Here is a 144,179-nt window from a genome sequence, read left to right as displayed (position 1 = left end):
TTTGCCACATTGTCGCTCTCTAATTTTTTTTTTTGTCCAGCTATACAGTCCCTTAGATGGCTCGTTTTCATAGACAGTTAAAGAAATTAATCAGAAGGGTAATTAATTAGTAAGTATTGTATATTGTAGCACTGTATTCTATTTGTTTTGTTCAAGTCATGTGGCTCGATTAATACAAATTCACATTGTACTAGATTCATTAAAGTGGCGCTACTAAAAAATAAGATTTCAAGCTGATTTTCCGGTTGAAATGCCGTCATGATATGGAATTTACGATGACAAATATGTCGGAAATATCTCCAACAAATCAATTGTAACAGATTTTGTTGGGAAATCACGTTTTATAGTAGTGTTAACTCTGATAAATTAGCTACTTCTACAACAGTGGTATATCTGTCTTTATATCATTTTTTTTGCACCATATAATCTGTTTAATTACCAAATAATTTTTTTTCCCGTTATTATTGCTATATCTAACATATAAAACAAAATAAAATTGAACTTTATCATGAATCAAGGGGAGAGCAATGACAAAGTTTTCTTCATGTAACATGTAGTCACGGGTTTGAGTCGTGAGGACAACAACTAATGTTTGCACTAGGACAGGTTGTCTATATCACATCCTTTGGGTGCGGCCTTTCCCCCAACTTACTTAGCCGAGGGTCTATCGAAAACAACCTTACTACCCCACAAAAGTTAGGGATAAGGTCTGCGTACATCTTACACCCTCTTAGACCCCACTCGTGAAATTTCACTGAGTATATTGTTGTTGTTGTCTCATGAATCAATTCAAATTGGACAAGTAAAAAATAAACTAAGTCAATCAATAAACCAATCATTAACCCACACAACCTTGAGTAGGTTGGAGGAATCATGTGTTTCTATCTCTGCTAATTTACCAACCCTATGCAAGATCCATACCAGTAAAGCAGAGAGACATAATCTAGATGCTCAAAAGACAACTCCGATGTTCTCTAATTTTGTTTCTGTGAAAGAATGGAATAACTCATTCAGGGATAAGATGTTTCCCAACCAACTGACCCCTTGTGGTATTATTTGATAGGTGACAATAATATAAGCTTTTTCAACATACAACTCTATGGAACACAAAAATGAAGTATCTAGAAGGGATTCCGTTCAAAGAACAAGTAGAAGGCTATAATAATACCTTAATGAATTGAAGCGGATAAAGCTCAACATTCCTCTAATTTGAATCGAAAGGAAATAGCTTCGGTGGATCCGGTTGATTAAGTCGTTGTGTCTGTCGATACCCACCGCTCACACCCATGAAGATTACTTATAAAGCTTCCACTAATTACTTTGAAGAGAGAGATGAACATAACATAATACAATGTTCCTTACGTCTCAATTTATTGCACTATTTTAAATTTTGTGGCTCAAAATAAGTTTTAAATATTTGTTTAGCTGTAAATCATCTGATAAGTTATATTATTTTTAAATATAAAAATATGACATTCTTTTTTTGACAGACTAAAAAGAAAAAAAATGTGCCACAAAAATTAGGAGAGAGAGAGTACTTGTCACACCCCGAATCATAGCATGGGCATAATACGGCACTCACTTGTTAGAACTCGACTGAAAACTAAAATGTACACCCGCTTGTACACCACATTGATTTTGGTGCAAAAGAAAGCGGTGTTGAGGCAAAAACATGGGCAAAATTTTCCCATTGTTCAAGCCTTGTGAACATAATTAATTGATATAGCCTATTGGTACTGAAAAGATTAGCATACATAACACTTTATAGAATTAGATAAGATATTCACAAATTAATTCAAACATCACCGTTATTAAAACCATAGTGCATGTCAATGTCTCGTGGCCCAAAAAAGCATATGAAATTCTATCCTTCGTAAATTCCACTTCCACTCCACAAAGCTAAAAATATATGACCCACCACTCCTTGATTGATGGGAACCAAATTAGATCCGTACAGTCTACCGTACCTGTTCTAAATCCTTTTGCTTTTTTTCATGAATCTAACAGAAAAGCATATGCTACTAATATTTCCTACTAGAAAATTCAAAGGGACCACCGTTCCTTTATCCAAGTTTCAAGTAACACATTTCAACATTCTGGACGTTTCCACATCAATAAACCACAAAGCAAAACTTAAATCAGATGCTTTCGGCAGAACTTCCACTAATTGCGTAGAAGTCAAAATCTCATTACTCAATATTAGGATTTAGGGGTATTGGTTGATTAGAAAATTATAATTAGTTGAGTTTATAGATGAGGAAGTCATTTACTCCGCGAGATGTCTTGATTTAAGATGAGTTAAATAATATATCAAAATTCAACTTGCTAAAATCTTACCAAGTCTTAATATCGTCATTATTTTTTTATTCCATATAATCTGTTTAATTACTAAATAAATTATTTTTTCGATTATTGTCGCTATATCTTTTTATTTTCTTTTTTTATTTATTGTCGCTATATCTAACATATGAAACAAAACAAAATTGAACTTTCTCCTGAATCAAGGGGAGAGCAACGACAAAGTTGTCTCCATGTAACATGTAGTCACGGGTTTGAGCAGTGAGGACAACGACTAATGCTTGCACTAAGGTAGGTTGTCTACATCACATTCTTTGGGTGTAAACTTTCCCCAATTTACTGATCTGAAGGTCTATCGAAAATAACCTTTCTACGCCCACAAAAGCTAGAGATAAGGTCTGCATACGTCCTACACCCTCTCAGACTCCACTTTTAAAATTTCACTAAGTATATTGTTGTTATTGTCTAATGAATCAATTTAAATTGGACAAGTCAAAAATAAACTAAGTCAATAATAAACCAATCATTAACCCACACAACCTTGAGCAGGTTGGAGGAATCATGTTTTCTATCTCTGCTAATTTACCACCCCTACCCAAGATCCATAACAGTAAAGCAGAAAGACATAATCGAGATGCTCAAACGACAACTCCACTACAAGCAGACATGATGGTGCTCTATAATTTTATCCCTTTAAAAGGATGAAATAACTAATCCCTAACTAATAGAGGGATAACTTGTTTTCCAACCAAATGACCCCTTATCGTATTATTTGATAGGTGACAATAATATGGGCAATTCGCAGAATTGCCTTTCTTTTGGGGTGGTCGTTAAATTTTGCCCTTCGGCTAAAACCCATGGGTTCTAGGTTCGAAACCCCACACAATCAATTTTTTTTTAAAAAAAATCGCAAAGCAGAGTTTAAATTTCGCTATGCCCCCACCGGCATACACTTGTGAAGGAATTACCAAAGTTATGCCGGACCCGACATACTTATGCCTTATGGGCAGACTTGGCATAAGTATGTCGGGTCCGGCATAACTTTGGTAATTTCTTCACAAGTTTATGTCGGGTCTGGCATAAAAATTTGCCCATTAAAAGTATGCCCCCACCGGCATAAACTTGTTAAGGAATTACCAAAGTTATGCTGGACTCGGCATACTTATGCCAAGTCTGCCCATAAGGCATGAGTATGCCGGGTCCGGCATAAATTTGGTAATTCCTTAACAAGAGTATGCCGGGTCTGGCATAAACGCGACTCAAACCTTGTCTTGTAATTTTTTTTTTAATTTATACTTGAGCGGGGGTTCGAACTCAGAACCTCATGATTTCTGCGTGATCGCTCAGAGCTGCAATGCGAAGGGCAAAAATTAAAGACCAGCAATATGAGGGGCATAATTTAAAGACCACAAATATGAGGGGCATAATTTAAAGACCACAAATATGAGGGGCAAAATTTAAAGACCACCCCCAAAGAAGGGCAATCCGCACAAAAAAAATGCAATAATATAAGCTTTTCAACATACTCCCTCTGTTTCAATTTATGTGAACCTTTTCGGAATACGAGGGTCAAACTTTATAATTTTGACCTTAAATTTCAACATAGATTTTTCAAAATTTATAAAATATAATTTATGTATTTAGAAACTACATTAGAAGTACTATAAGTTATGACAATTTGTAATTCAAATAATTTAAAAAAATATAAGAAAAATGTGATAAAAAAATCACCTCGTAGATTACTCAAATAGTAAAGGGTTCACATGAATTGAAAGAGAGAGTATAACTCTATGGGACACAAAAATGAAGTATCTAGAAGGGATTCCACTCAAACAACAAGTCACATGCACCCATCAAGATTACTTTTAAAGCTTCCACTAATTACTTTGAAGAGAGAGATGAAAATAACATAATACAATGTTCGTGACGTCTCAATTTATTGCACTATTTTAAATTTTGTTGCTCAAAATAAATTTTAAATATTTATGTAATTATAAATTATCTGATAAAATTATATTATTTCTAAATATAAAAATATGACATTCGTTTTATCAGACTAAAAAGAGTCACACAAATTAGGATATAGAAAGTACATACTTATTAAAGAAGCCAAAGTAACACTACTTTTCAAATGTAATAAGGTTGCTATCATATCGTATAAAATAATGTATCCATCCCATTTACAAGAATTATATTCACGACTTCTTATACTAACTAGATGGCCTATGCCCGTGTGCCAACACTTTAGATTATAATGCATTTATGTGTATGTAATTGTCTTTTAATAGTGATTATATATATATACACTATATATTATGTTCAAAACACGATTAATATAACATTGTAGTTTGTGCTCCGTATCTAAAACTTTATTATATTAGTGTTTGCTACGAATACAAAGCCTGCACGTTTTTTTTTTACATTGTTTTTTTTTAATATGGGATTCACTTTTTTTATTATTGCTTGATTTTGTTAATATGGGGTCCACTTTTTTTTTCCCGTGAGTTTGGAGATACTGGGTTCCGCTTTTTTTACTTTTTTTTAATGTTCAAAACACAATTAATATAACATTATAGTTTGTGCTCCGTATCTAAAACTTTATTATATTAGTATTTGCTACGAATACAAAGTCTGCATGTTTTTTTTTTACATTGTTTGTTTTTTTAATATGAGATTCACTTTTTTTTATATTGCTTGATTTTGTTAATATGAGATCTACTTTTTTTTTCCCGTGAGTTTGGAGATGGTGAGTTCCACTTTTTTTACTTTTTTTTTTTTAATATTGGTTGGTTTGTGTTTAATATGTGGGCCCACAATTAACGTTATAGTTTGTGCTCCGTATCTAAAACTTTATTATTAGTGTTTGCTACGAATACAAAGTCTGTACATTATTTTTTTAATATGAGATTCACTTTTTTTTTATATTGCTGGATTTTGTTAATATGGGGCCCAGTTATTTTTACCCGTGAGTTTGGAGATAGTGGGTTCCACTTTTTTTACTTTTTTTTTTTGATATTCAAAACACGATTAATATAACATTGTATTTTGTGCTCCGTATCTAAAACTTTATTATATTAGTGTTTGCTGCGAATACAAAGTCTGCACATTTTTTTTTACATTGTTTATTTTTTTAATATGGGATTTACTTTTTTTTTATATTGCTTGATTTTGTTAATATGGGGTCTACTTTTTTTTTTCTCTGTGAGTTTGGAGATTGTGGGTTCTACTTTTTTTACCTCTTTTTTTTTTTTTTTTTTTTTTAATATTGGTTGGTTTGTGTTTAATATGTGGGCCCACAATTTTTTTTTGGGCCCATAAACGGACGACGAAAAAGTGCCCTACTATGTTCAAAACACGATTAATATAACATTATAGTTTGTGCTCCGTATCTAAAACTTTATTATATTAGTGTTTGCTACGAATACAAAGTCTGCACGTTTTTTTTTTTACATTGTTTGTTTTTTTAATATGAGATTCACTTTTTTTTTATATTGCCTGATTTTGTTAATATAGGGTCCACTTTTTTTTTCCTCTGAGTTTGGAGATAGTGGGTTCCACTTTTTTTACTTTTTTTTTTAATGTTCAAAACACGATTAATATAACATTATAGTTTGTCCTCCGTCTATAAAACTTTATTATATTAGTGTTTGCTACGAATACAAAATCTGCACAGTTTTTTTTTTTTGACATTGTTTTTTTTTTAATATGGGATTCATTTTTTTTTATATTGCTTGATTTTGTTAATATGGGGTCCACTTTTTATTTTTTTATTTTTTTTAATATTGGTTGGTTTGTGTTTAATATGTAGGCACACAATTAACATTGTAGTTTGTGCTCCGTATCTAAAACTTTATTATATTAGTGTTTGCTACGAATACAAAGTCTGCACGTTTTTTTTTACATTGTTTATTTTTTTATTATAGGATTTACTTTTTTTTTATATTGCTTGATTTTGTTAATATGGGGTCTACTTTTGTTTTTCTCTGTGAGTTTGGAGATTGTGGGTTCTACTTTTTTTACCTCTTTTTTTTTTTTTTTTTTTTTAATATTGGTTGGTTTGTGTTTAATATGTGGGCCCACAATTTTTTTTTGGGCCCACAAACGGACGACGAAAAAGTGCCCTACTATGTTCAAAACACGATTAATATAACATTATAGTTTGTGCTCCGTATCTAAAACTTTATTATATTAGTGTTTGCTACGAATACAAAGTCTGCACGTTTTTTTTTTTACATTGTTTGTTTTTTTAATATGAGATTCACTTTTTTTTTATATTGCCTGATTTTGTTAATATGGGGTCCACTTTTTTTTTCCTCTGAGTTTGGAGATAGTGGGTTCCACTTTTTTTACTTTTTTTTTTAATGTTCAAAACACGATTAATATAACATTATAGTTTGTCCTCCGTCTATAAAACTTTATTATATTAGTGTTTGCTACGAATACAAAGTCTGCACAGTTTTTTTTTTTTGACATTGTTTTTTTTTTTTAATATGGGATTCACTTTTTTTTATATTGCTTGATTTTGTTAATATGGGGTCCACTTTTTATTTTTTTATTTTTTTTAATATTGGTTGGTTTGTGTTTAATATGTAGGCCACAATTAACATTGTAGTTTGTGCTCCGTATCTAAAACTTTATTATATTAGTGTTTGCTACGAATACAAAGTCTGCACGTTTTTTTTACATTGTTTGTTTTTTTAATATGGGATTCACTTTTTTTTTTATATTGCTTGATTTTGTTTATATGGGACCAACTTTTTTTCCCCGTGAGTTTGGAGATGGCGGGTTCCACCTTTTTTTACTTTTTTTTTAATGTTCAAAACACGATTAATATAACATTATAGTTTGTGCTCCGTATCTAAAAGTTTATTATATTAGTGTTTGCTACGAATACAAAGTCTGCACGTTTTTTTTTTTTTGACATTGCTTGTTTTTTTAATATGTGATTCACTTTTTTTTATATTGCTTGATTTGTTAATATGGGGTCCACTTTTTTTTCGTCCGTGAATTTGGAGATGGTGGGTTCTACTCTTTTTACTTCTTTTTTAATATTGGTTGGTTTGTGTTTAATATGGGGACCACACTTTTTTTTTTTAATATTAGATGGTTGATGTTTAATATGTGGGCTCACAATGTTTTTGGGTCCACAAACGGACGACGAAAAAGTGCATCATCCGATGCTTCTAATGTAGTAGTAATTTTTCTTGCCGTATCGAAAGAGCCGTTTTAATTCTTGTCCCCCGGTAAATCAAAGTTTTCTAGGAAAATATTTGTTTATTTAATTTGTAATCTACCCCTTTATAAATAAAATTAGGGAAAATAACACTCTATGGCATTTTGGGTAAAGTATTTATCCGAAATGGCCATAGTTTTTTTCTTACATTCTTAAGCCTTCATCCCATTTTTTTTTAAAAATTATTACCCGCGATAGCCACCTCCTCTTCCCCCCATATCAAACTCCATGATGCTATTTTTTCCTTCCAAATCTCTTTCTAATGTTGGTGTTTTTTTAAGGGTAAAGTGTGTATAAAACACATACACTATGTTACACTTTTAACACTGTATAAACACTGTATAACACTGCATAACACTGTAGAAATGTGTATAAACACCTCTTATACGTTATTATACATTTTTATACAAGGTTTATACATTGTCTACAGTAGGTGTATAAAGTTGTATATTGTTGTATAAAGTTGTACATTGTTGTATAATGATGTATATACAAGCTGCGACCATAATTTGTTGGGTCATAGGTTTGTAATTTAAAAATATGGCTACCCAAATGTAATTTTGTCTGCTAAATTGTACATTACTGAAATTTCGCCAAAAAATTAACAATAATAAAGTGTTAAAAGATATCCATAAAGGTGGTTGAGTTTATTCAGTGAGTGATTTCCCATATGAAAGACCTGAGATCGATTCCTCTCTCCAACAATCTTCTCAGTCTGAGTTCGTCACACAAGACTTGCCTAGTGCGATTTACATCTTATGTGTGGCTTGCAAACTATTACAATAGAAGCGGGTTTTTTTTACCAGAATGCACTCAAAAGAGTTTTGGCCGCTGGTTACTTAGTTTTTTTTTTTTTTTTTTTTTTTTTTTTTTTTTTTTTTTAAGTGTCAAAGATTTAGGTTAGTCTACGTTTTACTACTAGACTAGAAGGACCATATTGTTGCTTGACTTATAGACATTTTCCCAAAGTACCATTTCTTTCCATAGCATATTCGCAAATATATGCTTTCCTTTACTCTTAAGTTTTTTATTTTTATTTTTATTTTTACTTCTTCTTTTGTTTCTATGTTCAACGTGATGGAAAATGTGCATTTATGAGTAGATTCCAAGCAACAATGAGAAACTTCAGTCGTTGAACCAATTACGAAGAAAAAATAAAGACATATTAGAAGCATTTAGACTAAACAAGATATTATTCGTGGGATTTGCTAAGTAGTGTAAAAAAGGAAATGATTTAAAATAATTTACTGCCTCAAGAAATAAATATGCAAGTTCTTTTGTTTTCCTTTATTAGTGATTGTCCCTAATTAACATCTTAAATTAATATTTAAAAAGGTCAAACTTGTCCGTAAACTATGCATAATGAAGTATAGAAATACCTTCTTTTAGTAGCTGGGGTTAGATGTGCCATAGTCGTTACCAAAATGAGATAGATTTGTCTTATGTTCAAACAACAGAAGTAGGCTTGAGACTCGGTCATATCACGTGTCTCACAATTAAGTCATAAGTTTTTCAAACAGAGAATAATCTGCTCCTTTTGCATATAGTTTAAAGGATGTTGGATATTGGGTTATGGGTCGCACCAAATGGGCTGACCCGACCCGATGAAAAAGATAAGTTTACATGTCACTTCCCAGAGAAGTTACCATATGGTTACAGAAACTGCTCCTCTAAAATAGAGGCAAAAACTAAATGTGGATTTCTCCTTCTTTAATATTTTTAGAGAAGTTGCAGAAGACTTCTTCCAAAAAAATAGAGAAAAGTTTTCTCCGATTTTCTTCCAACAATACACACAAAAGAAGAAAGACATTTAGTTTGTGAATATTAGCTTTGTTTCCTAGTGATTCAAAGTTCGACTTGAGGCTATTCTTTTGGTGGCAAGATCAACAACTTCCGCTACAATTGAAAGGTACATAATTTGTTGACTTGCCTCGTTATGATTTATTCTAACATTGGTATCAAAGCCTAGGGTTTATTGTGTCCTCCTAATCTTTCTGAAAAATATTGCCGTAAAAGAAAATTATTGTTCCAATTTTATGTTCGGTTTGAAAGTGTAATCCGAGAATCACTGTGTGAGACGAGGATTTTGTTTTGTCTGATTATGACTTTAATTTTGGTATATCTTGTGGTTCAATTGTTGATAAGAATAGTCCAACTACTGTTGATTGCATTATGCCGGCATATTAGTTGATGTTTCGGACATTGTGACTATTATTTAATCTCAAGAGTACAAGAGTCAGAATCAATTTGTTTAAGAATATTTATCTTTTGGTTCTTCTTCTCAGAGGATTACAAAGTCAATTTTTCAGCCATGTTGCTTTCCGTTAACAGTGTATAAAAGGTCTGAATTAAAAAAAAAAAAAAAAAAAAAAAGGGCTTCAGGGATTTCCTCTTGAAGATATTAATGATTACTTTTAATCATATACTTTCAAAACCAATTAAACATTCTGGAAATTAATTTCTGTGTATCACACAATTAAAATTTTGGCATTAATCTTATACATTCAAAATCTACTTGTTTAAAGCTTTCCGTCGATATATTACTCATTAAAAACGAGTGAGTTATGATTTTTTTGAAGATAAGCCGAAAATTGTGCCAGTTTTTTTTTTTTTTTGAAAAACTGCATTCTGTAATTTAATTTCTGGAAATTGCTTGTTAAGAATTACAATGTGTGACATATATTTTCAAAATCTACTCGTTACAAGTATTCCGTTGATATATTACCCATTAAAAACGGATTTAAAACGAGTGAGTTATGAAGTGTTGAAGTTATGTTAAGTAAAATAAAACAACAAGTAATTTTTTTTAACCTCCTAATAGCCACGCCATTATATTGGTATATGATCCTTAAACGTATTTTTTGTCTTCTACGAGTAATGTGGCATGTGTTATCATATTGAATGGTATGTCCATTCTTATTGTTTTATTGTTCCCATTTCAGACATGGCCGGACAGGGACAAGCTCAAAGTACTCCAAGTGGGAGTTCCCGAAATCGAGTATGGAGACAATGTAGAAGAGTACGTCGTCATAGGACACATTTCCGTGGACGAGAAGTCATAAGGAATAATGTTCCGAGGGCGACGCAAAATCTACTAAGGGATCAAACGGCTATACGAAGGGAAGGAAAGAAGAAATTCAAAGAGTTTAAAGCTTTTAAGATGTCTCCTAATACTTCAGTGCATGAACATATTGAACTTTTTTGGTTGAAACGAGAAGAACTGGCTAATTTTATTGAAATCTCGGATTGGGAAGCTTTAGCAATTTTAGTAGATTCCCCCCGAGAGCGTTGGAGTGGTATTTTAGTTAATATTTATCATGATTCTTTCCAAGTCAACCTTTTGAGCTGTATGCTCAAGAACTTGAAGTCGAGTGGGAGATTATGAACTAGTAATTTGAATTGTAAATTTCCTTTCAATATATGGTTATGTTGTTTAACTTTCTTTTATATCTCGTTTATTTATTTATTTTAAATGGGTTGAGACTTAATTGAAATTTATTAAATAAAATTCACGCTAAGATTTATTTTTACCATTCTTGATTAAACGTTTAGACTGTAGATGATGATCAGAAACTTTGTGACCTTTCGATATTACACTAAATGTGAAGTTATTTATGCGAATTAATTTGCTTGAGTGTGAATATCACATGCATAAATTTGTAAAAGTAAATATTGATGAGTATAAACTTGCTTAATTGTCTCAATCAACAGATATGGTATCTAAGAGTATCATTGCAGATTTAAACAAAGGTGAAAAACTGAATGGCGAGAATTACGACATCTGGAGTCATAAAATGTGGTATGTACTAGAAGAGCAAGATGCTCTGGAAAGAACTAACCATGTTTTGGTTCACCCAGAAGAGGGTAACACTGCCAACACAGAAGAGATCTGAAAACTTACAATGCGTGAAAAAAGAAAGATTCTACTACACGTAGGATTATTGTGAGTTCTGTTGTTGATGATCTCATTCACGAATGTAAGGAATACCCTACTGCTCATGCTATGTGGACACACTTACGAGAGACATATGGGGGTACTATTGTGACCCGCCTTAGACAGTTGACTATCAAATTTGACACTTACAAGAAGCGTCATGATCACAATGTCAAACAACACCTTAGGGTGATGTTTAAAATGATTGCTCAACTTAAAAGTGTTGGTCATGTTCTCTCTGATGAGCAACAGGTTCAGGCAGTGATCCGGTCTCATCCCAATAGTTGGGAACACTTGAAGGTTAACTTAACCCATAATGATAGCATCAAAACTTTTTTTGATGTTGCCCGTCATGTCGAGCTTGAAGACGAGCCTCTTGGTGCTGCCAAAACTGTATATAATGCCTATGTGGCAGAATCAAGTGGCACAAAGTCTTATGGCTTCAAGCGCAAGAAGAATTGGAAAAATGACGGAAAAGGTAAGGATATCGGAGAATGACTCTACAAGAAAAGGAACAAGCCAAATCCCAAAAAGGGAAAATGATTTTTCAAAATGAAAGACAAGAGTGAGATGATATGCTACAACTGCCATGTTCCATGGCATTTTGCTCATGAGTGTCCCGAGCCGAAAAAGGTAGCATTTCAAAACGCATCTTTAAGTGCTACATATGTTTCTAGCACAGTTTTACTAACTGGATCTTATCCTGTGTGGATTGTTGATTCAGGGGCCACCGACCATGTGAGTCGTGATCGAGAAGCGTTTGTGGAGTTTCGTCGAGCCTCACCTGGATCAAGGTGGATATATGTTGGAAATAATGCAAAGATTGAAGTAAAAGGGATAGGCACTTGCAAAATGGAGTTGTGTGGTGGCCGAACTTTGATGTTGCATGACGTCCAATACGCTCCAGAGGTCCGACGTAACTTAGTATTTATGTCTGTTCTTCTAGATCAAGGTTTCGATTTAAAGTTTAGTCTCAATGGTGTTATAATTACTCAAGACAATGTTTTTTATATAGTTTTGGACTTCGTTATGATGTTTTTATTGTTTTCGATTGTAATCCTTCAACTTATGACTATTATGTTAACCGTTGTGTAATAACATGTTATTCTAGTAATAGTGATGTTGGTGTCATTACATCGCATGCAAGATTAGGTCACATAGGGCGAGACCGGATAAATAGATTGGCAAAGGAAGGGCATTTAGGTCCTTTCTCCAAAATTGAAATGCCAACTTGTGAAAATTGTCTTGCCGGAAAAATTACACGTAAACCATTTGGGAAGGCTAAGAGAGCAGATTCCCCATTGCAATTAATCCAATTTGATATCTGTGGTCTAACGAATGTGATGGCAAGGTCTGATGCTTTGTATTTCATTACATTTATTGATGATTTCACACGCTTTGGTTATGTCTATTTGATTTCTCATAAATCTGAAGCACTTGAATGCTTTAGAAAATATATGAATGAAGTTGAGAATCAATTAGATAAAAGTATAGAGACTTTAAGAACCAATAGAGGCCGTGAATATTTATCAAAACGGTTTGAAGAATTATGTAATGAAAAAGGCATTACGAGACAGTTAACTACTCCTTACACACCTCAACAGAATGGTGTAGAAGAAAGGAGGAATAGAACATTATTGGACATGATAAAATCTATGATGGCGCAGGCAAATTTACCTATCTCCTTCTGGGGAGATGCGTTATTGACTGCAGCCTACATACTAAATAAAGTGTCTTCTAAATCAGTTACTTCCACTCTCTATGAGCTATGGACTGGTCATAAACTGAACTTGAATTATCTACGACTTTGGGGTTGTGCTGTATATGTAAATGATCATTTTGGTAAGTTTGGAAAACTGAGTCCAAAAGGGAAGAAATGTATCTTTATAAGATACTCAGAAGTCAGAACACTCCAAAGGTTATGTGTTCATTGGTGAATTAGAAGATACAAGTATAACTGAAATTGAATCACGAGATATCACATTTTTAGAAAATGATTTTCCCAAAAAGGACGAAATAAAAGAAGGAGAGCCTCTTTACGAAATGTTAAATTCAGGTGATCAGACAATGTCTTCAGAAATGTTTGATAGTCAAATAGATCAAGGATTGGTTCCTGGTCCAATTAGGAGTTTTGAATCCCAAAATCCTTTAGAGGAATCTGAATTTCAACTACGTAAGAGTACTATAAAAAGTGTACCTAAACGATCTTATGAGATTGAAGATTACGTTTTCCTGGTGTCTCCCACAGAATTGGATGAGCCTAATTCTGTGACTGAGGCTTTGACTAGTCCTGGAAAAGATGAATGGATGAAAGCGATGAAAACAGAATTGGAGTCCATGAGAACCAACAAAGTTCTGAATCTGGTTGACCTTCCTTCTGGACGTAGAGCTATTAGGAACAAATGGGTTCTCAAGGTTAAACGTAAAGCGGACAGGTCAATAGAAAGATTCAAGGCACGATTGGTCGCAAAAGGTTTACCCAACAAGCTGGAATAGATTATGAGGAAACCTTTTCACCAGTTGTGAAGTTTACCTCAATTCGGTTACTTTTGGCTATTGTTGCACGTGTGGATCTAGAGTTACACCAAATGGACGTGAAGACAACTTTTCTCAATGGAGAATTAAACGAGGAAATCTACATGGAACAACCTGTAGGTTTCATCGTTAAAGGCCAAGAAAAGAAAGTTTGCAAATTAAAACGATTTATTTATGGCCTGAAGCAGTCTTCAAGGCAATGGTATTTGAGATTTCACAAAGAGGTAATTTCATATGATTTCACCATATTCGATGAAGACCATTGCATCTATGTGAAGAAGTCCAATGGAATGTTTGCAATTCTTTCCCTTTACGTGGATGATATTTTGTTAGCCGGAAATAATTTGGAGTATGTGAAAAGTATCAAGTCATGGCTTTCAAAGTCATTCGAAATTGTGAAAACTATCAAGTCATGGCTTTCAAAGTCATTCGAAATGAAAGACATGGGTGAAGCAGACTATATATTGGGTGTTAAGATCCAAAGAGATCGTTCCAAGAAGGTTTTGAGTCTATCTCAAGAAACTTATATAAGGAAAATTTTGGAACGCTTCCGAATGAATAGTTGCAAACCCATGGATACTCCTATGGCAAGAGGTGAAACTTTAAGCCTTGAAATGTGTCCAGAGACTGGAAAAGAAAAAGAAGACATGTCTCGAGTTCCATATTCTAGTGCTGTCGGGATCTTGATGTAAGCTATGATGTGTACTCGTCCGGACATTTTTTATGTCGTAGGTCTGGTTAGAAGGTATCAGTCCAATCCTGGAAGAGATCATTGGAAAGCTGTGAAGAAGATCTTCCGGTATCTGAAAGGAACTGTTGATTATTCACTATGTTATAACGGAAATGATTTACACTTGAGAGGATACACAGATGCTGATTGGGGTGGTGACCGGAACGATAGAAAATCGACATCCGGTTATGCTTTCTTATTAATGGTGGTGCTATTTCATGGAAAAGTAAGAAACAAAATTGCACGGCTCTTTCAACTATGGAAACTGAGTTTGTGGCTTGTGCATCTGCAGTACAAGAAACTGTTTGGTTAAAAATATTATTTGAGCATTTAGGCGTAGCAAAGAATTTTTCAAGGACCAATGATTTTACATTGTGATAGGCAAGCGGCTATTGCATACACAAAGGATCCTAAGTATCACATCAAACCAAATACATTGACATCAAGTATAACTTTGTAAGAGAAACAGTAGCAAGTGGAGAAGTAACTTTACAATACATACCTACGCGAGAAATGATAGCTGATCCTTTTACGAAGGCAATATCTAGAGACCTGTTTGAGAAATATGTTATGGCTCTAGGTTTGCGCAGGATATGATTATATTTATGTATTATAAAATGACTTGGTTGTTACAATATTTTCATCAATATTTGACTCTTGAATTTGTGTTCATATCTTCTATGCATGTGATGATGTAATTTTATTGATAAAGTGTGTCGAACAAGTCGGGAGATTAGCTCTCTCACACGAGCAATCGCCTCTTACGTTGAGTAGCGTGAAGAGATAAGTTTCACCACCATGTTATGACTTGTTTTGAAACCCAGATATGAGTTTCTCTAAGAAGATGGATTTGAGGATCATTGAAGAGAGAAGCTCGGATTAGACATCCGGAGGTGTCTAGATCAAGATCTGTACGGTGTTGAATAAGTGAATGAATGACACACACACGCCATTAGAATGTGAGAACACTGTTGCACGTGTTTCATACCATGTGTGCTAAGCGACTAGTGGGTTAATGGAAGAATGGATCTCTGCTTCTTCATTGCTTGAGACCTCGAAAAGTTACATTAACTTTTCCATGGAATACCCTTTGACCTTTGACTGTTTCTTGAAGTTACAATCAGTGTTGCTACTTTAGCATGTTACTAATAGCCATGAGCGATTCGGCAATGCAGTGCATGTCTAGGAAAGCAGTTGATTTGGAACAGATAGATTCGAGTATAAAGGGAAGACAATAAAAATTATAAATTTAACTTGTATTCAAAGACCGGTCATTACACTTACCATAAGGGTGTCAAGTGTAATTGTGGATATAAAGTTAAACATGAACTCGAGTTCACCTCTTTTGAGGATGAGAGATCGGATAACTAGCTATTGAAGTAGTGAATGATGTCTGGGGTATTGCGAGTAATAAGATCCTCATGTTAGTAGTAAATTCTTTCCGCATGTGATTGAATTTCTACATCGAGCTTTTGTATAACCTTAATGGGTTTAAAAGTTTATAGCTCTTGATGCTCGCAGGTCGCACGAACTACTTGTCTGTATGAATTACGTGTGTTATTGACGGGTCTAGCCCATCATGTGCGAAGTGAGAGATGTTGGATATTGGGTTGTGGGTCGCACCAAATGGGCTGACCCGATCCTATGAAAGAGATAAGTTTAAACGTAACTTCCCAGAGAAGTTACCATATGGTTATAGAAACTGCTCCTCTAAAATAGAGGCAAAAACTAAACGTGGGTTTCTCCTTCTTAATATTTTTAGAGAAATGACACTTTTGCAACTTAACTTCTTCCAAAAAATAGAGAAAAGTTTTCTCCGATTTTCTTCCAACAATACACACAAAAGCAGAAAGACATTTAGTTTGTGAATATTAGCTTTGTTTTCTAGTGATTCAAAGTTCGATTTGGGGCGATTCTTTTGGTGGCAAGATCAACAACTTCCACTGCAATTGAAAGGTACACAATTTGTTAACTTGCTCCGTTATGATTTATTCTAACAAAGCCAAAATGCCCCTTCTCCACAATTTTAAAAATTTTCTTTCTCATTTCTCTCTCTCTCTCCCTGCCGCTATTAATTTAACCTCATTTAAAAAAAAATGGTTTTGTCAACTTTTTCTATAATCTACACGAGAAAATCGAGAAAAGGCCATAAATAGTCCCTTATCTATGGGAGTAGGTCTAAAATGGTCCCTTAACTATACACTTACCGGTTTTAGTCCTTTAACTATCCAAAAACTTATCAAATTTGGTCTCCGTCTTTTTTTTATACAAACAGTGTACAAACTCATAAACCTTCGTCAGATTAATCATTAAACCATTTCTCAGCCCTATATTTCTCTCTCCCTGATTCTTTTTCCTCAAGCTCTTCTTGTTTTAAAAAAAAAAAAAAATCTGGTAAAAATCGACAGAAAAAAAACCGACGGAAAGACCGACAAACTCTTCAATAATATTTTTAAATATTTTTTTAAGAAAACCGACGGACTGCGTCGATTATTTTTCGCACAAAAATGCGCGAAAAAATAGAATTATTTGTTATATTATTTTCTAAAAAAACTGATGGAGTCCGTCGTTTTTTTATTTTTATTTTTTATTTTTTTATAAAAAACCGACGGAGACGGAGTCCGTCGTTTTTTTATTTTTATTTTTTATTTTTTTATAAAAAACCGACGGAGACGGAGTCCGTCGGTTTTTAGAGTGAAAAAACAGTATAAATTAAATCAATGTAAGTATATGAACAAAAAATATCAGTGGTCTAGTGGTAAAGTCCTTTAATGCCAAGGAACATAGCCGGATTTGACTCCAAGTTCCTACATTTCATTCTTTAATTTAAAAAAAAAAAAAAACCGATGTGAGACCATCGGTTTTTAAATTATTTTTTTTAACAAAACCGACGGACTGGGTCGATTTTAACCGACGCAGTCCGTCGGTTACGAAACGTGAGAGAGAACTTGAGGAAAAAAGTTGAGGTTAAAGAATGAACTTGAGGAAAAAGAAGCAGGGAGAGAGAAATATAGGTTTGAGGAATGGTTTAACGATTAATCTCACGAAGATTTATGAATTTGTACGCTGTTTGTATAAAAAAAAATAGATGAAGACTAAATTTGATAAGTTTTTGAATAGTTAAAGGACTAAAATTAATAAGTATATAGTTAAGGGACCATTTTAGACCTACTCCTGTAAATAAGAGATTATTTATGACCTTTTCTCCGAGAAAATCATAAAAGCATGACATAAAGTCTAACAAAAGTATTGGAAGTGACACTGATTAAACAAATATTTTTTATTATTAAAAGTCTTAGAAATGGTTGCTAAATTGTTGTTGCTCCTGATTTTACGTTGTGGTCAATAAAGTTGTCCATAGCACTTATAGCACGCAATAAGATCGCAGATAGCTTATCAAAGCGTGAGCCTTGCACCCATCCACACGCTATAGCCCGCGTACCACAAAGAAAATTATTGAGACCAGTGCATGCCTTAAAAATAATCCATCCATGAACTTGTGTGTGCTTTTTGGCCTTTGGGTCAATTAATTTTGTGGTTCATTTTTTATTTAAATTATCGAAAAGATTTTTTTGGTTAAACAAGAAATTGAAGAATAAAATATGGAGTAAGAAATATTTATAGGGTTGTTCTTCTCTATCATTTATAAACATTAGACCATTCTTTTGTGATTGTTTTTACTCAATTATATTAAATGATATACTACTATATAGGTACGTCAATTTATTTAAATGAATATAATTCGGATATCAACTTATGTTTGGCTTGCCAATTTAAAAAATTATTTTATCAATATTATAAAAACTTGTGTTCGAAATTTTGGATAGATTTTCAAAAATAACTATAAATAAAACTTGAACTAGAGACCTCTAATTAAGATGGAAAAATATCACTCTCCTCAACTTTTGATGGCTGACCAAACAGGTTATACGTGTTCAAAGAAGGTCAAGTTTATAAATGTGGCATTACTCACTGATCAACGTGTTTCTTGATTTCTCCGTCATTTTTATATTTTTAGTTGAGATGAGATGAAACCACATGATTTTAGCTACGTTGTTCAGCAATTGCTGGTTCTTTGGTCTCATTAGTTTATTTCAACAGTCTCTAATTATTTGCCAGATGGCTCTCTAAACTTCACTTGTTTTTTAATATCCAGCTACAGCCTCTTAGGTGGCTCGTATTTTGTAGACAATAAATTAATCAGAAGGGTAATTGAAATTGTATAATGTCGCACTATATTCTATGTACTTTTTCAATTATATAATGTGTTTTGTTCAAGGGGACGGTAGATTTTGGGTTATTTGTTTTGTGATCCGATATTCATATTTATTGGTCTAACTAATTCGAATTCATGTAGGATTAAGTTCATTAACGTGGCGCTACAGAGAAAAAAAATTAAATTTTCAACTGATTTTTCGATTGAAATGCCATCAGAAATATGGAATTTGCAATGAAAGTCAGTCGAAACAACTCCGACAAACCAATTTTGAGGGAAATTATGCGAAATTTACGTTTTTAATTGTGTGAAAACCCTTATAATAAGAAATGTCTTCATTTCAGAACTCAAACGCGACCGAATAAGGATAGAAGATTTAATACTTTAGAACTTAATTGAAACTAAAATTTACACCCCCTGGTACACCATTATGGTGCAACAGAAAATGGTGTTGAGGCAAAAATAGATGATATGTTTTCATCAATTTAAACCTTGAGAACGGAGTTAATGGGTATTTATACTGATAAGATATCAATAGATATCTTATACCTATAAAATTAGTTGAAAAAATAGATGATATGTTTTCATCAATTTAAACCTTGAGAACGGAGTTAATGGGTATTTATACTGATAAGATATCAATAGATATCTTATACCTATAAAATTAGTTGAGATACATACAAACGGATTTCGCGATTATAAAAGAAAATAGTGCATATGTGTATGCTCATGGCTTAAACCTCAAACGCATAATATGCCATCTTTTTTGGATTCCACTCCCACTCCACAAAGCTAAAAAATATGCCACAAAGCTAAAAAAGTTTGACCCACCACTCCTTTGACTGATGGGAGCCAAATTAGATCAGTACAGTCTACCGTACCCGTTATGAAGTCTTTTTGCTTTTCTATTCTTCTTCATGAATCTAACACAAAAGCATTTTTTTTTTATTATTCCACAACACAAAAGCATATGCTAGTAATATTTCCTATACTAGAAAATTCAAAGGGACCACCCTTCCTTTATCCAAGTTTCAAGGGAGAAACACATTTCAAAATCTCATTACTCAATATTAGGATTTAGGGTTATTGGCAGATTAGCAAATTCTAATGAGTTGATTTAACAAATGACTTAAACAAAATATCAAATCTCAACTTGTCAAATCTTAATATCATTTTTTCCCCCGTATAATTTGTTTAGTCACCAAATAAATAAATAAAATTCGGTTGTTATTGCAATATCTAACATATAAAACAAACAAAATTGAACATATTTTAACAAGTTTCTCATGAATCAAGGTAAGTCTTGAAGCAACGGCAAAGTAATCTTCATGCGACATATGATCAGGAATTCGAACCATAAAAACAATCATTAATGCTTGCAATAAAGTAGATTATCTACGTCATATCCTTTAAAGTGCGACCGCTTGCACTAGGATAGATTGTGTACATCATATCTTTTGAAGTGCGACCTTTCCACGAAGCCTACTGAGCCGAGAGTCTATTGAAAACAACCCTTCTAACCCACAAAAGTTAAAAGTAAGGATTACATACATCCTACCTCACTTGTGAAATTTCACTGAGAATGTTGTTGTCGTCGTCTCATGAATCATGTTTTCATCTTTGCTAAATCTACTCAAGAACCATACCATGAATCATGTTTTTTCATCTTTGCTAAATCTACTCAAGAACCATACCAGTAAAGCAGAAAGACATAATCCAGATGCTCAAATAACAACTCACTACAAGCAGGACATGATGGTGCTCTCTAATTGTGATATATCCAACACAAATATATGCAGAAATTTTCTTTAAAGTCTCATATTATAACAGATAACTTCATTACATAGCAACTCCTCAACTCAACAAAACTTAAGGATAAAGCACCAATACATTATACATCCCTCTCTCCCTCAACCTTTTATAATCTAAAAACATAAAGGTGGGGAAAGCATGGACCTTTTACATAGCCGGAATAACTTTAATTTATTTTGTCTGATCATACTACATAGGAGATTCATTATCATAATTAAGATTCTTCCCCATAACACAGCAGCACAAATTTTATTTCTTCCTCAGTCTCTCTTTCCTTCTAACATTTTGGGGCTGTTGATCTTGATTGGTGTATATACAAGGAAAACTTTATCAAGATTTGTACTGCTAGTATTTATAGGATTAGTTAGAAACACCACTAATTAATCTTCTTCAGGTTCAATCAGCCATTGATCTTTTCACTCCTCCATTAATCACCCATGGGTGTCCTGCATTTACCAAATAACAATCAAAATCAGCTGAAACTCACAAAAGATCAAAGTAAAAATGAAGGCCAACTAAGAAAAGACCAAGTTGAAGAATCAAGAAACATTTTCATAGTTCCAGAATGAGATACCCTTTTTTTTTTTTTAAAGAATAAAAAGGTGGAACTTTAGCTCCAATACCACAAGAAGGTCTTAGTCCGAAACAAGTTAAGTTCAGCTATATGAATGCCCACTCGTCAATTAAACTTATTCCATATCATCATCATCATACTAAGGGCCTGTTTGTCCATGGATAATTTTCACTTTTTCCGGAATCATGTTTGGACACAGAATTGTTAGTAGCACAATTTTTCTAAAAACTCCAAATACCTGGTTTCACATTTTTTCATTCCAAGTCACTCACAAAAATTCAACAATTTCCCTAGCTGCTTTCATGTCCGAACACAACTCCAATTTCCACATACCATTTTTCAACTTTTCCCCAAATACTACATTTTCACAAACTTCACATTTTTTATGTCCAAACACCCACTAAAAATAAAAGTCAAAAAATAAAAAATTCAAAGAAAAGCTTCATCTTTTTAGCTCCATATATGTTCTATAATTTCCCTAACAACTACCAATTCAGATAAAACCTTCATATTTTTTTATATATATAGATGTAATTAGTTCATACCCAAAAAACAAAACAACATGAAAATCAGATAACTTTTAATTAAAAAAAAAAGGGGGTAAAAAAGAGAACTTACTCAGTACTTGTTCAGCTGAAAATCTTCTAGAAACATCCTTACATAACATCTTCCTCAACAAATCTTTAACTTCACTCGAAACAGACCTAAAATACCTAGTAGGAAATCTCAAATTTGCCCTCATAACAGCTTGAAATGTCTCAGTCGCATTTTCACCATAAAAAGGAACAACACCAGATATCATAATATACAAAATAACACCACAACTCCACACATCCACTTTCTCATTATACTCTTCCCCCATCAACACTTCTGGTGCCACGTAATACGGTGTCCCCACAACACCACTCATACTGGGCCCCACAATAAACTCACCCGACCCGAAATCACATAGCTTCAACGTACCCATCGAATCAAATAATATATTATCTGGCTTTATATCTCTGTGGGCCACACCCATATTATGACAGTAATTAACCGCGGTAACTAATTGGGTTAATATTAAAGCCGCTTCGGGTTCGGGTAAAGGCCCGTTGGAAACCCGTTCGTATAAATCGCTATTTGGGCAGTAATCAGTTACCATATGGAGATAATCGTCATTTTCGTAGAGTTTGTAGAGATTAAGGATGTTTGGATTACCGTTAAGGTGTTGAAGGATTTTGGGTTCTTTAATGAGACATTCACGGTCAGTGGAATCTTTAAGGATGTTTTTGTTGATGGATTTAACAGCAAAGGAATCTCCGGTTAACGGGCAGATACAACGGTAAACGGTACCGAATCTACCACGACCAATTTCTTCACAAATTTGGTAATCGTTTTTTAAGGTTTGGAACATACTTTTTGTGTTTTTTTTTTCCTAAGGATTTGTTTGGTTTTTTTGGCTAATGGGAATTGGGAAGAGGGTGTATTTATAAAGAGTAAAAAGGAGAGGGAGAGGGAGAGGGAGAGATTTAATAGGACAGCTAGTCATTTTATTTTATTGTTGGTAGTGTATACAACCTAATATTTAAGTTATATACATAATAATAAATAATACATTGACTGTTTAATATTTTTTAATTTAATTACTCTAATTTAATTAGAAGTGAATGCAAAATTTAAAATTTATTAGTTATGATAATCCCTCATCTGTCGTCCAATTTGAGTTGAATATCAATTTAATTTTTAATGAGTTCAATTAGATGGTTCAAAATAGATGGTGTTTGATGAGTCATGATTTAACAGACCAATATTTTCGTCGCTACTCGCCTGCAATCTTTTATTTATTCCGAAAAAAGAAAATAAAACATTTCTATATTTGAAATATCAAACTTTAAAGTTTTAAGTAAAGTTTTTATAACCTACACAAATATTATGGTAGACATAATTTTTTAAAGTTTAATCTGGACACAAGTATTATGATATTATTAAATTCATAAATCTAAAAAAAAAGAATTACTTAAATTTCATGCCAAACTATATCACGAGTGAAAATTTAAACTTTTACCTAATTTCTATTTAAATTCAAAGTGGGATGTGACAATGAGCAGAAGTTGAGTCATGACTGTGACACGACACGGGGAGTACTGCATGTCTCATTGGAACCACTTTAAAAATTGTTCCATTTTCATCAACGTTAAGTTCTACATATATTCATTTTATATCACACAATATTATTTAAAGAAATTTAAGGTTTATGTGAAGGAAGTTCTGTTATTGACTTGATGATAGTGTCAGCAATTAGGTCATCCTTTAATTCAGGTATAGTTTGTATGTTAACGGCAAGAAAGTGGACTTCCTTAATCCTTTGATTAAGAACAAAGAAAACGTAAATTAGGAAATTTGGACTTCCATTTTCTATGCAACATGGGATTTGCTGCTATATTTGTTGGTAGAAAAATCTATTCCCAACTTACATGCTTGTGCACTTAGGCAAGATTTTTGTTGGTAGAAAAATCTAGTAGTTGTTACATAACTAAACAATTATAGCTTATGAAAATTTTCCCAGAAAACTTTTGGGGTAAATATATAAGCTGACAGTTTCAATTTCTAATCCTAATCAGTTTCAACACTTAAAAGTGTTTTTCTACGATTGATGCTTATCAACTATTTTCAGTCTAGAAATTTACACAAATAAGATAATTTCTCGTCGCTTTTAACTTTTTTTTTCCGTTTAAAAAAATTAATGTTGTGCAAAAATATCCTCTATGCCAGAACTTGGAGTTCACTTCCTAGCGGATCACCAAAAAACTTATCTAGTCACAACTCATAGCGAATCATCAGGATTTAGTACAAAAATATGGTGGATCACCATTCACCAATTCACCAAGACTAATCTAGTGGATCGATATGATTGCCACAACCCTTGGCGAATCACTAAGATTTTAGTACAATGTCTCGTGACTTGAAACAAATTATTCGCAATTCCCGATGGATCATTAGAAGTTTTCAAAAAAAATTACCGACATGTTTTTGCATCAAAATTTATTCAAATTGGTCCAAATCAACTCTAAAGTACTCCAAATTGATATTCAACACTCTAATACCAATCTCAACCATATTCAGAATGGTTAAATTTAACCAAAACCTTCTTAAACCAATAGACTAGCTCACTCTGTCTAATACAATAATCAAGATCAACAACGGTGTCTTTCAAGTTTTTTAGTCCAACCAACCACAAATAAGTTGTGAGTCTTCTGTTTTTTTAACACATAAATATTATGAAGAAGATGGAGGAAAAGGAGAGAGGAGAAGGAGGTGAACAAATTTTGAAGGATATCTATATATATTTGTATCATTTTTTTCAACGGGGCCAAAAATTAAACATCGATTCTTAAGCAAGACACCCGATGAAGTTTCTTGTTTTCAATGAGCTAATCTAAACGGGTTCATACTATATACCTCCCCAATTGGACCATTGTTGAATCCTTGTTATATTTAGGCTTAATACCTAGATGGACCCTTAAACTTGACATGTTTTGTAAGATAGGCATATAAACTTATAAGGTGACCAGATAGACACTTAAACTTACTCAAAGTGTATTTTTCAAGTTTTTCAGTTGTTTTGAAAACAAAAACTATATTTTTCAAACACTCACAATTTTCATGGCCAAACAAGCCCTAAATATATCACAAAATCATTTTTTAAAAATGCAAAAATAAGGCAAACGCATATACATGAGACTATAAATGTGCACTTAAACCAATAAATACTCGCTAATCGCAATTTTGCAGCTTTCAATTAACTCGATTTTTTTTTACACTTGAATAATTAAAAAGTAATAACTTTAACCAATAAAAATCCTTAAAAAAAGAAATTTCAAATTAAGAAATTTCTAAGTTCAGTATTTCAAGTGTAAAAGAAATTTCAAATTAAGAAAACTGTAAAGCCGAGAAGAAAATCCTTAAAAAAAGAAATTTTTTAATTTGAAATTTCTTTTTTTTAAGGATTTTTATTGGTTAAAGTTATTGTTTTTTAATTATTCAAGTGTAAAAAAAAACCGAGTTAATTGAAAGCTGCAAAATTGCGATTAGCGAGTATTTATTAGTTTAAGTGCACATTTATAGTCTCATGTATATGCGTTTGCCTTATTTTTGCATTTTAAAAAAAATATTTTGTGATATATTTAGGGCTTGTTTGGCCATGAAAATTGTGAGTGTTTGAAAAATATAGTTTTTGTTTTCAAAACAACTGAAAAACTTGAAAAATACACTTTGAGTAAGTTTAAGTGTCTATCTGGTCACCTTATAAGTTTATATGCCTATCTTACAAAATATGTCAAGTTTAAGGGTCCATCTGGATATTAAGCCTTATATTTATTATCTGGAGATCTCATTAATATACATAGCTGTTCTGTGTACCAGTATTCTTGATTGTAGCTGTGTATGTTGGTTATTCTAAACGACCGAATGAACACATAAAATATTATAGAGAAAGCTTACGGAATACATAAAATACACATTTAAAAGATACTCTTTAAGAAAATTAATTAGAATAGTTAGTTTGAGGAGGACAAGTGTAGTTGGATATCAACAAAATTTGGAGTCAATTATTGGAGTGGCCAACAAACAATTCAAACTTTCCCATAAAAAAAAAAACAAATGAAAATCCCACACCTGCGAACTAAGTGTCACTTTAATTATTACTCTCTCTCCTTTTTAATCATGTATAAACAATTTTTTTTCTTCGAGGGTTCGGATGAACCCCTCGGCCATGTGGCTCCGCCTCTGTACATATACTTTCATTTTATATTTATTCCGTATTAAAATGATACACATATCCTCACATAATTGGTACCAATTACCAATCAACTAAACTATTTATCCAATAACATTAGATTGCACTTTTCTTAGGATACCAAGTATGAAATTTTATCACTAATGTTATCACTCCTTTTTTGTTTTAATAGAATCAGTGTAATCCATTTAGGTAGCTCACTCATTATTTTACATCATTATTGTCCTTCAGTTTACTTACTCTCTAACAAGGCTAATTTCGCAAGAGGGGAATGAAGGTTAAAGTAGCCCACACGTTGTTTTTTTTATCATTATATTTCTTTTTCCAGAATTGCGGGTTTTGAACCACAATCTATTTTGTTTACTAGGTTCTAAATAATTTTTTGTAGATATTAAAAAAAATATAACACAAATGTAAGGTTTAAGTCAAAATTTCTTGAGTTCTATCAAATTTTAAGATCATAAATATTAACAGTTTTTCCAAAAGTCTTATCCCATGAAAGGTCGCATTAAGTGGGCGAATACTGAACTGAGCCTGTTTGGCCTAGCGATTTTGAGGCCAAAAGCGTTTTTTTTTTAGAAAAAAAAAATACTTTTTTGGATACTTGAGGTGTTTGGACAATTTGTAAAACTGCTTTTAAGTAGAAGCAGAAGCAATTTTTTTGCTGTTGGGCTTGAAAAAAGCAGAAGCAGAAATTAATTTTCTTCAAGACAAAAATATCCCTACCATGAATACATATATATCAATTATATCCCTCATTAATCCATTAGGGTTGAAATCATTAAGAATCTTCGTGATGTATGAAGGATCCTACTTATTTTTGTGTTGAATTTTAATATGTGGAATGATCTTGAATTTATTTTGGTTGTATTTTTTTGGTATATTTAATCATCGTAATGATATTTATATTTAATATTTATTTATTTATGTATTATATTGATTAAAAAATTTAATATGTACTTTTAAATTTTAATTAGTTAAAAGTAAAAACCTAATTAAAGTCTTTCATAATAGCTATTTAAAATAATTTTTCTTTGTAAAATAATCTTGATAGTAAACATTTATTGATACTTGTCCTTCTTGTAATTTGACACTCAAAAGCACTTTTTTAAGAAGATAACAAACACAATCTGTTTATTAAAAGCAATCAAAATCACTTTTCAAATGAATTAACCAAACACAAACTGTTTCTCATAAAAAATATTTTTTTGAATGACACTTTTAAAAAAAAAAGTAATTCTCAAAATAAGCAGTTTTTAACATCTAGGCCAAACAGTATCAAAAAGTTAGTAGTCTTTTTAGAACTTGTAAGTCTGATTTTCAAACAAGTAAACTAAACTAAAGTTGGTGTCTTCAACTCCTCTAGAATCAACAGATTAAGCCCCCATTTGGCCATAAGAATTATTCACTTTATTCCGGAATCAGTGTTTGGCCATGAGAATTCCGAATACAACTTGAAGTTGTATTCCGGAATACCAAAAACTCAAAAAAAACTTGTTTTTCAAAAAAATTCACTTTTTTACAACTACATTTCACCACAAACTACAGTTTCAAAAACTATGGTCAACTCCAACTCCAAAATTCCAAAAAAAAGTGATTTTTTTTTTTGTTTGGTATATGTGGACAAACGGGGCCTAATAATGTGTAAATTGAAGAATGAATATTTGTTCTAATAATGAAATGTTGACGACAGTTAGTGGGCTACCAAAAGCCTCAAATCTTATACGTTTCTTCTGCATGAGCTTAATATATAAGGCATTGCTATTTGCCAGTCATATACATGAGCAAGAAGAGGAGTTACAATTTGCAAGGCATAAAATCTCAACCACACAACCCAAAATTATGAATTATCTTGATGGTCTTTCCAATAACTTAAAGCTCATTTACTCCTCAAGACAATTTATTCTTTTAGATGTAGTGGTACACATTTCAACCTTTGCAAACAAAAGTTGGATGATCTATTAGTGCAATTTTTTTATATCATCGGTATATATAAGTTAAATACAGTAATAATACAATTTTAAATGCACAAATTTTATACCATCTAACTAAATTGATCTATGTTAAGTTTAAAGTCCACAAATGCATTAAGTGAGGGACTTTAAAGGTGAAGAATGAATTGGGAAATGGAGGGAAATAAAAGTGGAGGGAAATGAAAGTTTGAAAAAATAACTTTTCAAATGAACACTTCTCCCACATTGGTGGTTGAAAGTGTTATGTGTGTGCTTATATTAAGCAACACATTCTCTAGCTCATAAAGGGTTGAGAAGAGGACCACCCCTCGCGCCGTTGTCGTCACTCGGCTTGGCTTCGGCTTGATTGATAATCTTCTTGGACCAAATTTATTTTATTTCCATTTTCGTTACTTAATATTTCCAATCCGGATATTAATTAATTCACGCGAAATTTAACTTAATTCATTAAATTCGCGGAATTATTTTTTTCCCAACGGAATTATTTTTTCCAACGGACATAACGATGACCAACAGTCATCTCCTTCACCGAACAGGCGCTTCCATACCTGTTTAGAACAAACAACAGGCTATAAATTTTCAGAGGCTTCGCCTCATTTTTCTACGCACTGAAAAACTGAAAACATTTTTGTTCTCTGAAAAACGCAAATTCATTTCCCCTCATACTGCATTCTTTTAAAAAAACCAAAAATCAGTAAGTGTCGTGTGATTACTACCATTCGTTGAGTTCGCTGAAATTCTGCAATTTCCATTGCTGGTATTGCAGAATAGAATTTCGTTCTATCCTGGGAAGAATTAATCCAAACCTTTGACAACTGTCAGGGGATTAAATTCTTTAAGGAAATACAGTTTCTGTGGGCTCGAAATAAATACACTGTTCTTTACTTTATAACCAGATTACAAGTTTGATTAACGGGAATCACAATCTATAACAAGGAAACTGCATGTAGCAAAACTAATTTGATAATTTGAAAAATAGAATAGATAACTTGCTATAAATATTAAACTACATCAAGTAATATAAAATCTATTTATACACTCCACATAAATAACTTAAATTTCTTATTATGATGGTTCTGTCACCCATTACGTTTATGGTTTATCTGGCGATTTTGTCGCACAAATGGATACAAAATTAGCAAAACTTTGGTTTCATTTAAGGCCATTATTAATTTCAATTATCAATACTAAGACCACAGATTTGTAATCTAGCCCATAGTATTTCACTAACATCTTCATGAATAAATTTAATCATTTGCATTTTTAATTAGTACTTATAGAGTGCCAAATGTGCCATCAAATGCCAATAATGTGGGGTGACTCAACTTTCACACTCCATACTTCTTTTTTGGTAGAAATTGATAGTATTATATTTATATACTATGGAAAAGGGTCAAATATACCCTGCTACTATCAGAAAAGGGTTAAATATACCCCTCGTTATCCTTTAGGTCCAAATATACCCTTCGTTATACTTTTTTTTTTTAAACTGGTAACTATTATGTTTTTATACTCTAGGACCATGCTTTTGAAAAAATTACTTTGACAAATTTCCATGTTTATAGCAGGCTCTGACAAGGAGTATTATATCTATAGACCAATGAGTCACTAGTACTATTAGCTACTTTGGCATGTTTTCATGTTTCCATGGTAAAGATGTGGCAAGTTTGTATTTTTAGAAAGGTAATAACTTATCAAAGTATGACAAGCTTTTGTGGCAATATTCAGTTTTCTATTTCAGATGAGTTTGGTTTTAGATAGTGACTACAATGTATTTTAAAAAACCGACAAAAACCAATAAAAACAGACAAAAACTGAATAGTAAAAATCGATATAGTTTGGTTTGGTTTGGTTAGACAATTTGAATAACCGGCTTAATTGGTTTGGTTATTTTTTAAATAAAAACCGAACCGTAAGCACCCCTAGTTATGGTAATTCCTCACTTGTCCTCGCATTTGGATTGCATATAAGTCCAACTTTTATATGAGCTGAATTAACCGAATTTAAATGGGTAGAGTTAATAAATTAACAAGCCAACCCACCCAAATTTAACCGGGCTCGTGAATTATGATTGCATCACCTAATTTTCTCATTCCTACGTGCTCCCTATTTTTTATCAGTCCGTCTAAAAGAAAATAAGACATTTCTATACTTGAAATATCGAACTATAGACTCTTAATGTAAAGTTTTTTATACAACACATACGAATATTATGACATGCCATACATTTTTATATTTTTATCGTCATGCGAATAGTATGATATAATTGAATTCATAAATTTTTAAAAATATATATCCCAAACCAAACTATATCACGAGTAAAAAGTAAATTACACCAAAAATATAAATTACTCGTAGGTAGGCCGGTTACAGTTGAGTCATGAGTCATGACTGTGACACGACACGCATGATTGGTCGAACCACTTTAAAAATTGTTCGATTTTCATCAACGTTAAGTTCTACGTATATTAATTTTATATAACACAAAATATTAAATTAAGAAATTTAAGGTTTATGTGAACGAAAGTTTGGTTAATTGACTTGATAGTATAAGCTGTTAGGTCGTATCAGGTGTAGTTTGTTTGTATGTTAACAGCAAGAAAGTGGATATTCATTTGGAATATTTAGGGTATCTTTCAATTAATTTTGGGTTCATGTGCATGTTTAGTAAGTGCTAAAAGTATGATAAGTTTTGATCACCCAAAAGCTATTGTTGACACTTTATGATTTTTCAGCTTATAATTACGTTTAGTTTGATCAATTTTTTATTATTATTTTATCCTCAATATATTTTCTGATTCTCAAAATATTGTTCCAGAAACAAAACCTAATACTATTTCTCTATTCCATTGTCGTTTTTCGTTCTTCTCCACGTATAGATACCTTATAGCTAGTTTAGAATATTTGTAAATAGCTTTATAAGGACAACTTCAGTTTAACAAAAAACTACTTATCAGCACTTGTGACCAAACACTTTTCGGTAGTTGATGCTCATCAGCTATTTTCAATCGAGAGATTTATGCAATAGGATTCTTTCTCGCCGCTATTTAATTGTTGATCTCAATTGAAAGAGTTTTACAAAAACATCCTCCGCATCACAAGTTGGAATTCAATTCTTGGCAGATCACTAGAAGATTTTCGTTATCACAACTCATGACGAATCACCATGATTTAGAACAAAATATCATGACGGATCACTACTCACCAAGAGTTTTGATGATAATGGGCTCTCACAAGTCTTCGCGAACACTATGATTTTAGTACATATTGCGTTGTAAATTTCGAACAAATTGTTCATAAATTATGACGATCACCAAGTTTTTTATGAATAGGCTGGCCACAAATTGTATTTTCAAACAAATTGCTCATAATTCATGGCAGATCACCAAAAGTCTCGCTTTGAGAGATTCATCATCACGTTTTTGCATCAAATTGGTCCAAATCAACTCCATAACACTTCATATTTGGTATTCAACATTCTAATACCAATCTCAATAGTTGACAATGGTTAGATTCAACCTAGGCCTCCAAATACTAATAGACTCACTTTGTCTATTTCAACAATCAAGATCAACAAAACTAAATAATTAATGATATTTTCTATGTTTTTCAACCCAACCAACCACAAATAAGTCACGAGTCTTCTATTTTCTACAGACATATGAAGAAGATGGAGAAGAAGGAGGGAGGAGGAGCACAAATTCGGACGGATATTTATATTGACATTACTTTTTTAATGGTATTAAAAGTTGAACACCGATTCTTAAAAAAACAACTCGATAAAAAAAAATTCAATGAGTTGATCTAAACTGTTTGATACTAAATACCTTTCCTATTGGACCTTTATTGTTGAATCAGTTGGAAAATATTATCCGAGACACAAAAATATATGAAGAAGGACACAAAGATGAAGGTTTGACAATATGAATAATGAACACAGGATTGAGGCTTGAAACACGTGTGAAACGCTTTCCTAAAAATGATATTTGCTCCCTCTCCTCTATCATGGGATTGTGCGCAAATAGTTTTAGTGGATATGACAAGCCTATGAATTACTGCACTAAGCAAATAGTGAAGAAATTTATTGGAAAGCAAGAACTTAGAACTTGATGTTTTTGGAATAGGAGAAGAAAGTTACTTTAAAGAGAAAAGAAAGATACTCTTCATATAGATCTCTTCTCTCTACCCCACTTTCCCAAAATTCAGTTAACAACGACTATTTTCTACTGACCAACGGCTAATATCTTACCGGTAATGATTAGAAGGTTGGCTGGTGGCCGAAAAAATTAATCGACAACGACTAACATCTGAATTCTCTACCACTATGAACACCGCTACTAGCCGAAATGGAACCCCCTTTCAAAAACCCCCTGATCCAAGAACGGTACCGAAAAACCCAAAGACGGCAAAAAATCCATCTAATCTAGATCAAACTAATCCAACAGTGGGAAAAGGGTGACATCTTATGCAAAGGCCCTGAATCCCAAAGCATCAACGAGCAACAAAAGAAAAGTGAAACTTTAACCAAGACACCATGAAGTGGTGGAAGGGAAGACGGTGGTGATCTTTACTAAAGAAGAACACGATCTTCTTGCTGAAACATGCAAATGGACAATGGTCGGTATTTTCTCTAAAACCTGACCTCCTATTGAGAAAGTTAAAGCTGAGTTTAATAAGCTAATCCCTCTTAAAGGAGAGGCTAGAATTGGGGTGAAAGACCTTAAACATGTTTTCATAGATGTAGAAAATGAGGAGGACTTTCACACTGTTTACTCAATGAATGATCTCCTTTTTTATGAGAGATAACTGTATGAAAATTCAGAAGTAGTCTCCTAAGTTCAGAGTGGCTGAGGAAACGACGCTAGAATCGGTATGGATTAACCTCCTTGAATTACCATGGCATTATTACAAATGGGATGCTTTGTGCAGAATTGTTGAACCCATAGGCAACCCCATAGTTATGGACAAAGACACAGACACCAAAACTCGACCTTCCACAGCTAAACTAAGAGTGGAGATTGATTTAACCAAGCCCTTGATCAATGAGGTGAATGTCGAAATAAGGAATCCCAATGGGGAACTAGATATATTTGTGCAAACGATTGATTATGAATCGATCCCCCTCTTTTGTTTCCATTGTAAGGTACAAGGGCATTGTAATGACAATTGTAGAGTACTCAACCCGTAATTGGCTAACAATAAAAGTATTCTAGAGAAGGAAATTAGCAAACAAAGTAACAATTCTGGCCAACAAAGACAGCAAAATAATGGAAGCAACACCAGGTGGAACAATAACTCCCAATAAGGGAAAGACACCAAAAGCCAAAGAGGGAACAATCTAGGCTCCAAAGATGCTCGTAATCATGATCAGAAATTTGTTGTAAAAACTCCCTCAAATGGAAATGAATGGAACCAGATGGACAGAAGAAAGGGAAGAGGGGCAAACAACAACAACAGAGGAAGCAAACAAACCTGGAATCAGGTTGGTCCAAATACTTATGAGGCAAGCTCCAATAATAAATTCAATCAATTACAAAAATATGAAGAAAAAGAGGAAAGTAACCCAAGAAAACCTATGGCAAGCACATGGCATCAAGGGGCCCCTTATGAACAAGGACAACAAAGTTCAAAGCAAATCAAAGAAATATAGCACGAGAAGAAAAGATGAAAAACAAATCAAATCAGTATACTGGAAAGATGAATATAAAGACCAGTAGGAGCAATAGAAATTTGACTCCTACCCCTCTAAAGAATGCTGATGCCCAAATGCAAAATGAGGTGGTTAAACTGGTTACTTCTAATCCCGAAGAAATTGAAAAGTTAGCCCAAAAACAAAGAAAATTCAAGGGGACTTTCACCATACCCAAAGGAGTGTTACTTGAATGGGAGATACAGCATACCCTTCCTAATGGGGAAACACTAACCATTAAAGGAAATGCACCTCTTGAATGGCCTTAGATAGATGTCCAAAAAATCTTGAAAGCTTCAGCTGATAGACCAAATAAGATGGGGCTATAAGAACTGGATCCAGGTATCAGGGAGCAACAACATTTATTGGGCTTATCAAGTGAGATCAATACTGCCATTGACCCTGATCCACCAGATGATGACAGGGGTTCTATAGGTACAGACACTGAAATGTTCATGTAGTGTGTAAAAGAATAGGATAACTTATCATCTAAATCACATGATGAAGTTATCAGAATGCAAAGATATGATGATGGCATTTATGAAGAACCCAGAATAGTTCAGCAAACCATTACTTACTACAATAACCTATCTCCAAGAAATAGCCACAATACAGGAAGAATCTTTGTCCATCGAAAAGAGGATACAAATACTCAGGTCAATGATCAAATACCTTCTCTAGCTAATGTTTCCAATGATTAACATCATATCATGGATCATTAAAGGAATAGGATCTCAAGGATCCTTAGAAAGACTCAATCTTATGCTTCAACAATTATAAATACCTTTGATGTGCCTCCAAGAACCCATGATAGACAATAGAAAATTGGATAAATATAGGTGGAAAATGGGGATACATCATGCTCATAGCAATTGTTCAAACAAAATCGGGATCTTTTGAAAGGATGACATCCAAGTTGATATTATTCAAGACAAAGAGTAATATGTACTCATTAGAGTTAATAATAACATTGATCCTGCCTTTCTCCTAACAGTGGCTTATGCTAAAAACACAGAAGTGCAAAGGGAAGATTTATGGTCTGAACTTAGGAACATTGCCAATAACTTTTCAGAACCCTGGGGGGCAGTAGGAGACTTCAATGTCATTTGCTCTTAGGAAGAAAAAATTGGAGGAAGGAACCATAGGATGGAAGAAAGTTTTGACTTCACCAATTGCCTAAATGACTATGGGCTCCAAGATGCTGGTTTTTCAGGATCCAATTAGATATGGAGTGATAGCAGGGATCCACCATTCACCATATGGAAAAGGTAGGATAGATTAACTTACAATTTATGCTGGTTTGATACTTTTAGTGACTCCACAGTTACTCAGTTATCTAGAGCTTGCTCAGATCCTGCCCCCCTTTTGCTCAAGCTAAATAATGAAATGCCCCAATTCATTAAGTACTTTAGATTCCTCAACTTCTGGACAGAACATGATAAGTATGATAGGTTGTTTCTAAAGTTTGGGAAGAAGAGGTATATGGAAATCCTTGGTATGTTCTTCATCAAAAACTGGAAAAAAAAACTAGTAAAGCTCTTAGCTCTTGGTCCAGAAAAACCTATAGTGACATTTATGAGGAACCAAAGAGATTGGAACTTCACATGAAGACTCTAGAGGAAAACAGCTTGAATAACAACTCTAAAGAAAACAGATGTGAACTGTCTAGATGTAGAGCTCAATTTACTTGATACCTGAAGATTCAAGACTCCATGCTTAGACAAAAAGCAAGGGATAAATGGCTTGAGGAATATGACTCAAACACTTCTTATTTCCATAATGTAATCAAGGACAGAAGGAACATGCTCTCTATTAGTAAAATTATAGATGAAAATGAGCAGTGGTTAGAAGGGAAAGAGGCTATAACAGAAGGAGCTGTCAGGTACTATCAGAAAATGTTTACTCAAGACATTTCCTATAGAAATTTTGAAGTATTAAACTGCCTTCAGAACTGCATTACTGAAAAAGACAATACTATGTTGAATGCTATGCCAACTCTATAAGAGATCAAAAAGTGTGTATTTTCCCTGGATCCTGACAGTGCACCTGGTCCTGATGGACTAAGTGGCATGTTCTATCAAAAATCTTGGCACATTATTGCAAATGATCTTCACAGAGCTGTTATATCCTTCTTTTCAGGAGCCACTCTTCCCAAATTCTACACACACACACCTGTTTGGTCCTGATTCCTAAAATTGATCAACCTCAATGTTTTTCTGACATGAGGCCTATTATCCTTTATAATGTATCCAGTAAAATCATCTCAAAAATTCTTAATACCAGACTTTCTAGCATCCTCCCAAGAATCATTTCAAAAAACCAAAGTGGCTTTGTAAAAGGGAGGTCTATTTCTGAAAATATTTTGCTGGCTCAAAAGGTCATTAGTGGTATCAACAAGCCCAATAGAGGAGGGAATGTTTTCATGAAGCTAGACATGACCAAAGCATATGACAGAGTGTCTTGGAATTTCTTGTGTATTGTGCTGCAGAAACTTGGATTTACTCGGAACTGGATTGAGCTTATTAGAAACTACCTTTCTAATAATTGGTATTCAGTGCTTATCAATGGAAGTAGAAATGGCTTCTTCAAGTCTACTAGGGGCCTGAGACAAGGGGATCCCCTCTCCTATTCCTTATTCATTCTAAGTGCTGAACTGTTAGCTCAAATGCTAAATGATTTACCAGGAATACCAGGGTATAAAGGATTCTGGATGAATACTACTGGCCCCCATATCAACCATCTAACTTTTGCAGATGATACCATCTTATTCTGCAATGGGAGAAACAAACCTTGACAAATATTCATGAACACTTTGACTAAATATGAAGAAGTGTCAGGACAACTTATTAACAAATCCAAAAGTTGTTTTGCCATGGGAGATAAGACCAGCCTTATTGCTATCAATAGAGTCAAGTTGATCACTAGAATGAGATATCCTAAACTTTCTATGAAGTATCTAGGATGCCTACTATTCATAGGAAGAAAGCTAAATGATCACTTTACTGATTTTGTGGACAAGGTGGTCAATAGAATAAAAGGATGGCATATAAAGTTCCTATCTACTGGTGGAAGGGCTACCTTGATCAGACATGTCCTCCTTGCCATGCCTATTCACATTCTCACTGCTATTAGTCTAACCAAAGGAACTCTTGAGCTCATTGAAAAATACATCAATAGGCTCTTCTGGTCTAGGCATGATAATGGGGGCAAACATCACTGGACAACATGGCATAATCTTTGTTTTCCTTATAAATAAGGTGGGGCTAACTTTAGAAGACTGCAAGACACTTGTCATGCTTTCAAGGTGAAACAGTGGTGGACTCTTGGAACTACCAACTCTCTTTGGAGTCATTACATGAGAGCCAAATATTTTGACAACCAGCACCCTAATTCTATCAACTGGAAAAGGGGGGACTCCAAAATTTGGAAAGAGTTATGCAGAGTAAGAACTAATGTTGAGAAGAATATCTACTAGAAAGTTGGGAAAGGAAATGTTTCCTTTTGGTTTGACAATTGGACAGGCATAGGACCTCTAAACCAGCTGGTTAATGTGGAACCTTTCTATAGCAATATCAAAGTTAATATGGTTCTAAGAAGAAGCTGTTGGGACTGGAGCTACTTACATATTCAACCACCATTGGAAGTTCAGACCTTCATTAATAGCCTAAATCTAGCTCTAACCAATGATGCTGATGATAAAACCATTTGGACCTTAACTCCAACTGGAAATTTTTCAGTCAGCTCTGCATGGGATAACATAAGACAAAAGAGAACCTATAATGACATGCTTAATAGAGTTTGGCATAACAGTATCCCTTTCAAGATGTCTTTTCTAACTTGGAGAGCTTTACAAGGCAGACTCTCTACTGATGACAGAATTGCAAGATTTGGCATTGAAATAGATCCTAGTTGCTATTGCTGTGATGATGGGCACAATAGTAACACTTTGGAGAGTGTGGACCACCTATTTTCTTATAGTGATCATGCCAGGAAACATGGCTAAAGCATCAGCACTCTTATTTGGATTGCAGTAGTGTGCTAGAAATTGACTAACATCAACATGGGGAGAGACTAACTCTTTACATTTGGCTAACTGCATAAATAGAGAATGGAGACCACCTTGGAAGATTGAGAAAGAAGTCCAAGAAATTCAGAAGCTAGTTAAAAGGTATGGATTCAACATTAGTCATTGCTCCAGAGAAGCAAACAGACCAGCTGATAAATTAGCTTGTCTCAACCATAGTGCTAATGGAATCCAAACTTTCAACTCCTTTTCTGAGCTCCCCAGAACAGTCAGAGGTTTAATAAATATGGACAGATGAAACATGCCAAGCTTTAGAATCAAACCTGTCAAGGCCTATCTTTTTGCCTTTGATCCTCCTTGAGTGGAATGATCCATCTTGTTGTAGTTAGACTAGTACGATCTAACTATAACCAAATCTTTTGGTGATTAACTATAGAAGTTAACCTTCATAGATAGTCTCTTCGCAATGATCATGTAAAAAGTTTGGGATGCCAGACTCATTATGTACTTATTTTGCTTATCATTATCAATGGAGGCAGTTAAAATTAAAAAAAAAAAATACTCTTCATATAGAAAGAAAAAAAACTACTCTGTAAAAGTTACGTTGGAAAGAATAAGAAGTTGACTTTAAATATAACTGGTGGTAACCAAAGAATGAAATGACACACCCTTTCATTTAAGAGACACCTCTTTATTTAAAATACTTATTAGTATTAATTTTATTTAAATAAAATTCCAACAATCCCCACTTGTCTAAATATAAATTACGACACAAAGATCAAGTTATGTTCACGCATAGAGTAATGTGTCTTTTGATTTGAACACTACCTTAGTACAATGTCACAAGACAAAATCGAAATCCCATGTAGCATAATAGCTTTGAACATTTTATTCCTTGTGATAACATCGGTGACATTATACACATAAACATTTCATTCCTGTTTTCCACTCAAACATGCTTAGCACTTTTATGGTCATGTGCTATCCAAAATTTATGAACATCAATGAGAATAACTCCACTTCTCAATCAAAACAGGACACTTCTATGTTCATATAGGTAAAGTTCTTTCAGTGTCTTTTTCACATTTGAGACACTTGTTCCTTGAACTGAACCTCATTAAGAGTATAAGAACTCAACCCTCTAATCTGTGACACCAATACTAGTATATCTCTTAATTTAGTACTGAAACATCCACGTATCAATAACTTGTTGTTATCCTTTGAACCCATAACTATTGATTTAATAGTATCGGGTAGGGTTGCCATTATTGATGGCTCTAATAAGGAGTTTTAATTTAATCAACTCGAGGTTGGTTTTTCACCAACTCCCTTATAAGTGTTTTAGTAATTGAATCACCAAAATTACTTTGTATTTTTTTTTTAACCACAAATATGAGAGAAATAATTCCCTCTTGAATTAACTTGCTCACATAATCATGTCGAAGATTTATCTGATTGATTTCACTTAGTATACTTATATACTCGAGTTAAAGTGGCTTGACTATCACAAAGTTGAGCTCACACTTTGCAAAATCATGGAATTTCTAAAAAAAAAATACCCTTCAACGGTTCAACCACTCAACTCCTTATGCAAACATGTCTTTGTTTCTTGAAATTTAAGAAATTAAGCCTCCTCCAGAAGTAAACATCCAACCTTTTGTGGATTTGTTTCTCGCTAACTCGATAACCAACTTGTATTGGTATATCCTTACAAAATGGTATGAAACTTAGAATTTCTCAAATCTTTAAAAAGAAAATCAAGAACTCGGCTATTAATAGCCCTTCCAATCGCGCTTGCCTACACAAGGTAAGCCACAATTCTTCCATTAACTCGATCCAGGATCAAATAGGGTATTGACCTCTTTATGTTTAAGTGTCTAAATTTATTTATCACTTTCTCAATGTAAGAGTAACTCAATACATAACCCCCACTATTTTATTTAATCCTGATACCCAAAATGATACTAATTTATCCGTGATCATTCACTTTGAAAGGAAGATAGAAACCTCTTCGTTCCCATTATGTTCTTCATATCATTGTTTGTAATAACATATCCACAAATTAACTAGCATAAAATAATACTTTTCATAAAAAGTCACAACCTTTAAGTATTCATGAAAGAACAAAACTTTTCCCCTTTGAAGGCATAAAAATAATCTTTTAATGTTGACTTCTAATTATAAGCCAAATATCCCCATATTTTTATCATATCAAGTGCTTTTTCATATCACATATAGAGAAAACTTACATCACTAACTCATGTTTTCTATATCTCAAATTCTTATAACAACTTTCAAGTATGACATGTCCTTGTAAACAATATAATATTTCATCGCATCCTACAACTTGAAAGTGAACTCCACATATGATCTTTATGCGAGAGTAATAAATCACGATTAAATCAAAGATGTTATTTCTAAACACAAAAAATATGTATTTCAAAATCATTTGTTATCTACTCTAACATTATGAAATTGATTAATAAATTATAAGTTAAAGTGAGTGAAAATAGAACCCCTTTTTAATGTCGTTTCAGTCTCTCCCATCAGTGCCTTAACGCAGCAAAATCATTGCCAAATTGTTGGGTATTGTTCCCTCACAAATGAAATTATTGGAATATTGAGAATGAGCATAAGGAAACAGCATTCACACAAAAGAGTCGCACAATATCATTCGTAGTAGGAATTTCACCATTCCTTCTTTCTTTCACAAACAATATTGGAGTATCTTAATTTATTGGGCCCAACCTTTTTATGCAACAATGTATTTTAATTTGGACTCCTCCTTGAAACAAATGACAGGAGGATTTAATTTCCCACTCTCACTTGGACATTTTGGCCAATAAGCACTAAGGAAAACCAAAAAGTGAAACACCACCAAACCTTATACCTCGAAACAAAACAAATCACCACAAGTGATTACCACTAATTCTTCTAAACCAATGAGAAAATTTCGACACTCATATAATACTTTGCCTATTGGAATACGACTGCCGTCAAACGCAGCATCCACACTTTTCTTATCTCAACCATATATCATACGTTTCTAGAAGATTGACAACGTATTCTTCATTACAAATATCGTTTTTAGATTGTTGGAAAATATTATCTGAGAACACAAAAAATATATGAAGAAGAACACAAAGATGAAGGTTTGACAATATGAACAATGACTACAGGATTGACGCTTGAAACACGTGCGAAACGCTTTCCTAAAAACAATATTTGCTCTCTTTCCTCTATGAGATTGCTATGCGATTGTGCGCAAATAGTTTTAGTGGATATGATAAGCTTATGAATTACTGCACCAAGCAAATAGTAAAGAAATTCTATTGAAAAGCACGAACTTAGAACCTAATCTTTTTGGAATAGGAGAAGAAAGTTACTTTGAAGAGAAAAGAAAGATACTCTTCATAGAGAAAGAAAAAATTACTCTGTAAAAGTTACGTTAGAAAGAAATATAATTGGTGGTAACCAAGAAAGAAATATAATTGGTAGTAACCAAAGAATGAAAGGACACACCCTTTTATTTCAAAGACACCTCTTTACTTAAAATACTTATTAGGATTAATTTTATTTAAACAAAATTCCAACAGAATCCTTATTATATTTGCAATTTGGAGATCTCATTAATAAGCAGTTCTAAGTACTATTATTCTTGATTATAGGTGTGTGAATTATTCTAAACGACAGAATAAAAACATAAAAATTAGTGAGAAAGCTCATGGAATACATAAAATACACATTGAAAAGATAGTACTCTTTAATAAAATTAGAATAGTTTGAGGAAGATAAGCGTACGTAGTTGGATAACAACAAAATATGGATTCAATTATTGGAGAGGGCAACAAACAGTTCAAACTTTCTCATCAAGAAAGCCAAATGAAAATCCCACACCTGCGAACTGATCATGTCAGTTTAATTATTGCTCTCTTTTTTTCACTTTCCTTTGGTTTAGTATTTAAACGTGATTATTATTGTTATTGTCTTTTATTTGGGGTGATCGTAAGACTTGAGCTGAGAAAAAAAGAGAGAGAAAAAATAAGATTCGTCGAAATTATGTGTGTATATATATATATATATTAAAAAAATTATTAAATATGTAAAATAATTGGATTTAGAACCTAATTAATAGCATTTGAGATCGTAATCCTAGAATCCGAAACGCATAAAGCTCAAATCTTGAATCGGCCACCTCTACTTAATAACAAGTTTTTTAGTCACACAAATATTATAGCATATTAAATAGAGTCCAGAGCCAAAATGGCTTATTTATACAGCCATTAGACAAAAATAGTATGCTTTTTTTTTTTAGACCAAAATGAGTATTTCGTTGGATAACCAACGAAATACCCACACAGCTTACTGTTCCGGTGCCGCCTCAATTACTTGCATTTCGCTACACATGTAGCGAAATGCAAGAATTTTTTTTTTCTTTCCTTTGCATTTCGTGAATTAATTCACGAAATAGATTTATCCTATTTTTTTTTCTTCTTCATGAATTAAATCAACGAAACTGAATTATTTTTTATTTTTTTAGGATTTTAGCATTTCGTGATACAATCAACGAAATAGGTTGATTTATTATTTTTTTTTCCTTTGCAAAAAACTGTGAGCAGGATGAAATACCCTGTAATATAAGTAGTGCAATTGAAGTTCAATCACTGGTACGTGTTCAATATTTTCAAATACTCATGATCAAATATTTTGTCCAATGTGCTCTTCTAAGTCTACTGGATATAGTCTGACATAGTCCAAGTTAGGATAACATTTTAGCATTTCGTGATACAATCAACGAAATAGGTTGATTTTTTTTCCCTTTGCATTTCGTGAATCAATTCACGAAATAGGAGTTTTTTTGTGTTTTTTTTTTATTTTTATTTCGTGAATAAAAACGAAACTGATTTGTATTTTCTTTTTTTTTTTTTGCATTTCGTTGTGCAATCAACGAAATAGGTTTTTTTCTTTTTTCTTTTTATTTCGTGAATTAAATTGAACGAAAGTGATTTGTTTTTTTTTTTTTTTTTGCATTTCGTGACACAATCAACGAAATAGGGTTTTTTTTTTTTTGCAATTCGTGAATAAAAAAAGAAATAGGAAATTATAATTTTTTATTTTTTTTTTGCATTTCGTTGTGCAATTCACGAAATAGCCTTTTTTTTTTTGCAATTCTTGAAATTAATGAAAGAAACTGTTTTTTTTTTTTTTTGCAATTCATATAAAAATAAAATTGGAAAATATATATATATATATATATATATATATATATATATATATATATTTGTATTTCGTTGATACATGAACGAAATAGGATAATTTTTTTTATATATTAAACGAAATAGGAAAATATAATTTTTTTATGGTATTTCATTTATATAAAAACGAAATAGGATTTTTTTTTTTTTTTGCATTTCGTTTATGTTCCAACGAAATAGGATTTTTTTTTATTTCGTTCATATTCCCTTTTTCTGCTCCCCACTTTTACCCTATATTATTTTACCTTATCCTCTCCATTCTCCATTCTCCATTTTTCCTTCTCCATTCTCCCTTCTCCATTTTCCGTTCTTCCTCTACCTCCATTCTTTCTCTTCTTCCGTTCTTGATTCTTTTCTTCTTTTTGTACTAATCCTATCACAAGGATTTCTCAACTTTTGCTCCATAATCTTCTTCAAATTGAGGTAATTTATTAATTTTATAAGTTTTTACATATATTTTTTGATTTAGTCATTATAAATTAGTTCACATTTATTTTTTTGATTTATTTATATGTTATACTTAGTGTAGTAGACTATAATAAAGAAAACAAAAGTTACAAGTTTAATTAATCAATAGTTGGTAATTTCAGTCGTTGCTTCAATTAAAAAAAGCTTTTAAAAAATGTTAGTAGAGTTTATTGGTCAACGAACTACAATTAAAATACTTAAAAAATCGTTGAAGCTACTGATTAAAAAGGTATAAATTTATATTATAAAATGTTCTTTTAGTTAGTCATTTTCATAGAACAACAGTTAAAAAAAAGATGAATAAATTGTGAGGAAAGTAATACTGTTAAATATAACATAAAGATATTTGTATCATTTGTTGGGTCATTTTCTATGTTCAAATTGTGACTAGTCGTTGGAGATTATTTTCTGTTGATAAGCATGAGGAATTTTTAATTTTCAAATTAAAAGTATAAGATCAAGAAACTGTGAGGAAGTTGGAGTTGTTTTTGAAGCTAATAGACAAAAATAGCATGTCCTTTTTTTTTAATACCAAAATGGGTATTTCGTTGGATAACTGACGAAATACTATTCTGATCCGTTAAAAAAAAAATATTTTCCTTGCATCCCCTCTCCAGTCATATGCTTTGTTTTAAATAGAAAAGAAGTAGTTATATGTAAGATGAATACTATTATGGCAATTAATTATGAGCTTAACCAAAAGTTTAATTACATTTCGTTCACCACATAGGGAACTGCAATTATTTTTTGACAGTTGTACTCTTATTAAAAAAAAAATTCTTTTCTCACGTGATAATATATCTTATAGTTTGACCTTTATTGACTTTCCTATTGAATATATAGTAAACAATTCTGTAATGTGTTGTCCATTATTCTAATAGCAGTGGCTTGGTGTTGCAATGTTATAGATATGGATCGCCCCAAAGTCACTGTACATCCAGGTCTAGAAAACTATGATTTATTAATACTCCAGCATGAGCATCGATCCCAGGCTGTGTGGGATGGAAAATTGACTGGAAAGAACGCGTGTTTAACTATACGTCGTGCGGATCATGAATTCTGGAATCACGTGAGGCAATACCCTTTACATAATCGCATCCTTAATTACTTTGAGAGGTGTGGATTTGGGGGAGTTTTAGCAGTAGGTAATGTGCAGTATGATGAAGGAATCATCACTGCACTTATTGAGAGATGACGTCCAGAGACGCATACATTTCATATGCGGACTGATGAATGTACCATCACACTGCAGGATGTCGAGGTGTTATATGGCATTCCCGTGGATGACCACCCATTGGTGCAGAGAAATGTTAAAAATATAACTAAATCAAGGTGACAGGAATTGATGAACGACCTTACTGGTTGGTTGCCCGGAGAAGAAGCAATTATAGGTAATAGTTTGTTGGTAATAACACAATTATCTAATCATTTGGAAACCTTGATTGCCAATAATGATATTATTGATGAACATACTGATGAGGCTGAGGTACAAAAGAGGGTCAGGTTGTACCTGCTTTGGTTGATTGGTGGCCATATATTCCCTGATAATAGTGGTTCAAAGCTTAGTTTACACTTTTTGCTTGACATAATAGACCTTGATGCAATAGGCGGGAAAGCTTGGGGAGCAGCAGCATTATCATACTTGTACAGTTATTTATGTCGTGCTTCGATGGCCAATAGCCGTGATGTTTGTGGATTTATTGCTTTGTTACAGGTACGTGAATTTCAATAATATATTGCTCTACTTCAATAGAAATAAGAGATCAAGCAGCATTCTTATAACCACCATTACCCAAATTTTGAAAAATGAAATTAGGAAGCGAAAGTCGAGCTTTATTATAAACACTAAATGTACCACTATATATAATGCAATCTGGATTATTAATATTTGTATATAATTCTAAATGTCAGCTAACCATATTTCCTTGAGTTGTCACGCTAACAATTTAAAAGTATTGCTTGATACACGTTTAAATAGTCAACTTCTCTGCTATCTTTTAAATAATATTTTAGATTTCCTAGTGTTATAATTTGTATAATAAATCATTAAAAATTATAATATTGTCGAATAGCTTGCACAACAATATTAGCGCATTATCGGAACCCAACCATAACAACACAATTTTCATGTGTATTTTCGGGTTATTTTATTTAATTCAAAAAATATTTATATAGTTAAATTTACTTATACAGGTTTGGGCTTGGGAGCGAATAATCCCGATGCAGCCATTACTTCGTCCTCCAAGAGTAAACGAACGAGATATTGTATTTGCGCAGAAGTGGACTCGTCGTGGAGTTCGTGAAAGCGAGGCACGAGCTGTGCTAGTAGTTTGTAGGGATGTTTTAGACAACCTAACTGATGATCAGGTATTTTTCCTTTTAAATTTTTTTGATAAGAAATGTGAAAAATATAACAACAATAGAGTTTTTATAGATTTGTTCATTTTTTGCTTAATCGTACTATGATAATGGGTTAATTTTTTTTTAATTTGTTATAGCTAATTTACTACAACTTGCTACTTGTTGTGATATTTTTTAGATCCCATTTCTTCTTTTAGCATAATTAGTATTTTGTCTAGGTTTGTTTTAATGGCTAGAAGGTTACTAAAGTATTTTATTTTGTTTTTATTTCCATCAAAATTCATTATGGAATTTTCAAGTTAGCCTGTTCTTGTTATGCTTTGGAACTGAATAAAAAAGAAAGTGCTCCTAGCAAGGATTTGGTCATGATACGCTTTCTAATCTTTACTTAACTGAAAATGCATAATGGATGTTTGTTGTAATGAGAAAATATATAATTTGTAGTATAAATTATAAATGACTGTATAATATTTTTGCTATCGTAGTTTGTGTGGGAGCCTTATACAGAGGCCATCAATGATGGACTTCCGGAGTGGTGCCGACGTGGTCAAGACATTTGGATGGTGCAGTTGACACTCATTTGTGGGATCTACCGAGAGTGGCACATGGCGGGGCGGGTCAACAGACAATTTGGTAAGGAGCAGTCTGTTCCGGGACCAATCCCCCCACATAGACCATTTCATTTTTCACTGGACAAGCGATTTAAGATAAGTCAGGAGATGGGGGAAAAATTTGAGGAAGCTGAATATTTGAACCGTAGCATACATGTCAAGCGCCGCTATGCATATGTGATTTTTAAAAATCTCAGGACAACGAAGAAATGACGATAAAGATTCATCGTCCGTAATTGGCATCTCACCGTAAATTGGTGAACCATCGGCTGTAAATGAACTTGGACATCGTCCGGTTATAACCACCGATAGTTCAGGATCATTTACGAACATTTTACTCCTTAAGACGCGTTGCAGACGATCATATTTTAGGGAAATTGGAAACCTTTGCCCTATTTGAGGACCACGGTTGTATCTAACCGAACCTGCTTCATACACAACTTCACCACCCCAGAATAAATACACTTTAACATGAGTTTCCGTCATCTTTTATGAAATATATGAGAGAAAAAATAAAAGTTGAAGGATATGAAACAGATAAGAGAAAAACAATAGATGAAAGATATGAGATGGATAAAAGAAAGTTGAAAGACTAAGGATATACCATAAGTAAAGATAGGACAATATTTATAAATGAAGAAAAGTAAAAAAATTCGCAAATTAAGTCACGAAATGTAAAAAATATTATTTTGACAACTATTCAATGCTCGTTTGAAACTGATTGAACCAATAGAAATGAACAAAAAAATAAAAATAAAACCATAGCGATATGGAGAGCAGAAAAACAGTAAAAAAAAAGGGGGGGGGGGGGGGGGGGGGTTCATTATATACCTGCAAAATGGAACAAAACATTTCGTTGGTATATAAACGGAAACAAAATTATTTTCCTATTTCGTTTTTATATAAATGAAATACGAAAATATATATATATATATTCATCCTATTTCATTGGTATATGAATGAAATAAAATATATATATATTCCTATTTCTTCCTATTTCGTTTTTTAATACACGAAATGCAAAAAAAAAATATTATAATTTCCTATTTCTGAATAAAAAAAACCTATTTCATTCATTAAATTACGAAATGCAAAAAAAAAAAAAAATCAGTTTCCTTCATTAATACACGAAATAAAAAAAAAATCAGTTTCGTTCATTAATTCACCAAATACAAAAAAATAAAAAATAAAATAAACCTATTTGGTTCATTAATACACGAAATGCAATATATATATTCCAATTTCGTTTTTATATGAACGAAATAAAAATTCCTATTTCGTTGGAACATAAACGAAATGCAAAAAAAAATAAAAAAAATCCTATTTCATTTTTATATAAACGAAATACCAAAAAAAATATATATATATTTTCCTATTTCGTTTTTATATAAACGAAATATAAAAAAAAAATTATCCTATTTCATTCATGTATCAACGAAATACAAATATATATATATATATATATATTTTTTTTTCCAATTTTGTTTTTATATGAATTGCAAAAAAAAAAAAAAAAAAAGGCTATTTCGTGAATTGCACAACGAAATGCAAAAACAAAAATTATAATTTCCTATTTCTTTTTTTATTCACGAATTGCAAAAAAAAAAAAAACACAAATCACTTTCGTTCAATTTAATTCACGAAAAAAAAAACCTATTTCGTTGATTGCACAACGAAATGCAAAAAAAAATTAAAAAAAATACAAATCAGTTTCGTTTTTATTCACGAAATAAAAAAAAAAAAAAACACAAAAAAACTCCTATTTCGTGAATTGATTCACGAAATGCAAAGGGAAAAAAAAAATCAACCTATTTCGTTGATTGTATCACAAAATGCTAAAATGTTATCCTAACTTGGACTATGTCAGACTATATCCAGTAGACTTAGAAGAGCACATTGGACAAAATATTTGATCATGAGTATTTGAAAATATTGAACACGTACCAGTGATTGAACTTCAATTGCACTACTTATATTACAGGGTATTTCATCCTGCTCACAGTTTTTTGCAAAGGAAAAAAAAAAAATCAACCTATTCGTTGATTGTATCACGAAATGCTAAAATCCTAAAAAAAAAAAAAAAAAAAAATCAGTTTCGTTGATTTAATTCATGAAGAAGAAAATTTTTTTTAGGATAAATCTATTTCGTGAATTGATTCACGAAATGCAAAGGAAAAAAAAAATTCTTGCATTTCGCTACATGTGTAGCGAAATGCAAGTAATTGAGGCGGCACCGGAACAGTAAGCTGTGTGGGTTATCCAACGAAATACTCATTTTGGTCTAAAAAAAAAAACATACTATTTTTGTCTAATGACTGTAAAAATAAGTCATTTTGGCTCCAGACTCTATTAAATACTACAATGAAAGGTCATATTACGTGGGCTAATATTGCACAATGTTATGACATATATATTTAAGATCACAAATTTTATTGCCACAATAAACAAACTGTCCAAATAGGGAAGCACTGGATCATCTGTTCTTTGATTGCAGATATTCCAGATATATATATATATAGGCTACCCTCCTCACTTGGATGGGTTCATCAATACAGATAGGTTCTTGGGCAGAAGAGGTGTCTTGGCTATCAAAACATGTTCATAACAGCAGACCTAGAGCAAGCATATTGGAATTCATTTTAGTTGCAAGTGTCTACTAGATATGGACAGAGAGGAATGCAAGAAAATTTCAAGCCAAATGCTTAACTAGCTAGTGTCCAAATTATTAGAGACATTGCATACAAGAGGACAAAAAAATTGTAAGTGGAATAGACTATTAGATAGTTTACACTTCACATAGTTATCCTTTATAAGTTTTTTATTTTTTTTTATTTTTTTTATATATTTATCCTTTATACTTTGTAATTTCTTGCGATAGTTTAGCAAAGGGAAGGCATAGGGACGGGCACTAGAGTAAAAAACGAGCTAGTTGTATATAAGCTCTTGCATGGTTAAATAAAATTTTAGTTTGACAAAAAAAAAAACAAATTTTAAATATCTTTCTCTCTTTCTTAAACTTTATATCCAATAAAAGGCCGCATTATATGTGAGCGGAATATTGAGCCAAGTTACTAGTCTTTTTAGAACTTGTAAGTCTAATTTCAAACAAGTAAACTAAACTAAAGTTGGTGATTTGGTGTCTTCTACTCCTCAAGAACCAACAGATTAATAATGTGTAAAATGTGGAAAGTCTAACTAAAAAATTATTGACGAGAATAAGTAGGTTACCGCCTACCAGAAGTCTTGAAATCTTATACGTCTCTTTTGCATGAACTTAATGTACAAGGCATTGCTATTTGCCAATCATATATATGAGCAAAGAAGAGTTACAAGGCATAAAATGTCAACCACACAATCCAAAATTATGAATTATCTTCATGGTCTTTCTAATAACTTAATGCTCATTTACTCCTCAAGGCAATATTTATTCATTTTGATGAAGTGGTCATACATTTCAACGTGAACAAACAAAAGATGGATGATTTGTTAGTGTAAGAATTTTTTAATTATATCATCGGTGTATATAAGTATTGTATACTTGTAAAATACAATAATAATGCATTTTTGAATGTACAAATTTTATACCGTTGTATTAAATGGATCTATAACAAGGAAACTGCATGTAGCAAAACTAATTTGATTAATTGAAAAATAGAATAGATAACTTGCTGTAAAATATTAAACTGCAACGAACAATATAAAATCTATTTATACACTCCACATAAATAACTTAATTTTCTTATTATGATGGTTCTGTCGCCCATTACGTTTATGTTTATCCGGCGATTTTGTCGCACAAATGGATATAAAATAAGCAGAAATTTGGTTTCATTTAAGGCCATTATTATTTTCAATTATCAATACTAAGACCACAGGTTTCTAATCCAGCCCATAGTATTTCACTAACATCTTCATAAATAAATTTAATCATTTGCATTTTTAATTAGTACTTATAAAGTGCCAAATGTGCCATCAAATGCCAATAATGTGGGGTGACTCAACTTTCACACTCCGTACTTCTTTTTTTGGTAGAAATTGATAATATTATATTTATATATCATGCATCATAATATTGAGTCCTATCGTTTGTAGTCAAGTGGAGTGGAACTATTTGAAATTTCAAATTTAATTTCTAACATGTCTACCGCAGTGGCGGACCTAGAATTTTTACCAAGTGAGTTCAATATATAAGAAATATATAAATAACACTATATATTAAAAATAGATTAAATATACATGCATATACAATGTTATTTTTCAACGAAGTGGATTCATATGAACTCACTTGAAACCACATAGGACCGCCCCTGATCTACAGTATATAGGCATCTCATAAGCAAATATGCGAGGACCTTCCGGATATTAGCAGGTTTAGAGTATAATCTGCGTACAAGTTTACGGGAACTCAATAGTTTTTGCCTATAGCGAGCTTGTATATAATAAGAGATAGGATCTTTACACAAATAGCCAATCAGATTTGCCGTTTACTCTTCCTAATCGGTATACATAGATTACACACTGATAACATAGGGTTACTCACATATTATAATGGATTATACATCCTTCTAGATACTTTTAGTTTAAGCGGTTGGATGGTTATTATTTGAGTTAATAAATTCTTCTCCGCTACTTAATATTTATAATTATTTGATTGTGAATTCAATTGTTATTTTATACCAACTTGAGATCGTTGTAAAAACTCCTAAACTTCAAATCTGAATTTGTCCCTGCTTTCAAATATTATAAGAACCCTTGACTCCGTCATTTCATAGTTATTATACCCTTTAAATTACTTTTGAAAATGAGTACTATAATACCAAAAGGCTTCTTGATTACTCATCAATAATTGAGATTAATTAATCAAGGAATCCACGATAGTATCTTGTCCAGTATCACCTAGGAATATTTATTTAATATGCCTTTTGGAATCCCTACTAGCCGTCCACTTTGAAAGAGTGATGACACATGGCCATAATCACACTCTGAAGGAGATGTCTTACTAATATATAGTAACTATGAAACTATAATATAAAATCATAAATGTTTATTATATGGTTTATAATATGGCTTCTTATCCATTTGCGCATGTAATTCCGTTTTATATTTGCTTAGAATCTAATTAGACTTTGTCTTCTTATGCACATGGCACAAATAGCGGTCATAAGCTGGTGTTATAAAATGAATAATATTAAGTGGGTGAGCCTCAAATTAATGTGTGATTGTAGATGTTTCCTTTCGCAACAAGTGAAAGAGACCTCAAAACTTGTGATTGGAATATACTTATTCAGCTGTTAAAGATTCAATGTATTCAAACATATGCTTAAGTTATATACATTAAAAAATATTATGTCGTTAGAGTATTTACGTATTGTAGCAAATAACATATCGTATTTTCAAGATTATACATTTAATTATAAAGATAGAGATAAGATCTGCGTATACACTATCCTCCCAAGACCCTACTTTGTGGGATTTTGCAGGATATGTTGTTGTAGTAGACTAATATACTTGTGCTTCTGAAGAGTAATTAGTTTCATGTCACTTAAATGATAATTTTAAGTAGTTATTCATTATTATTATTATTATTATTATTATTATTATTATTATTATTTTGAGGGGAGAGGGCGGATATTATAGCCAATAAGCATGAGCGCCCTCATCAACTTGTATCCGTTTTCCTTGTTTGATGTTTGGTATACATTTTGGGATTCCAACTAATGCGAATTCATGCAGTACCATATCTGTTTCATTAAAGATGGAAATGCTTTCTATCAGGATTCAAGAAAAACCTGCACCTTTATATCTATCTGTACTTTAGATAACCATAGTAAAAAGCTGATTGTGATTCCACAAGAGAAAAGACACATGCAATATCTTATCTAATCATCTTTAGATCACAAGATAAAAGAATGAAAGACTTAAACAAAAAGTTGGTTAAATGATAGAGAAATAGGGGAATCTTATCCTATAAATCAAGTCATCGTGGAATTCCCCATTTGGAATTCTTAAATTCTTGTGATGACAGGCTTTTTAATTGTTTATGTTGGAACTACGTTTTTAATCCAAAAGATGATGATTCTTTGCCAAAACCACTTACAAAGACAACAAAAAACAGACGGAAGTATAAGAAGCAGATTAAAAGAAGACAAAAGAAAAGAAGGAGACAACTGACAACAATGGAATATGATGATTTACTTTGAGGCCCCAATTTTATGGACTCATTCCCATGTAAACTTGTGACTCAGCTTGTGCTGTGAGAGTGAAAAAACAAGAGTCTAGTCAACTGATACAAAGACAAAAGAGGCAGTTTTATCTGTCTCCTGTTTTCCTTTGTAGAAGTGATTGATTGATACCAACTAGTGGTAAGTTGGGCTGTTTAAAGAGCTTTGGCTTATCCATTGACTTCTTGGCGAGAATTCGAATTAATCGAGCCTCAAAACAAGTATGAACTCCTTTGACAAAAAGAGTTTCAACCAAGCCTCAAAGCAAGTATTGAACAACGAGAATTCAAATTAATCGAGCCTCAAAACAAGTATGAACTCCTTTGACAGAAAGAGTTTCAATCAAGCCTCAAAGCAAGTATTGAACGTCTTCAACAGGAAAGAGTTTCAGCCTTTGTTAGCCCTCGATAGATTATGTCTACATAGCAAACTAGCAAGACGTGGAGATCATTCTGCCAATAGTGTTTTATTAGAACAAAGGCAAAAATCGTCACAGAACTGCTTCACCTGCTTCTTATTATGGCGACTATGTTTTTATAGCAAAAATGAATGAAAAGCAAGGAAAGAGAGAACTGAAATATTCCTGCTCCAACAAGAAGTTCTATAGTTTACTACTTTCTTTATATAGTAAGTAACCTAGTGCTCCACAATCCACCCATCAATTTACTAAAAGAAAAATCTTTTTTTAAAAAAAAAAACAATAAGTTTCGCTTCACCACATAATATCCTTCTATTATTATTCAGCTTATAAACAATTCCTGCATAACTAGTGTATAACTAGTATATAAATGCATTCAGTAAAATTTGAACTTGGTTTACCAACCCAAATTTCTTACTCAAAACAGTAAGCAGTAAATAAATTACTCCTAATATTTAGGCTGCCAGCATTTGAAAATTGATTGGATGATCCTCATCCACGTCTATGTCATCAGTTAAAATTGAGAGAATATTGTCATGAATTAAAATCTAAGGAGCATATACAGACAACATAGACCTTTTAACCTTACAAAAGAATTACACATCAACCTTCTGGAATGAATATATTAGAAACCAAAAATTTCCCAGCATATTTCTACATATAATCTCACTGGGAAGAATATCTCAAAACAATTCTATAAATAAGATAAAAGAAGATGATTGCCTGTCGTTAGCTGAAACCACAATATTGACATGATCAGCATAAGAAACATATACTCCTACTCCTTGGTGTGTTCCTTTCTTCGTAGCCCCTCGCAAACGATCTAATTGATAGATGCTCGGAAGCGTATGTCATGAAGGATGCCAAAATAAGGCCACCTACCACCATCAATCCTAACCTGCGTAATTTTACAACAGTTTTTTTCATTAACATTCAATGCCATCACATCATCTTCACCGTAGAGATATTATTTGACTATTTACGTTAAGGATTTTCTAGTGCCTAATCTCAAGAAGAGGTCACCATAAATATAGGCAAGGAAACAAAAGAGGGCAGGAAATTGGACGCCCAGAGAAGCAAACTGTATCACCAAGAAAATCTACCCTGAATGATGAAGTTAAGAGCCATAAAGTGTTAGCAGTTCGCGGAGAACAAATCCAGGAAGAAGTTAAGAATTAGTCAGAATATGCGATGCTAAGCTTCATTATGACAACATAGAGGAATGAATATATAAGACTATGTAGTTTAACAAACATGATAGCTAAAGCGTCTTTTAGGCTTATTGACCTTTAAAATATGACCTATTTGAAATTCTGTTTTCACCTTAAAAGCCTATATTTACTTGGTCTGTTCTCACACAACGGATTTCCTAATACGAATCCTCTCAACGTAATCTTTCCTTCTTATTCATGAAAGAGTTAATGATGTGATTAGGAGTCAATTTAATTAATGGTGTTGCAATAAACTTATAAACCCCCTTCCCCCCCCACAAAAAAAAAATGTAAAAAGGTGTCATCACGTAGTTCAATGCAGCCTGAATACATACAATTATTTATTAGACAGTGACCAAATGACACAAAACTGATTGAAATGCAGAAATCTGGTCGAAAGTACCTCAAAAACAAAGAAGTGACTCCAAAAACGCCAGGCAATGCAGGGGCTGCGATAGCAAGAAATGCCATCCCCAACCCATAGTACCACGCTGCATTGTCACAACATGATTGCTGCCGTTGATGAGCCAGAAATTGTCCAGATTGATTTGCTGTAACCCTTCCCCACTGATACACTAAGTGCAAATAACTTCCAAACAAGAGGAAGAAAAGTGTAAATGTCCACTCGTACATTAAAAGGAGACCAGTCCATGGCAATACTTGGCGCGGAATGATTAAAAGTGGAAAGCCAAGCGACACCAGAGCAGCAGCAAAACAAACGCAGATAGATATAGCACCGAGATAGGCAGGCACCTTCAACTGCACACCATTTGGAGACTGTTTATCATTTTAAGATTATGTGAGAAAAGCAACATAAGCTTATCAAGAAGTGAGTAAATATTATGTTAGAAATGTCATTAATTTCTACAGCCAAAAGATGTCATCCATGAAACCAATAATTTAAGGCCTCTGCATTGTATGATACGCAATTTATGAATAGTGAAATGAAAGGAGCAGAACTTAATAGCCTGTTTATCCAAGCTTCGGAGAAGCTAAAGTGCTTATTTAGAAAATTGAGGTGCTTGGCCAAGCTTTTAAGGGAAAAAAATAAGTGCTTTTGAGTAGTAGCAAAAGCAGTTTTTCAAAAGCTAAAAAAAGTAGCTTTTCCCCAGAAGCACTTTTGGAACATTGGCCAAGCACAAAGTACTGCCCTAATATTAGCAAAAGTGTTTTTTAAATTGATTAGTCAGACACAAACTGCTACCCTCCAAAAGTACTTGTTTCTAAAAGCACTTTTGACAAAAAAGAAACACTTTTCAACAACTACTATCTTTCATTCACAAACAAGTAGGATCGGCTATATGAATCCTCATTTCTTCATTTAAGCTCATATCATATCATCATCAAAAAAATAAAATAGAAGTGAAAAATACGTTAAAATATATAATAATAATAATAATTAAAGTTCCTTACGAGTCTAAAACCTATCCTCAACTAGTAGCAATCACCTATATGGATCTTTTTCTTCCATTGTACCCTATCTTTAGCTAAGAAAGAGCCTGTTTGGATGAGCTTATAATTATGGCTTATAAGCATAATCCTAACTTATGGCTTTTGGCTTATTTTTGTTATTTTGGCTTAAAAAGAAGTGCTTAAAAGCACTTTTTTATCTTACCCAAACACTACAAAAGTGCTTAAAAGTAAGTTTGGCTTAAAAGCACCTAAAATCTATGTTACTCGGACTCTCCTAAAATGTCGTCGGGTGTGTGTCGGATCCTTCACAAGTAGTGTATTTTTGGAGGATCCGACAAGGGTGGGGCAACACTTTTGAAGAGTCCGAGTAACTTAGCCTAAAATAAGCCAATCCAAACAGGCTCTAAGTCTATATTGATTTTTCAAAATAAGCAGATTCTAGAAGCTTGGCCAAACAGCTATTAATCAGGACTGACGACTCAACAACTGAGAGGAAGGAGAAGAAGTACCTGCTGGCTGGAGCTGATGGCAGATGGAGGAACAGAGGCATAAGCTAGGACACCGCCTCTGACCTTGTAGTACAGTTGTCTAATATGATGCCATAGTGATTGTGTCTGTGGAAGCAATCTTTTAGAATATATATTCAAATTCTTCACTAGTGTTTAAGTAATTAACTCTTTTTAAAATCACTAACCTGTAAAAAGGACCGATAGTAACAAAATGCTATCAGAAGTAATGGAAGCAAATAAAGAAATTTGACAATAAGTTCATCTCTGGAATTTTTGCCTCCTCCAGTTCCAGGTAAAGATTCTTGAAGCTGTACCCTGACATTCTGCAGCATAGCATAACATATGTGAGTCGACACAATCTGGTATAGACAAGTCCAGAAATTCTTCCTCTGCCACATGAAAAGCACTCGCATCCTCATCTCTAAGATGGAAAAATGCTTCCATGAAGACGTAAAAGAAGGGGAAAAAACAACCATATTTGGAGAATGCAAAGAGCATTTCCGACAGCTGGAGGAGAGAAGAAGAATACCTGCCAGACATCAACAGGTTTTAACAGCCAAGATGTCCACCAATCCCACGGTTTAAGCGGGCCAAGTGTGTAATGTATAACTCGGAGTTCTTTTTCATCAACCATCCACTGCAGATACGTTAATTAATAAAGAAAGATAAAGGTCATAAGAAGGAAGGAGGTAAAGTTAATGCACTTCTGTTGCTTAAACGTTTCAAGCATTAGCGGGGAAAAAAGAAAAAGAAAAAAAGAGTTTTTCTCAAAATACCTACTGAAAACAATTGCCTATTTTCATCTAAGATGAAACATTCTCATTCTGTTTCAGAAAGAAAACACTTCTCGCCATCCAAGAAATTCTTCTTTTTTGGGGGGGATATGGTAAACCTCCTACTAGTAGTCGTAGTTTTGATCTTCATTTTCTTGTCCTTTGATTCGTTTAACTATATGTTGTTTCTTGTAACACAATTATCGTATTTCTTGGTGGTAGCTATTGCTTCTTTTTCTCGGACTGCTTTATTACGGCTTTTTTGCTTCCGTTAGTTTCATTTTCGTATTGCTTTGAACTGTTTGTGCTTATCTGACCATTTCTCTCCATGTTTTCTCTTGAACCGAGGGTCTTTCGGAAACAGCCTCTCTATCTTCCAAGATGGGGGTAAGGTCTGCGTACATTCTACCCTCCCTGTGGGATTTCACTGGGTATGTTGTTGTTGTTGTTGTTGGCAAACCTCCTTAACCCACAGAACAGCTTAAATAAAATCCGCTAAGGTTTGTAATGTTGCAATACTATACGGCGTATTCCACATCAGTTAAAGACAGCTTTTCTTCTTTTCCTATATTTAACAAAAATGTAACTTTTAATCCTTCCTCCAAGAGTTCCAACTAATTGCATTTTGTCCAGATCTTGATTAAAAGCTAGAGCTTATACACCCCACCTCAACCAGACTAAACACACTTAAAGAAAGGCAGTCTCTTAAGCCTAAAACATACCTTATTAGCAAGCATGTAAAGGCCAACATCTGCATTGTAAAGAGTAGAAAGTCTCTCCATTTCAGGAACCTTTCTGGTATTTAAGACATCTGGAGGCAAATTTGGCTCATAAACATGAGCATTAGCAAACCCAATATAGTAGGAGTTGAGAAAACCTTGATCACCTGTTAGCAAGAGAATCAACATTGATTGCCAAAACAAAAATACTTCCAAAAATATCTCACTGAAATTATTAGATGAACAGTTCACCGCTAAACCTTACCTCCGGTGTAAGAAGGCAAAGTGGTAACCTTGCTCATCATATCATTAAAAACTTTTTCGGAAGGCTCAACCACCATGACTCCAGAATTTAGTCTCTCAGAATGTTTTAAATTTGCACAAAACTTCCCACATTTAAACAGATCTTCAATGCTTTTAACAACAATAGTATCAGCGTCAAGATACACCACTGCCAAAACAAGGAAGAAATGGTAAGATTAAGGCCTACCAGTCAGAAAACCATACGCATTTTGCTTAACAAAAATGACCGATATAATTTTTGAGCTACCTAACATCTAAATAAAGATTTATGAAAGCGGAACCTGTTTCTCTTTCTCTTTATCTTTACAGATATATTCACCTAAAGTTTTTTTATCTTAGTACAATTACATGCATACTAGGCTATACTCGATGTACATGTACTTGCAGCTATATCAGTTTTTAAAAACAGGTTGACAAAATGACATTTGTAGTAAAGGAATAAAACATGGAAAAATAAAACTGAAATAAATAAGACCACTTGTACCATCCATAATATAACACAACATAGACTGGTTGAATCATCAAGAATAAAATAAAATCCATCAAGCTAAAATTTAGAAACACCTAAGAAAATCCAAGGTTCTACTTTTACATCCCTTTCTTCCTTTAGCATTTAGGTTGAAGTTTTGATGCATCGAATTACCTTTCTTGTAATTGGTCATGTTAAACACTTTTAGCTTTGTGTAGACGCCCCAAAACCTCTTTGGTCTCACTTGATTTGGATTTGCCAGTAAACTAATTTTCTCCACGAGCCAACCATCAGCCTGCAAGAAAGCAACCAAACACAAAACGACCGTTATAACCAGAAAGTTAAGCGCTGCCTGGAAATAGCTTAGCAAAAAACAAAAAATTTGACAATTATATTTAAGAATATATGCTATAGAACTAAATGACTATGACGGAACCTGTTACTGCAAGCTCAACAAAGAATAACAGCTACAACAAAGACTAATATAGGACTTCACCCAGGCAAACTAAATCACAATTCACAGGCACCTTTTTCACAATTTGCTTTTACTGACTGGAAAGAAATTTGGCTGGAAAATAGATTTTTTTTGGTATTTGTGTGTCACATTAGAATCTATCTTCAAGATAGACTCAGTTTACTACTTCTAACAATTGAGCAGCACTTAACTTAGATTTGAATATTCACTCACTTACTGGCCCCAGATCAATAATAAAGCAATTAACTTTACATTCATCAATTCATGCTTTTAAAAATAACCATCGGAAGTGAATTTCTTTTCTATATTGAGATCTTTTTTCAATAATTTATGCTTTTCACTCAGCTTGCACCTTCACTAATCCACAAAGCAATCTGTTACATCCCACAAATGCAAGTAGCTTGTAGATGGGCTTACGTTGCAGAAGTATTGTACAAAGATTTTATCTTATGGCTCAACTGCTGAGCCATCCTCTTGGAGACGATACTGAGTTATTCTTACTTTATAAGAAGATAAAAAATTGAATTTATTCGTCCTACAACAATAATATCAATTACTTAACACTTCCCAGCTCAAGCTTAGAGAAAACTACCTAAAGGAAGTGAATCTTTCTATAATGAGTCATTCGTATAATTGAGTATCCGAAGCGGGTCCAAATGAAACAGAACGAAATGTACTCATATCGCTGGACCCGACTAGTTCGGGATCAAGGGGTTTATATTGTTGTAGAAGTACTGAGTATTCCTCAATAAGCAAGCACATAGAAGGTGGAAGAAATGAACTTATTAGTCCTAGAACAACAACGAATCATCTACCTTCACATTCACCAGCTCAACTTATAAAAGAACTAACCAAAGGAAGTGAATTTGATTTCTATAATGAGTTATTCTTATAATTGAGTATCCAAAACGGGTCCCAATGAAGCATAATGAAATGAATAGCCAACTCCAGCTAGTTAGGGATGGAGGGGTTTATGTTGTAGTAGTAGTATTGAGTAATCCTCAATAAACAAGCACATAGAAAGGGGGGGAGGAGGCGAAGTGAATTTATTGGTCCTAGAACAATAACAAATCAACTACCTTTACATTTCCCAGCTCAAGCTTACAAAAATCTACCGAAGGGAAATGAATTTCATTTCTATAATAGTCATTGTTATAATTGAGTATCCGGTATGGGTCCAAATAAAGCATAATGAAATAATTCATATAACCGACCCCAACTAGTTCAGGATCAGGGGGTTTATGTTGTTGTAGTAGTACTGAGTGTTCCTCAAGCCCGTAAAAAGATTGAATTTTATTGGTCCTAGAACAATAACAAATCTACTGACATTTCATTTGCCAGCTCAACTTTCAAAAAACTACCCAAAGGAAATAAATTTCTATTTGAGCTATTCGTATAATTAAGTATCCGAAATCTGTCCAAATGAAGCAGAATGAAATTGATTCATATAGCCGACCCCAACTAGTTCGGGATCCAGAGGTTTATGTTGTTGTAGTAGAACAGAGAATTCCTCAAGCATGTAAGAAAATTGAATCGAATGGTCCTAGAACAATAACAAATCAACTTTACCTTTACATTTCCCAGCTCAAGCTTATAGAAAACTGCCCGAGGGAAATGAATTTCATTTCTCAAATGAATCATTCTTATAATTGAGTATCCAAAACGGGTCCAGATGAAGCAGAATGAAATGGATTCATATAGCCGAACCTAACTAGATTGGGATCAAAGGGTTTATGTTGTTGTAGTAGTACTGAGTATTCCTCAAACACGTTTTATTGGTCCTAGAACAATAACAAATCAACTAACTTTACATTTACTATCTCAACTTTCCTAAAACTACCCAAAAGGAAGTGACTTTTACTTCAATAATGAGTTACTCTTATAATTGAGTATCCGAAACTGGTCCAACTGAAACAGAACAAAACAGATTCATATAGCCGACCCCAACTAGTTCAGGATCAAGGGGTTTATATTGTTGTAGTAATACTGAGTATTCCTCAATAAGCAAGCACATAAAGGGTTTAAAAAAATTGAATTTCATTTCTACATAATGAGCTATTCATATAATTGAGTATCCAAAACGGGTCCAAACGAAACAAAATAAAACGGATTCATATAGCCGACCCCAACTATTTCAGGATCAAGGTGTTTAAGTATGTTGTGCTACTAGTACTGAGTATTCCTAAATAAGCAAGCACATAGTAAAGGTAAAAACAAAAAAGAGTGAATTTCATCATAGTAAAATCAAACATACCTTAAGTAGTTGTTTGGCATATTCAGAAACACCATCAGAAACCAAAACAACCATATCTTTAGTGGATCCAGTATCTCTAATTGACTTTCCAAGAACTCTAACACCAAGCAAGAACTCGTCACCATACAAAAGTGTCACATATGCTTCTTCAGATTTCAAAGAATAAGCTCCAATAAAACAATTACATAACAAGAAAATCAACAAACAAAGAACCCCTTTAATTCTCATGATACTAAAGTTTAAGAAAAAAGTTCTTTTAATTTTTTTTTCAAATTGAAATGGAAATAAGAAATCTATTTTCTACTTGAAAATCAATAAAGAGAGAACCCCTTTAAGTCTCATGATACAAAAGTTTAAAAAGATTGTTCTTTTAATTTTTTTCAAATGGAAATGGAAAAAGGGGATCTATTTTCTACTTGGGGTTTTTTTCAAAGTTCAAAGGGTTTTTGATTTTTTATTTATAATCCTAAGAGACTGATTTTCATGATACTAAAGTTAAAAAAAAAAATTGTTTTTTTCTTTCAAATGGAAATGGAAAAGGGGATCCATTTTGTACTTGGGGTTTTCTTGAAAGTTCAAAGGGTTTTTGAATTTTTATTTTTATAATAATAATTGTTCTTGGTTGTTACTTTTGGTGTTGGCCATGTTAATTTGGTCTTGTTTGTCGTCTCCATTTGTTGGTTGTCTTTCTGGAAAATAGGGAGTTGTCAACCGTCTTAACGTGCTTATAAAAGGATAAAAGGAAATTGCAGGGAAAAAGGAACAAAAATGATGATTCTTTTGGTAAATTTAAATATAACTTACTTAATTTTTTGTATTTTATTCTTAATGATATTTTTTTAAAAAAATCAATTATGCCCGTTTGGGCTTTTTCATTAATATGCAAGAAATAAACGAGGTTCAAAGGGCCCAACCCAAAATCGGGTCAGGCCCAAAATTGAAAAAACAGTAAAAAACGAAAAATACCCAAAATTTACATTTACCCTAATTTTCACATTTACCCTACATTGACAGCGATTTCTCTCCCTCTCTTCATCCCCGTTTTTCTCTGTATCTTTGTCGTCAGTGGTGTGAAAATGATGAAGAGAAACAAATGATGTTTCTTTGATGGCTCATTTCTGATTCGCACCTCCAGGTGTGAAGTGTTCTTCCATTTCTCCGGTCAAGAAATCCAGGTAAGGCTTCCAGTTCAGAAAATTTGTTCCTTTTGTCCAAGATGTACCTGATATTGCTGCCATTGTTGTTATTTACAGCGTTCCGCTTTATTGTTGATTCGTCGATTCCAGCTGAATGGTCTCCTGAAGCAGATCTGAGGCGGCTTTTCTCCTCGTCTTCTTTCTTTTTCTGGTAATTGTTCTGACTCCTTTTGTTCCGTTGTTGTTTGTTGTTCCATTGGTTGCATGCTGTTGAAACTGACTTAATCTTCCTCTTTCTATATTGGGTCGTTTGATATGATTTGAGGCTTCGACTTGATTTCTATGCTCCCTGTAAAAGCCTATATTGGCGGTGACTTTTCTCCCTCTCTCCATCCCCGTATCTCTCTGTATCTTTTCCGTCGAAGGTGTGAAGATGATGAAGAGAACCAAGTGATGTTGCTTTGATGGTTCATTTCTGATTCGCACCTCCAGGCGTGAAGTGTTCTTCAATTTATCTGATATTGCTGCCATTGTTATTTATTTATTTTTCAGCGTTCCACTTTATTGTTGATTCGTCGATTCCAGCTGAGTAGTCTCCTGAAGTAGATCTGAAGCTAGTTTTTCTCCTCGTCCTCTTTCTTTTTTCTGGTAATTGTTCTGAATCCTTTTGTTCCATTGTTGTTTGCTGTTCCATTAGTTGTATGCTGTTGAAGCTGACTTAATCCCCCTCTTTGTATGTTGGGTCGTTTGTGACGAGTTGAGGGTTCGACTTGATTTCTATGCTCGCTGAAACAGCTGTTGAGTTTCCGTTAGCTGATGGTGTTGAAACTCCTATCCCTGTAATCTTTGTGGAAACTATTTGTTTCCCTCCTTGATTTGTTCTAAGCATTCGTAAAATGTTGTGAATCTCCTTCTAGCCATGGCTTATTCTCGACTTAGGATTTGATTGTGTATTCTCTCCCTCTGTTGTACTTGCTGCATGTGAAATGAAAAATATTTGCCTTTTATCTGTATGCCTGTCCTATGTTGTGGCCTTCCTGATTTTTGTGGCCTTTTGTGTTTGTATTGCTGTGCAGTAAATGAACTGTGTTGATAAAATGTAGTCCACAACAGTTGCCTCCTTCTCTGTATTGTTTTGTCCTGTACAAAATAACCTGTAAAAATAAACAACCATTTAGTTAAGAAAAAAACCTCATTCTCCTCCTCCAGGATTTGAAAGACATGCTCTCTTAGTGTCCATTCTCCTTTTTCGTTCATCCCCTTCAGTATCTCCTAATTCTTAGATAGGGAATTTGACTCTTATCACTATTTAGGATCTTTCTCATCTGCACATTCAAATCCTCAAACAAGTAGCACTGCAAAGGACCTTCATCTAGGGCATAGTTGGCTAAAGCATCAGCCAAACTATTTGCTTCCCTTAAGACATGATTGAATAAGACATTCAAATCTCTCCTATAATCCTCCACCTCTTCCACCCAACCTGCAATATTCCATGGAGGTTTCCATTCTTCAGACAAAATTCTCTTAATAGTTTTAGAATCTGTCTGAAAAATGATGTTCTGATGCCCCTGTTGCTTACAATACTTCAAAGCTTCCAAAAGAGCCAAAGTTTCTGCTTCTATATTTGTGGCATAACCAATTTCCTCAGCTTGTGCATATATTAAATTCCCTTCAGCATCTCTCAAACAAAAACCATAGGCACTCCTCCCTGGGTTACCTCTAGAAGCACCATTTGTGTTGCAAGCACACCACCCCAATGGAGGTAACTTCCATCTAACTTGTTACCTTCATTCTTGCCTTGCCTCCCTCCAATATTTGAATCAGTTCCTTCCATCCAGCAGGAATATTTCTAATAGAAGGATTCCTGTATAAAACTAGTCTTTGAATAGAGATTAAGACTAGATAGATGACTGAGCTGTTAACCTTCCTATGGCCATTTTTAATACCATTTCTTCTCTTCCAAAGTTCCCACATTATAATTGATGGCACTGCAGCGTATATCTGTTTCAATCTGCTAGTTACTGGTGCCTTCCACCAGTTCACAATTAATTGTTGCAGCTATATTCCTTCCATGGTTATTCCTGCAGCATTGCAGAAAAAGGACCATGTCTTTTTAGCTGTATCTAATGTTAGAAACAAATGATGTATAGTCTCCTCCCTAGGACTTATACAACACCAACACTTAGACACCAAATTTATATTCATCTTCTTTAACACATCATCTGTGGGGATTTTGTATTTCCAGCATCTCCACAGAAAAAAGGAAATTTTAAAAGGCAAGCCCTTTATCCAAATGAATTTGGAAATGTCCAGTTGTGGTCTCCTTTCCCTAATAAAATCCCAACTTGATTTGATTGTAAATTCCCCACTTGTGTCTAGTATCCACCATGGTCTATCATCCTCTCTTTCTTCCCTGGATGGTGTTATATTCTCAATTATATGATCAACTATGTCTTCCGAGAGGACTTCCATCAATTTTCCTCTATTCCACCTCCCCTGTACTACCATTTCTTTGACATTCTGAATTCTCCCATCATAAGTATTCCCTGGATTTATATAGTATAGAGCTCCCAATCCAGTCCAATTGTCAAACCAGAACTGTGAATCCCCTTTCCTAACTTGCCACCAAATTTGATGTTCTATTAATTCCCTGGCTTATAACATTCTTTTTCAGGTCTGTGATCCTTGTTTCCATTGTACCACTATAGCATGCTCTTTCCTACAGTATTTGTTGGTCATATAGGCACTCCACAAAGTAGGTTTTGTCCTAAAATTCCACCAGAGTTTACAAAACAGTGCCAAAGACACATCATGAAGTGATCTAAAACCTAGGCCCCCCTCTGTAGTTGGAGCACACAAATTATTCCAAGCCACCCAATGTCTGCTCTTACCCCCAATAGTATTGCTCCAAAAAAACTGAGCAAACATCTTGTGCATTTGCCTGATGATCCCAGTAGGAGGGTTAACAGCTGATAACATGTGTATTGGCATGCTTTGCAGCACATGTTTAATAAGAATTGTCCTTCCTCCAAAAGATAACATTTTACCTTTCCATCCTTGTAATCTATTCATGATTTTAATGATCAAAGCATTAAAGAATTCCTTCTTCCTCCTACAATGATAAATAGGGCAGCCCAAATACATAAAAGGGGATTCTTTTCTCGTAATGCCTGTTACAATCTCAACTGTGATACTAATGTCCCCTGGGACATTATTATGCATATAAACAACACTTTTGTCCATATTAATCTTTTGACCGGAAGCCTGCTCATAATTCCTCAAAATTTCCATTATCTTTTGCAAAGATACCACATCTGCTGAAGTAAAGATGATCATGTCATCAGCATAGGCAAGATGATTTACCTTTGGACTCCATTTAGGCATGCCAAAACCCTTAAACTGAGTATTCTGATGAAGTGCATTCAAACTCCTAGATAAGGCCTCAACTGCTATGATAAATAAAGTGGGGGAAAGAGGGTCCCCTTGCTTTACTCCTCTAGTAGATTGAAAGAAACCTTGTTGTTGCCCATTTACTAACACAGAATACCAGTTATTATTTACAATTCTATAGACCATGTCTATCACCTTTTCTGAGAATCCCATCTGCCTAAGCACTTTAGTTAAGAACAACCAAGATACCTTGTCATAGGCTTTTGCCATATCCAGCTTTATTATAACATTTGCATCTTTTGTCCTCAGCCTTATATCAGAAACAATTTCTTGAGTCAACAGTATATTCTCCACAATGCTTCTATCTTTAACAAATCCAGACTGATTGAGTGATATAATACTAGATAGTTTGGAAACCAATCTCTCATGAATCAGTCTAGAAAATATTTTGTTCACAAAGTTGCTCAGACTAATTGGTCTCATATCAGAGAAGGTGGTAACCATCTCTTTCTTTGGTAATAAGACCAAATTAGTATGAGTAACAAACTTGGGCAGTTCTGCTCCACAAAAGAAAGCCTTCATCATATTAGTAACATCCTCTCCAATGATTTCCCAACAAGCTTGATAGAATACACCAGTAAAACCATCAGGTCCTCCTGCACTTTCACCATTTAGTTGAAAAACCACTGCCTTCACCTCTTCTTTAGTTGGTTCTGCTTCACAAAATAAATTTTCTTCTTCAAATATCATCCTGGGCAAATGATTTAAAATATCAAAATCTTTAGGATCTTCTTCCTTTGTAAACTGAGCACTGTAGAATCTAATGGCTTCAGCAATTATTCCCCCTTCTTCTTCTATCCAGCTCCCATCACCTCCCTGGATTCTTCTAATTTGCATCCTTTTCCTTCTCCCCTGAACATAGGCATTGAAAAATTTTGTATTTCTATCCCCATCCTGAAACCACTGCATCCCAGCTTTCTGTTTCCAAAATTCTTCCTCTAGATGTAAATATCTGTGTAAATCTGCCTGTACTTTATGTAATTCCTGTCTGTTATTAGGAGTTGGAAAATTCTGAAATTGAGTTTCCTTCACTTTAATGATCTCTTCGAGAGCTTCAATTTCTTGAAATATATTTCCAAAAGTTGCTTTACTCCATTGTGCCAATGCTGTTTTCACCTTCTTCAATTTGTGATGAAAAAGTATGAAAGAATTTGCCATAAAGTCAGCTGTCCAGTTTTGTTTAATCAACTCTATAAAACCTTCCTGTTTCACCCAAAAGTTCAAAAACTTAAAAGGTTTTTTGATGTTTCTATTGTCTCCTTTGTAGGAAATTAACATAAGAGCATGATCTGACCCACTCCTGATCAAATGTTTGATACCTACACTAGAATACTTTGCTTGTAGTAGCAGATTACCCAAGCATCTATCCAATCTCTTAAAAATACAATCATCCCCACTTTGGCCATTCCACCAAGTAAATTTACTGCCACTAAATCCCAAATCTGATATTCCACAGTTATGAATACAACCTCTGAAATCCTGAATTTCATTGATGTTTACTGGAAGACCACCAAATTTCTCATCTTCTGAGGTTATTGCATTAAAATCACCCCCAATCATCCAAGGAATATCAACTGAGGTAGATAAATCCTCCAAAGAGTCCCACAACTCCAATCTTTCAGTTTGAGTACATTTTGCATACACTAATGACACTAGCATATCCTCCTGACTTCCTCTAACCCTTAATTTAATGGTTAAATACTGCTGATGATCCACCATTATGTGATAGTCAAAAATATTTTCCACAAAAGCCCAAATCTTACCAGATATATTAACTAATGCATGCTCCATTCCAAGTCTCCTTTTATATTCTTCTATCTTGTCTGAATCTTGAAAAGGTTCCATTAATCCTATAAAACCAAAATGGTATTTTTGATTCAGTTTTATCAACCTTGTAAAAGCTTCCATGGTATTAACAGACCTAATATTCCATATAAGAGCATTCATCATGGTTTATTAAGTTTATTAATCTGCCTTCTAGTATGAACTCCACTCCCTGGTGGAACACTTGTCTCCCTTGATGTCTTTTTTTTTTTTTTTTCCTCTTCCCTTTTGAAGATATTTTGGTGAAATATCTCCTGCCCTAACAGCTGCTTCCAAATTATGCTCTAAAGTATGCATATCTAGGCCTTTGCTTCCCCCTTCAATATTGGGATTTGAAGTTGGTCTGTCCTCCCACACTGTTATCTGCCCTGCTACTGTTGTTATGCCTTGTTTATGCTGTACCATGTTATTCTCATGATTTTCCAAATCTTGTAATGCCAAATCTTTGCTTTGATTATCACTCTCCCCTCCCTGCAATATTTGATTTAGATCTGGAGTTTGAAATCTGATCATGTTATCATTTGCATCAGATTTTTCCCCTCTGCTTGTGGTTGTTGTCTTGCTACTGTTCACACTGGATTGAGTTGTATTCTTGTTGTTCTGGTCATCCTCCTTCCCTTGATGACATATTGTTGCAGTTTTCATTTGACCACTTTTGCTTGGTGTCTGCATTTGGGACTCAACAGGTAAAATATCCTCCCCATAATCATTCACTATGTGTTGCTCCCTTGATGTTTGTATGTGTTGGTTGTGGTTTTCATCCCCAGATATGATGCTGTCCCCTTGTGGTTGTTCTGTTTCCTTTGTTTTGTTTTCTATGTTATTTTCCTGATTTTTGTGACTATAGAAGCTCTTCTCTATCCATGTTCTAATATCTTCATGTGGTACCTGTTCCTTATTCACCTTGTCATGATTGTCTGATACCTCTTCCAGTACTGCAAATGCATTGGTATTTACCATGATTCCCTCCTTATTCTTTTGTATTAGACTCACTTCCCCTATTATAATTCCTGATTTATCCTTTTTATATTTGCTTCTTCTTTGCATCCATTCTTGTTTACCAGTATTGTACCATCCCCTTCTCCCTTGTATGCCTTCTTTATTTTGTGTTTCTGTAGAAACAACTTCTGCATTTTCTTTCCTTAATTTTTCTCTGAATTGCTTAGCCAGTTCAGGATTAAGTACTCTACATTCCTTCTCTTCATGACCTTGAAGTTTGCAGTGTTTGCAATATTTTGGTAAAAAGTCATAATTGATCCTTACCCATTTTGATTCTATTATTCCGGATTCATCCTCTTCTGCAATGTTTATTCTCTTTGGTAATGATGCTAATAAATCAACCTCAACTTTGATTTTTGCACAGCTTGGCCTTGTTTTGTTTGCTGTGGCCAGATCTACTGTTAAAGGTTTCCCAACTGTTGTTTCCATGGAAAACACAGCCTCCTTAGCAAAAAAAATTGGAGGGAGTTCAGGGAAGCTTATCCAAGCTACAGCCCTAGAAGTCTCTTCTTTTGGATTGAACCATGGATCCCATATGAGAGGTCTCATTTGGCAGTATCTGTCATGAACTTTTAAATAATATGCCGGGGTAGACATCATTCTCACATAATCCTCCAAAAAATTTAGTCGAATCAGAATATGTCTTTCATCAAGCAATCCTATGATTGGCACTCCTTTAATTCCACATTGACTTGGAATTATCTTCCTAAGTTCTTTAATATCAATGTTGTCATATGAAAACTTACCAATCACTGCATATTGTAATTTCTCCTTCACTATCATCTGTTGTATCTCATTGGATTTCCAAGCAATGAATGGTTCCCCATTGATGTATGTAATTTGCTTTGATGGAATGTCAACTGTAGTTGTTTCCATAATATCAGGTTTTAACAAGTTTGCATAGGTTTTGTTCTGAAAGTTGGGATTTGTATTTTCATTTTGTAAACAAATAGGTTGTGGAACTTGTTTATTGATTGTATTCTGGGTTACCGGTGGAGGTTGGCCACCGGTTGATTCGGCCATTCCAGCCAATGCTGGTGGCGGCTAGGGTTTTGGTCTATATTGGGTTTAGAGAAAAGTTTAGAGAGAGAAAATTTGTTTTGAAGTTCTTAATGATACGTTTTTATTGTTAACAAATGTTATGATTTGTTCTAGATCTAACAAATGGGACCCAGGACTACATATCTGAAGTTGAGTTCTACAACTTTGCATTGAGTAATACATATTTGCATGCTTGAAGTTTTCTTTGATTTTAGGCATAATACATAAACAAGTCTTCAAATTAGGCTTCAGCTGGCAAGTATGCCCTGAGTGTCTACAAGTAGGCACCCCAACTTGTCTCCACTATGTCAGTTGAACACTCCAATTTACAAAATGATCATCCAGACACCTCCAAATTTATGTGACACGTCATTTCCACGTCAGCATTTGTATTTACGTGCTCAATTTTATACAAGTTGAGGTGTCTACTTATACATTCTCATAGTTGGAGGGCATGTTTTTCAGCTAAGGCCAAATTTGAGGACATGTTTATGTATTATGCCTTAATTTTAAACTCATATATTTAAAGGCTTAGAAACTTCAGATTCATAAGTTTGAAGTTTATTTTTGAAGCGACAAAATTTATAAAAACTTATAAATTTAGAATATTTGTGCACTTGACTCTCTTTAACATCACAAATCACTCGTTATATATGTTATATCCCGTAATTTTAAACGTCGAATTATTTGTAAGCTGAGGTGGGGCCCACACGTTAAGATTTTTTTTTTGAACATGTGACAAGTCATATGAATCACATATGTGAAGTTAAACACAACTCAAGAAGGACCCTTGGGTCAAATCAAAGTGGAAGTCCTCCAAACGAATATTTTTAAGAAAACGTTTTCGGGTGATCTGACTTTTAGGGGCAAAAACGGTATTATAAGTTTGGAATTTGGAAAAATACCAAGAAATAGAAGTTGTAGATAATTGAATTAGCTTTCCAACCATAGGTCGTGGGTTCCCAGGTGACATCGGTACAAGGAGATATGGACGTTTTAAGGTCGAAAGGTCAGTGGGCTAGACCCAACTCGGGATCAACCGAGTTGGCCCAAAAAAATAAAAACGAATTAAGGCCCAAAGGAGATGGGGTGGCCGGCCAACAATGGCCCAAGCCCATGGAATTTTAATTAATTCCCATGTGATAATTAGCATATAAAGCCTAGAAGATTCAAGAAAATAACACAAGTTGCAAAACAAGAACAAAACAAAGAAACAAGAGCAAAAGAACTAAAGGCCATACGGCCATGGAGAAAAAAAATTGAACCTTTGAAATCTTATCCCAAAAATTATTTTCTTGTGGTATTTCTACTAATTCAAGGGTCCTTTACAACTTGGTGTAATTATTTTGGAAGAAAGAGCACTTGTTTCTTCAAGTTGACAACTTGGTCAAGTGAAGAAGATTGTAGAAAAAGGTAAGAATTAATCCCTTTTTATTATGTTATGAAGGTTGGTTTATGTTGTAGTATGTAGAAATGAGTAGAATTTATGGAAATATGGAAGTTTACAAAGTGGGTGTGCATATATGTAAGTGGACATATATGTGTATTGTTGTATAAATAATATGAGTTGAATTTTATGTTGTATTCTAGTTGTGGTTATGGTGAAATTTATATTGGAAATGAAAGTTGAATAAATTTGGTGGAAGTTGGAAATATGGAATGTAGAAGATTATGTCACTTTGGAATGATTTTGTGATATTATGGAAATGAAGTTATTAAGATGTGAATTATGATTATGGTTGATGAAATTGGAAGGTGGAAATTTGTTATGAATAGGTATGTTGAAGATTAGAAGTTTTGGATGGATTATGGTTTGGTGGAAAATTTGTATATTTTGTATATTTTGCGAATATTTTGTAAAATGATATGAAATGTTCCGAATTGTATTGGAGTGACCTTGATTAGTAAATGAATATGAGAATGTTGGTATTGAATTGAAAATGTGAAGTTGGAATGAAAACTATTATACTATGTTGGAAAGGAGACTAGTTATGCTATATTGTGTTTTGTGATGATTATTGATATTGTTGTTGGTATGGTTGTTGATATTTGAGCCGAGTTAAATCTCGGGGATGTTGTATGTATAGGGGAGATGCTGCCCAAATTTTTGTAGGCAAGTATTGGTTAAGATTGAAATCTTAAAGCCTTACAATTAACATTTGGTAATTGTGACCAAATTGTAGATTTTGGCGAACTTGAAACTTGATTTTGGAGACGTGTATGAAGCGGAAAAGGTATGTAAGGCTTCACCCTTCCTTCTATGGCATGTCTTAAACGTAATAAGTTGGGTACGAGCCTCGGGGACAACTCTATTTCCCGGAATCCGCACCTAAAGTTTCCCCTTTTTCATTCAGTAGAATTGAACTAGAAAGTGTGCGAAATGTTGGAAAAACCTCCTAAACCCCTAGAACTTGCATAAATGGGACCCGACTACCCTAAAACCCTCACAAGTAACGCCATGACATGTAACATATGCAAATCGTATACGCTACCTCATTCGGCCCGAGGTGGGCCCCATTGCTCTCGGATTTTCCTTATAGTTCTGTTTGACTTACTTTGAGGATCGAATCCAAAGAAAACCTTTGATCCTAATTTCGTTACCAAATGACAAGTACTATAACTACTCTAACGAGAATACTTCTATGACGATAATGATAACGACGATGTTAGAAAAGAGAATATGCCCATGACAAATATGACCAGAATGATTCCATGACTAAGATTTTTAAGCTAAGGATTCAATGTGAACTTGAGGGTGATAAACTAGTTCTTGAACCTTATTTCTATTTCCTAGCTGTGACACTATTTCCTAAGGATTCCAAAGCCTATGAGTTGACGTCTATGATGCCCATGATTGCATTCTATGTTTACTTCTAACGCTATTCTCCGTTGGTAGTCTCGCCTTAAAATACTTGTTCCTTCAAGGAGAGACAGAGCGATCACGATTGTTCCATAATGTAATCGGAGGTCACCGACCTTACGTCACTCCGATGGCTACATGATTTTTCTTTGGGCTCTCTTGCATGCTTATATGACATATGTATATAAGATATGTATATGTATAAAAAAATTATGTATATGTATATAAGATATGTATATGTATATAAAATATGTATATGTATATAAGATATGTATATGAACATGGGATGGGGGGAAGGGATACATAGGGGAATGGGAAGGGAAACATGTTTCATTGCCACCTGGTCAGCTGGCTTATCATCCTGGACGCGGGATGCCCGGACGCGGGATATATGGGCGAGCCGGTATTTCAGCGCTATGTGGGCGAGCCGACATTGTTCGGTGCTATGCTATGACATGACATGCTATGCTATGACCTGATACGCTATGACATGCTATGCTATGATATGATACGCTATGACATGCTATGATATGACATGATACACTATGACACGATATGCTATGACATGATACGCTATGACATAATATACTATGATATGATATGCTACAACATGATATGATACGACACGCTATGAGATGACAGGATATAATATGATAAAACATGACATGATATAAACCCTATTTTCTATGCCTATGAAAAAGGAACGTTTTAAAAAGGGAAAGACAAGCATGCACGGTATCCGGCCTGAAAGGGGCGTTCCTACGTACAGGTCACTTTCTAGCCTCATTATATGTCCTACGACCTCATGATATTGTTAATCGTACTCTATGTTCCTGCTTGTATTATCTTTTATGCCTTACATACTCGGTACACTATTCGTACTGACGTCCCTTCTTGTGGACGCTGCGTTTCATGCCGCGCAGGTCAGCAGACAGGCGGATTTGGTTCCTAGAAGCTCTATCAGCAGTATTTGACAGCGCTCCAGTTGTTCCGGAGCCTCAGTCCCTTGGTACTATTTTTGTGTATATACTCGGGCACGGCAATACTCGGCCCTTTCTATGTATATGTGTACTATGTTTAGAGGCTCGTAGACAGATATGTACAGTTAGATGTGTTGTATTTTGGAATGTTCACGTCGCCGTATAACGTGATAGCAAAGTTTACTAGTCTATGTTTACGATAATGCTACTAATGTTAATGTCCAGTAACGAAAAAAAAATATATGGCACAGTTCCTACGGCCCGCTGAGAAGTAAAGGTAAAATCATAGATAAGGGGTGCTCGGTACAAGTATCGGGTACCCGTCGCGGCCCCTAGTTGGGTCGTGACAATATAATTATCCTAGCTTTTATGATGTGAAGTTTTTAATATTTCAAAAAAAAAAAAAAAGAGAGAGAACAAGTTAAAAACCAAGTATCCATTCAACTTAGCTTTCGACATTAGATTTTTCATTACCAATTTATTTTTGCGGCGTAAAACCTTGAACAATTAATACTTGCGTTCTTAAGTCGTTGTAGTTACTCATTGAAGTAATTCTCGAGTTGCTTAGTGTTGATTCTTAAGAATAAATTAAATAAAATTGATGCAAAATGAGTCTGCAAGTAGATCGGTTATCTTCCGAGTATCATTGCCGGATCCATGGATTAAAAAGTTTTTTTTTTGCATGGATTGCCCTTCTTTTGGGGTGGTCTTTAATTTTTCTCCCTCAAATTGCTAGTATTTATTTTTTGCCCTTCGCTGAAAAAGGTGGCAAAAAATATCCCGAGGTTCTATTTGAAACCCCCCTCAGTGAAAAAAAAAATCGCAAGGCAAGGCTTTGCAAAAAACCTGCCTTCTCTGGCAGACTTTTAGTTATAACTAAAATTTTGCTTTATAAGGCAGACTTTTTGCAAAGCCTTACCTTGCGAATTTTTTTTAATTTTTATGACTAAGCCGGGATTCGAACCCAGAACCTCGGGGTATTTTAGGTGAAGGGCAAAAATTAAAGACCAACAATTTGAGGGGCAAAAAAAAAATAAAAAAAAATTAAAGACCTCCCCCAACGAAGGGCGATCGTGCAAATTGGCCAAAAAGAAAGAATAGGATCGAGGACCCTAATATAATATAATTTGATCACTCCTTGGTCGCTTACCAATGTCAATAATTGATGATTACACAATTCGAACATTTTTGAATTTACCATTTGTGTAATAGCAGGGGTATATATGTATCAGTTTTTTAACGAAGGGTATATCTGATCTAAATCAAAAAGTTGAGGGGTATATTTGCATCTTGTCTCATTCTACTTTATTGACGAAAAAGTTGGCCATTTTTAGAAAATTACATTTGCGTCCCTCCTACTTCAAAGGGACAAGCACTCTTTAAGATCACAAAATCACTCATTGTATAGTTGCCTCAATTTTTATAATGTCTAAAGTTTAAGCATTCAACTTAGCATTGGACATTAACCCTTTTCATTACTAATTTGATTTTTTGTCGTAAACCTCTGCACAACTAAGTAGGCGTCAGGCCATGAAAATCAAATATCTCTTCACTTTATTGGAAATTTTGAAGTTGGAGTTGTGTTTGGTTATAACTTTTGCAAATAATATTTGGTTGTTTGAATGTACTTGAGTAACTAAAAGTAAAAATAGGATTTTAGGTGTTTTCCAAATTTTAAATACAACATGCAATTGTATTTGGAATTCATGGCCAAACGCTGATTTTCAATAAAGTGAAAAAAATTCCGAAAAAAATGAAAAACATTCTCAGGGCTGAACGGGTCCTCTAATACTTATAACTTTTCTTAAAATCGTTGTTAGGATCCATACAAGTAATAATCTAGTTGCTTAGTATTGATTCTTAAGAATAAATTAACTAAAATTTGATGCATATATGTTGGAAATTATATTTCTGTTTTAAAAAGAGAATATAAATTGACTAATGGAGAAATTATTAATACTGTATTTCCTCCGCAAAAGTATTTTCAAATTGGAAAGGATGATAAAGTCCTTCATTTTGCCGCTTTTTCAAAATTATTTGAAAATGATACTTTGCAGGTTACTGCTAAGCATATTAATAATACGTTGAAACAACAAAATTATGCGAATATTTACATGAATATTTTGGGTGAACAAATCATATCTTTACATGATAGAATTGATAAATTATGAAAATAAATCAAATTACCAAATAATTCCTTTAAATATGTAAAATTAATTTAATAATTTAAATTAGAATTATCCAAATCAAAATTTGATAAAAAAATAATAAGTATTTTACCCCTTTAAATTAATCAAATTAAAATTGAAAGTATCAACTGATGCTTAAATATTGCAATTGTTTTATCTCAAAGAGAGGAAAATAATTTTCTTTTAAACAAGTCTTCTCTTTTAAAAAGTATTAATAAATTTTCGTAGCAAACACGAATATAATAAAGTTTTAGATACGGAGTACAAACTATAATGTTATATTAATTGTGTTTTAAACATAGTGTGTGTGTGTGTATATATATATATATATATATATATATATATATATATATATATATATATATATATATATATATATATTATCACTATTCAAACACAACTACATATACATAAATACATTATAATCCAAAGTGTTAAGCCCGTGCCATCTAGTATAAAGTGAAAAGAATGAAATATTCTACATTTAACTCTTGAAAAATGTTTATTTGCTTGATTTGACTTAAAACAAAAAATAATCTTTTGATTATTGCTTTTTTTTTCCCTTCCATATTTGCTATTTTGGGAAAAGAAAAGGAGGGAAATCCAGCAGATATTAATACAACAATACATACACGACGTGGCCCGTTAGAAAAGAATAAAGGAGGCCTTAACTCTGCGGTGGTCAAAAACCCTAGCGCTATTAGAGTCTGTTTGTATTGACTTATAAGTTGCTTATAAGCTGTTTTTAGCTTTTTTGAGTATTTGATTGGTCAGCTTAAAGTCATTTTGTGCATAAAATAAGCCTAGAAAAGAGCCCATTTGACTTAGCTTATAAGTTAAAAACAGCTTATAAGCCAAAAATAATAAGTTAGCCTACCCAATTTATTTTTTTGGCTTATAAACTGCTTATTTTAAGCCCATCCAAACAGGATCAGCAAACACGACCACACTATTCTCTTTGCTGGATTCTACTCTTCCATATTCCTTACATGATAGAATTGATTTATGAAAATAAATCAAATTACCATATAATTCCTTTTTCTTTTAGGAGAAATCCCATTAGTAAACTTTACCACTGATTTCCCTATTTCTTTTTTCCTAAACCACATAAGAAAAGGGTATTCATTAAGTAACTTTATTTAAATACTCCTATTATAATAATTCTGGCTATACCGTTAATTTCTGAAGAACTCTCCGTCGCCCCTAAAACCCTTTCGCTTTTGTCACCGTAAGTCTCTCTATTCCTCCTCCTCTTTTTTTTGTATTTTTTTAATTTAATTTAATTTGGTAATTAATTCTTTTGCAACTGTGGTTGAATTGTGATACGGGTTTGTTTCTAAACCAGTGGGTTTATCAGAATGTTCAAAGAATTACTAGGCATTTGGCCATAGAAACCAAATATTTTTCACTTTATTTTTTAAGTTAGAGTTGAAGATGGAGTTATGTTTGGTTATATTTTTTTTGCAAAGAATATCTCGTTGTTTGAATGTGCTTAAAGTGAAAACAGGGTTTTAGGTGTTTTTCAAATTTCAAATACAACTTCAACTTGTATATTTGGAAATTTCGTAGCCGAACGCTGATTTTCAAATCCGGGAAAAAAGTGAATAATTGTCACGGCCAAACGGTTTGTGCATGAGCTTTGTTTATGGAAAATTCGAAAACTAATGTTATGAGAAGCAGCATAAGGGAATTGAAGTTGTTGAATTTGAAAGAAATTTGAGTGAGTAATTAATCTTGCCCTTTTTGTAAAAAGAAAGCTATTACTCAAACAAACAAACAGAGGATTATTTGAAAAAAAATAAAAATGAAATAGAAGTTGGTCAAAAACTAGTAGTATTATGAACAATGAGCAAAGCTGTGATTTAGTTGGTTTTATTTGACTTAGTGGTTTATGAGTTCACTTAATCTGATTATGAGTCTGTTTAAGTTTTGTTACAAGTTAATTTGTTTAAGTTGGTTGGTTTTATTGACTTAGTGAGTATATAAGTTTACTTAGTCTGATTATGAGTACTCTGTTTAAGTCTTGTTATGAGTTAATTTGTTTAAGTAAGTCTTTGATTTATTGAATAAATATGAATAAAGGATCCATGGATGAAGATTACAAAGTTGATTTCTAATTATATTTGTAAAGAAGAAATTGTATCTAATCATAGGAGAGATAATTTTGTGTGGCTATTTGTACAATGTATTGATGTCAATGTGTCTAATGTACTTTGCAGGGCTTGAGTTTTCTCTGCGAATCCTTACTCTTTTGGTCGATAGAAGCAGCATGTTGACAGATTCAAGCAACTCGTTAATGCCCAGCAAGGAAGAATCTTTTCCCCTTAGTGACACTGAACTCGATTGTCTTGTTGATGTTGCCAACAAGGCGGTTGATGCCGCAGGAGCAATCATTTTAAAGCACTATTTAGCTCGTGGCAATGTGTTCAAGGTTCGCGATGCTAATGTTCCATCATGGACGAGCATTGCCGCTGAAGCAGAGAAAGCTATGATTTCACATATCCTAAAAGATTTACCTGATCACATTGTATACGGGAAACAATCTGGATGGACCAATTGCAGTGGGACAACAATTCCTGAGTTTGTTTGGGTTTTGGACCTTATTAATGGTGTAGAAGAGCGGCTCTTGCCCACATTTGGCATGTCTGTAGCTATAGTTCACAATGGTAAACCGGTAATTGGTTGCATCAGTAATCCCATTACGGGGATCAAAACCATTGGGAGGAGGGGGAAGACTACTAGAAACGGAGACCTTGTGAAGACACGAGCAAGTGAGCACCTAGAGCAAGCATATGTTGACATCAAGGACCCCGGTTACAACAAAGATGCCAAATACACATACAACAGGTTGGCGTACAAGGTGGGAGAAACTTTCTTCAACGGAAACTGCATTGCTTACTCTGAGTTAGCTGCTGGTATGTTGCAAGTGGTCGTTGATTGTGCTGTCGAGCCCTATGGTCTTCTTGGATTAGTTCCTGTAGTGGAAGGTGCTGGAGGAATCATAACTGATTGGCAAGGGAATCAACTTTCTTGGCAGCCTTCTGCAACATCTTCGGTTCCGCGAGATTCTTTCAAGGTTGTTGCTGCTTCTGACTTAACAACTCACCAACAGATTATTTCTGAACTATCATAGTAGTTTAATCAGTTACAGTTCTGTTCAATAAGTTGAATCTTTTTTCAATTAGTTCTATGGTTTTTTTGTTCATGAAGTAGGCTGGATGCGTAGAGAAAGCTAGTTAAGTACTCTTTTTTATTTATTTTCCCAAGTTAAGTACTCATTGTGAGTTTCACTAACAAAATGAAACATCATTCATGGTGTGATTATACAGCCTGTTTAAGACAAAATATTACTACCAATGTTTAGCCTTTTTTAGTCTTTTATCTTAGTACTCTCCGCTTTTCATTGTCGGAGTACATCTATAGCAAGCATATGTTCAAGGACCCCGATTACAATAGAGATGCCAAATACACGTATTGGCGTACAAGGTGGGAGAAACTTTCTTCGACGGAAACTGCATTGCTTACTCTGAGCTAGCTGCCAGTATGTTGCAAGTAGTCGTCGATTGTGCTGTTGAGCCTTATGGTCTTCTCGGGTTAGTTCCTATAGTGGAGGGTGCTGGAGGTATCATATCGGATTGGCAAGGAATCAACTTTCTTGGCAACCTTCTCCGGGTCTTCAGTTCCGCGAGATGGTTTCAAGGTTGTTGCTGCTTCTCACTCACAACAGATTATTTCTGAACTATCATAGACTCATAGTAGTTGGTTTGTTACAGTTCTATTCAATTAGCATTTGATTTTTTCCAATTAGTTCTCTCACTACCGAAAATCCTCTATTTTCGCGCTAAATTTTTCACTTAAAAATGTTTCATACCTATTTCCCACTGAATATCGGCGGGAAAAACCTAAATAGCAGTGCTTTCACATGAAAAAATTATGAAGTTTCTCAGCGTTTCAATAGGAACCTGTTTTTCACCATGCGTTTTCCCAATGAACTGGTTCGATGGGAATGAGGTGGGAAAATCATGTTTTATAGCACAAATTTCCACGGAATGTCGGTGTGAAAACACCTTTTTCGAATTTCAACAAAATTTTCTCTGTATAATGGACCTGCCATTCTAGCGCGCAGTCTACGTCTAAGTCACATGATCGCAATTAACGATTACTTTAAACCATAGTTTATGTGTCATTACCGAGTCTTAATCAGACCTTAGGTCTATCACAAGACTCACTAGAAATTGTTAATACAATCACTACATAACAACAAAGTCTATTATAATAACATTAATTTTGTCCACAATCAAAGGGTAGTGCATAAGTAACATGATCAATCTTCTTTCTATCAGCTTATCAATTAGTTTGATTTATAGTATCTGTTTCAGCTACATATCCATTTGTATGTCACGAGATAATAACATCAACCATATACAGCATTTTTAGTCGGAACACATGCATGTTTGTGCGCGAAAACTTGCTTTATAAAGATCCATAATATGCAGTTTAAAATAAGTATTTAGCATACAAATTTTGAAAAATTTAATGTCATTTGAAAACTCAAATGATTAAACTAGTCTTACCGTTATGTAAGGGGTAAAAATTCATCCATCTTGTTTAAAGTTGAAATTTCCTCAAAGGTCTTGAGTTCGAGCAGTTGGAATGAATTTTTTTTTGATAAGGAACGTTTTTTCTTTAATGAGACTTGTGCGACATGAATTCAGATTTATGGAACCAATGGATTCAGAATATTGAATAGTCATGTATGGTGACAAAATAAAATTCCAGCATATGAAAGAAGGAATAAGCCTATTATTTGTTGGCTAAAAAGAAAACAAGTTTAGATGCGATCCAATGTCGTTTTCTTCCATTCTGAATGCTCCAAACTGTTTTTTACCTCTTGCTGTCAACATAACAACAATTTATTTTATAAAATCTATGGAGTAATCACCACAAATTTTGTCTTTACAAGCTATTGTGAAGTATCTTTTGGAGCAACCCATGGCCTATATATTGCAATATACAAGATTGATTAGATAGTGAAAAACTTCATTTCTATCTCTTTTATTTCTCGTTCTTTAAGCAGATTTAAGTTCACTGTAGTAAAATTTGATGACGATGGACACTATATTCACCTCCTTCCTAGAAGAAATAAGAAAGAAAAATTTATTGGGAGTTGGGTATTTTGTGGTAACACTTTTAACTATTTATCTTACTCGATGGATTTATAGATGGAGAAATCCAAAATGCAATGGTGTTCTTCCTCCAGGTTCCATGGGATTCCCTCTCATTGGGGAAACTCTTCAATTGATCCTTCCAAGTCACTCATTAGACCTTCCTCCATTCTTGAAAAATAGAATTAAAAGGTAAGTATTCTCCACTTCAAGGTGTTAAAGACTTGTAGATCATGCTCCCTATTTTTATTGTTCGGTTAAAAGTTCTATACATGTACTAGTAGTGTAACAAAGTACTTACGCAATCACGTCACTTAAAGGTAATAAACATAAGTTTATGTTCAACATACTGATAGTGCAAGAAACATTTTACACAATCAGGTTAGTTAGGGTAATACTCCATATGTTCCAAGTTATGCGTCATAATTTGAATAAGCACAAATTAAGAAAGAAATAAAGACTTTTTGAAACTTGTGGTCTTAAACAAGTCATAGCATTTGTGTGGCTAAAACTTTTGAAATTTATGGTCTTGAACATATCATAACATTTGTGTGGTTATAGAAGATTCTCATTAAGTGTAAAATGAGAAATGTAAAGTTAATTATTTTCGAATTTAGAAATGTGATATTTTTTTTTGGAACAGACTAAAAACAAAGTACGTCACATAAATTGATAGAAGGAAATATAATATTTACATAAATATAGGTAACTCTATTTAATAAATAAACATCTATTTCTAACTAAAATAAATGGGAAATCACCTGGTACTGTAACAAGTTAAATTATGCCGACGAAGTAAAAAATCATTACATTTTCATTATGTATAACTAAAAATCCAATAAATAGCATAAACAATTCCTTATGTTGTAAGCCTATATGACTTAAACTCTTTATTTAATTAATTTCAAACACTTGAGGTGCGGCCCTTTCCTGAACTCTGCTAACACGAAATGCTTTGTGCACCGGGTTGCTCATTTAAAAAAAAAAAAAAATTCAAACATGATCCAAATAATATGTTAATTGTTATTGTATTGAAGTAGTTCATGACAAATTATATTTCTACTTAATCATTTCAGATATGGACAGATGTTTAAGACAAATGTAGCAGGGAGGCCAGTGATTATAAGTGCAGATCCTGAATTCAACAATTTCATTCTTAAACAAGATGGAAAATTGGTGGAGACATGGTCATTGGACACTTTTGCTGAAGTATTTGAACAAAATACTCATTCTTCAAGAAAATATACAAGGCATTTTACTCTTAATCATTTTGGTGTGGAGGCACTTAAGGATAAGTTACTTCCTCAAATGGAAAATTTTATTAAGTTGACTCTTGAAAAGTGGTCAGGCCAGGATTCTCTTGAAGTAAAAAGTGCAGCAATTAAAGTAAACATTCTCAGCCACTAATTGCATCTATCTACTTATATATTTTTGATATTTTGCCAAGAAATGACAGAAATGGTCCTTTTATCTTTAGGGTAGGCCTAAAATAGTCTCTTAAACATACTTTTGAGCAGTTTTGGTCCATTATATTTATAAAAAAAAATGAGCACTTTTGTCTTCATCAGATAACGAGAACTGTGAAATTTTTGCTTTGATGGAAAATAATTTTGGAGGTGGGGTTTTTGCTACTTTTTTCTATTTCTGGAGTACAGTTTTTTTGTGGGGTTTTTGGTCTATTTTTTATTATCTGTTGCAGTTTTGGTGTTGCAGTTTCTGATTGACAGGACTTTCCTAGTGTTTTCTGGTTAAATTCTTGTCGGAGACCAAAAATGCTCAATTTTGACAACCTTAGAGGACCAAAATACTTAAGAGTATATTTAAAGGACTATTTAAAATCTACCAAACTGAACATTTTTCGAACACAATACTAGTTGTTTTTTAACCATGCAATATATTAGTGTAAATACAAATTAAACACTTATTGGCTTTTGGAGTTCTTACGTGAAAATAGGTATTTACAATTTTTTTTTTCTTTTGGGAAATGGCAGATGACAGTTGATTTTGCTGCAAAGCAAATTTTCAGTGGTGATCTTGAGAATGCACCCTTCAATATCAGTGACATGTTCAGGGACTTAGTAGAAGGCTTAATGTCTTTCCCTGTTAATCTTCCTGGAACTGCTCATCATAAATGTTTGCAGGTATATAATCCAATATCATATAGTATACATCTTTCAATTCAATTTTATCTGCTTCTCCTTGTTAAATTATCAACACTGGAATTAGTCACACGCACAAAAATGAGGGACGTTTACAGTTTTAGCCGGGCGGCTAAAAATGTATCCGCTCATCTAGATATAACCCTTTGTAACCGGCGCAAGTGATGTATATCAAGTGTTATATCAAGTGAATAATAAGTGTATAATAATTCTATATTCAGTATATATTCTGTATACTATGTACCCCGTACTGATGGTACAATGATTTTACTCGGCTAAATTTCACTAAAAATTATCTATTTAGTCATTTTAAACAACTTATCAACATTTTTTTTTATCAAACACATCAAGTGTTTATCATCAGCTTTAACACTTCTAAGTTTTATCCAAATATGTAACTGCTTATTAAAAAATTTGTTTCAGCATTAAAATGTTTTTCAACACTTAAAGCTTACCAGCTAACTCTAAGGGGCTCAACAAAATTAATGCAGATTCATAAGAAAGTGCGCGAAACAATGAGAGACGTTCTGAAAAAGAGGCTCAGTTCATCTGCAGTAAAACGCGAAGGAGAGGAAGACTTAGTCGATCATCTGCTGAGAGACATGGATTCTCAAAAATTTCTAACAGAGGATTATATAGTTCAAATGATGTTTGGTTTGTTATTTGTCACATCTGACTCTATTTCAACTACATTGGCTTTGTCTTTCAAGTTGCTTGCTGAACATCCTGTTGTCTTGGAGGAATTGATAGTCCGTATCTTAATCTTTGTCTAATTATTTACTTCCTATATCTAATACATGAACATTATTTCTAATTACCATATGTTATATATCCTCAATCTAGGTTGAACATGAGACAATTTTGAAGAATAAAGAGAATTTGGATGCCCCTCTCACTTGGAATGACTATAAATCCATGACATTTACACTTCAGGTCTCTTCTACACTCATTAACAAACTAGACTATATAAAGGATTTTACACTATCATATTATTTATAAGATAATTACTTTAATTTGACATAAGCCAACATTCATGTAACTATAATGTGGCCAATTTTCTTTTTTCTTATTTTATCATATGTATATATTCTATAGGTTATCAATGAAGTCCTGAGGTTGGGAAATATTGCACCTGGACTATTCCGTCGAGCATTAAAGGATATTCCAGTTAATGGTAGAGATTGAAGAAAATTTTAAAGTTTAAGGTGTGTTTGTCAAAACTGGAAACTTGGATAATTTTTTTGTTTGTTTAATTATTATTTAGGATATACAATTCCAAAAGGATGGGTAATTATGATTGCCACAGCTGCTCATCATTTGAACTCAGCTCAATTTGAGGATCCCCTTTCATTTAATCCATGGAGGTGGAAGGTATATATAAAACATATTATTTAACAACTAGCAAAATTCTAATATGAACTCCTATATTAACTACCTAATTGTTTTTTTTTTTTTTTAAAAAGGAAATTCAACCAAGTTGTGTAGTTAAGAATTTCATGCCATTTGGATCTGGGATGAAGCAATGTGCTGGGGCAGAATATAGCAGGGTCTTCTTAGCAACCTTCCTACATGTCTTAGTCACTAAATATAGGTACTTAATTACAGTTTTTATTACGAATTTAAGTTATACATACTGAGAGTGTATATATTTTTACATTATCTAAGTTACATATACTGCAATGTAAAGATACTTTGGTGGAGTCGTCTTTGATAGGAAGCGCTTACTCCCAAAGTGGAACTTCTCTGCATGAATTTGAATTTGTCGAGGCTTAAAGCGGTTACTAGACACCCAATTGAAAATCAAAAACAATAGAAAGATATTTTACACCAATAATGTAGAGTATATTGTTTAACCTATCATAACATATCATGTTCATTACCAATTGTATCAAGTTAATAATTAATGTTTATCATAAAAATTTACCTATAATTATCTTATAAAAAATGACTTAAATTGTGAATATTATTTATTCTCGTTGCATATAATTTAAACTCTTTTTTCATATGAATTTCTTATCGTGTTGTCTTTTTTAACGTGAACTTTGCAGATGGACAATGGTGAAGGGAGGCAAAATTACTAGAGCACCAATTATAAGGTTTCCAGATGGATTTCACTTCAACATTTCTCACAAGAATCAATAAAGATAATATCATTACCATTTTTGTGTAAAATCCCATTTATGAATAATTGTGATTTCCTTTTTGTTTGTTTCAATATTATTAAATAACTAGCTGAGGATTTCTCATGAATATTAAAATGCTTTTTGTCAAAAAAAAAAAAATCACATTGTGGAAAAATTAAGCTACATAATACTTCCTCCGTCTCAAATTATCTGTCCTTTTTCTTTTTGTTTTACACGCCCCTTAAGATATATTAATTAGGAGGGGCATTTTACTAACATTACACTTGTTTATGTCTAAGTTATAGTCTCGCTTCATTAAATGTTTACTCTATTTATGTATCATCACTATTAATGATAAAATTCTACTAAAGGTTAAATGGAAAAAAATAATTAATTACGGCTTGAATTTCTAAAACGACAAATAATTTGAAACAACTATTTTTAGTAATCATGACAGACAATTTGAGATGAAGGAGTATTGTTCTTGTATTAATTAATGTTGTTTAGAACACAAAAGTACGTAGTATGTTACTCTTGTATAAAAGTCCAGTGCTGCAATGTTTGAAAAAAAAAAAACTTTTGTCATCTCAAAAATCTTGGCTAAACAAGCGAATAGTTTTTCAAACAGCCATAAATTCATGTTTTCAAACAATCAAAGATTCATACTCCCTCCATTCCAAAATGAGAATGTAATTCAACAACTTTGTTGCTCTCATCGCTGACAATTCTAACAATTTCCAAAAACCTATTGCTTCTCCAAAAACACTATCAAACATGATATAACTATGTTATTGATGCTTTCTATTTTTTTCTCTATGCTTGGAATATAAAAATGAACATAACCGAAAGAGTAAAGTAATATTCCATGAATTAATTAGCTTGGAATACAAAAAAATGTATAACTGAAAAACTAAACTAACAATACTGATTACAACGTTCCATGAACTAATGAAGAGAGTTAAAGAAGTGACTCGTGTAAATGAAAAAATAGGAAAAAGGCCAAAAATATTACTAAAGTTATTATTATTATTATTATTATTATTATTATTATTATAATATAACCGGATCCACAGTTAATATTCTAGCTTTGATACCAATAAGTAGCTTTATTTTTAATCTCCTAAAATCACTCCTAAGAAATAATATAATTTTTGCATAATTTTCTTTTTACTAACTATTATTACATTCTTAGCAAACCTATAAAAAATTATTTATAAATGTCCAAATTTTTCTTTCCAATTCAAGCAAGTATTCATAGATGCTATGAAATAGCTCTGATACAAATAAAAAAAATAGAATTTTGTAGGACTGGGCATAAATACCGAAACCCAAAAAATCGGACTGAACCGAATTAATTCGGGTTTTCGGTTCGGGTTCGGTTTCAATTTTCAAAAATTTCGGGATTCGGTTCGGTGTTCGGGGTTTAGTATTCGGGTTTTCGGTTTAAACCGAAATATTATGTATTAGCCCAAAAATATTAAATAGTCCAAGCCCATGCCCTATTTAATTTAAGCCCAAAAGAAAATAACCCAAGCCTACTTCATTTTTTTGTATCAATCATCATTCATCAGACATCTAAGTAACATATCCCTAATTTCACTTCTCAGAGCTTCAGAGCTCAAAGTTTGCTCTTCCAAGCTCGGCGGCGGCTGGGTGGTTGTGCTGTTATTTTTCGTTGAGCTTTTGGTTTTTAACGTGCTGGCCTACAAATACAGTGTCTTATATTTTCTCTTTAATTTTCGTAGATGGCGGATGAAACTAAATTAAGTGTTGTCGATTCAACTGGTAGCATGCCTAATACAAATGATACTGAGAACAATGATAACTCACTTGACACCCAGGTAACAAAGAAAATAAAAGAAATGCAATCTAGATCTGTTGTTTGGGGTCATTTTGAGAAGATTGTTGTACAGGAAATTGATAGAGCGAAGTGTAAGTATTGTAAAAAAGATCTTGCTGCTGCAACTGTAAATGGGACAACGGGATTGAGACAACATTTAGCGAGGTGCAACGCATATAAATCCCTTATTAAACCTCCCACTCAGAAAAAGATACATTTTCCATCTAAGGATAAGAATGAAATAGAGGACCATTGGGAATTTGATCAACAATTAATTAAGAGGGCTTTAGTTGAGATGATAATTATTGATGAACTACCATTTAGCTTTGTAGAAAAGGAAGGCTTCAAGAAGTTTATGAGTCTAGCCCAACCTCTGTTTCAAATTCCTTCCCGTAGAACAATAACAAGGGATTGTTATGAACGTTACAATGAACTGAGACAAAATTTGAAGAAGTCTTTTAGAGAAGCACATTCAAAAGTTTGCCTTACCACAGACACATGGACATCATTGCAAAAAATTAATTATATGTGTTTGACTGCTCACTTTATTGATAAAGATTGGAAGTTGCATAAAAAAATACTGAATTTTTGCCCTGTTGATAACGTCCAAATCCACCCTATTAATTAGAATGGGCACGGTCGTATGCAAATATAATTTACCCAACTATGAGTCGGGGTCGAATCCCACAGAGAACAATAAATAGGCGATTAGGAAAAGTAGGAATTATCACCAATAATAGCTATGCCAAACAATAGATAATATTTTGGTTTTTGGAGAAAAGTATAACTAATGCAAAAATGTAAACTAACCTAGAAAGCAAGTAAAATGATCAATGGCCACAAGCATGGATACAAGGGAAACTACGCTCAAGTAACGATCCAATGTACTTCATGATTTACAAATAATGGTGAGTTTATATTACTTAGCCTCGGATAATGACTCTAAATTAGCTTCTTCCGAAGACTAACTAGACTACCTAATTGAATACCCCTAAAGCAATTAGGAGCATTAAGAACACCCGAATATGGCTACAAGTGGTGTCGCCTATCCCTAGGTCGATTTCCATTAGATGAGGTTAACGCCCCAAATTCTTGTTAATTAATCTTTCCCAATCCCGAGTTTGCCTCTTCCAAGTTTAAATCGAAATAAATGGGCAAGTCTTAGGGTTAGGTACTCCCTTAAGAATCATTCAAAATGAGATTAATTTAAGAAACAATAACCCACTTCATTAGGAATAAAATCATTCAACACATAAGCAAAACAAGAGATTCAATCCAAACTTAAATAATGTATACTTCCATAAACAAGGTTCAAGTATTGAAATGAAATACTACACACATAAATATTCAATACAAAACAAGGAATTGAAGAAAGGATTAAGAAATATCTCATTAAAGTGCTTCCAATCTTCTCCTCCAATGGTGTTGGTGATAAAACCCTAGCCTCCAAGTTTATGTGTTATGCCAAAGATGAAAATGTTTTGCCCCCTAGTCTTCCTTTTATGTTTCCCAATTTTTCCAAGTCCAAAAAATGACAAAATATGCCCCAGATTTTCGTTTTTGCAGTTCTGCCCGTTTTTTGCAAATCTGTCCCGTTTTTGCAAAACTGTCCACTTTTGACAGTTTTGCAAAACTGTGCAGTTTTGTCCAATTTGATCTCTTTTTGACTTTATTTTCACTTGGTTTCTTCCGATCACTTCTAAATCACATAAACCTGTAAAATAGATGTAAATGATATTAAATACACTATTTTCTCAAGCAAATATAGCAAAACTATAAGATTAAAGAAGAGATAAGTTGGTAAAATACCAACTTATCACCTGTCACTAGTCATAAGGGTGAGCACATGGCAGAGACTATTAGTAATTGCCTGCTTCATTGGAACTTGGACAAGGTATTTACTATTACTGCTGATAATGCTTCTTCAAACGATGTTACAGTTAGAGAATTGTCTAAACAGTTAAATATGTGGGGAACTAATATAATGGATGGTAAGCATCTTCACGTGAGGTGTATGGCTCACATACTTAATCTAATTGTGCAAGAAGGTTTGAAGGAAATTGATGCTTCTGTTAAACGTGTTAGGCAAATGGTAAGGTATGTTAGAGGATCTTCGACAAGAACAAAAAGCTTTAAGAAATGTTGTGAAGTTCAAAAGGTGGGATGTGCTAAAACATTAATTCTAGATGTGCCTACTAGGTGGAATTCCACCTACGCGATGTTGAACACGACACAAAATTTTGAGAAGGCATTTGATAGGTTTGATTTTTTTGATGAGAATTTTAAAACTTATCTTGCTACTCATGTTTGTGAAGATGGAAGTGTCGCAGGTACGCTTGAATGTGATGATTGGGTGAATGTAAGGAATGTGATAAAGTTTCTTGAAAGATTTTACGAGCTCACTGTAAAGCTTCAGGTTCACATTATGTTACTTCTAATGTTCATTTTTAGGATATATGTGAGCTTGATGCATATTTGAAAGCGTGTGTAGCAAGTGAAGATCTTAGTTTGAGTAGAATGGCTGAGCGGATGAGAGAAAAGTTTAGGAAGTATTGGGGTGATCCTGAAAAGATGAACAAAATGATTTTTATTTCTTCCGTATTGGATCCTCGCACTAAGTTTGTGTATGTTAGCTTTGCACTTGAAGAGCTATTTGGGGAGGAAGTTGGAAAGAAAGTAAGCGAAGGAGTGTACGATTATATGAAATCTTTGTTTGGAGAGTATCTTAAAAATTATTCAAGGGCATCTCATCATCAATTGTCTCCTTCTCTATCTACTTCATCTCATGATACATCTGATGAAACTTCTAGTTCCGGGTCCTCTTCAAGTGTGAAATCAAATGCTTTGAGAACTAAGCTTCACTTGAAGAAACAAAAGGAAGATTCTGGAAGTGGGTGTGCTAAATCCGAGTTGGATAAATACATTGGTGAAGAACAAGAGCCAATAGATAAAAGTGAAACCGCCGTTGAGTTTAGTATCTTAGGTTGGTGGAAAGTTAATGCTCCTAGATTTCCTGTTCTTTCAGAGTTGGCTCGTGATGTGTTGGCTATTCCGATTTCTAGTGTGGCATCGGAATGTGCATTTAGTACCGGTGGTCGTGTACTTGATTCGTTTAGAAGTTCGTTGACTCCTAAATGTGTGCAATCTCTTATTTGTGTTCAAGATTGGCTTCGGAAAGAGACTAAATCTGTTAGTGTGGAAGAAAGTTTGGATCATCTTGAGGAACTTGAACTTGGTAAGATTTTGTATTTTTTTATGTGTTTTAGTGAAAAAATAAGATACTTTTTTATGTTGTATGACATATTTAATTAAATTATCTTTAGACATGGCAAATAGTGGAAGAGATCCTTGCATTGTTGATGTATGATTGCAATTTGCTTCTTTGTTACTAGTGGTAAGTTCAATACTTTATTTTGTAGTTTTGTTCTTTTATCTTGAAAGTTATATTCTAAGTTTCTAACTTTTGGTTTCATCTATTTTTTGTTATTTTCAAGTTCAACCATGCCTTCTAGAGCTCGCTCACAAGTTTGGGAACATTTTGTGATGGTTCAAGACAATGAAGAAGGGCGTAAAGCTAGGTGCTTAACATGCGGTGCGATACTTAATTGTAATAGAGCAAATGGCACATCTAGCTTAATGAAGCATATTGAGAGATGTCTTGAAGATAGGCGGATTCACCTTCAACTTTAAGCTTATGTTTTGATTTTGGTAAATTTCGGACTTAATTATGATTATTATGTGAGACAATGGATTTAACACTTAGTGTTACAACTTATGTTTTGTATTTGGAGCTAAAATTTAGCTATGTGAGACGATGGATGTTTGGTAAATTTCGGACTTAATTATGATTGTTATGTGAGGCGATGGATCGTTATGTTGTTTGTGTTGCTTGTTTTTGTCTTGTACGTTGTTTGTTCACTTTGTTGCTCGTTTGGTTGTTGTGCTGCTGCTGTTGCCGCTGAACTGTTCTACTTTAAGTAGATATTTCGTACTGAAAAAAGTTTATTTGCTTAAATTAGATGTTTGAAGGTAGAGATTTGAACTGAAATTGAGAACCTTAATCAAAATTCTTCGATCCATGCATATTTTTCTTTTAAGACAACTTGTTGTTGTGCTGCTGCTGCCGCTAACTGTGCTGCTGCTGCCACAGTTTCAGGTGTGCTGCTGCTGCTGAAACTGTGGTGCTGAACGCTTGAATTGAAAACACCGAATTGAAAAAACCAAAACCGAACCGAACCAAACTTCAAAAAACCGAAATCGAAAGAACCGAACCGAACTAGTTTGGTTCAGTGTTTGGTGTCCACGTTCAAAACACCGAACCCGAAATAGCCGAACCGATGTATGAGAAAACCGAACCGAAGAAACGAACGCCCACCCCTAGAATTTTGTATGGTGTAGCTAACTACAAGAGTCATTTATGTATAATAACTCACTTTAAATAAATACCAATCCGTAACTATATTTTGTATTCAATTTACTGCTCGTAGCTATATTGTATTCACGCATAAAAACATCACAATCCATCATTGAAAGCAACACCACATGAAAAAAATTTCTTCCAAAACTGTTTTCAAACAAAATTCAGTTGATAGAAACATTAATGTATACTAATTCATATACTTGAATGAAGAGAACAAATACTTACTAATGAACTTGAAGAGTGAGGCAGAGTTAGGTTTTATTCTCGTGTAAAGATCGGTGCGTTTGATTTGCGGATGAGTTTGTTTAACTGAAAATTGGGTCGTGGGTTATGGGTCATGGGTTATGGGTCGGGTGATTTAATTAAACGATGTATTTTTCAAATGAAAATGAGGTCATATGGGTTATGGATTATGCGTTATGGGCTATGGTCGGGTGATTTAATTAACGGGATGAGTTCTCTTAAAATGGAAATTGGGTCATGTGTTATGGGTCATCGGGTCAGGTGATTTAATTAAAGGAAAATGATCTGGTGGGGGTTTAATTATCGTGTTGTCTTTTTTAACATGAACTTTGCAGATGGACAATGGTGAAGGGAGGCAAAATTATTCGAGCACCAATTATAAGGTTTCCAAATGGATTTCACTTCAAGATCTCTCACAAAAATCAATAAAGAAAAAATCATTACCATTTTTGTGTAAAATCCCATTTATGAATAATTGTGACTTCCTTTTTGTTTGTTTCAATCTTATTAAATAACTAGCTGAGGATTTCTCATGAATATTAAAATGTTTTTTGTCAAAAAAAAAAAAGTACATTGTGGAAACATTAAGCTACATAATACTCCCTCAGTCTCAAATTATCTATCCTTTTTCTTGTTGTTTTACACACCCCTTAAGATATATTAATTAGGAGGCGTATTTGACTAACTTTACACTTGTTTATGTCTAAGTTATAGTCTCACTTCATTAAATGTTTACTCTATTTATGTGTCATCACCATTAATGATAAAATTCTACTAAGGGTAATGATGTGCCGTGAAATTACGGCACATTTGACGCCAACTGCTTAGTCTTTTGTAAATCCCCAAGTACTTTTGATGTTGTTTCTCGTGTTTTTGTGTTAATTTGTAGAATAACATGTGCTGGAAGCGACTTGAGGCAAAATGAAGCAAAAACCAGCTGAAATGAACCAGAACATCACATGCGAATCGCATGTACTGCATGCGAGTCGCAGGTGCTGCAGCATCTATTGACAGAGATGGCTAAAAAGGAAGACAGTGGTGCAATACATACGAGCACCACATGCGAGTCGCATGTGGTACATGCGAGTCGCACCTGATGTGGCAGATGCTGCACCACAGCTGATTGAAGATGCAGTACCTGCGAAGATTTGGTGCAACCTTCGACTCGCAGGTTGCACATGCGACACCAAGTGCGATTCGTACCAGATGCGCAGGGGTATTTTTGTCTGGAAATTGTTCCCGTTTTGGACATTCTATAAATAGATTTTCTAGGGTTTTGGACTCATTATTCTATAGATTTTTAAGTTGTCTTTTTGTGGAGCTCATTTATTATTGGTTGGTGAAGCTTTTAGGAGATTCTTTTGCTTTTGTCATCTTCTCCATTCAATACTTTGTAAGCTTTATGAATACACTTTACATTATTGCTTTACCTTTAATGTAAATTAGTAGCTAATCTCTTTAGCTAAGGTTGTGAGACCAAATGTGTTAGTTATGTGATTGGGATTCATAGTCATACCTCATTTGTATGCTAATGGTGTTTTCTATTAACTCTTCAAGCATTAATGTCTTGTGATGGTGTACAACATTACTTGTGCCTTAATACCATTACTTTGCTTGGAAAAGAAAGTAGAGGTTAGGAAAAGAGTTAATAGCAACAATTTGGGTCATTAAATCCATCTAATAGCTTGAGGCTAAATTGGTGTTCTCTTATAAAACATTCTAGGAATAGGAAATCTAGTTGAGGCTAAATGGGTATTATCTTATAAAACATTCTAGGGCTTGAAAAAGCCTAGGATGAAATTTGCTAATTTGGTTGGAAAACTTTTAGCAAGACTCGAGTAACCCTTGGCTTAATGCATCTAGGCATATGAATAAGTTGAATTGATACCCAAGCGCATTACTTTCCATTGGAACCACAACCTTGGTCCCATTCACCAATAGTTTACATCTCTTAACCATTCTTAGTCTTTAATGAACAAACAACAACCAACCTACTATTATATTCCCCTCTCCCTTGAAATATAGACTAATAGTCGGGCGTTACACTTGACTAGTATATTTCTTCATTGTATTCTCTGTGGGATTCGACCCCAACCTCGTTGGGTTCTATATTTGACAACGACCGCTTACTCCTGATATTAAAGGTGTAATTTGGGCGTATCAAATTTTGGCGCCGTTGCCGGGGAATACAGTCTAGAAATTTACTAACTAGTGTAAAACTTTACTTTTAGTTTTTATTTCTTTTCTTATTTCCGTTTTGTTGTTGTGTGTTGTGCAGGTAATATGGATGAGGCTGGTAATCCCATCCAAAATCCACCAGTAGCGGTCGGTGAAGAAGCTGCGGGGGCAGGCTATGCAACCGCAATTCAGCCCCGCCTCTAATTGGAAACTCGAGTTTCCACGTGACCAACACAATGCTGCACCTGCTCAACACTAAGGGCCTGTTTGGTGGTCTACTTAAAGATGACCCGAATAGGCACCTTAGGAACTTTCTTAGGGTCTGTTCTACCAATGTGCATCCGGGCGTCTCAATTGAAGCAGTCAAGCTACGACTTTTCCCGTACTCCCTAACGGGGGAAGCCACGACTTGGTTAAATGATCTTCCGTCCAGATCCATCACTACTTGGGAGGAATTGACCGAAGTATTCCTCAAGAAGTTCTTCCCTCCATCACGGATGTTACAACTCCGTGACAAAATCAACAACTTTCGTCAACTTCCTGATGAGGCTCTCCATGAAACTTGGATTCGTTTTAAAAAGAAAGTGAAAAGCTGTCCCAAGCATGGGTTGCCCGATAGTGTGCTTCTACAAATATTTTATAGGTCTTTAGATTCGGTCAACAAATCAGTGGCGAAAAACATTGCAGAGGGGTCTATTATGGATAATTCTTATGTCACCGTTTGTGAATTGTTGGATAAATTGACCGAGACTAATGAAGCATGGCACACTAGGGATTCAGAAGTAGGTGGAGGAAATTCCTTCAAAAATGTGCTCACTCGTGAGATGATTAAGAAAGAGGAAGAGAGAGATGAGTCCATGGCCAAACTTGTCACCCAAATGGACCTTCTTACAAAACATGTCATGGGTGGCGGAAGCAAAAAAGTGAATGCGGTAGAATCTTGTGAAGGGGGTTCTCCGGATGAGCAATGTTTCCAAATGTATGATGAGGAGGCAAGTTATGTCAACAATCTAAGAGAGGGTTCCCGTCCGAACTACCAAGGTCCGAGTCAAGGATCTTGGCGGCAAGGTCAAGGGAATCAAGGTTGGAACAAAGAACAAGGTCACTCTAATTGGAGAGATAATCGTGACAACAATCAAGGGGGTTACAACAACAATTACAACAATCATCGGAGCTCAAATCCGTATGTCCCTCCAAAGGGAAATCAACCAAGCTCTAGTCAACCGCCCACTAGCGATCCCGCTAGTTCAAAAATTGAAGATATGTTGTCAAGGGTGTTGAAGAAAGTGGAATCCACCGACACCTTTTGCAAGGAGACTAGAGATGAGGTTAAATTAATGGGTCAAGTTGTGAGTTCATACTCCACCTCCATTAAACAATCGGAGTCTCAACTTGGCCAAATCTCGGCTATCCTAAACCAAAGGCAAAAAGGCTCGCTCCCTAGTGATACAGTTGCAAATCCAAGGAATGATGGTGAACATAAATGCAATGCAATTACTACTAGGAGTGGCAAAACAATTGGGGAAGAGGCGTTGGTGAAAGAAGATGTGTTGGGTGACGATGAGAAAATAGTTGAAGAACCTATAGTTGTTGAAGAAGAAGCGAACCCAAAGAACATGCGGGCCAGTATTGAAAAACCCATTGTTATTGAGGACCTTCCGGAAATTAATGATGCTTCGAAAAGCAAGGAAGCGGCGGAGGAGGTACCAAGGGCTTCAGTACTAATTAACAGAAAACATTAGTGCCTCGGTACTACGTTTTCACCATACGTATAAATTTCATCCCCACAAAATATAGCATACGTGTACAAATATTAAACTCAATATGGTTCCAGGTGTACCTTCCAAATTGATCTTATTGATGGCTGTAGGTCGATTACGACATTAATTTCTGGAGATATAGCTGAGAAGATGCTCTCCATGACAGCAGAACATATATTTGAAACAACTTTGGTCAAGGTTGTCCTTTATTTATATGTAGACATGGACGAAGCAGTTATTGCATCTGACTCTTCAAGCACAAGGCTGACAGGTTAACCACCCACACCAGCCAAAAAACCGTAAAATTTCAGTCTACTCAAATACTAAACTGGACGTTGTAATTGTCGAGAACTCACTGAATAATATATATATGATGCTTGCCTTTCTTATAAGAATAAGAATACTCTTTGGACTTTGCGGCCTGATCTGATGAAAGAATGATGAATGAGAGTAATAATCAGGAAGCTTTATGTAGTCTCTTAACTAAAAAATTGTTGGTCAATGTGTTTACCTTCTTTAATCATGTGTACTTTTGCTTCTTAATGTAAAGCTAGAATTCTGTGGTAACAATTAATCTCCTCTTTCACAGTGATGTTCTGCTTAACAATTTATAACAATTTGATTTGTTTTTACATAATGAAACAAAAAGTTCGGACAAAAGAATTGTGTTCAAAAGCATGAGATGATTGAACTATTAATGCATAAATTGTATGACAAGTTTGAAGAGCACACACCATCGTAGTAGATCGCCAGAAAAATGTTTTTGTTGAGAAACTACATTGTTGCAATACTAACACATGGTGAAAATGGAATAACTGAAAACATCTCTACTAATGTGGGAGTCACATTGAAAGATGAAATAAGACATGGAGATGGAAGAGAAATACATGGAAGTGCAGCAGATTCATAAACTTGCCTTGATTAGAGAAGATGTTGAGAACAACCTCCGGTACATGTGTTGACTTAGCTTTTGTTTCAACTTGGACACCTTTTTATGGAGTTGTGTGTCTACTGTGTTCTTAAAACAAATTGGGTAGAGATCTGGGGCTTAATGAAGTGCTATTATCTGCCCTCTATTTAAGAAGTCTATTTAGTTTCTGTACAAAATCGATAACTTTCTGAAATGAACATCTTTAGGTAAAGAAGTCGTGCTCGAAGTGAATTTTTGATAAGCATTAAACAATTGTTGAAAAAACTTTGGAAAGTGTAGAGAAAAGCATTTGTTGGTTAGTGATGATGGTTTCCTTCAAATTTGATGTTATGGTTTTGAGTGTACTTTTACTGCAGATACTGTCCCTATATAAATGAAGTGAACAAGGGGAATAGTTCTCGGTGGTGGCCCTATCTAAAACAGTTTCCTCGCAGCTATGACACACTTGCCGATTTTGGCAAATTCTAGATACTCGCGTTGCAAGTTTGTAGCAATTCCTACCAAATTAAGATGTATTTCATAGTTGAAAAACACTGTGTATAGAAAAAATTCAACTGTTTCCCCCTCAAAGGTCTTCATCACATTATTGGTGACTTCAAAATAGAAGATAGTTTTAGATTCATTAAATTCTTGAGATCTGAATTTTTGAGAAAAGAAAAGAAAAATTAGACTACGATTTGCTCGCGTCAATGGCATCAATATATAAGTTATGTAATACCGATATGGTCTTTCATAATTGTTTTTGTTCTTTTTATTTCTATTTTTACTGCTATCCTGCTATACCAAATGACTATACAACCCTCGAGCCATATGTCAAGGAAAAAATAAGCATTGATTCATTCCACCTCTACTTTTGAATAGGGGTGGGCGTTCGGTTCTTCAGTTCGATTTTATCAAACTTCAGTTTGACTATTTCGGTTTCGGTTTTTTGAAGGTGGACACCGAACACCGAACCTAACTAGTTCGGCTCGGTTCTTTCGGTTTCGGTTTTTTGAAGTTTGGTTCGGTTTCGGGTTCGGTTTTTTCAATTCAGTTTTTTTGATATGATCTTAGAAGCGATTCCATTTACGCTAATTCATATTCTCAAAAGCAACAAAACATAAAACTAACAAATTAAAATCAAAATCAAACAAACAGGATACACAAGAACAGAAAACCATAACCATAATGTAGGATTACTATGTGTTATATACATACAGTAAGAATAATTAAGAAAACACATAAAGGACATACATTAATCCTAACGACACATCCTAGTCACCTTTCTTTGTTAAGTATATTTGATTTTCTCAATTGAAGTGGAAAATTAGGGATACAAAAGCAAAAGAGAGCTTATTACAAGTGGGTTTTTTTTGGGCTTAAACTTAATGGGTCTGGACTATTTTAATTTTTTTGGGTAATGTATAAATTTAGGTTCTTCGGTTCGGTTTCATCAAAGTTCGATTCGGCTATTTCGATTTCGGTTTTTTGAAGGTGAACACCAAACACCGAACCAAACTAGTTCGGTTCGGCTCTTTCGGTTTCGGTTTCTTGAAGTTCGGTTCGGTTTGGTCCGGTTTTTCGGTTTTCGGTATTTATGCCCAACCCTACTTTTGAATTGACACGCTTGAGATATAACATAAGTTATATTTTCTTTTGACTGTCTTTATACCATTTAATTGTAGGAAGTGTTGTCCTTATTTTTGTGACTTTTGCTTACTGGAAAAGAGATGTTTTTGGAATCAAGTTTGTACAACTTTGCTCGGTAGGGAGGACTGATCATTGGGAACTAAGGAGAATGAAGTAACGAAGATGATATGCAGGTTATTCAGCTTTTTTTTCCAGCCTCAACGTTGCACATTCACACGTAAGTAGATATGCAGCCTTCTGTTAAATTTTTCTGATGAAACCAAAAAAGCCGAACGTCAAAATGCAAATGTCAATTAAGTTAAAAATTCAAGCTTGGATAGTAGAATGGGTGAATGCTTGAGTATATGTTTTAATTTTAAAGCTAAGAAATACTATATGTTTTGTTGCAGCCTTCTGTTAAATTTTTCTGATGAAACCAAAAAAGCCGAACGTCAAAATGCAAATGTGGATTAAGTTAAAAATTCAACCTTGGAGAGTAGAATGGATGAATGCTTGAGTATATGTTTTAATTTTAAAGCTAAAAAAAAAACTTCTACCTTAAGTTAGGGTTCTTCTTCTTTGTATTTGTATAGTTAACAAATTCTCATTACAAGGGTACTTGTTCGTTTGTCTCAATTTGGATCTTCAACACTTTTATTTTTAAATAGAAATTGATATGTCACCTTAAAAATGTCAGGTTTGACATCAACCATAGATGTTAAGAATAGAGAGTCCGAAAAGAGGAACCATTTGATTGCTTTCCAGTGAGGAGGTTGTTTTTTTCTTTCTTTTTGGTTTTGGCCAATTGATTGCTTTCCGGTGAACCATTTAATTCTTAGTCATTTGTTTGCAATGTAGGTTAGAAGTCATGCTTTCGAATTTCAATTCTTCTTCTTTACTCTGTTTGTCGCCTTCCTCTTTACTTGCCAGTTCCATCTCCACGTATAGCTTCAAATATATCTCTGATATCTTTCTTTCTCTTTCGATTCTATCTCTCTTTTTCTTTTTTCTTTTTTCGCTTCATTCAGATTTTTTGTCTTTTTCAAATTTAGATAATTTTATGTTTCATTCTCGCAAACAAGTGAGCCCTACGTAAACAACCATACATCTATATTCTTGTGATCATACTCTATATGATATTAAATTGCTATAGGAATATGTGGTAATCTATAAAGAAAGATATTATAAATCTCCAGGTTATTATTAGAAGACGTATAAGCATGAGTCAGAATTGCCTATTAATTTATCCATGAAATGCCTGTGAAAGTGGAATTAGGAGTAAATTTGCGGTATGATTGATGCGGTATGATTGATGCGATTGAGAGACAGAAAAAGACTTAAACATCAATAGAGGTAAATAGGGTGCAATATTTTGGGAAAAAAATCCAAAACAGGGAAGCCTTAAGTTTGAAGTTCATGAATTGTGCATCTCTCTATACATTTTATGTCTATACATGTTGTCCACAAGTTCTGTACATATAATATTAGTTTTAACTTTTCCATAGATTTGTGTTTTCATTGAGGATGTGCCTAATTTTAGACAATCTTATTTTCTGAAAACAAATCGTTGATGATTGCTATTTTACCTGTTTTATGAAGGTACTTCAAAATAACTCCCTCCTACGTGGTTTTTGGAATATCAAAGGTTGGCTACTAAGATTAGGGGATTGTAACTCCTCCTCATATGAAATGATAAATGAAGATGTACTTGAAGATGTTATTTGAATATACTTATGCTAAACAATGTACTTATCTTTTGTTATGGTATCCGGTTTTCATATATAACAAATCATGGCTTCCTGGTAATGTCCATTGCATAAGTGTGAAGGTTGTTGCTGCCACTTTGCTACCTAAAGAGTCGATAAATATTGAATTATGCACTGACCATCAACTGCTACATTAACAGCGATCAGTACGTAGCGTCAGTGTCTGTAATGCAAATTGTAAAGATCATTTCTTCGCAGCTTAGTTGTGGTACTAACTTACCTACGGGCACTAACTACATGTAAAATTGATGCCTTGAGCACGGGCCTTGCCCATCTAGTTTCTAAGAAAGCAAAAGCTTCATGTTGAGATTAATTTTGTAGAAGTGCAACAATGAACGGTTAAAAATGAGGTTTAAGTTAATTATTATTTTATATCTCTTTTAAAAATGTATAACGTTTTCTGTGTATTATATTTTTCATAACTGATTGAAAAATTCAACTTTAGGAAGTTTAAATTATTTGTTTTAAATTTGTTACTATATGTTTATATATATTTTTATGTTAAAGTCGTTGGTCAAAACATGGTGATTTTTTTATGTTTGTATTTTCTGAAGTATAATGGACAATTTTGAAAAAAGTATGTTCGAAACTGTTTTGAATTTTTTTTACAAAGTAACTTTCAAGGACTAATAGATATTGAATCTAAGCTTGGTCTTGAGTTTGGCACTGATGCGAGTGTCATAAACTTTTATAATAAGTATGCAAGAAGGATTGATTGTAGTGTTCGCAAAGAATAGATGAACATAAGTGAAAAAAAAAACTAGGTTATCTAACATCATGAAAGATTACATATTTAAGTAGGACTTTCACGAAGATGATAAACGATAATATCAAGCTCAAAATTTCAAGGTGCATAAATAAGTATCATGAGTAAAATAATGATAACGTATATAAGTTTTAAAATAGGTATCATGAGCGAAATACGTACATAAAATAATGTTAAAATGATTAGTTCACTCATAATACCTCTTTGGAACTCTAGAACAATGTCTTGAATTCAAACTTATACAATTGAAACTAGAAGTGTGCAAACTTTACTTTAATCAATAAACTAGGTGAAAAAATGTTATTGATATATCGATTTGATGATTTTCAAACATTTTGTATTCTTTTATATTGACCTATTAGTTCGATTATTGGTTCATTGAGTTCACTTAATGGTTAAACCGATAATCCAATAAGATCATGTAAAATTTATATTTTTATCTGCGACTATATAAAAGCAACTTTAGATTTTTTTTTTATTTTCCTATTTTCCTTTCCAAAATTTTATTAGCCTGACTATAATACGTTGGAGTTTGTTATACAGTCAAAACTCTTTATAACAGTATCGTTGGTTTCGAGATTTTTTCGCTGTTATAGCCACTAGTTGTTATACAACCCAATTACAACATTTGACATTTAAATAATATGAGGTTGTTATATGTAAAAAATTGTATAAAATCTAATTTTTCATTTTTAATGCTATACTCCCTCCGTGTCAATATATATGACACTATTTCCTTTTATGTCAGTCCAAATAAATGACACCTTTATATATTTAGCAACAATTTAACTTTAAATTCTCATTTTACCCTTAATGAAATGGTTTCTAGCCACATTTTTTTTTTTTTGGCTTGTTCTAGTCCATAATATCTCTTTGTTAAACTTTGTGCTCGACAAAGGGAGTAAAAAATAACAAAATTATTTAATGATGCTATGACATAGAAATTAGTGCCAAATTCTAAGCTTAATTACCCTTTGTATAAAGAAGAAAAATCTTTTAATGATGGAAATTGGTGTATACTCAATGCATAACTGCTTATTCAGTAATTATACCGGCTAAACTTTATAAGAAATAAGGACCAATGTTATTTTTTGTTTTGACCTTCGTTAGGCTGTTGTGTTAGTATAAAAATCTTCTAAAGAAAAGAAATTTATTACTAGATAATTTGGTCAATCCAAAAAAAAAGATCATAGTTCAAAATTGAGCAGTGCGTTCACGGTGGGACTCGAACCCACAATCTCCCGCTCCGGAGGCGAGCGCCTTATCCATTAGGCCACGCGAACCCATTGATACCGAAAGCTCGTACACATATAATATCAATTATGACTTAGTCAATACTCCCTCCCGTTCAAAATAAGTGTCCGATTAACCTTTAGCACATTACTTAAGAAAAGATTAACTTCTAAAAATAATGTTATGTATTTTGACTAAATTATCTATAATTAAAATTTGCACATTACTATTAACTTGATTATGTGTGATAGCTGTTACTCCTTTTTTAGATTGCTTTATCATGGCTTATTGACTTTTATTATTTTTATTTTCATACTATTTTAAATTGCTAGTCCTTATCTGACCTTTATTGTTATGTTTCCGGACTTCACTTTGTGAGATTTCACCGAATATATTATTATTGTTATTATTTTCGTAAACTTGACGCATTAAGACCTGGTCACCTCGCACTTAATAAGGCTAATTTTGAAAAAATAAAGTTAATCCTTTGTACCAAAATAAAAACATACTTATCAGCTTGAAAATCCGCAGGCTGAAGAACAATTTCACCAATAGCTTTAGTTTCCTGCAAAGGCTTTTGAAAAAAAAAACCAAGAAACCCTATTCCCCTTAAGCTAGGAATAGAAGAAAGAGCTGAAAAATGGTGCTTACAATATCATCAAACTCTCTTCAATTTCACCATAATACTACTACTACCTCTCTAATTTCTGCACCCCATAACTCTTATCTCAAAACTTCCATACCTGCTTCAAATTTATTATTTTCAAGAAACAGGTAATTAATTCCTTAGTCTTGTAATCACATTCTTTTGTTATCTGTAGTTTTTTTTCCCCTTTGCTCTAGCCAAACAAGACTTTGTAATATGTGGATTAAATAATAACCCATAGTGCACAGTTGTTCTTAGCAATTCATTTCTTGTTGTTTTGTGTTGGAGATACTGAAAATTTCACTGGTGTTATTTGTAGTTTTCCTCTTTTTCTTGGTTATGTTCCATTTGCTCTAGCCAAACAAGACTTATGGATTGAATAATACTAGTTATTGTTAATAACCCATGTTGCACTGTTGCTATAACAATTCATTTCTTGTTCTTTGGTGTTGGAATTGCTGAAAATTCAAGTGGGGTTTGTAAAAAAATGTTGGATAGGATAAGAAAAAAGGTTTAACCAAAAAGGGTTCTTTATAGAATCTCAGTTGAAGTGAAAAAAGTGGAATTTTTATGTTATCGAAATTGAGAAATGTGTATGGATATAGAGGAGTTATATAAATGACTACAACTAATTAGAGATTGACGTGTAATCGATTGATTGATCATATGTGTGAAATGGCAATGGGGATTGAGGAGCATTGGAGATTAAAGTTACTGCCTTTTAGCAGTTAAACGGGTTCTTCATAGAATCTCAGTTGAACTCATGAAAGTGGAATTTTTACGTTATCGAAATTGAGAAATGTATGGATATGGATGACTCCTATAAATGACCCCAGCTAATTAGAGATTGACGTGTGATTGATTGATTGATCATAACTGTAAAAGCACAATAAGGGGAGCGTTGGAGATTAAAGTTGCAGTCTTTTAACTGCTTGATTATGAACTGCATCTCCTCCTTTAAGCAATTAAACAGGTTCTTGGTAGACTCTCAGTTGAACTCACGAAAGTGGAATTTTTATGTAATCGGAATGTATGGATAGCCGATTCATATAACTGACCCCAGCTAATTCGAGATTGACGTGTAGTTGATCGATTGATATATTGATGGATCATAACTGTAAAATGGCAATGGGAGTGTTGGAGATTAAGTTAAAGCCTTTTAACTGCTTGATAATGATCGTTTCCTCCTTTAAGCAATTAAACGGGTTCTTCGTAGAATCTCAGTTGAACTCAGGGAAGTGGAATCTTTATGTTATCGAAATTGAGTAATGTATGGATATAGCGATTCATACAAATGACCCCAGCTAATTAGAGATTCATATATTGATTGATCATAACTGTAAAATCGCAATAAGGGGAGTGTTGGAGATTAAGGTTGCCGTCTTTTAACTGCTTGATTATGATTGCATTTCCTCCTTTAGCAATTGACTGTGTGATCAGACATGAATTCAACAGGTTTTCCATAAAATCTCGACTTCATAAAAGGGCAGTCTGTGCTGCTGCTTCAGCTGCTGGAAGTTCTAGTTCCAGCGACGACTCAAATCCTTATGAGGTAACTTAAGAGTTATCTCATTTAGACACCAGAAATGTTTTAAAAGTTCAGCTCCTAGTGAGGTGTTGTTTCATCGTTGTTGTACAGGTTCTCGGTGTAAGCCCTATTGAGGGCTTTGACATGGTTAAGTCAGCATATGCAAGAAGACGGAAGGATGCTGAGCGGAGGGGTGATGAAGCAGCTCTTGCTCAGGTAATTTATGCTTGGAAATCTCTGTCTAACTCACTCTACTTCTGCTTGCGTATGATTGTTCTTAGGAGTGAATATCCAAGTAAGCTTTGTAAAATTGATTTTTTCAGTTGGAGAAGGCTTATGACATGATCATGATGTCACAGTTAACGAAAAGGAAGAAGGGTGTGACATTTGGCTCGTTTAAGGTACTTTTTTTGTTTTAATGCAAGCTGAAATCTAATTCTGTCAATGTTTGGTCACTCTGGCGGTTTGTAAATATTTTTGAACTCTCTGTGTATGTAATATAATTTGTGGGGGTGGGGAGATAGTGTTTTCTGAGAATTCATGCTTGATTTAGATTCTTAAAGTCATTTCTTGATTTTACTTTTCTTTTGTCACAACTTCCCCCACCTTTGACTGTATGAAAATGGAATCACTCTTCTATACCTGGAATATACACTTTCATCATGATGTTTTATTTGTCTAAGATTTAGCTGTTTAGCTTCATTTAGGTGCAGATACTGATTTCTCTTATAAGTTTGTTATTTGTAATTCAGGTATCTAAAGAGATACGATATGCGGATAAGCAGCCTATTGTGCCATGGGGTCCACGGTACAGATTTTGCCAATAATGCTTTCATGATAATAGCTCTCTGAAATTAGATATATTTCTCTTGCTTGCAACTATATGTAATTGATATTTTTAAATGATTTAGCAATTAATACAGATTCCACCTGCTGAAGTTGGTTGGCTGTTGTAAAATTAACACATACATGCATTAGTATCTGTATTACACAAATAAGTAAATGGCTTACTGACTCAACTAAAGATATTTGTATGCAAACGTTTCAGTACGTTATTAGTTTCTCTTCTCCTTCCCGTCCTTCTCCCTTGAAACATACATTGCTTCACATTTACTGGTAGGAGGATATCTTATGCAGCAGATTATGTGATTTATTTACCCTTTTCAGGTATAAACTTTAATTGTTTTGTTTAACTTTATCATCGCTATGCTTTCAGGTTCACCAAATCTGATGACAAAGATATGAAAATCAACTTGGCAATTTCAGCTGTATTTGTAAGTAGTAAAATATTCCCACCTCCATTCCAATGTGGTTATCATGTTTGGCTTTGGCTGCTTTTAGGCTGCTAGTTTACAAATTGTTATAGTAAAAACGTGGATAAATTTGTATAGAAGTGTACTTTAGAAAATTTAGAAAATTCAGAAAATTATATGAAGAATTCTGAAATTGGAAGTTGTTTCCTTTCAGGATCGAAAAATAGATATGGTTGACTTGAAAAGTCTCAATCTTTTGAGACAAGGAGTAGTTATTTCCATCTTCTACTAGGGCCTTCTTTCGATTTTTTCTACGTTAACGTATCTATGGATCTGTTTCTTTATTGGTTTTCTAGGCTCTGTTTCTAAATACATAATACCACAAAAAGATTCTGTATTGCAACGAGTAATGCTTCATAAGTGCAAGATAACAGAAGTAATCTGCCTTGCCAGAAAAAAAAAAAAAAGATAACAAGAATAATTTGTTAATCACTTTCACCACTCTCTGTTAAATGCAGTTTTCATTCTTGATTTAATGAAATATTGATCTCCATGCTCTTAATGGTAACTATGTTTTTCTTATGTATTAACTTTTGCAGATAGCTTGGGTTTTAATAAAGCGTAGTGCCGAGTGGAAGCCTTTACAGTTTTTGGCCTTCGTCTTTGTATATAGGATATTTGAGAAATTAAAAGCATTTGAGCCTCCAACTCCCACGTTTACAGTAAGTATACATAGAATACCATTGTTGTCTTTTTCTCTTCTTCTACTAATGATTGCAATTTTATCTCCTAACATGTCCATCATTAATGTGAAATTTACATGAAAACCAACATTTCTTTCTCATATTTTGCCATAGATAACAGAGAGGTATATTGATTTTTATGGGACTGTACATATTGCTTTTCAAGTGCATTCATCTTTTAGCTGGGTTTCTTCAGGAGGAAGGCGAAGATGAAGGACGGATGATGAGGATGGGAAAAAGGTTGCTTCGTTCTCTTGCACTGGTTTTTGGTTGTATAGCTATCGCATCCTTGGTATGTTCTTTTTCAGTAATATAACCTTACTGTTCAATTACGAACTTCAAAGTTATGTTCCTCAACTTCTGATAACAGATATTCTCGTCCTCAGCATATATATGAAGATGAGAGTTCAAATCCAACTCCCACATTCTGTCTTTTGACTTGCATTTTTTTATGGCATCAATATCTTGTTCTTTATGAAGTTTTTTATGGCATCAATATCATCTTCTATTGGTGCGGAAAAGCTTAGTATTAGACCTATTTTGACACATCGGGTTTCCAAGTTATCCTAGTATATATGACCTTTTCCATGTGTTTCACAAACAAGCCTTCCTAGTCTGTCCACCCGTATTGTCCCAAGTTACTTTTGCTTTTATGTTGCTCCAGACCACTCTTTTGTTAATCAACGCTCAGATATATGCAAATGACATTGTTCTTGCTAGTTTTCTACAAATTTCTGTGTGCATACAAATCTTATGTGGTTTTTCCAGAACCAAGGAGCTATTAAACATAATATAGTTTTGTTGCTCCCTTGAGCGCTGACTAGATCTGTTCTTTTCTGCTATTTGAAACATTAGATGATTCTTTTTCTTTATATAGGAAACAATCGATTATTTTGCGTGCTAAAAAGTATACACTTTTTTAGACACCCCTTGATGTTGAACTTGTTTTCCACTCCTAGCAATTTTCCCTCTTCTGAATATTGACAAGCTTTACTTCCACACAATAGATTATGTCCCAGCTTTTGCATCTTCTAAACTGTTAGGTAACGGAGTTGCTATGAGAAGTTTGTCAAGGAATGCTCAAAAGGTGTTAGAGAACTACTCCCTCCGTCCCAATTTATGTCGCACATTTTCCTTTTTAGTTTGTCCCAAAAAGAATATCACCTTACTATATAGAAACAACTTAACTTCAAAATTCGCTCTTTACCCTTAATGAAATGATATATAGCCACACAAATGTCTTAAGGTTTGTTTTAGACCACAATTGTGGAAATCTTCCTTTCTTTCTCAAACTTTGTACCTAGTCAAGCGGTGCCTCATAAATTGGGACGGAGGTAGTAACTATTAATTTGCTGAAATAGGAAATGTAAAACAAAAAGTTTTCACGAATGAACATTTTGGCAATAGCTTTGTGGCTAAACCTTCTTCACTGTGTCCATGATTCCTGCTCTAATATGTAAATTTTACCTATTGGCAAACACTTGAGCAGATGTTAACTGATTTACAAACGAAAATTGCTGGCGTCGGGTAATATAATGTGTCTGTACAAAAATGTGTTTGTCCCTCCAAAAAGTCATTCACAGGAATCTGTTTTTTGCTTTTCGAATCATCTCACATAGTTGTTGCCTTTTATTAACTTTTCGTCATTCATCTGTACAGGGATATACTGGTCTCCTCAATTTTATCGAGTACGCTGGTGGTTTTATACCTGTCTTTCTGTACAACAATCAGGTACGAGATGATCTTCCCACTGCGACCTTTACCACCACTGCACAAACAAAAGGGCTTCACATATTATAGATAGGATAATGATGTTTTATCCATTTTGAAAATCATCTTTTTGCGGCATTCATGAGTGATAATATCTGAATAGTTATAACTTTTTTCATCCTATGAATAGCTAAAGAAAAATTGCTTTCCGTTAGGATTACTTTGTCCAAACGTAATGTTGACTAGGTTAAGGGGGAATCAGTTGAGGTTGAATTGAATTTACTCTCAGATAGACCATCAGTTATATTTTTAATTTGCTATCTATTCTTTCTAAAGGTCCAACAATGGAAACATTAAAAACTTCCTATATACCAGCTTTGTACCACTCCAATTTGTTTTTATCTATTTTTTCTTAGGGCTCGAAATTTCAGACTTATACAATGCTTATCAATGGTATTGAATCTTTTGTGCTTGCAGGAATTGCTTGTAACCGGATTCACAGCCGTCATGCTTCACATCATGGCATCTTATTACAGATAGTCTAGTTTCTACACTTGTTGAAGAGGAGATGTAGTTGCTTGAGTTCGCTGTCAAATTTTGTTGGTTCTAGAAATTTGCCTTGTTTTGTCTATAGGAGTTTTGGTATTTTACATTTGACACTCATCATTCTAGAGAATCGACCTGTAGTTGTAAGGATACACCTACTTTTTGAGGATGTTAGGATTAAACAAGCCCACAATCTTTTCAGAATTAATGGATTTTAAGATGGAAATATAAATGATAATGAGGAAATATAGCTTTTAAACTGGAAACTCCATTTTGTTTATGTGACATCCGTGTGTCGGGCCAGAAACGGATTCAACTTTAGAACTTATTATATTTTTAAAATTATGAATTCATAACTACTTACTTATTGCAATTTCAGTAAAAAAAATTCAAGTAAATCTATACTTTTCACCAAAAGTACTAGATTCTTATGAATGCGGAACCAACAATCGGCACCCGCACTTGTGACGTGCGATTCATGCCCATGCCCATGCCCATGCCCATTAATCATAATGGCTGCAATCGATGTCCATAAATCATAGAGTATTCATGTTATTTTTTGTTGGCCAAATACATAGGCTATCCCCTAAACTTGACAATATTTTCCGTTTGAACCTTTCAATACACTTTTGGTCCTATTAGACACTCCAACATGTACTAAAATGTGCCTAATGAACACCCTCATGCTGACATGGCACAAAAGGTGAGCGCTCTTGTCCTCATCCCCATCATCTATAGTATATGCCAAGACAAAATTTGTCCAAAGAACTTCATTATGGAGTGATCTGAGCTGTCTAGAAGGGAAACAAATATCTTGGTGTGTGAAGGGGATTTCAATTGTATTATAGAAGCACAGAAAAAAGAGGAGGTGTCCCCCCACAAGCATCAAAAGGCCGCATCTACCTTTCATTAATTGCCCGGTGAACTGTGACCTGATTGATCTAAGACAAATTTACATGGTGTAATGGATAGGGGTCCTGATAGAAGAATTGATAAGAGTTTTGGTCAATCATTTACGGGCTAAGTAGATAGGAGGTTATGAAGGACTCAGATTAGGTAGAAGACTAGTAGGTAGTCCCACATACCCCGTCCTACAAGTAGTCGCAACTTTGATCTATAGTCTATTGTCCTTTGATTCTTGCTACTATGTATTGTTTCTTGTACTCCGACTAACTTATTTATCTGTGGTAGCTACTGCTTCTTTTTCTCAGACTGCTTTATCATGACTTTTTCGCTTTCGTTAGTTTCATTTTCATTTTGTTTTGAACTGTTTGTGCTTATCTGACCTTTTCTCGTCATGTTTTCTCATGAGCCAAGGGTCTTTCGGAAACATCGTTCCTATTTTCCGAGATAGGGGTAAGGTCTGCGTACACTTTACCCTCCCCAGACCCCACATTGTGAGATTTCACTGGGTATGTTGTTGTTATATTTACGGGCCAATAAATACTCTACTTCCTCAGTCAAGAAAGCTTAAGCTTCAAGGAGTTAATTAAGGAGGTCTAGAAGATTCAAGTTAACGCCTATCGGATACTTCATCAGAAAATGAAAAACACGCTATCAATATGGTCTAGACAGGCAGTGGCGGATTCAGGATTTCGAAGTCATGGGTGCTTCACCTATCTTTGGTCCATCATATTACTGACCGCAATGTTTTTTTTCTCCGCCAAAAAAATATAAATGTACAACTATTTGAAATTTGATGGTTAAAATGTTTGACAAGTATGTTTAATATTATTTAAAAGATCAGCATATATGTTTATCTTCTAAGTTTTCATACTATGAACATGAAGAATAATAGCATTATTATTTAACTAAATTTATTTCCAACATCAAATTCAGTGCAGTACTACTAGATTGATAAAAATTAAAATTTACTAGTTTTTATTACACAAATGAATAAAAATAACTTCTCAAAAGTCATATGAAAAAGCAAAGGGGAAAGGGAAATTTTCTGGGAGAAAAAGTCAAATTATTGAAACCAGCGAGAGAATGAAATCTTTCTGTAAAAAAAAAAAAAAAAAAAAAAAAAAAAGGGGAAAGCAAATTTTTGAAAAACAGAAAGAAAATTGAGGAAATGATGGATAAGAAAACGAATGGCTGAATGAAAAAGTTAATCTAAGTAGCTGGATTCGATCTCGCATTATTTTCGTTCGACCGTCCTATTTGTCATTTCCAAAACCAGAGCACCCAATAAGTTTCTGTGTCAGTGGGTGCTGATTAAATGTATTTGATATATCAGCAAAAAAATTCTGTATACTACATGTGGCGCAATGGGTGCTCGAGCACCCACACGGATACATGTGGGTCCGCCCCTTAAAGACAGGTTCTAGGAGACATTTTTGCTAATACAAAAAGGCTGAAACAAGAAGTTGATCAGCTAGAGGAGAATTATATACAGTGCAACACTGAGCAACTATCCCGAACAAAAAGAAGTGTGGACTTACAAGTCCTATAAAAGTTCAGTATGCCTAATGGGGGCAAAAGGCTAATCTTCAGTAGGCTAAAGGGGGAGATATGAACAACTTCTTCCATGCCTCTGTTACAAGGAAAAGAAGAAGACAAAAGATGAGAATGATCATAATGGTTGGAATAGGAGGATTAGATAGCTAACGAAGCCATCAGAAATTTTGAACACCTATTCAAGCAACCCCTGTATAACACAGACTTTAGTAACTTGGACTGCAACAAATTAGTTATAATTTGGATACGACCAAGTTTGAGTCTACATGCATACGACCAAATTAATAAGATTAACTCTTTACATTAACTATATACTACCAAAACAGTCACGAAGTTAACAAAATCGGTACAAAGGAGCTTTGATAATATTCACTTTCAGCAATATCACGTAAGGCTGTGACTGCCTCTATTGAAGGTTGGTTTTGATTGAGTTAGTTTTGGTTCTATTTTTAATTTTTTTAATTTTTGTATGTGAATTATGAGACTATTCACTACACTTGGAAGACTCTCATGCTTCCTTCTCTGTTGAATGTGGATTTAAGTATATTAAGTGATATGGACATAAATATGTATGTAATATATTGCTTTGTGTAATTTTTACGTGCAGGATTTTAGAAAAAATAAAAATTTGTTGAAAGATAACATGCGGACAAATCAGTATGAGGAAAGCTTGCTCTTTATCTATAGAGATGCAAGTTTTGCATTTTTTTTGTTCGTGTCATTGGTTCGCACTTGGATGGCGAAAAACATAGATACTTTTATGGTATGAAGTTTATCACAATTTTTATGGATGCTTTTTAAATTTTCTGAATATATTGTATTGATATTAAAATGCAAGGATATCCTTTTTTAAATAACTTTTATTTATCTAAAGCGTTTTACATTTTTGTTTTAATAATTTATGAACCTATATTGTTGCTGAAAGTGTAAGAGGGGGGTTGAATTGAAATTTTTCGCTTGGGCAGTTGACTATCTGAACAAGCTAGTCGACTCTAAACTAATGCAGAAGTTAAATGACATAGAATATTTATACTGATTCAAATTCAATGTGAATCATAGTCTAGTCCCCTTGGGTTGCAAGGGTGATCTCTGCAGTTCTTTAAAAGTAAGTTTGGTACAATGGTTTGTTTGAATGGAGTTTCTACGTCTACACTTAAACACTCTTTTTTTTTTATACAGTGTATACTATATCGCTTTCTCCTTTTTTGTTTACATTATAAAAACACTCAGAATTACAATGCTTATGAAAAGTAGAGCAGAGAGCTTTGAGAAGTTGAGACGAAAGTATGTCTTTCTTCGTCTGTAGAGTTTTGTATTTATATTCCTCAATTTTGTAGCCGTTTGACTCTTCCAGCAGAGAAATCAACCCGAGAGAATTGATCCTTGAAAATTAGGAATATTGAGGATCCTAATTTCCAAGAATAAAGCAAGAGCTATTAATGTTGTATGACTTCTTTCCTTCTTCTTCATATGGTCAGTATTTGCCTTGTTGGAATGGCTCAACCTTGGTACTTGTTTCCTTGTTGATCCTGATTTGATTGAGCTTGAAATCTTCTTGATTGATACTGATTGATCTCTTGACTGATTCCATTTCCTTTGACATAGCGTAAGATTCTTTACTCTTACTTGCTCCCATAAATAAGTTGATCTGGTACTTGCTCCCATAAATAAGCACGGGCCTATTTTCTTTGCACTTTGTGGTTGTTTCCCTTCATGTAGTCGATTAGGCTTTACCTATCCAATGGGCTTTGTATGTCCAATGGACTTGCTGGCATCTTTGGATTCCTTTGAGTATTATACCCATGTAAAAATAGTTTGTCATCATTAAAATCATAGCACTAGCAACCTCCCCTTTTTTGATGATGACGACAAAAAAAAAAAACAATTACTCAAAGCAATGTAGTCAACTTCCCTGTAATTGTACTACCCCTGAACAATTGACTGTAGTGCAATAGTTGACTTTAGTCAGTGATAGCTAGGGTTGTTCACAGTTTTGGTTAAAACCAAAACCAAACCGAAAATTTAACCAAACCGAATAAAAAAACCGACATTTGGTTTGGTTTGGTTTGGTTTGGTTTTAAATTTGAAAAACCGATAATATTTGGTTTGGTTATGGTTATAATAAAAAATAACCGAATAAATAACCGAACCAAACCGATAATTATATACATAAAAATTTATAATTATTTATATGTATAATATTAGTTTTTTATAATTAATTAATAATATTTTATACCTTTTAATTATTAATTTAGTTTTAGTCTACCTATTTTTAAAGCCCATGTCTTAAAACAATATGCCCAAGCCCAACAATCCGAGCCCAAGTCTTAACCTGTGGCTGTGAACACTGAACAACCCTTTAACCGTAAGGATAAAATGTAAAAACCCTACAATCTCTTTTCATTTCACATTTCTGATTTCTGAATTCGGATTTCTGTTCCAGCCTAAGAACAAGACAAGCAGAGGCTCATGTTTCTTACATAGTCACGGTCATAGACTCACAGTAAAGGCTCAAGAGCAACCTCAACTCTTCAAGAACAAGGCTGTCAAATTTTGAGAAGGTTTGTAAGAATTTGTTTCGAATTTTAAGTTGATTTTAAGTTGTTTCCTTTTTTGTTTCGAATTTTTAAGTTATTTCCTTTTCGGTTTTGAATGTTTAAGTTGATTTCAAGTTGTTTCCTTTGTTAGCTACTTGATTTTAATTTGTTTCCTTTTCTGTTTCGAATTTTTACCTTTATAGTGGGATTATACTGGGCTTGTTGTTGTTGTTGTTATTTTTTCTTGTCCGAATAGGTCCTAAACTTCTAATATTTTTCAGATGAAAAGGGCAGAGGTTGAAGATTTGGAGGTTGAACATTTGGAGGTTCCTAAAGATAGTTCAATAACACCAACATCTGCAGTAACTGGTAATGCTCCTAATACTTCTTCCGTGCGTAAACCACCTAAAAAAAAGAAAAGAACTACTCCTTGTAGTCGAGACCCTAGCCCTAGGGATAATGGTAGAAAAACATCTGAAATTTGGGATCATTACACACAGTTTACTAATAAAATGGGGGAATTGAGGGCAAAATGCAAGTACTGCCCCAAAGACTTCGCTTGCCCTTCTAATTATGGGACTTCTAATCTTTGGGGACATTTGCTTAACAAGTGTGAGAAATACCCTTTTAAGACTATTGATAGGAAGCAAACAACACTCAATATTAAACCTATTAAAGGAGGGGGACAAGGAGGTTTGGAAAAGGTTGTTTATAATGTTGTCGAAGTTAGAAGGGCCATTGCCGAGTTTGTTATAATAGATGAACAACCGTTTAAAGTCGTTGAGGGGGAAGGCTTTAAGAGGCTAATGGCGGTTGTTTTGCCTAATTTTGAGTTACCTTCTCGCATTACTGTTGCTAGACAATGTTTAAAAATTTATGAAAAAGAGAAACAAAAGCTTAAAAGGCTTGTTAAAGATCAACGTGTTTGTCTTACTAGCGACACATGGACGTCAATCCAAAATTTGACTTATATGGTCATTACTGCTCAATCCAAAATTTGACTTATATGGTCATTACTGCTCCTCTCGTATGCAACTTGGGCTCTCTCCTTTCTCTTGTTCTCGAGCTCCTTGATAGTGTCATAATGGTTCCATCCAACCTCTGATGAAAGTTTAACCAAGAGACAATATTTGTGTCCTGCTTAGAGTCTCAAGACCTTGAGAGCATCAGGATCTTAGAAGGAGCACGAAAATGAATAGGACCATGAGAAGGTTTAGTATTCATTCTTTTCCTAAGGAACCTAAGGTACTTCATTTTCTGTCTCACAAGTCCACCAGACAGACAAATCTCTTCACATCTCACAACCACAACTCTCTGTCCATTAAGCAATTCCTTAGCCAAAATGGAAGAAAGTCTTCCAAGCATGTGGTGACGTGCATCCACCACTATTCTCCTTGCAGAGATGCCTGAACCGGACACCATTTTTGTTTTTCTTTTGGCTTACCTGTGTGAAGGAAAGAGTGATGTTTCTAGTCGCTTACTACTATTGGACCACTTTTTCTAACATGAAATCGAATGGAGTCTTCGCATATGTTTGACAAATAGCCAACGCACTACTGAAAGGTTAGTTATAAAGTGTATTGTTTGTGTGGAAGTTAAGTTCTGTGCTGCTTTTATATTTAAAAATTTCATGTTGACGATGCAAATTAAGGAAACTGTGGAGTCTTATAAAGTGTATTGTTTGTGTGGAGTCTTATCATTTGAATTGTTAAAAATACACTGCTTTTATAAAGTGTATTGTTTGTGTGGAGTCTTAATTAGCAACTTTATAACATGGATCAGCCTTATGCTTGATTGCCTTCCAATCTGTCATCTTTCTTTACTTTAGAATCAACAGGAGACTTCTAAATCTGTCTGTCAACACCTTTTCTTATAACTATATTCTTTAACTCTTGAAAGGACCAGTTCCACCAAAAAGGTGTAATGTCAATAAAGCAGTCATAAGATAACCTTTTGGCACTTGAAAACATTCAAAGCTAGTGCTAGTAATACTAGTACAAAATAATGTACTTTGTTTACGAACTTATGCCTTCCTTTATCAGAGGCAGATGCAGCCTTATTTACTGGTTGGTTCAACTCAAATGCGCAATGGATTCAACGGCGAAAATTAAAAGATTGAACTCATCAAATCTAAATTCTGGATTTGACCCTGCTTCCTTTCCTATACAGATGATTCTTGGAAATGCGATTCTTGAATCAATATAGTAACTACTAGTAAAGCAATCAAACAGTAAACACCCAACGCAAAGTATGTAGTTATCATTTGAATTGTTGATTGCTGATTTGGATTCTTAAAATCAATAATGGAATTAACAACTGTTTTGTGTGAGGCAAATTAAGGAAACTGTGGTGTTGCTGTTACACTTTAAGTTTTGGGGCAAAGTTGCTGCTATATTTGTTGGCTAAGCTGCTATACCTTTATGTTTTTAGGCATTTAATGCCTAATATCGTGATTTTTTTTGCAGATTCTCCGGGCACTGTTTTGAGCATTGATTAGTTTGGAGCTTAAGCTAAGGAAGATGATCGAAGTACTTTTGATTATATTATGGATTCTCTAGTTAGTTTAGTTTAAATATGTAATGTTTTCATTTTTATGGATAAAGTTGTTTGTACTTTTGAAGAATGTAGAGATAGAATATTTGAATTGTCGCGGCTAGTCATAAATCGAAAAACCGAACCAAACCGACAATAACCAAACCGGTGGTTATTATTTTACTTGGTTTGGTTATGGTTTTAAACATTTAAAAACCGACTAAATTGGTTTGGTTATGGTTTTGACCAATAACCGACCCAAACCGAACCATGAACACCCCTAGTGATAGCACTCCCCCTGAATAGTTGACTGTTGTCCAGTAGTTAAGTGATCTCATCTCCCCATTTGGCATCAATCAAAAAGAAAACAAAGAAAACAAACAACAACAAATGACACAGCAGATAATAGAAATTCCAGGGCTGAAGAAGCAGCCACACACAAGTCATAAGGCTGAATAAACAACCACAAAACAAATCAAGAAGGCTGAATACACAGCTACAAAACAAGTCAATATAGACTTAGGTTGTAACGACCCTCCCGGTCGTTATGGGAAATATAGGATCACCCTACCAAATAGAACCTTTCCAAGGGTAGAACGAGCTAATAGAAACTCAGTTGTAAAAGTCTAAGATCTAAAATTTTGACTTGCTTGTGATTGTTGCCTAATTTTGTTGTGTCCATCGGGGGATGACGTAGGAAATTAGAACTCCGTTAGGAATTCCGAGGCCACGGGTGGATTCATATAATGTTTTTACGTACATGTGCACGTTTTGTTTGTGTTTGTGAGGTCTCGTATGAAATGTTGGGTGATAGAGTGGAAAACTGGGCAAAAGTCGAGCTTACTGCCCAAATGGGACCACTACGGCGGGGCTTGTACCGCTACGGAGGCAGCGCTATAGCGGTGAGACCCTCGCCGCCAGCGGTCGGCCATTGTTCATGTGTCTGCCGTGGCAGGCCATGTCCCGCTATGGCGATGTTGCTATAGCGGAACATGGGCCGCCATAGCAGTGGTCGAATTTCTATTGGTTCGCTATAGAGAGCATTTGACCGCTATAGCGAGACCGCTGCAGCGGTAGTTTGACCGCCGTAGCGATCGACGGGGGGCAGAACGCCGTGTTTTAAACACTTAGTCCCACATTCTTTATTCACAAAACTCCAACACAGTTCCCCACAAGCACCTTGGGTGAAATTCCAAGCTAGGGCAAGAATACTATTGATAGGTAAGTCTCATCCATCCATTTCAATCATTTCGTATCATCTTCATGATTATCATCTCTTTTATGGATTTTCAATGGCGAAATTAGTAATAGTAACCGTAGAAATTAATAAACCTTCTATACTTGATGGGTTACGATTGCGGTCACTTATTTATCATCTAATGACTTGGGTTAACTCCTCTTAATCATGAATTGAACCTTTAGAGCCATGAACTAAGTGAATTGAGATTTAGGGTCCTATAAAAATGGTAGCTTAGACATGGAAACTGTTTGTAAGTGGAGTGGTGATTAAATATTGTTATAGTTTGATGGGTAGAGATTACTAAGGCCCTTGTAGGTTGTTTTACACCTAGAAATCATTCACCCATTTAAATGAGGCTAAAGGGAAGGGTGTTTTGCATTGATTTTGTGACTAGAATAATTGTGACTTGTTGAGCATTCTAATTTCTAGACTTTGAGCGTTCCGAGGCTTTAAGGAAGGGAAAAGCTGTAGGGGAGTGATTCGCGTTGTTCCAGCTCTACGTTGAGGTAGGTTACAGTCTACTTTAGTTAGCCTTTAATTAGTTGATTGTATGTGTTGTGAATTCTATAGGAGAAAGCATGTCTAGTCTTCATGCATGATATTGTGTGGTTGAATTCCTATGTGCAATTGATTGAATGATTGTGTAGGCTTCGTGCCACTATTCATGTGTGTTGAATCTACATTTGATATTGTTGTGATGAGAAGTTAATATGATCTTCTCAGTGGAATTGTGATACGAAGTGATGATTTGAGCATTGATAATAAGAGGACAAGAAATAATGTTATGTATAGATAAATGAAAAGGCACAAATATGACCTAGATTATGCACTCGTGGTCCGAGGTTCATTTAAAAAATGAGAGATACATTGATGTGGCCCGCATCCGAGGTTCTTTTCGGAGCGGAGGTTTATGCTCGGGTCCGATAAGTATCCGGAACGAGTGGTACATGGACACCATGGGTCCCCTGCAGGTCATGACTATTGAGCAATGACATCAGTTAGCATGTGTGTACAGTGAGTATGATTATTGTGGTAGACTTGTCCGTTGTTGGTTCCGTGAGTTTGATTTGATATCTTGGGTGAAGATCTGTGATTATCCTTGGTTGACTTGTTGTGGTTTAGTGATTTCGTGTCTATTGTTTGGCTTATATATATTCTATTGATTTATGATATATGCATGATACTAATCTTAGTCGGCCTATGATATCTACCGGTACATAGTGTTTGTACTGATACTACCTTGCTGCATTCTTTTGAGTGCAGCTTATGGTATAGGGACTGCTACCCGCCCTCACATCTAGCATTGGGGACATTGCTGACAGATTTAGGGTGAGCCTTTATCCATGTCAGGCCGCCCGAAGATCTTTCTTTTATGATGTCTATTTACTATTCTGGACATTATGATTATTTGTTAGACAGATTTCATTCCTTAGACATGTTTTAGATTGGAGTCCTTATACGATGACTTTCGGATTTTGGGGATTTTGTAATAGTTACACTTCCGCATTTACTTCAGTATTTTATGGCATGACTTATTTTGATTATCTTATGCTTGAATGAGTAATAACTGATTTAATTGGTTAATATAAAGATAGATTTGAATGAGTAGAGTACATGTGTGTTGGTTCGCCCACTAGGAGTTAGTGTGGGTGCCAGCCATGACGGGTTGGGTCGTGACATAGGTCCAAACAAATACACTGTCTAAAACAACACGGAAAACCAAAGCATTTAATCCTGCTACCCCTCATGGTGCTGTTCCTGCGCAAATGGTTGAAGAAAGTAGGCTAAGGTGTTAACCATTGACACTTCCTTGAAGCTTAGTAGCCAACTTACCTATTTCTTTTAACCCATTGTCAATTTTAACACACAGGCGAGCCACATCAGCACCAACTTCTTTGGTGATATCTCTTACCTTCTCCATTCGAAAATGAGTAGACACAAGAAGGTCTTTAAAGGTGTCGAGCTTTTCATCAATAGCAGACAGTTTAGCAAGAATGTCACTAGAGTTGTCAAAAGAAGGGGGGTTCGAAGAAGATGGCTTGGATTTATGCGAAGCAGGAGAACGGGGGATTTCAGGATCTTTGTCCACATCTTTCTTGAGAACCCAGACATAATCAATGCAAACATAACCCATGCTGACAAATGCTGTAGAGTCATAGCACCGTTTAACAAGAAGAGAGGGATGGTCATCAAGATTGACTTTGTGGGCTTCCATGATTCGAGTAATTAGCATACCATAGGGCAGGTTTGTGGGATCAGAGGCAAATTCTAGCATATGATTCATGACAAGGGAGGACAAATGGAGCTTGCATTTTTTAACTAAGCAGTAGGTAAGTAGAGTATCTCACTAAGTAAGGGTTGACAGAGAACCTACGCAGGGCATAATGGTGGTGGCAATGATATAGGCGAGCACACGAGTTTCAAACGACAGGTTTTTAGGTCCTAAATGGGTTAGAAGACTACCAGGAGTGTTAAGGGAGATAAACCGTTTTGCTTGTTCGTAAGAAACTTCAAAATTAGAGGGCCAGGAGTTGCGGGGTAAAGCAGAAAAACCAGAACTTTTGATATTAAACATTTTGTCAAAACCAGAGCAGTAAAAGAGAATACGAGTTCCAAATACAAGGGTTTCTACCTCATCATCCTTGGTAGCTCCAAGGTTGGCATAAAACATGCTAATGTGGTGTTCATAGACTCGACTAGGGGCATAAGAAAATATATTGACCCAACCTTAGAAGTCAAAGAAGTGTTGGATATGACAGTGCAACGAGGAGATGACATCAAAATCCACAATTCTACCATGGGCAAAAGATTTACCCTTAAGAGAATGAAACAGGTCTGAATTGGGGGTAGTCCAAAAGTTTCGACAGTCAAGGAAGGCATTCTCATAGTCAAATTTGAACTTCTTAGAGGATTCGCCACAATCTTCTTCAACATTGCCTCGTTTACTAGAGAATCGAAAGGATAAGGAGTTGATAGAGTTTTGGGGAGAGGAATCGACAGAGACATTAGAGTCTATCCTAACAGGGGACATAGCTTTACCTTTGTTCTTGTTTTTAGAGCTTTTGTGGATAGAAATGGGGGAGGTTTTTTGAGTTTTGGCCATGGCTGAGAAGGAGAGGAGTTTGAGAGGGATTAGAGGAGAATGGTGAAGTTAAGTAGGTGGAAGAGGTCAAGGAAGGTGGAAGGGTTTTATGGGGAAATGGAGAGGTGTGGTGAGGGAAACGAGAGGATGGTGAAAAGACGTGGGAAAGGTAATTATGACATTTGTGAGAAGTCGTGTAAAGAAGGAAAAACGAAGGCGGGTAATTAAAGAAAATTGAACTAAATCAAAAAGATTTTCTACAAGTTACCAAAAAAAATTATGCAGCTATATAGGTCTAGCAATAAGTCCTAAGGATTCTTTGAGCATGCAAAATCTTTCTTCTAGCAAGGGTTTAGTGAAAACATCAGCAAGTTGATTTTCAGTAGAGACAAATTGTAATTCAATAGCTCCTCTAAGAACATGATCTCTAATGAAATGATGTTTAATATCTATATGTTTCGCCCTAGAATGATGCACAGGATTTTCAGACAGACATATAACACTAGAATTATTACAGAAAATTTTAACAGGTTTAAACAACAAATCATAATCACTTAATTGATGAACCATCCATAATAGTTGAGCACAGTATTGCCCAATAGCAATATATTCAGCTTCGGTGGTGGAGAGAGATACACATCCTTGTTTTTTGCTATTCCAGGAAATTAACAATTTTCCAAGTAGTTGACAAGTACCACTAGTGCTCTTACAGTCATCTTTATCACCTGCAAAATCAGCATCAGAAAATCCTTCTAATTTGAAGGGATTAGTTTTGGGATACCATAATCCATAGGAAATTGTGCCAAGTAAATATCTAATTATTCGTTTGACAACATAAAATGAGATTCTTTAGGAGCTGAGTGAAAACGAGCACATCTGCAAACACTAAACATAATATCCAGTCGACTAGCGGTAAGATAAAGTAAAAAAACCAATCATCCCTCTATAAAGTAAAGAACCAATCATCCCTCTATATTTGGTTTCATCAACAGTTTTACCTTCATTATCTTTGTCAATGGAACATGTCGGACTCATCGGAGTTGTCATAGCTTTGGCATCACTTAGTCCAAACTTGTGAATGAATTCTTTTGTATACTTTGACAAATGAAGATTCCATTGTCGGATTGATGAATTTGAAGTCCCAAGAAAAAAGTTAATTCTCCCATCATACTCATTTCGAATTCACTTTTCATGAGATCAGAGAATTTCTTACACAAAGAAGAGTTAGAACTTTCAAAAATAATATCATAATTCACTTTGCATGAGATCATAAAATTCCTTACACAAAGAAGAGTTAGAACTTCCAAAAGTAATATCATCTACATAAATTTGTATACTAAGATTTCTAGAGGAAGCTCTTTTGATGAAAAGAGTTGTATCAATTCTTCCTCTAGAAAATCCATGTTCTACTAAGAAAGTGCTTAATCGATCATACTAAGCTCTAGGAGCTTTCTTAAGACCATATAAAGCCTTAGTTAGTTTGAACACGTGATAAGGGTATTTGGGATTTTTAAATCCTGGTGGTTGTTTTACAAATACCTCTTTATCAATGAATCCATTTAGAAAAGCACTTTTAACATCTATTTGAAATAATTTAAAACCTTTAAAAGCAGCATAAGCAAGTAAAATTAGAATTGATTCTAACCGAACAACAGCGGAAAATGTTTCATCATAGTCGACTCCTTCCTGTTGCGAGTCTCCTTGAGCAACCAGTCGTGCTTTGTTTCTCACAATTTCGCCGGCTTCATTTAGCTTGTTTCTAAAAACCCATTTTGTTCCTATCACTGATACTTTTTCAGGCTTGGGAACTAGATTCCATACTTTATTTTTGTCGAATTGATCTAGTTCTTCTTTCATTGCCTTAATCCAATGATCATCTTTTAGAGCTTCATCTACTTTCTTTGGCTCAAGTTGAGATATAAGAACCAAATTTGCATTATTCTTCCAGGATGCTCGTGTCTTCATTACTTCATTTATTTCTCTTATAACAAATTTCCTAGTATAGTCTGGCTCACTCCTCCATTCATTTGGAACGGGCCCAACTGTAAGATTATCGACTTATTAGTTGAAGTAGTCTCTTTTGGAGAGCTGTTTTGATCAGTTGAAGGAGTAATCATAGTGACTGAAGTTGACAGTCTTCTTCATCTGTAATTTTTTCTTTCTCGACCAAGCGATTAGTATCATAAAAATAACATGAATTGATTCTTCAATTGACAAAGTACGTTTATTGAAAACTCTATAAGATTTGCTAGTATTTGAATATCCAACAAAAATACCTTCATCGCTTCTAGGGCCGAACTTACCGATGTTGTCTTTTTCATTGTTGTCCACAAAACATTTGCATCCAAATGGATGAAAGTAACCAATATTAGGTCTTTTACCACTCCATAGTTCATAAGGAGTTTTCTTTAGAATATGTCGAATCAAACACCTGTTTAACAAATTGCATGTTGTGCTTATAGCTTCTGTCCAAAAGCGATGTGGTAGGTTGTACTCTACAATCATGGTTCTTGCCATGTCTTGTAAGGTTCTGTTCTTTCGTTCAACAACACCTTTTTGCTGAGGAGATCTTGGTGAGGAGAAGTTATGTGTATAGCCCTGTTCATCGCAAAAGTCCTCAAATGCTTTATTTTCAAACTGTCCTCCATGATCACTTCTTATTGAAGTATTGTAGTATCCTTTATCGCGCTGGACTTTCTCACAAAAAAACTTAAAGGGCTTTAGAGTATCATATTTATGTGCAAGAAATATAACCCAAGTGAAACGAGAGAAATCATCAACAATGATAAAAGCATACCTTTTTTCTCCAATGCTAGCAGTTCTAGTAGGACCAACAAGGTCCATGTGTAAAAGCTGCAAGGGTTTAGAAGTAGATACAATATCTTTGGAATTAAAGAAATTTCTAGTTTTCTTACCTCTTTGACATGCATAGCATATATGATCTTTTGTGTAATTTAATTTCGGAAAACCTAAGACCAGATCATGTTTAGCCAATTTCTCAATTAGTCGAATACTAGCATGCCCAAGTTTCTTGTGCCATATCCAAGGATCTTCTCCCATTGAAGCCAAACATATGTGTCCAGCTGGACTCTTGACTGAGTCTAGCACATACACATTCTTTTTTCTACTTCTAGGAAGAACTTCCTTTCAAGTTGTATCTTCTATAACACAACCTGTCTTTCTAAATCTTACCTCAAGATCAGAGTCACATAGTTGACTGATGCTTAGGAGATTGTAATTGAGTCCTTTAACAAGATAAACATTAGTGATATCACAAGAATTATTGAACGAAATAGTTCCTATACCAATTACTGTTCCTGTGGAATTGTCACCAAAGTTTACTAGTCCTCCGTTAAAGTCTGTGACTGATTTGAACAAGCTTTTGTCGCCTGTCATGTGACTGAAACACGCAATATCTAGATACCATTTACCTTTTGATTTCTTCTTGTGGTGTTCCTGCAAAACAGAGTAGTTACTTTCTTTTAGGTACCCAAGCTTCCTTGGGTCCTTGAGGGTTAGCCTTTTGATTATCAATTTTAGGTTTCCATATCCATCCTGGAGAAGATGTGTGACGAAATCGACATTGAAAAAAATTGTGACCCGTTTTTCCAAAACAAAAGCATTTTTGGGGAAAGTTTTCTTCGGTGATTGACTGGTTAGTTGACTTATTAATGGAATAGTTTCTTCTTTGAGACATCCTTTCAGTTGACTTAAAATTTGTAATCAACTGATCTGTCTTTACACAATAGGTCGACTTATCCTTAGATTGACCAGAAGCATTTTCATCACTAATAGGCTTTTTCCCAATTGACTTGTTGCTACGAGTCGACCGGTTAGACCTGACTGAACTATGACTGGTAGATTTGCGCAACCCATTTAGTTGCATAATTTGTAAATTTGTTTGAATAATTCATGCAATGCAACAGGAGAAAAAGAGTAATAAAATAGAGTAGTCAGCATTAAAGAACTAATCATATATCTAAGGAGAATTTTAGGAGAATGAAAGTTGATAGGTGTATAATTTTAGAAGGTCATATTTTGAGTCAACGAGTCCGTGTTAAGTACGATTATTATTGGCATAAATAAATTATAAATTGGAATATTTTTCTCTCCAAATGAGTGGAAGATAATCAAGGCTGTGCGTTCTTTAAGAGTTGGTAAAAGACTTTGAAATAGAAAAGTTTTAATCTAATGGATTTTGCCAAAGATAAAGTTATTAAACTTGTTTTTTTCATTGAGTATAGAGAAAAAATTGGATCATTTCTCGTTTTGTGTATCCTTATGTATGAGTTATATTAATCATATCCGTATCTTTTCAATTTTAACAGATTTCTTCTAAGGGACGTCAAACTTTTTTTGTTTTGTTTTTCACAGGATGTATGGTATCTGCTTTGGAGTTCGGCCAAATCTGGATCGTGCGCATACTGCAGAACTCATTTGTGGAGGTAGCACTCCCAATAATTTTTTTTCATTCCCAAGGGCCAAATCCTAGATTTCCGCTTAAGGATGGAGGGGACGTTAAACATGTTACGAATTAAAGAGAATGAACAAAATTTCAACAGAATGTTCTACTTGGTATGGGATCACCCTTTCGTGGCCTTTTTTTTTTTTTTTTTTAAAGTAAAACTAAATGATTATCATTTACGTGATCAAATTTTCAAAACATAAGTTTCCCCCCCCCCCCCCCCCCCTCCTCTCTCTCTCTTCCTTAATTTGGTTAAGTTTTCACTAATTTCTTACATTATAACACTAGAAAGTATTTTATTTGAAGATATTTTGGGTTCTAAACATCTGATTCATAGTCCATTTATCTATCAAACAAGCAAATTATATCTGGAAAAGTTCTAAACATCTGATTCATAGTCCATTTATATATCAAACAAGCAAATTATATCTGGAAAAAAAAAACATGAAATATTAGGTATGATTCGGTTCTGCAGTTCCACTATTGTTAATTTTTCGTTTTTTTTTTTTTTTTTTTTGTCTTTTGTAAGTTGTTGCACTTTGATATCATGATATGCGACAGCCAAATTGCTGCAATGAGTAAATTAGATAAAGACATATTCCATAAAAGTACAAATATTCTTAAAACTAAGTTCGAGATAGCACTAACTGAATTCTTTTTGAGATTAATGCAACATGGCATTTCACAATTTCTCACTTACAATCTTGAAAGACATGGCTGAAGATATTTTCTTCCCATAACACCCAAAATGGAAAGAGATCACAAATTTGACGACAATATAGAATAACAACATCTCGATTCCGAGTAAGTTTAGTCGGTTACATGAGTTATCACTATTCATATCGTTCTATTTAAACCCGTCCAATTCAATTTAATAATTTAACAAATTAATTGCAGGTTATAACACTGTAAAATCCCTTAGCTGCTGCCGTTAAGTATACTTTTCGTTAATTAACTAATTAGAAGCTTCGAGAAGCAATTTATTTCTTTTTTTATGCAATGAGGGGCTTATTTATTATTAAAATCTATTTTGTCATGCATGTTGTCAATTTTTTTTGTGAAGCAAGCAAAATGTATACCTTTCCTATAGTAAAAAATATATATATATTTTTAATATACTCGAAGGGAAGTAAGACTATTAATCATAATATAGGCGGATTTAAAATTTAAATTAATATAATGCAAGTGTTGTGACATTATATGTGTTTGTGTTTGCGCGCCCGCACATGGATGCGTGTGCTATATATGATATTTTATTATATGTATGCATAGTTAAGTAGAAATAAGATCGGGTTTGTTGCACTCATATTAGGTAAGTACCATTATAATATCTTTGTTAATTTACGTAGTATTTGAGCCAAAGGCACGTAACACGCTATTTTCTTCACTTGTGTCTGGTGGGCGCCATTTTTCAAAGCACATTCACATTGCTATTGGTTTTCTTGTTGACGAGCTTAAGTGTTTCTTGAATTACGTTTACGTAAATTCCCTTTGGCTTTTGATATTTTTCAATTAATGGTTAAAAAGTTTTTGTTGTGATATTCTTCAATTAACGTCTTGTGTTTTTGTCTTATATATGGCAAATAATGAGATTTCTTTTTAATATATCTCAGCCATTCCACTCTAACCAAATCTTGTTATGGGTACCTTTATTCCTTGAAAAAACCAAAATGAACAAGGAAAATTAATAGAGTAGAAAAGTGTATATTTTTATTGGATTAGCTTACGTAGGAACAACAAAATCAACATGAGTACTGCAATTTCATTTGAGTAAGAAAAACACAAGTACTGCAATTTTATTGGAGTAATTAGAAAGAAATAGCAATGTTACGCACACATGCATTGAAGAATTAATAAGATTCTCTCTTATTTGTGTGATGCCCACAAATAATTAGAAAGAAATAGCAATGTTACGCACACATGCATTGAAGAATTAATAAGATTCTCTCTTATTTGTGTGATGCCCACGACGGAGTGAGTTACATTAAAAAAGCTGATAAACTTCTGAAGAAGGAGTGTACATGATGTCTTAGACGAATCCCACGTCATCGGAATGCATGAAAGAGGAATATGAAGAGTTTTATAAGATATAAACACAAGTTACACGATACACACACTTTGGGCTCAATGATAGCATAACTGGGGAACAAATCCGTGAAATTTGTTGAATTATAGTGAACAATATGTGACATGATCAGCTTGATCTGCGACAGTTTTCTCACAAATGAGAATAATATGAAGGAACATTAAGTGATTTTCTAAGAAGAAAATGATTCTTTTTGTTGTGAGGAATGGGTTGTCAAGTAAAGGGAATTATGAATTTTAGCTAGCAAGATCATGACCCTCTCAAAATGGAAAACCAACTACTCCAACATATACTATTATTATCAGACAAATATTCTCTTCTCATTACAAATCCAAATGGAAATGTCACCATCTCCTTTTTGTAACCCCACATTCGAAAAAGAAGACTACATTTTCAATTCTTTTCATTCTACTTCTTAGCCTTCGGAAAATATCCTCTTAATAGTAACTTATTATTTGCCCAATTGCCCCATTGGAGACTGAGTAGACCATGGAGAGCCTTTTTTTTTCTTATCTTGCTACTAGTTGTTCATTTGTTGGTCGGCCACCGCCAATTAGACTTATTATAACTATACAGAGGTAAGAAATTCCGCTAAAATTAATACTTTATAATTCGAACGAAGGGTATTTAACTGTTTTTTTATTTTTTTATTTTATTGTTGCCCTGTCCTTGACTATGAAGACTACACACTAACTATGTTTAAAATATTTACACATTCAAGTTATGACTTAGTATATAATTGCATGTAATTAGTATGTAACTTTATTTAATAGTAATATTGATCGATAACTTAGAATAAATGATAAGTAACATGTTACAACAGATGAAATTACATTGATAGCGTAAAAACTTAATTGTAATTTAAGTGTGTATAACTTATCTATTCATAGGTGGAGTGTCATTATTAGTAATCATTACGAAACTTCGTGGGCTGACTCAACATATATTTCTCATATTTGTACTAACTCAATTCTTAGATATGTTTAATTTAATGCGTTGTATGAATAGAAGCGGCTAATTCACCCTCTAGGTAAGCCTGTCAAGTGGGTCGAGCCAGCTTGAACCCGACCCACCACCGGCCCGGCCCAAACCCATTAAGAGGTGTAAGGGGCTGGGTTAGGTGGGATTTATTAGGGGGCTGGGCCGAAGAAGGTGGACAGCCCACCAACCTGGCCTATCAGTAGCCCGGGTGATGGCCCATCGGGGCACCGGCCCGGCCCGGACCACTTCAAATTAAAAAAAAAAAAAGTACTACATTTATTACTAATAATAAGTATTTTAAAAACATTGTATCCCAATAATTAGGAGTCTCTTTTTACGGAGCACTTTAGTTTTCTTTAAAATTGTATTTTAAAGCCAGACAATCTTGTTTTCTCAACAAATATACCTTTGATACATTTTCAGTATATAGTATATATTAGATTGTGATAGTTTTATATAAAAGTAAAATTTCATTAGCATGTCATAAATACTCTGTGAATACGTAGATTATATCAAATATAATACTCCCTCCGTTTCAATTTACGTGAACTTATTTCTTTATTAGTCCGTGATAAAAAGAATGACCCCTTTCTATATTTGGAAATAATTTACCTTTATGCAAGGATTTATAGCCACACAAAATATATGTGACTCATTGAACACCACAAGTTTGAAAGTCTTCTATTCTTTCTTAAACTTCGTGTCCAGTCAAATAGACATATCAACATCTACATAAATAATTTAAAATAAAACTTAAAACTTAAATTGATAACATTGCAAATTCAAAACATACAAACTTGAACGGCGAAATATTGCAAATCAAAAGTTCAAAACATACAAATTAAACAGCTAACATCGATGGACAAATTTAAAGAAGAGATAAACTTCAAAGTTCAATTTCGTGCCTTTTCACAAGTGTCTACGCAACACACCGGTACCTCCCTCCACCCCCACCCCCCCTAATAGGCTAATACTCGACACTCCGGACATAATGTAGAGTTTTGTCATGCCTGAAGGTAAAATTCTACCTTAAGACAGAGTTTAAAACTTTGCTTTAAGGCATAGTTTGCCTCAAACTCTGCCTGAGGGTAGCAAAACTTTGCCTGATTAGGTAGAGTTTGAAGCAAAACTTTGCCTTGCGAATTTTTTTCTTCAATTTTTGATTAAGCGGGGGTTCGAACCCCTAACCAAGGAGTTTTTAGCGAGGGACAAAATTAAAGACCACCAATTTGAGGGACAAAAATTAAAAACTAGTGCCTTTGAAGGGCATTGTGCACAAAAAAATGGTCAGGTTGCTAACCCGTCCATTTATTAATCCGACCCATTTGACCTACCTAAATTTAACTCAATCTACCTATTTGGTACTCAATTAAACCATATTTGTGACGACAGTATCATGATTGTTGGGAATTATACATATATAGTCAAACTTCTCTGTAACAATCACCCTCTATAACAACATTTCGCTATAACAATTATGTATTTTGTTGAATCAATACATTTTCTATAACATCATTTCATTATAACAGTAAAATAAAAATAAAAAATAAAAAATAAACGACGTTACGCAGAAGTTTGACCGTACTATGCACTAGTAATTGTTGAATCCATTGATTTTTCTTCCCACTGACCAAGATTAGCTTATTGGTAAAAATATGGTGAGTGGTCAAGGAAAAGTGAAATCCACTAATTAAAGTTCAGAGCTTTCATTTGCGATTTTGCCTTCATCAAAATGCTATTACAGGGAAAGCCATCGTATAACTTTCATTGTATCTAATCGTGTCTCAGTGAGGAACAGGATTTTCTGTTGGCTAAGGTTCCCATAAATGACTTCCAATTTCTTGTTTTATCACAATATAACTTATTCCATTCACATCTTCATATATTCGTTATTTATATTATCTGATATGGAAATACATATCATAACCACAAAGTTTATAGGAAATAATTGATTTTTGGGATGGTAACTCTAACTTTTATTTTATTGTAATAAAGTTACCAAGCTATTTTTGTAATGAAAAAGTAATTCAATTTGGGTGTGTGTTCGGTATTAGGGAAAATATTTTAAGAAAAATAAGTGGGTTTCTTATTTATTTTCTTGTGTTTGCGCTGTACGTGAGCAAAAAACTATATAAAAGTATTATATATAATCTAGACAAATATTATGGGAAGTGAGATGGTGGGTAGGGGTGTAAGGTGGTGGGAACGAGGTGAAGATGAGGGATGTTGGAGGTTGGGAAGGACATAATCAATGTGTAACTTGTTTTCCCTACATCCACTAGGAAGTCATTTTCCTCATTTTTAAGGAACTTATTTTCAAAATGTTTTTCAAAAATTTAGACCAACCGACCATGAGAAAATTATAAAAATATTTTTCAGGAAATGTTTTCCTCCATACCGAACACACCCTTTATCGAAGTATCACGAAAGTCATAATTAAACTATCATTTTAAACCTAAAAGCCACTCAATTTTATCTAATTATCATAGATAATATCTCATTTCCTTCTTCATAACGACTTTATGTGATACTTAATAAGTGAAGTACATTAAAGCTGAATGACTTTTTTTATGTTAGAAAATAGTTTAATAACTTTCGTTATACTTTACAAGATAAATTAGTTGGATGAATTTTTCGTTGAAAAACTAATTTAGTGACTTAGATATTAAATTGAGCAATCATTCATGAAATTAGCCTGAAATTAGCATATGAGTTTACCTTACAGTTGTGATAATGAAATTCTGATCTATAAGCTTTTACAACATGCATAGAGAAGAAGAACGACCAATATCTACCACTTGTAATAAAAACCATAGCCGTTTTGTTTCTTGCTATAGTTTACTAGCTGGTTACGTACATATACAATCTTTTTGCTTTGTTGGTACCAAAATATAATACTCCCTCCATTCCATCTTCTGTGACCTGATTAGGATTACAAGGGTCATATTAACTAATTTTTGGTGAATTTGGATATAGAATGTTTGATTTTTTGAAATAAAATTTATATATTTAGTATCTACATAAAAAATATTATAAGTCACAATAGTTAATAATTTAAAATTTAAGAAATATTTGAAAAAATCATGATTAAAGAAATTAACCTTTGACTCTCCAAATTAAATAATAACTAGGACATATAAAGTGGAACATAAAAAATATATTATATTGATATTTATGTACCATAACATAGTACAAGATTATCATGGACATGATGTGCCCTCTCAAACTAGTGCCATCTGATAACAGTCTTAACAAAAGTAATTCCCAATTTGTCTGCTCTAATAGCTTCTTATTAAGCAAACAAACGAGGAACTACTAAGTAGTTAAAACAACAAAATTTCTTCTTCCTTGTCGCATCGTTAGCTTGCTAAATCTGCTATTCAATTCTGCCCCCTGCCATTATGTTTGAGCAATGGGTCCCCCTAATTGGTGCATGTATACTCCTACATAAAATCTTACATTATGGGAAGTTGGAAACTAGCTAGAAAAGTAGGAAGCTGGTATATGCTAGTGGAGTTCAAGCCTCGGTAGCATTATCCGATATTTATACTGATACGGATGATAATAAGTACTCGATAGAGTAATCCAAGTATGCACAAACTAACCTGTATACTACTGTTATGCTAGTTCAGTTCAGGTATAATATCAAGGACAGGCTTCCATTCTATACCATTAGTTGTACTATCATCAACAATAGTAGTACTCTTGATATCACCAACTTTGATTAATCCATCTTCACTATTCAACAAAGCTTGCAACTCTTTCTTGGTGATGACAATTTTAATCCTAACAACCTCTGTCTTTTGCTTAACTTCTTCTTCAACTAATTGATCATTTGCAAACTTGACCTTCTTTTTGACTTGATCACTTACAAACTTGACCTTCTTTTTGGCTGATTTTGGAGGAGGCTGCACTGGTAATTGAGGCAAAAGATAATAAATTTGGCCACCTAGCAAGTCATCATCTGGCTGAAGATGTTGATTATCAATGACTTGAAGGGAATTAGATATTACATGGCCAGAAAATTGTGATAACACTTGATGGACTTTAATGGGAGCTTTGTATTCAAGAATTTTCCCATCTTTTTTAACCACTTTTACAATTTTTTCTTGAAGAACAATACAATTCCCCATTTGTTGAGTGCAAAACAGAAAAGAAGTTGGCCTATTGTGTAAGGTTTGTTATTTTGGAGCACATAGTTGTGTTGCTTTTATAGGGAAATGAGGTTTGGAAATGCTCCTTGAAATATATATTTCAAGGATAGCCATAGCACTTTTGGACCCCACCTTGTTGATTTTTTTGTTGATGTGTAACCGACTGATTTTCGTTGATGTGTAATTGAGTACATGTAATAGGAATCTTGATCTCTTCATTGAGGTGATCATGCTTTATTGGGAACTCTCATCTTTCTCAGTTTTAATTTAGAGTCGAATTCAAAATTTTAATTAATTCAGTGCGTGTATATATATATGTATACTTTATGTTAAAATTATTGAATTCAGTTGAATCCGTTGTTTACGTGCTCGTTACAAATTACTCGTGTAAAGATAATAAACATCTTGTCTAGATCAATTCTAATAACATACTCACAAAGTGAGAATTGCTCAAAATCATATAAGGGGACACCAATTCATTCCTTAACCAATATAAAAGACCCCAATGGAAAAGGGCCAAAAATACCCTTAACGTATTAGAAATGACTCAAAAATGTCTTTCTTCCACCTATTGGATCAAAAATACCCTTCCATCTACCTATTTGATTAAAAAAATGCCCTTAACGTTAAATTTAAGTCTAAAATTGCCCCTCCTTTTAACAGGAGATGACGTGGAATATATGATTTTTTTATTAAATATGTGACATTATTTCTATTAGTCCACATGTAATTAGACTCAAATCCATTCACAATTCAACCCATTAACTCAAACCCATTTTTAAAAGACCTAACACTTCTTCCTCTTCATTCAACATATTAAACCACTAATTGTTGTTAAAATTATAATTTATGCAAAATAATCTTATTTGTCTTTCTTGATTTATCGCGTTTTAGTTAGATGCCATCCCTGTAATTGTTGCCATAAAAAACTTATGCAAAAACGTTGTTGTTTCTGTCCCTTGAGGATAAATTATGTACGAGACTTTCCATACAGTGGTTTAATATGTTGGAGGAAAGGATGAAGTGTTGGGAATTTTAAAAATGGTTTTGGGTTAATGGGTTGGATTGTGAATGAATTTGGGTCTAATTGCATATGGACCAATAGAAATATGCCACATATTTAATTTAAAAATTCATATATTCCACGTCACCTTCTGTTAAAAGGAGGGGCAATTTTAGATTTAAATTTAATGTTAAGGCCATTTTTTTTATCCAAATAGATGGATGGAAGGACATTTTTTATCCAATAGGTGAAAGGATGGCTTTTTTGAGCCATTTCTAATACGTTAAGGGCATTTTTGGCCTTTCGCCGAAGACTCTAATACATCTCTCGCAAACCTATGAGTCTATGACTGTATATAGAGTGTACATAAGGGAATTCAATATTGATAAAACCAAGAATAAACCATGGATCTACTTAAATTCGAAAATTTAGCTCATGAGTTGGGGACCTGGTACCGCATCTCATTTCCTCAATATACTAACATTTCTCTAACAACTTGTACATGATAAATCATATTTACCATCAAAAACAAAAATAGGATAAATTACATAAATCGACATTGATTTGACCAAGTAAAACTTACTTCCTCTTATGGTCTAAAATAAGAACGCAACACAAAGAAGGACCACCAAAATTAACAATCGTAAGTGGTTGACTACAATATGCACCATAAATTGATATAATGGTACTTCATTGACGCCTCCTTCTAGTGCACAACTAATTTTTGGCATAATGTAACTGTTTTTTTCTGCAAAAAGTCTTTGGGCATCCAAAACTATCATTGCTTTAGTTTCCTCATTTCATTGGTGACGATCTTGTGCTCTTTAATTTGTTACTCTCTCCGAATAAAAAAAGTGTCCACTTAATTAACTTTTTTTTCTTGGGTAAAAAAAAATGTTCACTCAAGAAGCAATTAACCTTATGTTTTCATATTTGTCCATATTAAGTGTTATGTGATCAAATCGCAATGCCTATTTAATTAGGGATAGTTAGTTTCTTAAAGGGTGTGCAAATGGCTAAGTGAACTCTTTTTTTGATCCGAAAAGAGTAGTTTATCTTAATTTTTTGTACTTTGGTCTAATATAGGTACATCGTCCCCTGAAATCTTAAGTCACCTAATTCATACTTTGGAGAGAATCATAGATCTCATTGTGGTTAGAATGTTGGCAAAGGAAAAAAAAATCCCGATAACACGATTTGGTCTAATGGTAAGAGTGTAGCACCTAATGTGTGAGTTTAACGCACGTTACTAAGTTCGAAGTTTGCGGCAAATAGAAATATGATATTTAAGTGAAAGAATAAAGGGACGAACCTATTATCTATTGAATTTCAATTCGTACGCTTGGAAATTTCTCGATGCATGACAGTGGACTTGAGTTAATCATGTCTCAAGTTGTGTGGTCCACCTAACTATTCACTATTAACTACTGGCTAAGCCACCTCAACTATGTGCTAGGTTTAACTTATCAACCAAGTAATTACCTCAAACTAAGTGTTAACGAGAAGATTGCAAGGGGCAAAAACATTAATATAAAGACACTTTTTCAAGCTTGATCCACGCGCCCGAAAATGTCAATACAAGAAAGTACATAAATGACGATAATTCTTTGGCAACCAAAAGTAATATTGTTGGTAAAAGTCAACATTTGGCAATAACTTAATTTTATTGTTGGCATATATGATGAAACTTTTAAAAATAAACTTTTTTTTTGTTGCCATAGTATTGACTATTGTTGCAAAAATTACTTTTGGCAGCAACAAAAAAGTTGTTACACGTCGTTGCAATAATAACCGATGGGAAAAGTTTATGCAATAACAAAAAAAAAAAAAAAAATTATTGTCAAAAGTATTTTTTGCAACAATAGTCAATACTATTGCAACCAAAATTTTTTTATTGGCAAATGTCTTCTTTCTTGTAGTGGGTATTTGATGATATGTAAGATGCTACTACATCTCTGTTCATATTATATAGTATCTTTAAGATTTTTTTGATATATTTCTTAAGAATTACATTTCATAACTCTAATCATAAGAATATTTGTTTAAATTTCTGGAATATGAAAGCCAGTTTGTCAGTTTAACTAGAGATCTCCGATTCGAGCTCTATCATGAAGGCCTCATTGGTAGGGAACATTTACCTCTTAAAGTTGAATTTTCGGGCACGAATTTGTATTAGTCAAGCTTCAAAATGAATATTGAATATTGAATGATTTAAAAAAAATGAAAAAAAAATATATGAAAGAGGTTGGGGTCCACTTGAACATTAAAGAGATAGGCAAATACAAAAAGTAAATGCATAGTAGACGGTTGTAGAAAATATGTAAACTAGTGCTTGATGATGTTATCAACACGCAAAATGCCTACAATATAGCTTCCCCCAAACCCCACTTAAATAGAGGAGCTTTTAGGGGAGGCTGAGTCTAAGAAAAATAAGAAGAAATTTCTACATATATGTATAGCCATGTGATTGGCCAAATAGTCATTATGTATATGAGGAGTTAACACATATGTTTTTCTTGCTGGAGGTAGAAATTGCCTTATAAATCGCATTTACTTATAAAAAGAAAATCATATTACACACATGCGACTTACGAATTGACTTACAAATCGTATTTCAAATGCGATTTACAAATCACATTTTATAAATGCACTTGGAAAACGTCACAAGTCGCATTTGGTGAGTTAATCGCCTGAATGGTCACTCAAATTATAGTAATTAGCCATCAAAGTGACTTATCTTTATTTTATCTTTTAAAAGTCATCTAACTTTGCCTAGTTAATCTCCATGATCATTTTAGCTGGATATCCAACTTCTAATGTCTTTTTAATGATGTGGCAACTTTAAATTTTTAGAAAAATATTTAAAATTAGTACTTGAATTTATTTAGGACTCAACTCACTCTAAACCCGACATAATCCCTGACCCGGCCCACTCCATATATTTGCTCCTACAGTTGCAAGCTATTCCATTCTATCCATAACACAATCTTGCTTCAGATTATTTTTTTCTTCCTTCAGAAATCAAAAATGACAAACAAAGAAAGTAGAAAAGTGCAATTTTTTGTTTGGCATACGTAGGGAAGAATCAACTCAATGCTCACTTTCATTTGAAACTTTAGTAAAATGTCTCATGTTGTTTCCTTGTCCCTAATGATGATAATGCTCAAATCAAATTATTCAAATCTAACAAAATCTTGATTTTTTTAATTAGTTAAGTGTTCATTGCACATTGCACGCGCAATGACTTCAATTTATGTAATCTTTTTAATTTTTAAAAAATTTACCAACCCCACACACCACCCAAGAAATGAAAATCACTTTTAATTGGAAACTAGTATACATATGACAACCAATTCAGACAGAGTAAGATGAGGTCCATCAAGTTGTTAATCAATTTTAAATCTAACTCCTTGAAACTGATAAAATATCAATTTTAAATCTAACTTCTTGAAACTGATAAAATATCAATGCACTCAAAATGCCTGCTGCTAAACACACATCAAGTTGTTAATCAATTTTAAATCTAACTCCTTGAAACTGATAAAATATCAATGCACTCAAAATACCTGCTGCTAAACACACATCAAGTCTATCAGACTTTCCTAAAACAGAAACATTCTTTTTTGTCGTGAAGAATTGGATTGTCCAAGTACATAGCATATACAGATTCAAGACTCTTTCGAAATGGAAAACATATTTTGAAGAGATATTTTCAGTATGAATCACACAAATTTTCTGTTCTAATTCCTAAAACCAAAAGGTTATTATTGTATAATCCTTTTTTGCCCACCCACTCCCTCCACCCCCTCCCCCGAGAGTCCGGAACCAAAATGACTCAATAAAAAATCAAGTGAACCAAAATACCCCAACAAAAAAAAAAGTTACAAAACTACCTTTAGCACAGTAAAATACTGCGTTAAAGCAGTTCACGGAGACGAAGCCGTTAACTGCTTTAGCATAGTATTTTACTGCGCTAAAGTTTTTTTTTTTTTTGTATAGCGCAGTAAAATACTGCGCTATAGCGAGCACTAAAAAAAAATTAGTAAACTTTTTTTTTTTGCAACACTTGTGTGTTTTTTCATACTTTGACCAACGATTAGTCGTGTGTCAAGACTCCGAAACGTCAATATTTTATATAGAACCTGATATTTTTTTCTGCGTATAATAATGTAGGCCCAATACATCAAGGATACGTAGACGTTTGAATCTTCATTTTAGGGGTTGAAAAGATGCCTGAAGTAAGTTTTGTTTAAAAAAACTTAGTGTTTGACTGTAAGGTTATTTTAATCAACTTTATATGTCGAGAAAATTAGTCAGCTTTATTTTCAATAATTGAAACCACAGAAGTGAAATTGACACTCACAGCTACATTACCCCGGGATTTTTACGTTGAAATCTATTGCGTATCATCATATTATAAGTAAATAAAATCGATTTCACGCCAATTTGGGGGAAAATTGAAATTGAATGGGATAAAAGGTGTTTTTATTAAAATCGGCTCAGCCAAACCGCCTTGTGACCGTTTGTCCGCATAGATCTCGGAAAAATACCCAAAATAAAAAAAAACGCGTAAATCGGACGTTCGAGCGCAAAATTATGACCATCTAAAGTTTGACCACTTTACAACTAGCTTTTCTCCCTATATTTTTTAAATATTTTTTTATCAAATTGAATTAGATTTGATTTGTATAAATAAAGTTATGTCTTGATTAAAAAATAACACGCTTAAATCAAAATCTTAAAAAATAAACACTTAAACCTAAAGTTTCGAAACAAAACTTACTTTGGGTACATTTTCAACCCCTAAAACGACGATCCGAACGCTTATGTATCCTTGATCTATTGAGCCTACATTATAGTACGCAGAAAAAACAATCAGGTTCTAAGTCTTGATACACGACTAATCGTTGGTCAAAGTATGGAAAAGAGGACTCTAAGTGTTGCAAAATAAGATGTTGCGATCTTTTTTATGAAAAAAAACACTAAGTGTTTCTTAAGTGTGTTATTTTTTAATGCGTAACTTTATTTCGAATGAGTTGCAAAAAGAAATCGCGTAAATCGGACGTCCTAAAAAATTGCGTATATTTGAAATAAAGTTACGCATTAAAAAATAACACACTTAAATCTAAACCCTAAAAATAAAAAAATTTAAGCTAATGACAATAAGTCTTCAAATAAAAATGGACGTCTATGTATATAGAACCCTCAAACCTAAAGTTTTCAAACAAAACTTACTTCGGACACCTTTTCAACCCCTAAAATAACGATCCGAATGTTTACGTATCCTTGATGTATCGAGCCTATATTATTGTACGCGGAAAAAATATCCGGTTCTATATAAAATATTGACGTTTCGGAGTCTTGACACACGACTAATTATTGGTCAAAGTATGGAAAAAACACTAAGTGTTACAAAAAAAAAAAAGTTGGCCAAAAAACACTAAGTTTTTTCAAACAAAACTTACTTCGGACACCTTTTCAACCCCTAAAATGACTATCCGAACGTCTACGTATCCTTGATGTATTGGGCCTACATTATTGTACGCAGAAAAAAATATCAGGTTTTATATAAAATATTGACGTTTCGGAGTCTTGACACACAATAATCGTTGGTCAAAGTATGAAAAAACACACTAAGTGTTGCAAAAAAAAAAAAAAAAAAAAGTTTACCATTTTTTTTTTAGTGCTCTCTATAGCACGGTATTTTACTACGCTGTACAAAAAGAAAAAAAAAACTTTAGCGCAGTAAAAGACTGCGCTAAAGGTAGTTTTGTAACTTTGTTTTTTATTGGGGTATTTTAGTTCACTTGATTTTTTATTGAGTCATTTTGGTTCCGGACTCCTCCCCCGACCCCAATTATAAAAAAGACAGCCATTCCAATTCGTTTGTTTCTAATACCTTTTTAATCTAGCTTTGGACTAAGGGAAGAGTGTCCGTTGATCCAATTTGCTCCAATAGACATTTTTATGATTTTATATAAGTTAAAGCAATTTCGCCATTTTGGTATACTCATTGGACGGCATCCCTTTTAGGGTTCCTCAGGAACTAATTCACTTCGTAGGCGTTTGGACGTGCGATTTAATGTCATGACTTCATATCATGAGATGAAATCAGCGTTTGGACATGGGATTTTGTCTCATGAGATGAAATCTCAAATCATCCAAAAAGGCATGATTTGGGATTCCAAATCATGATTTCAAACTTTTAAAATGTAAAAGTTGACCCAGAAGTTTATATTTTGTAAAAATAGATCCATAAGTTGGTAGATATATTTACTAATCATGTTTACCAACCATTTATATCAAATATTAAAAGATTTACAAGTTGATAGTATATTTATCACAAATCTAATCTTACCAACCACGTGGGAGGATTATATTAAAGTGTTACACTACAACTCATGTTTAATTTTTCATTTTATTGAATTAAAGTTTGATCAATTGATGTTACAATTTTTAGAAAGGCCTTCTAGTAGCATATTAATTTTGTTATGAACTATGACTTGCTTATTTGGTAAGATTGTATAGGAATTGGGAAAGTTTTGATGGTTTTCACAACTCGTAGGGTTATTATGTCTATAAGAAAAAATGCAACTTAAGATATCCAAATTCCATGTCCAAACATGATTTCATCTCATGATTTCAAATCATGTCCAAACAGCTCCTAGCGTAGATTCAGTAAATGTAAAAACCTTTTATTGACAGGCGATCGTGATTTTCATAGAGATTTTTGTTACTCATGATGTTAACATTTTAAAGAAAAATGTAAGAAGAAATCAAAATTTTGCCTCTGGAGCGAGAGAAAAATTAACCAATGGAGAGTATGCAACTGAACAACCAATGAGGTTTTCAACGGTGATAGTTGAACTAAAGGTTGTGATCGAGTCTTGGTTGATTCGTTTTCCCTTTCTTGATCTGATATGGCTAACAGGTGATAAAAGGATGACAAATGTTTATTAGGAACGTAGCTTAGAAAGAATTCTTCCGCACCAAAGAAAATTAAATGAGCTATTCAATTATACTTCTACCTATTATCCAAGTTTTATATTGACACGCGTCGTTTAGTTATTGGGTGGACCGCATATAAATGCTTGTAACTATAATGGTCGGCCATCAAAATGATTATATAGGCTGATTTTTATTTCTATAAATATGTAATTTAGCTCTTGCTGCATATGTAATTTTTTTTGGGCAGGGAAAGGAAAAATGGGGAGGAGATTACAAGGTGTTGGGCTCAATCAATTGGCAGATATTTTTAACACGCCGTGATATTATTCATTTTGGGCCAAGCTCGCGCTGATTTTCCCAAAAAGCTCACACTAAGGGTGGGCGTAGGGCTGCGTATCGGGTGGTTCGGTTCGGACTTGAAAGTTATCGGTTATCGGTTTGTAGAAATGTTAAATCGTTAAAGAACCATTAAGATATCGGTTAATGGGTTATTGGTTAATCGATTTTTTATCGTTATCGGTTCGGTTATCGGTTTAACCGTTAAGATATCACACGAAATTTTTTCAAGAACAAAGAACCCGTCTTCAAAGCAGAATAAGAAACGAATTAACGAGATGCAAAATGAATAAAGTAGCTACAAAAGAAAGTGCCTGCAATAGTTAGCTATAAATGGAGTTTGAAACTAGAAGCTGGCTGACATCTCTAAGACGTTAAAAACTTGAAACCTTTTCTTCATATTTACATGAATCCTAGTTCCCAGACCACTGCTGACAGCTTTCTAATTTGACAATGTTGTCTTTTTTGTGCTTCTTCATCCGAGTCCTCAACAACTCTCCTCATTTTTTCTCTCTTTACCCGTTGCATCAGTGGCACAAAATTGTAGAGAGAAGCTGTTAGCTGCCTGCAAGTTATTTCCACAAGCATTTGGTACATGATGCTTGGTAAAGTTTGTTTCACACCTTTGGAAGCAATTAGAAGCTTTGGCATTCAGGCTAACTTCTTGTAAAACCTTGCAGCTAACTTCACCAGTGAGAAATAAATTGACTTAGGATTTACTAAGTATTTATATATGGAAGGGTAATAATGGAACGAATTCACTGGGCTGGACTCCACAAATTATATAAGAAAGGTTATATATGGAAGGGTGTCACACCCCATTTTAACCCGGGTTAGAGCGGAGTACAACATATTGGAGATTCCTAAATTGCTTTGTTTTAAGGAGTCGCCACCTAATTAATTTTAACGGTGAATTAGGACACCTAATTATTAACTAAGGTAAAGCTAAAACTAAACCTCTGTTAATGGTCTGCTTAACCAATGTGATTCTAGGTAAGGGTTCTATATCATCCTAAAGGGAAGGGGTTAGGCATCCTTTAGAATCCGTTGAATACGGTTATCCGGCCAAACTTAGGTTGATTAATCAATGTTGGATATAGTATTTAAATTTTAAGAAAACAGCTTGTGCAAATAAGACTTGTAAATATAACAATTTATGCAAAAGAGGATTTTAAATGTTATTTTAATGAGAGAAAAAAAAAAGACTTCAAATAATAATACCGTTTTCTAAAAAAAAAAAACGAGACTAGTAATTTGTATAAAGGGAAATTTTAGAATGCTATTTGAAATAAAAGTTTATGAATGTTGCTAGGGCGCCGAAATAAGATGCTAATAAAACCTATAGAAAAAAATATAATAATTTATATAAAAGGAGATTTCAAATGCCATGAGATTTATAAATATTGTTTAAAGTTTTAAATAAAAGTGCTATTTAGAACGAAATTTGTAGAAGATGTAATGATTCGCATAAAAGGAAACTTTAAATGTCGTTTAAAAATAAACTTATAAATATTGCAAAGATTTTAAAATAATGATGCTATTAAAATAAGACGCATAAGTAAAAGCAAAAGTGGGTTTGTGCAGTTTCCTTTAATAAATAAACTGAAATGCCGGGATATTGATTGATTTTAGGAGTAAAAAGATACTGAAGTGCCGGGATATTGATTGATATATAGTTGCGCCTTTTTTGCAAATCTGTTATTCCGAATGAGATAATATTAGACGTCATAAATAATTTTAGCATAAAAGAAAAGAAATAAACTCGTAGGATTGATTATTAGTCTTCTTTAAGCTAACTACCCATTGCTAAGGTTAATCCACTAGTTCATCTAAAGTTCATCTAAATTAGCAAGGATAAAACAAAATAAAACGTTAGTCACATAATACACAATCAAACGAAAATGAAATAAAAATGAATCAAATGGGCCTGGCCGTTTTGGGGCTGTTGGGCCTTGTTCGCTGTTGGGCTTCGGCCCAACAGCTCTATTTTTGTTGGGCCGCTGCTGCTCAATACTGGGTCACTGCTGGGTTTCGGCCCAGCGGTTTTATTACTGGGGCTGCTGCTGCTGTTGGAATTGGGCTTGGCCCAGAATATTAGTTTTTTTTTTAATTTTTGCTGTAGTTGATGGCTGGACAGAGAAGATTTCGTTGGGCTTTTAGCCCAACACCGAATATGGAAGAAGAATGAGTCTCTCGGACTCATATACGGTGATCATGCAAAAAAAAATGAGAGGAAAAGGATTAGTATCTAAACATAGAACATAAATTCAAAACATAGAACATAAATTCAAAAAAAAAAAAAAAATATTAGAAGATTATGTACATTATTGTGTATATTTGTGATGTAATAGCATATTAAATGTTGAATAAGTGCAGAAACGCAACATACTTCGACGAAATAATATAAGGGTATGAACGAAACAAAGCGAAGGTACTAACTGTCAAACCACAAAATTAGGAATAACCAACAAAGTTTCAAAGCATACCGTTTCAGTTTTGGAGGGATAGGGATATTCTAAAAAAATACTTGGACAAGTTTGAAACTCGAACAAATGTAAATTTATCTCAGCTCAGTCAGGCTCACGCATAGATTAACAATTTAAGGATCCAATATTAAGATTCGAGAAGGTAATAACATTCTTAACAGGTTCCTTTCATACTATTCAACATACTGCTATCTTGAAAAATATAATCAGTAGTTAAACCATCTGAAAGGGTCCCTTTTAGAATTCAGACCCTTGAGAACATACTTAGCCTGACTGAAGTTTGATATTCCTAACTCTAAACTTTAAGACTTCATCCAATATTTCTTAAAAGAAAATAGACACCAAAGAGAGATACACAAAACAAAGTCCAACACAGGCAGCGTGCAGCCTTAATTATGATACCAAGAACAACCAATTTTCTAACTAAACTTCTTAATGTATTAGTTTTTATAATCCTATGTTTTATATTCAAATATTGTCAACCTGTGAACATCTTTTTTTTTAAAAAAAAAAAAAAAGATGAAAGAGTCAGCAGCCTTTCAAGGCTTTTGGATCCTAAGCATGGTGAATCTTTAACTGTCAAGGCACTTAACTGATACAAATAAACCACTTGCCTGTAAACGATCCATATTCTGAAACTAAAATGATATGTTAATAATTACTGGACTTATTTTAAATAAAAAAAAAAGATAAACAAATAACTTCCTCCCCCTTTTATCTAATATCAGGTTACAAATGTTTCTGATTCTGCGAGTATCCTGGGAAATCACAAACAAGGAAGTATAATAACCTGTTTCTCAACTCCTTGAAAAATAAATTAAAGCATGATCTTTATTAATCCTCTTGAACATCGACAAGTAAGTGCTATGGCAATCTTGTTTTATAGCTAACAAGCAAAGGGTTTTCCCAGTACCAATGGTCATCACAAAGATCGTTTAGAGATTAAACCTCAAAACAAAGAATGAATCATTTCACCTTCATTAAATAGCTTAAGAGAAATGACTTAGTTGAAAAAAAAAACATTTCCTATTTTTTACGATTGGTTTAAAGACAGCCAAATCCAAAATGTCTAGACAGACCAAAAGATGTTCTAAGTTTTCACAAGAGGCAGATAGTGACCAGTTGAAATGCTGGAATGGGCTCAAAGCTTTGCATTCTGATTATGAAAAGGAGAAAGATCATGCAACTCTACTGTAGACCAACTTTAGAAGCTAATGAATATTTTTAACTTGGTTTTGAAATAAGAAAGGGAAGCAAGTAGGCCAGACCAGAACAAATCTTGACAAGAACAAAATCCTACGTTTGCTAAAAAGGTAGACTTATGTAGATACAGATTTCCAGGAAACACAAGCTTTTTACAACCACGATTGATAGAAGAGGAAAAGTTGGCACACACACACTGGTTTAGGAAGAACCAGCCAGACAATTCCAATTTCAGTTTCAAGGAAAACAAGCCTTCACACAAAACTCAGACTAAACATCACTATCGTAATTCCACACTTTCATCATCTTATATATCC

General features: G+C 33.8%; 6 protein-coding genes, 1 long non-coding RNA gene, 1 other non-coding gene and 1 pseudogene across 13 annotated transcripts; 4 read left to right on the top strand and 5 right to left on the bottom strand.

Annotated features, from left to right (window-relative positions):
• Positions 1-20,740: 20,740 nt before the first annotated feature.
• Positions 20,741-22,798, bottom strand: LOC132614809 (phosphoenolpyruvate carboxylase kinase 1-like). The gene is made up of 2 exons (XM_060329354.1): positions 21,951-22,798; positions 20,741-21,204 (listed from the first exon to the last, which is right to left on the bottom strand). The coding sequence occupies exons 1-2, from the start codon at positions 22,723-22,725 to the stop codon at positions 21,155-21,157; spliced, it is 825 nt and encodes a 274-aa protein (XP_060185337.1). The 5' UTR covers positions 22,726-22,798; the 3' UTR covers positions 20,741-21,154.
• Positions 22,799-53,595: 30,797 nt separating this feature from the next.
• Positions 53,596-61,943, bottom strand: LOC132613933 (inositol phosphorylceramide glucuronosyltransferase 1-like). Of its 4 annotated transcripts, none has more exons than XM_060328235.1 (9): positions 61,253-61,943; positions 58,698-58,818; positions 58,017-58,202; positions 57,755-57,918; positions 56,789-56,896; positions 56,445-56,648; positions 56,260-56,364; positions 54,741-55,114; positions 53,596-54,024 (listed from the first exon to the last, which is right to left on the bottom strand). In XM_060328235.1, the coding sequence occupies exons 1-9, from the start codon at positions 61,478-61,480 to the stop codon at positions 53,883-53,885; spliced, it is 1,632 nt and encodes a 543-aa protein (XP_060184218.1). In that variant the 5' UTR covers positions 61,481-61,943; the 3' UTR covers positions 53,596-53,882. The 4 variants fall into 4 exon arrangements, with proteins under 4 accessions (XP_060184218.1, XP_060184219.1, XP_060184220.1 ...); XM_060328236.1 differs by having other exon boundaries at positions 54,741-55,096; XM_060328237.1 differs by having other exon boundaries at positions 56,445-56,582; positions 61,253-61,940.
• Positions 61,944-76,642: 14,699 nt separating this feature from the next.
• Positions 76,643-79,088, top strand: LOC132615550 (bifunctional phosphatase IMPL2, chloroplastic-like). Its single transcript, XM_060330153.1, has 2 exons — positions 76,643-76,959; positions 77,951-79,088. The coding sequence occupies exon 2, from the start codon at positions 78,001-78,003 to the stop codon at positions 78,862-78,864; it is 864 nt and encodes a 287-aa protein (XP_060186136.1). The 5' UTR covers positions 76,643-76,959; positions 77,951-78,000; the 3' UTR covers positions 78,865-79,088.
• Positions 79,089-80,840: 1,752 nt separating this feature from the next.
• Positions 80,841-85,197, top strand: LOC132613363 (beta-amyrin 16-alpha-hydroxylase CYP87D16-like). The gene is made up of 9 exons (XM_060327376.1): positions 80,841-81,088; positions 81,973-82,282; positions 82,888-83,037; positions 83,547-83,804; positions 83,899-83,988; positions 84,151-84,229; positions 84,320-84,426; positions 84,519-84,646; positions 85,104-85,197. The coding sequence occupies exons 1-9, from the start codon at positions 80,841-80,843 to the stop codon at positions 85,195-85,197; spliced, it is 1,464 nt and encodes a 487-aa protein (XP_060183359.1).
• Positions 85,198-101,900: 16,703 nt separating this feature from the next.
• On the bottom strand, positions 101,901-101,973 carry TRNAR-CCG (transfer RNA arginine (anticodon CCG)). Its single transcript has one exon. It is a non-coding gene; the product is annotated as a tRNA-Arg (tRNA).
• Positions 101,974-102,422: 449 nt separating this feature from the next.
• Positions 102,423-108,615, top strand: LOC132614871 (protein CHLOROPLAST J-LIKE DOMAIN 1, chloroplastic). 2 transcript variants are annotated; one of them, XM_060329422.1, is made up of 10 exons: positions 102,423-102,697; positions 104,025-104,121; positions 104,209-104,313; positions 104,421-104,498; positions 104,850-104,905; positions 105,314-105,371; positions 105,950-106,072; positions 106,290-106,385; positions 107,753-107,824; positions 108,281-108,615. In XM_060329422.1, the coding sequence occupies exons 1-10, from the start codon at positions 102,564-102,566 to the stop codon at positions 108,341-108,343; spliced, it is 882 nt and encodes a 293-aa protein (XP_060185405.1). In that variant the 5' UTR covers positions 102,423-102,563; the 3' UTR covers positions 108,344-108,615. The 2 variants fall into 2 exon arrangements, with proteins under 2 accessions (XP_060185405.1, XP_060185404.1); XM_060329421.1 differs by having other exon boundaries at positions 104,010-104,121.
• Positions 108,616-113,155: 4,540 nt separating this feature from the next.
• On the top strand, positions 113,156-116,014 carry LOC132616090 (uncharacterized). The gene is made up of 3 exons (XR_009572988.1): positions 113,156-113,370; positions 113,628-113,715; positions 115,812-116,014. It is a non-coding gene; the product is annotated as an uncharacterized LOC132616090 (long non-coding RNA).
• On the bottom strand, positions 114,332-114,799 carry LOC132615160 (large ribosomal subunit protein uL13z-like; annotated as a pseudogene).
• Positions 116,015-130,874: 14,860 nt separating the features above from the next.
• On the bottom strand, positions 130,875-131,960 carry LOC132614156 (uncharacterized). 2 transcript variants are annotated; one of them, XM_060328539.1, is made up of 2 exons: positions 131,614-131,960; positions 130,875-131,580 (listed from the first exon to the last, which is right to left on the bottom strand). In XM_060328539.1, exons 1-2 carry the CDS (start codon positions 131,863-131,865, stop codon positions 131,356-131,358), a joined length of 477 nt encoding a protein of 158 aa, XP_060184522.1. In that variant the 5' UTR covers positions 131,866-131,960; the 3' UTR covers positions 130,875-131,355. The 2 variants fall into 2 exon arrangements, with proteins under 2 accessions (XP_060184522.1, XP_060184521.1); XM_060328538.1 differs by having other exon boundaries at positions 130,875-131,175; positions 131,338-131,959.
• Between the last annotated feature and the right edge of the window lie 12,219 nt (positions 131,961-144,179).

This window comes from Lycium barbarum, chromosome 10 (assembly GCF_019175385.1).
Source record: "Lycium barbarum isolate Lr01 chromosome 10, ASM1917538v2, whole genome shotgun sequence".
NCBI lineage: Eukaryota > Viridiplantae > Streptophyta > Magnoliopsida > Solanales > Solanaceae > Lycium > Lycium barbarum.
Note: the sequence above shows the minus strand (reverse complement) of the source record. Positions and strands in the feature narration are given on the sequence as shown.

Bases quoted from the DNA above. Each gene is read 5' to 3' on its own strand.
- LOC132613363 (XM_060327376.1), top strand. From the start codon at position 80,841: ATGGACACTATATTCACCTCCTTCCTAGAAGAAATAAGAAAGAAAAAT. The intron at 81,089-81,972 runs GTAAGTATTCTC...TAATCATTTCAG, and splicing joins TTGAAAAATAGAATTAAAAG to ATATGGACAGATGTTTAAGA. The intron at 83,805-83,898 runs GTCCGTATCTTA...TCCTCAATCTAG, and splicing joins TTGTCTTGGAGGAATTGATA to GTTGAACATGAGACAATTTT.
- LOC132614871 (XM_060329421.1), top strand. From the start codon at position 102,564: ATGGTGCTTACAATATCATCAAACTCTCTTCAATTTCACCATAATACT. The intron at 104,122-104,208 runs GTAACTTAAGAG...GTTGTTGTACAG, and splicing joins ACGACTCAAATCCTTATGAG to GTTCTCGGTGTAAGCCCTAT. The intron at 107,825-108,280 runs GTACGAGATGAT...TTGTGCTTGCAG, and splicing joins TCTTTCTGTACAACAATCAG to GAATTGCTTGTAACCGGATT.
- LOC132614809 (XM_060329354.1), bottom strand. From the start codon at position 22,725: ATGTTCCAAACCTTAAAAAACGATTACCAAATTTGTGAAGAAATTGGT. The intron at 21,205-21,950 runs GTAAGTTCTCTT...TGGTAAATGCAG, and splicing joins TTCAGCTGAACAAGTACTGA to GACACCCATGGGTGATTAAT.
- LOC132614156 (XM_060328538.1), bottom strand. From the start codon at position 131,865: ATGGGGAATTGTATTGTTCTTCAAGAAAAAATTGTAAAAGTGGTTAAA.
- LOC132615550 (XM_060330153.1), top strand. From the start codon at position 78,001: ATGTTGACAGATTCAAGCAACTCGTTAATGCCCAGCAAGGAAGAATCT.
- LOC132613933 (XM_060328235.1), bottom strand. From the start codon at position 61,480: ATGAGAATTAAAGGGGTTCTTTGTTTGTTGATTTTCTTGTTATGTAAT. The intron at 57,919-58,016 runs GTAAGGTTTAGC...TCTTGCTAACAG, and splicing joins TTTGCCTTCTTACACCGGAG to GTGATCAAGGTTTTCTCAAC. The intron at 55,115-56,259 runs GTACTTCTTCTC...AATGATAAACAG, and splicing joins CCATCAGCTCCAGCCAGCAG to TCTCCAAATGGTGTGCAGTT.